This window comes from Natrix helvetica, assembly GCF_964273705.1.
Source record: "Natrix helvetica genome assembly, chromosome: 3".
Lineage (NCBI taxonomy): Eukaryota > Metazoa > Chordata > Lepidosauria > Squamata > Natricidae > Natrix > Natrix helvetica.
The window spans coordinates 162,388,135-162,532,313 of NC_138549.1; the positions used below are offsets into that span (position 1 = coordinate 162,388,135).

General features: G+C 42.6%; 1 protein-coding gene across 1 annotated transcript; it reads right to left on the minus strand.

The window, feature by feature from the left end:
* Positions 1-3,542: 3,542 nt before the first annotated feature.
* On the minus strand, positions 3,543-70,655 carry APCDD1L (APC down-regulated 1 like). Its single transcript, XM_081946540.1, has 4 exons — positions 70,336-70,655; positions 13,228-13,402; positions 10,944-11,499; positions 3,543-4,788 (listed from the first exon to the last, which is right to left on the minus strand). Exons 1-4 carry the CDS (start codon positions 70,412-70,414, stop codon positions 4,024-4,026), a joined length of 1,575 nt encoding a protein of 524 aa, XP_081802666.1. The 5' UTR covers positions 70,415-70,655; the 3' UTR covers positions 3,543-4,023.
* Positions 70,656-144,179: the final 73,524 nt, after the last annotated feature.

A 144,179-nucleotide genomic window follows, 5' to 3' on the forward strand; every position in this document is an offset into this window, starting at 1 on the left:
CATCCTGAGTTAATTTAGGTTGTATAGGATCACTTGTTCTTTCCTAAGCTTTGGAATGCTTGCCTATTTTTACTGAAAAATAATGAAGATATTAATTGCTTAAAATGAAATAGCTGCTAACTCAGACTGGGTTTCCACAGGTCTGAAGGAATTTTTGAGCAGTGTGGCAACCACCGTTGCCTGCTTTGTCAGAAGATACATCTTTGACAGAAATCAAGTCGATGTTGATAACCGAGAAAGCTAAAACGAGCCAAAAAAGGTTTTTAGGATGGATAGGAGAAATCACTAGAAGACACCAAACAGCCTCACCAAAGTGTGAGAATCCAGTGCCTTCATTTTATGACACACTGACTGGGAATTATAGCCACTGTAGTCATCATGTCTGAAATCTAGCAATTTGAGGAACTTGGAGACAAAGCCTCCAGAACATTCACTTTTCTGTTTACCCAAATAAATCCCCTTTCTTAAACATTATTACTGCTGCAGAACATGGGACCAAATCCTTTATGCAACCCAAATGCTTGAGGAAAGTGCCACTTGCCCAGGGGTCAGCCACCTGCAGCTCTGGAGCCACATGTGGCTCTTTCATCCCTCTTCTGCAGCTCCATGTCGCCGGTCGGCTCCACAATTGATAGAGCTTTCAGTTAGGACAGCTAGAGGAAAAAGGATGCCATGCTAGGAGGAGACTCTATGGTGGGGGGAACCAGGCTTCCGGTCGGCAGAGGAAAAAGGATGCCACGCTAGGAGGAGACTATGGTGGGGGAATCGGACTTCTGGTCAGCAGAGGAAAAAGAATGCCACGCTAGGAGGAGACTCTATGTGTGTGTGGGGGGGGGGAAACCAGACTTCCGGTCGGTAGAGGAAAAAGGATGCCACGCTAGGAGACTCTGGTGGGGGAATCGGACTTCTGGTCAGCAGAGGAAAAAGGACACCGCACTAGGAGAGGACTTTATGGTGGGGGAACCAGACTTCCAGTTAGCTCAAGAATTGAACGGGGGCTTCCGGTTGGACCTTTGTGGCTCTGAGTGTTTAAGTTTGCCGACCCCTGCACTTGCCCCACTAGTAATTGTGTTTTTAAAATGCTGTTTTGTAGCAGATGTGAGCAAGACCTGATGGTTCTCAATGAAGCCCAAACCCTGAGGAGTACAGGTAATCCTCGTCTTACGACCAATAATTCGGCCCAAAATTCCTGTTATTAAGCAAGACATTTGTAAAGTGAATTTTGCCCCATTTTACGACCTTCCTTGCCGCCATTAAGTGAATCAGGCTTCCCCATTGACTTTGGTTATCAGAAAGGTACAAAAGGTGATCACATGCCCCTGGGACCCTACAACTGTCATAAATATGAGTCAGTTGCTAAGCATCTGAATTTTGATTATGGAGGATACTGCAATGATCATAAGTGTGCAAAAAAATAGTTGCCAGTCACTTTTTTCAGTTTTCTTGTAACTTTGAATGGCCACTAAGTGAACTGTTGTAAGTCGAGGACTACCTGTATGTGCCAGCAGTGCTGACCCCCATGGAAAATGGACAGGGCTTTGATCGTGATCCCCATCTTGGCCTTTTTCAACCTCTACAGATACGATGCGCGTGGGTCATTGTTGACAGGATTAATCATGAGGGTTTCACTTCCCCTTCCATAAGCACTAAGCTTAGCCTTACTGGAAGCAACATATTCAACACAATACAGAACTTTTTAGATAAATAAGTTGGCATCCACGGATTGTTATCTTGCTGAGAGGTCTACTTTTTTAGCTTGTTCTCCCTGAGGACTGAAACCATACAATTTTTATTCCAAAGATCATTTAAAACTGCTTACAATTGGTCAACAGAACAATCATGGCACATCATCACCCTTACGTTCTGGGTCTACCCAGTGGTGGGATTGAATTTTTTTTTACTACCGGTTCTGCGGGCATGGCTTTATGGGCATGGCAGGGGAAGGATACTGCAAAATCCCCATTCCTTCCCCAACCACTAACCTGCTTTCCAGCTCCGTTCTCCTGTTCAGGGCAATAGAAGAAGATCGGCTGGGAGGCAGCCAACCTATTTGCCAGTTTTCCAAACTACCGTATTTATTCGAGTATAACGCGCACACGTGTATAACGCGCACCCCCTAATTTTCGATTAAAAATCGGTATAAAATTTTGTTTCACACCAAGCATTGTAATAGTAATGACTATTGCCGCCGGCGGGGCGGGAAGGGGGCGGAGGCGCGCCAGCTTTTGCTCTAGTCAAGACAAAATAAGACCAAACTCGAAGGAGGCATTGTAATGAGTAGGCGATTGCTGTATAGAGAAGAGGAAGAGCAGGCTAATCTAAGTGACCTACTTCAGGACAGACACACACACACACACGCTGCTGCTGCCGTTCACAGGACCCGCCTCTCACCCTCTTCCTCCTGCCGACTGGAGCAGCAGCGGCGGCGGCAATAGTCGCAACTCAGCTGCCTGCCGCCTTTCCCCTCCTTTGTCTCCCAGCTGGGGCGGCCCGCCGCCGAGTTGCAACTATTGCCGCCGCTGAACACTGACAACAGGTGTGCACACGCACGGGGCCCGGCTGAAAGACGCGTCCCGGAGCCGCCTCCGCCGCCCGCCAGAGCACCGCCTCATCTCTCCCAGGCGCCGCCTTTGAAAACGCCTCGATGGCTGCCCACCAGGCGGGCGAAGCTCCCCCCGCTTCTTTTGGTGCCTTTTCGGGCTTTTCCTTTCCGCCTCCTTGCAAGGCTCTCCTCGGCATCAAGGCTGCCTTTTTCATCGCGACGGGCCCCGCTGCTTTCTGGGGGGTGAGGGGAGCTGTTGCCTTCCTTACTCCGAGGAAGCCTGCAGAGCCTCGCAAGGATCTCTTTCGGCTTCGCTTCTATGCTGTACCTTCTGTAGGTAGAACAAGCGACGATTCCTTGGTTTAAACGGCGGCAGCAGCAGCGGCAATAGTTGCAACTCGGCGGCGGGCCGCCCCGGCTGGGAGTCAAAGGAGGGGAAAGGCGGCAGGCAGCTGAGTTGCGACTATTGAGCACGGCGCGGGATCGAGGCTGCAGTCCGGAAATTTACAATTTACAATTCGCCACTGCCACCCCAGCCCAGCCCTCGTTTATAACGCACACCCAAACTTTGACTTCTTTTTTGGGTATAAAATTTTGCGTGTTATACTCGAATAAATACGGTATTCAAAATTTCTGCTACCGGTTCTGCAGAACTTGTCATACCTGGGTGAATACCACCTCTGGGTCTACCAAGAAAGGCGTTTACCCCTTGCTAAGATGGACCATCCGCCCTGGCAAACAGCCTCCTCACTAATGCTCTTAATTTAGGTGTGAATTACATCACACCGTTTTTTCTTATGGCACTTAGAATTCAATTTCTCTCATCCTTCATTATTTCAACAGGGAGAACTTTTTGCATTGTAAAAAGTGGTGGCTGCATATCAGTGAAATCAATACGAAGCAATGTCAAGAAGAAAAATCAGTGAAAGTAATATTTCTTCCACGCACAGCAGAAGTTTAAACAATGGGAGGTCTTTGAAGGAATTTTTAAAAAAAACAAAAAAAACCCTTTCCTATCTATTTGGGCCCTTCAGAACAGTGTTTCTCAATTTAGGGACTTGAAGATGTGTGGACTTCAACTCCCAGAATTCTCCACCCAGCTTAATTGAATTGTGGGAATTTATTTATTTATTTATTTATTTATTTGATTTATAGACCGCCCCCTCTCCCTGAAGGGAATTGAAGTCCATGCCTCTTAAAAGTTTCTGAAATTGAGAAACACTGCTTCAGAAACAGGCAGTTGTGTGGATTGAGTCACATGATGAAAAGTGAGCGATTTTCCACTTCAAAAATCAAGAAAACCAATTTACATGTCTGTACCTAAGCAAGCATGGCAGTAGAAAACTCAGCTGTCAAACAGACATATTTTTTTTTGCAACCTGTAAAAAAAAAAAACCACCGCTGAGTGTGCTTATTTTTTGGTATGGCCTACACACAGCCTGAAGGTTATCTGCATTTCCTGCTGCTCCACGAGCAAGCTTTTAATCCCAGTGGACCAGCAATGTAGCTAGAAACACCAGCAGAGATAAAGGAGTCTTTGATGCTCCATGGTTCACTTGGGCACTTAATCTTTCTGGATCGTGTGGCATACTGTGTCTTGCCAAAGTTCCCGAAGGGCCATCACACTGGAGAAGAGGAGACTGGTAAGAGGTGGGCCGCTTATTGAGCGTGTTAGGACTTGACCCATCCGTTGGTCTCTCGCCAATAAAGAGCAGGCTCCTGTCTTTTCCATCTCGTTCGAGGCGAAAGAGTTCATACTCGGAGTGGGGGAGTTTAATACCTAGGGCTGCGCACCCATTGGTGTGGGTCACGTCTAGCTCTTGCCCAATGTGCCAAGATCCAGCCTCTCCGCAGCTCCCAAAATCAGAGGAGTTCAGCATGGACACAGTGACCTGATCCATAGGGGTCACCCGAGCATGAGTGACCTTGAAGACCAGCTCGGTGCCTCCTCTCACGATGCGGGAGGGTGCTCCCTCATTGTAATGACCCAAGGCGTAGACGGTGAAAGTTGGTTGCTTGCAGAGAGGGTCAGAGTAGTGGTGATAGTAGCCTTCCCAGCTGCGGTTGTTGGCATGGAAGATGAAGTACCTGGTAAGAAAAAGCACAGCTGGGCGGACTTCGCAGCGAGAGCTAACCCAGTGGCCGCTCAACAGCATAGGAAGCTCAGGTCTGGCTGGTAATACTGGCGGGTTATGTTCGTCAGCTCTGTATATCACCCCACAGGCAGGGCAAGGATGGATGTGGTGCTGTGGAAGGAAATGACAGCAACATTTTAATTGCATTGTTAATGTTTCCTATCATGGAGAGAAGATGTTTCAGAAGCAAAGATGAGCCTCTGTTTTAAAGACAAATCTGAAGCAACGGAGGGCTTTTTAGCTGTTGATGAATTGGTGATGTGAAATTGAAATGCTATTAGTGTTTTATATGTGATGCACAGATGGAGCTTTGATCACCCCTGCACTAAACTAATTCACAACAGCCTTTTCCACAATGGTCAATGCTGAGGAATGCTGGGAGATTTCATTTAACAGAGTTGAACGCTAAAAAAAAACCCTAAAGTATGAAATATTAACAGAGCTTGGTTTGAACAAGAGGCAATGAAACTTCCCCAGACAGGCCAGAAATATTCTTCACTTCCCTAATTCTAGCAGATAATTTGTATTAATATATGTATTTATTTATTTAAATTTTAATTTTATTTATTTATTTAGTCAGGGCTAAGACGCTGAGTTTATCAATCAGAAAGGTTGGCAGTTTGGTGGTTCGAATCCCTAGCACCACGTAATGGAGTGAGCTCCCGTTACTTGTCCCAGCTTCTGCCAACCTAACAGTTCGAAACAGTGGTGGGTTGCAGGCTGTACCTGGTACAGATGTACCGGAGCCTGCCCGAAGCACCGGGTACCATTCCGGTACGGTGCTCCGGAGGGCCCACCCGTCCGCCCTAGCTTCTTACCTGTCCTTTAAAGGCTTCGGTGCTCCACCAAGCAGCTGGAGCGTCACGGAGGCGTCGCTGGCAGGTACAACGCATGTGCGCACCCCGCGTGCGTGCCATGCGTGTCCATGTGGGCGACACCGGGCTCTTTCCAACTGTACCGGTTGGAACAGGATCTGGAACTCACCACTGGTTTGAAAGCACGTAAAAATGCAAATAGAAAAATAAGAACCACCTTTGGTGGGAAGGTAATAGCTTTCCGTTTGCCTTCGGTGTTTAGCCATGCCAGCCACATGACCACGGCAACGTCTTTGGACAGCACTGGCTTTTCGGCTCTGAAACGGAGATGAGCACCGCCCCCTAGAGTGGGGAATGACTAGCACATATGTGCGAGGGGAACCTTTACCTTTTTTTAATTCTGACTACCCTCAAAAGAACATTTCTTGACTGTTCCAAAGCCAAAACATGTAAATTGCTTAAGGTTTACTGAACTTTTTGGGAAGAAGTTCGTCACACAGACATATGCTGTGTATTTGATATCGTGAATTTGTTAAGCTAATAAACATAACAAAATGCCATGGGTCTGAATACAGTAGAAATTAGAACCTCTGAATACCAACCACTTAAAGATGATGGTCTTAATGGACAAATATGATGCCTGCATATTGACCTGTTTCCTTTTGTCTTCTGAATTCCAACTCTCCTACTGTATTTCCAAATCCAGGTAAACGATAGTTGTTGTAGTGAAACACGTCTACAAAACACCAGCTGGGAAGGCTGATTTCGAAGTCATCTTATAAAAATTTATTTGTTTGTTTTAATTCACTACGGGTGAAGGGTGTTTTTCTAACATTGTTGATCTGGGGAATTATAGGTAACTATGTTATGTAGTTGTTCAAATCGTTTCTGGTCAGCATTAGACGTTAACTCCTGTTCTAATTATCATAATGGGCACCAAAGGATTTATGATGAATGATACCTGTTTTTGTAAGCTATGAGCTGTTCTATACGGTTGATTTTGAGAGACGCCAGCCGTGTTTGCATGGGAAGGAGATTTAAGTAACACTGTACTTAACTTAACACCAGGGCAATTTGACATGTTGACTGAAGTCTGCTGTAATTGAAACATTTTTAACCACCTTATTGCAACTGTCACTCTAAGGAGCATTGGTGCTACAGAGTCTGTAATAACTAAATAGTCCAGTAGTTACTGAAATATGCATGTTCCCTTTTAAAGCAGGAAATTCTTTAATAATGTAAGATAATTTCCCAAAATAGGAGAGGGTTGTTGTTGTTGTTGTTGTTGTTTTCGTTAAAACAGGCACGGATTTGGAGGAAATCAAAGAGCTATTTTATATAGAAGCAATTTGGGGTTGGGTTTGTTTGTCTATCTGTGTTGGTGTGGAAATGGATGGATGGATGGATGGAAGAAATAACAGTCCTGAAGAAGTTTCTGCCAACAACTAGTATGGTGGAAGGCAATGGATTTTCCTCCAGATGTAGGAATACCCTATTTCAACAAAGTTTGTGGAAAACCAGAGGTGGTATTCAGCCGGTTTGGACCAGTTCGGGAGAAAGACTAGTGAAAAATTTTGAGTAGTTCAGAGAACCGGCAAATACAACCTCTGGTTGGCCCCGCCCTCGTGCCCCCGTCATTCCCTGTCCAATATCTCCTTGTTTTTTAGCTCAGCTGATTTGCGCGGCAGAGCAAATTGCCGTACCTCAGCTGAGCTAAAAAAAACAGCTCAGCTCACCAGCGGTGACACCAAGGGCGGTCTCTGAGTGATGTGTGCATGCGCAAAGCGCACATTAAGTTCACTCTCATAGAACCAGTAGGAAAAGATTTGGAATCCCACCACTGAGGAAAAGATAGAATGAGAGTATTAGACTCTTGTATATCAGTAGAAATAACCTGCTACTGAGAAGACCTTCACTAGATTCATGCTTTATATTAACCCACTAAGCCATCTGGGTGATCTTGGGCCAGTCACTCCCAACTCACTTCATTGGGTTGCTGTCGTGGAGGAAATAGGAGAAAGGTTACTGGATATGTTCACCAGCTTGAGTTTATAAAAATAATTAATGCGGGATATAAATAAAAAATAAATAATCCCAACCCTAAATGGCCAAGTGCACACAACATCTTAAAACGCAACTACATGAAATACAAGATAGCTTAGCAACCAGGGGGAATCCAGCCCATGCATCTGTGTGCTTGGAATACAGGTTGTCCTTGACTTATGACCACAACTGAGCCCAACATTTATGTTGCCAAGTGAGACAGTGGTTAAGTGAGTTTTGCCCAATGTTATGACTTTTTTCTCTGTTAAGGGAATCACTGCAGTGCTTCAGTTAGTAACACGGCTGTTAAGTGAATCTGGCTTCCCCTTTGACTTTGCATGTTAAATGGTCACAAAAGGGGGTCTCATGACCCCAGGACACTGCAACCATCTTAAGTATATGGCATCTGTCTAGCGTCCCAATTTTGATCCTGTCACCATGAGGATCCTGCAACGGTCATAAGTGTGAAAAATCATCACAAGTCTATTTTTTTCAGTGCCGTTGTGACTTCAAACAGTCACTAAATGAACGTAAGTCAAGGGCTACTTGTATTTGTTTTGTTCAGCAGCTCTTTTCAAGGTTTTCCTCAAAAGTCTTACAGCACCTAAGACTATGCAAGGTTCCCTAAAATTATGTTTTTTCCCAGAGCTGCTGTTTAATGCTACTGAAACTACAGGTGCCAGGAAGAGAAGCTGAGATCTTTTGCACAAGAAGTATGAACCTGTTAGAAATGTTGTTTATATAAAGCACCACACAGAGCAAACGAAGAGTACAGTCACCATGTGCTTTACTGCTCAATGCCTGCAGTTTTAGAAGGAATGGTTTCAAGGATCCTCTGGGGATCCCAAAAATATAAATGATTTGTCAGGTATTGAAGATATTTGCAAATATTTAAAACCATGTACTCATTATTTTTTCTTTGTTGAAAGATTACAGGGCTTTTTCGTGAAAAGCGTTTTCTTCATATTAATAGCTAATATTTAACATTTACATTTTTTACAAGATTCAATAAATAAATATTCTAAGAATTAGTCCATTTTAATTTTTAATCTGGTAAATATCGATACATATAACCCACACAAACAAAAGCTCTTTGGGGGTGTTTTGGAAAAGGGTTCAAAGAGCAAAACAAGAAACCCTGGTTTAGAGTAGGGGTCACCAACCTTTCAGAATTCAGGAACCACTAAATTCATAATTTTAAATCCCGTGGACCACTAATATGAATTAGTGACGGGATGGTGTCCTTCAGGCACTTATTTGGCTGCCTGTTAAGAGGAGAGAAGCGCCTGGGGCAATCCTAGGTTTGCTGTCCATTGCAGTTAGGAATCTCAAATATGGCCAAGAATGAATGTTTGTCTTGCAGTCAGCCGGGGCGCTAGATCGGCCCCCTGCAAACTCTGCCCTTTGCCCTGCCAAAGTTTTGCACAATGCTCACTGAAGCGCCTGGACTCCCAGGCAGGGAGGGAGGGAAGGGCTGGAGCTACTAAATAGGCAGCCAAGCTAAGTGCCTGAAGGACCCCCATCCCGTCAGCGAGTGGGAGTAATTGCTTGGGTGACCCATATCCGGCCCAGGGGCTGCAGTTTGAGTACCCCTGATTTAGTATAATATAAAAAATGCAAAGATTTTTCTGCGGACCACCAAATTTTCTCACTGAGCACCAGTGGTCCACAGGCCACCAGTTGGTGACCGCTGGTTTAAAGTATTTCCAAGCCTTAGTTGGAGTTTTGCTATCCTAAGGTTAGGGTTAACTTAGGATATCATTTCAGCACTGATGAAACTTGCAAAGCCTTGTTTGCAGTCAAAAATCTCTTAAATAGACCGCATTTAACCCTCTTCAAACCGTGATATTGTAGATGGAAAATATGAAATGTAGAACTGTTAGCTGATTATCTAAGGGCCTGCAACTAAGTCCCTGCATTTCACCACACCTCTGACTGGTTTTAAATTAATTTTACAAAGCATTCCTGTTTACCATCTGGCTTAACTCATGCCACCATGGTTTTGGCCCAGAGCAACTCTACTTTACTGTCAGTCTGATCATCTGTCTAGGAGGGTGGTTTGCAAGTGTGTTATTCTATCACCCCAGTTGTTGCAATATTAAATAGGTGGAAAATCCGTTTTTCTTCCTACTCTCCCTACACTTTCCTTCTATTCCCATCTGGTAATGCTCAAGAGGGTTTTTCTGCTGAAGTGCAACGAACTTATCTTAAAGATCAATCATCTTTCTAAATTGATTAGTTATGATTTTGATAAAAATACACATTCTGGGAAGGAAAGCAAGCTTCTGAGCAAAAACAAAGCAAAAAAAAAGGGGAATCACATTTCAGCTGCATTAAGAGTTGGGTTTCCAGGCCTGCTGTTAATTACATTCAAGGCTTATTTCCTCTAGTAATGACATTTTCATAAGGAATAATGGTGTACTACATTATCCTTGTTGCTCCTTCTATTCTAGCCTCATTCTAGAAGAGAGGGTCAAGCTATTATCCAAAGCACCTGAAGGCAGGACACAAAGTAATGGGTGGAAATTAATCAAGGAAACAACCAACCTAGAGCTAAGGAGAAATTTCCTGGCCGAACAATTAAGCCAGGGGTGTCCAAACTTGAGAACTTTAAGACTTGTGGACTTCAACTCCCAGAATTCCCCAGCCAGCATGGCTGGCTGGGGAATTCTGGGAGTTGAAATCCACAAGTCTTAAAGGTCCCAAGTTTGGACACCCCTGAATTAAGCAGTGGAACGACTTGATTCCAGAAGTTGTGAGTGCTCCAACATTGCGGGCTTTTAAGAAGAGATCGGACAACCATTTGTCTGAAATTGTTTAGAGCACGGGTGTCAATCATGTTACTTGCAGGATTGTGACGTATCGTGACATTTTTTGCCTTTCCATGTCTGGCCTGCATGTCATGTGTCTGGCCCATGGGCCGCCAGTTTGGCAGGCCTGGCTTAGAGTTTCCTGCTTGAGCTGGGGGTTAGACTAGAAGACCTAGCCACAGGGAGTCAAGCTATTCTCCAAAGCAGCTGAGGGTAGAACAAGAAGCAATGGGTGGAAACTAATCAAGGAGAGAAGCAACTTAGAACTAAGCAGAAATTTCCTGACAGTTGGAACAATTAATCAGTGGAACAGCTTGCCTCCAAAAGTTGTGAATGCCCCAACACTGGAAGTCTTTAAGAAGATGTTGGATGTCCATTTGTCTGAAGTGGTGTAAGGTTTCCTGCCTAGGCAGGGGGTTGAACTAGAAAACCTCCAAGGTCCCTTCCAACTCTGCTAATCTATTCTATTCTATACCTCCAAGGTCGCTTCCAACTGTGTTATTCTGTTATTCTTTCTATGGACGTTTGGTGAGACCCAACAATAAAAGACCAAGTTAATGATACACTAATGGACACTCCCTGAAAGCACAGGTCTTACCATAGCGTTCTGCAGTGGGCGCTGATATCCCGTAGGCCGGTACTGAAGCCGCTCTGACCATTCAGTGTGAATGTCTCCAAGATACAGCTCCTCAACCTCTCTGCTCCCTTGGTTGTGCTGGAGGAGCAGGGGCTGGTGGTATTTCTCCACTCGTACCAGGCTAAGCTCATGCATGGCAAAGCCAAGGCCAGGGGTGCAGTCCTCTTCCCCTTTAGCACTCAGAAGTTCGTAGAGGGCACCGGGAGCCCAAGTCCGTCCAGCTGGCAAAAATCCACTGCAGCGCACTCCCGTTTGGTTGAGGCGGGCAACCGTTTCCTGCATGGCCCTCTGGCTGTAGAAGACAATGCCAACTTTATGAAGGTGATAATCTGCTTCTGTAGCCCCTAGGGTGATCCATGATGCCTGCCGGAGCCTGATTTTCCCTTTGATGACCAAAGAGTAGGTGGGCTCTCTACAGGAAGGGTCACGGTAGTAAAACTGATAGGCTTTGAAGAGGCGGTTAGCAAAGAACATGTATGACCGAGTAAGGAATTCAGGGCCTGGGCGTACTTCACACCTGAAGACAAGAAGAGGAAATTCCTGTTAGGGGTTGCTACAATGAAGAGGGGCTCAACCTGTTTTCCAAAGCACTTGAAGGCAGGACAAGAAGCAATGGATGGAAACTAATCAAGGAGAGAAGCAGCCTAGAACTAAGGAGAAATTTCCTGACAGTTAGAACAATTAATCAGCGGAATAACTTACCTCTAGAAATGGTGGGTGCGCCAACACAGGGGATTTTTAAGAAGAGACTGGACAACCATTTGTCTAAAATGATAGAGGGTTTCCTGCTTGAGCAGGGGGTTGGACTAGAAGACCTCTAAGGTCCCTTCCAACTCTATTATTTTGTTAGTTACCAAAAGTAGGCATGTACCAACACTGTATCAGTAAACCTGTTAGATATGAAAGATATCTAAAGATACCTAGATATCGAAGATGGTACAGTAGCTAAGCTGCTGGTCAAAATTGTTAAGAGGATAAATTTAGAGAGTTGAGTAGAACTTAGCAAAATCTCTTCATTTCCAGGAACAGCATGGCAGGGCCAATGGATTCCCAGAGTTGCATCTGATTTCCTTTTTTAAGGTTATTTTAATTTCAAATATTAACAGAAAGCAGGCCTATGCAAAGCATCAGCCTCTGTCCGCATATTTATTTACAAGAACACTTTTTCATCTCACAAAAGTCCATTGCAAAGGGAGAAAGTATCTTTGATAGCTCATTTGCCTTCTGTTAAATGGGCATTTGTGAATGGCCATGGTTACCAAGGCAGCCATTTTGTGAATTATTCAACTCTGTGGTACTGTTTCGTGAGGGCATGCACCCAATAGTCTCCAAATCTCCTGTCCTGACAGAAACAAACAACAACAACAAAAGATTTGTAGAACAAAATCAAGTTCCAACTATTTGGAACAAGAAATTCATCACGGGGGAAATTCCAGAGCTATCAAAAGCCTGGCATTGCCTCATTTTTTTCTTATAAAAAGTCTGATCTGCCAGGTCTGCAGGGCTGGCTTAAGGAAAATATAAGTGGACTCTGGATTGAAAGATGAGATAAATATATCCCATTTTATCATTTTTAAAAGGGTGGATCCGTGAGCTCTGATTTTCCTATTTCAATAAAGATGATGATGTCAGACCAGACTGGGCATTCAAAGACATTTGCAAGCCATTGCATCTTGAGAGCTAAAATTTGGAGAACCCTACATTATCAATAGCATTGATGTACTAGGAAACTGGGGCTGTGCACTTAGGGAAATTCTTCTGGGTCTTATTCTTCACGAAAAGCATTAACAATTCTGCACGAAGACAGGAAGGTCCACACAAAGGTATCTGGAAATGAATCCAAGAGGTGTCCAAGAAACTTTTAGAACTTTTTTTTTTGTAATTCAACTATCTGCAGATATATCTGAGCTGATACTTGTTAAAACTTGGAGTCCTAGGTAATGGATTTGCAGTTTTATATTTTTTTCCTTACCTTCCCAACTGGAGGACTTTAAAGACACTGATTACTACAGGGTCTGGTTACTACAACTATATATTGATTTTTAAAGTGCCATAAAAGATACTACTGCAAGAGAGGAACGTGTTTACTACCAACACACACACACACACACACAAATAAGAAATACTTTCCACATTTTAACAAAAGCCCATCTTGACAATCAAACGAACTGAATGTGTTACACAGACATAAGCGCTCATGTTATCCTGCTGCACCTCTGCATTTTGAGACAACGTTCATACATACCCTGTTGAGATCCAATGACCTTCTAACCGTGGTGGTAGAACAGCTGAAACTCTCACACCGTCCTGAAGGTGGCGCAATTGGTATTGGCACTGAGGCGCCCACCGTACTGTTTCTGAGCTGAGCTGGCTGATGTGTGTTCTGGGGACATCCCATATTTTCTTTCCAGATACAAAAGCTTGAAAGAAAAATTACATTTTTTTTGTTTTAGCATACAGAGATAGAGAACTCTCAGGAAACAGTGTTTCAGTTCCTAAAAAGAAGTGTCGGCATTTGTTAATAGGAAGGAGGTTTCCAAGATATCACTTTTCCTCTGCAATTGCATAAAACGTCACTGTGATGTCCATTTTACTATTATGAAGTTTATTAAGGCTTGTCTGTTAGAGAACTGAAGTAGCAATAGGAATAACTTTTAAAATGTCACAATTTAATCATAATAGTTTCAGAGTGCCAATAGGATTCGGCCCCTTCTGTCATGCAAAGTTTCAAGAGCCAGGCATGTATTTCCACATGTGATAGAGATGCAAAAAAGCAAAGGAATTTTGGCGACAGATTCAGACATGGTTAGAAAAAATGGTTGGACAAAGATTAGAATTTAAAGCGGAATTAATTTTATTAGGGATTATAACAGAGGGTCTTATTAAGGGTCAACATATTTAATATTGCACATTATAACACCGGCGAGAATAGTATACGCCCAACAATGGAAAAGTGAGAATATACCTTCAGAAAGTGGGATAACAAGGAAAACATTGGTTTGCGCCGAAATGGATAGATTGACATTAGAATTAAAGAATAAAGGAGAGACAAAATATCATGATATATGGAATAGATTTTACCAAAGGTTGGAACAGAGAGGTAGAAGTTGGAACAAGAAATAAACAGGATTTGTAGACCTGAAATGTGCTGTAATATGTGTAAATACAAATGAGCATAAATGGGCAGTTTAATTGTATATAATGAGTAAGGTATGATTATATCTGGTATTTGTTCTATATTTTAGTGTGTATGGCGGAGATAATGCCAGGATGGTTGCACTGTGCCTGATATTTTAATATAAAATGAGTAAAAATTATTTTAAAAACAAAGCAAAGTTTTATTGTCTTTCATATTTTATTTTTGCTTTTGAGCTAAAGCTGTTAAGTCATATGACCATGTGACTGTATTATTTGGCTAAGATTTAATTGTTTAGCAGTCTTAGCCCAACTCACCTCACAAGGTTGTTGTTGTGGGGAAGATAGGAGGAGGAAGAAGTGTTAGGTATGCTCGCCACCTTCAGTTATTTATAAAAATAATAAAAGAAGGGTTTTTTTTTAAAAAAAGTAAAATGCTGCATTATTTGTTATCATGGTTTTGCAATACTAATTATCCGTAAACTCTCCAATATCTATTTGGATTGAAGTGGTAAGTGAAATGAAATGAAACAAAATGAAATTGAAGATATAACGAGATCTTGAGTGTGACATTTAATTTGTATTTTTAGTAAGCCTCCTATGTAAACCAACTCTAGCTGAAGGACTATCAAGTGGAAAGTGAAAAAATGATATAAACAAACCCAGCACCGCCTGCAAAGCTGCAATCAATCTCTCATTTTTTAGTAGTATTTTATCTCTGGAGGTCTAGCCAAGAGGCCCAAAATTAAGTCTGCTGACATCCATTTCCAACTACCATGTTCTATTTACAGGAAGTAATTTTCTGGTGTTCAGTAAGGAACATAGAAATAGCAATAGCACTTAGATTTATATACCACTTAACAGTGCTTTACAGCCCTCTCTAAGTGTCAGCATATTGCCCCCAACAATTGGGGTCTTCATTTTACCAACCTCGGAAGGATAGAAGGCCGAGTCAACCTTGAGGCAGTCAGAATCAAACTGTTGGCAGTCGGCAGCCATTTGTCCAGAATGGTATAGGATCTCCTGCTTGAGCAGGGGTTGGACTGGACCAACTTTGTTAATTTGTTATTCTTATCCATCACAGCAAATATTAATGAATGGATTATGGAAATGACTCTATATTATAAGGTCTCCATCCTACATTATCACTGGAGACTCGGCCCAAAGGACTGCAGTGTCGATCCCAATGCCAAATAAAAGTTGGGGCGAGGGACTGATTGACTTGACTCACCCCAGAAAAACCTTCCTCTTTTCTTTTGAAGTTCCAAGGATGTCACAGAATAAGGAAAAGGCATTGGAAGGAGCAAGTGAAATTATCAGAAATATACCGCAGTTCAAAGAAAAATAAAGAATTAAGGATTGAAAAAACAATGTCCATCTAGGCCCACTTCAAACATTAGTTTCACTACTTTCACTTCAAACATTAGTCTCACTACTTTCACTTCAAACATTAGTTTCACTACTTTCACTTCAAACATTAGTCTCACTACTTTCACTTCAAACATTAGTTTCACTACTTTCACTTCAAACATTAGTCTCACTACTTTCACTTCAAACATTAGTTTCACTACTTTCACTTCAAACATTAGTCTCACTGTTCTATCTTGCGGAGAACACAGGTGGACAAATGGAGGCGAGCCAGGACTTAACAGAATGCTAACAATTTATTGCTAACAGGTTGCCAACGCGGCAATTCACAATACACGCGCTTCGCTAACAGGCAACAGCTGAGCTCTGCTCTTACAGCCTTTATATATGCCGCTGTCCGAGCAGTCAGCCAATCAGCGCTTAGCACAGCGCCCCCTAGTGCAGCGGACCAGAGGGAAAACTATATACATAACACTCCTTCACACTTAGAAGGCGCATGCGTAATCTTGCAAATACCTTGGGCGGCGACGGACCCGCCCTGATCTCCGCAGAGTGACGTCTGCTTCAGAGTTAGTGGCCGCGGCTTCCAACGGCCCGGGCCTTATCCCAACTGATTCAGCCACCGCTGGAAGTTCACAGGGAAGACAAGGTAGGTCCCTTGGTCTCCTTGCTCTATTTTGAGGTGGCTCTGGGGTGGTAGGCCTGGAAGTAGGTGTTTGTGTGTTTTCGGAATTTTGGGCTGGTTGTTCCCCAGTTGTGTCTGCCTCCCCTTGCCGATTTCGCAATTGATTTATATGGCGTCTCCATATTCGGCCGTCCTCTAGTTCTACTAAGTACGAACAGGGACCCGTGATTCTTCTAATGATTCCCTTTACCCAAAGTGGGTGGCCGGTGTAATTCCGGGCATATACAGTAGCGTTTACAGAGAAACCCTTTAATTGACAGTGTGAGTCAAGAGGTTTTGCTGGGGCATATTCAGGGTGAAGCCTGTCCAGTGTTGTTCTGATGCGCCGACCCATTAATAACTCAGCGGGGCTTTTATTAGTTGTGGCACATGGGGTGGCATGTTGCCAAAAGAGATAAGTGTCTATGTCCTCCTGCCAGTTGAGTGGACCGAACCTAGCCAGCGCTTCTTTAGCAGATCTGACAGCGCGTTCCGCTAGGCCATTGGCCGCCGGATTGAAGGGTGCCACAAATGCATGTCGGATTCCCAATTGGTCAAAGAATTTTTTGAGTAGGGCAGCAGTAAATTGGGGACCATTATCAGATACCACCAGATCCGGTAACCCATGGGTAGCAAAAACCCTTCTGAGAACCTTAATAATGGCAGGGGCAGTAGTACTAGACAATAAAGCAATTTCTACCCACTTAGAATAAGCATCAACAATAACAATAAAAACCTGGCCCTTTACTGGGCCCGCCAAGTCCATGTGGATTCTGGACCACGGAGCTCTGGGTTGCTCCCAGTTTTGTATGGGAGCTCTGGGACCCGCAGGTCGGGACTCCTGGCACTTTTCACAGCCAGAGACCCACCGTGCAATGTCCTGGTCCATGCCCGGCCACCAAGCGTAGCTGCGGCCGAGTGATTTCATTCTGACGATGCCGGGGTGGCCTTCATGAAGCGTAGTCAGCACCGCGTCTTGGAGCGAAACAGGAACGACCACTCGGCTTCCCCACAGGAGGCAACCTTGCTGGGTAGAGAGTTCGTGTTGTCTGGTTGCAAAAGGTTGCCATTCGGTGCCCAGAGGTTTGGCTGGCCAACCACGCTCAGTCCAAGCCAGCACCCTGGAGAGCAGCTTGTCTCGCCGCGTGTGTGAGGCCACGTCAGCTGCTGTGATGGGCGACTGCATTTCGTCGATCAGGAGCACGTCGGAGGCAGGAGCAGGATCCTGGACAGCAATGGGTAGAGGGCATCTGCTTAACGCGTCAGCATGGGAGATGTGCTTCCCGGGTCGATGGAGCAGGGTGTAGTCATAGGCTGCCAGGAACACCGTCCATCTCGTGAATCGTGGAGACAAGATCTGGGGCGTTTGCTTGTCCCCTGCGATGATGCCCAACAGGGGCTTGTGATCCGTCACTATTTGGAAATGACGGCCATACAGATAGGAATGAAAGCGCTTCATCCCAGCTACTATAGCCAAAGCTTCACGATCGAGCTGGCTATAGTTTCGTTCGGGCGAAGACAAGGTGCGGGAGAAAAATGCGACCGGCACTTCTAAACCAGACTGCAGACGGTGGCTTAAAACCGCTCCGACCCCGTAGGGTGATGCGTCACAAGTCAGAGTCACCGGGAGGGATTCGCTGTATTGGTGCAAAACAGTCTCAGAGGTTAAAAACTTTTTGATATTAGCAAAAGCAGCGGCCTCTTTCTTTCCCCAAAACCATTTTGCGGAACGGTCTAGCAATTGATGGAGGGGCTCCACAATAGACGCTTTATGAGGCAGAAAAATATTGTAAAAATTGAGCAGCCCTAAGAAAGCTTGGAGTTCGGCTTTGTTTGTTGGTGAGAGGGCTTGGCTGATTGTCTGCACCTTAGCAGGCGTAGGACGGATTCCTTTCTTATCGATTAAGAAACCTAAAAACTCAACTTGTGGAACCGCGATTTGGCACTTGGTAGTTTTTAGTTTTAACCCAGCACCGCGGAAACGCTGAAGTACGGTTCGTAGACGGGCCATAAGGTGCGCCAGCGAACGGGCTGATACCAGGACGTCGTCAAAATAAGGCACGACGCCTGGTATCCCTTGCAAAAGCCTTTCCATTAGGTTCTGAAATAACCCTGGCGCTACGCTGACCCCAAACTGCAATCGGTGGCACTTAAAAGCGCCTCTATGCGTAACTATAGTCTGGGCTTCAGCAGTTGCCTCATCCACAGGCAACTGCTGATATGCCTGAGCCAGATCGAGTTTAGCAAATATTGTTCCCTGTCCCAGTGAGTGCAATAAATGTTGCACTACTGGTAAGGGGTATGCACTCTGCTGTAATGCGCGATTAAGTGTGCATTTAAAGTCCCCACATATGCGCACAGACCCATCATGCTTCACTGGTATGACAATGGGAGTCTCCCAGCGGGCATGGTCAATAGGTTCTAACACCCCCTGAGCTATTAACTTATCTATTTCAGCGTCCACTTTAGATTTTAACGCGAACGGCACCCTGCGCGGCTTGAGCCGCCGTGGTGGCACTTGGGGGTCTAAATTGAAAAATATGGGTGTGCCAGTATATTTTCCTAAACCTTCCCCGAAAACTTCGGGAAATTCCTTAATCAGTGCATCAAGGTGTGGAGTGGTCTGAATCTGATCTATACCAGTTATGGCTAGACCTAAAGCTTCAAACCATTCCAACCCTAATAAACTTGGCCTGGGGCCCTTGACTACAATGAGGGGAAGCCTCTTGTGAAACTGTTTAAATGATACCTTACAGTAAAACTTTCCTAGTACTGGAATGGAATTCCCTTGGAAGTCCCTCAGCTTCAATGGGCACGGGGATAGACGTGCCTGTGAAATACCTGGCACAATTTTCCTGATTCCTGCCCATGAGATGATAGACACGGCTGAGCCAGTATCTATCTCCATCTGACATGGTTTACCCTCTATCCTGACATTGAGGAATATTTTCCCCCTGGGTGCATGGATGATCTGATCTACAGCAGACTCATCCCTGTCATCATTGACTGTGAAACAAGAATCTTGTTTCCTAGACCCAGCATTCCTGCTAAAATTAGAGGGCTTCTTGAAACTTTGGTTAGGGCTGGGAGAATTCCCTTCTAACGCGCTTGCACAAGGCGCCGCTGCCCTACAAACTCTTGCCAAATGGCCCCTTCTCCCGCAACGGAGACAGGCAACGTTCTTAAAACGGCAGTCTGCCCTATCATGCTTACCCCCACACCCAGGGCAATTTGCACGGAATGCAGCCTTACCCTGGCGCCCTTTTTGTTGCTCCCCACGCAGACGATGTACTTCATCGTTTCCGACAGCTCCGGCGTCCTCGAGAGTGTCTTCATGGTGAACCTCGGTAGTCTTTTCAACAGGTAGAGGGTTTGAGAATCTCTGGAGTTCGTTTGTGGACTTATTTGACATTTCTACAGCCCTGGCTTCATCAAGGGCTGTTTGCAAATCAAGTTCGGGTTTGGCCAGTAGATGGCGTTGTATGCGGAGGTCCCTAACACCTCCCACAATCTGATCTGTTAAAACCTCATCTAGGTCTCTAAATCTACAATGTATAGCTGCGGCTCGTAACGCAGCCACGTAATCATTTATGGATTCTCCTTCTCGCTGGACCCTACGGTAAAAGGCAAATCTTCGTGTAGTGCGGGAAAGCGATGGGGCGTAATGATTCTTTAATTTGGTCATTAACACGTCCCAGGTTATGTCGTGGACAGAGTGTGGGGCAACTAAGGTTTCAGCCAAATTAAACATCTCAGTACTACACAAATTTAAAAAACAAGCCTTTTTTCGCTGCTCAGTTAAATCTGTGAAGCCGTTGGCTTCTAAAAAACATTCAAAACGCGAAATATATGAGACCCAAGTCTCTGTGGCCGCGTTGAAGGCGGCAAAAGTATTCATGGATGCCATCTCTGAGGTAACTTTTTCTGTAGATTTTCAGCCAACGTAGTCTGCGAGGACAATGACTCACTCGACCTCTCGTCGAGTGATTCCCCTGAGGGAATTCAGCTCTTGGTGACTCAGCTCGTGGTTAGTGACTCACAGCTCTGCCTGGGCTCCTCCAGAGGATCCCATCCTCGTCGCCAAATGTTCTATCTTGCGGAGAACATAGGTGGACAAATGGAGGCGAGCCAGGACTTAACAGAATGCTAACAATTTATTGCTAACAGGTTGCCAACGCAGCAATTCACAATACACGCGCTTCGCTAACAGGCAACAGCTGAGCTCTGCTCTTACAGCCTTTATATATGCCGCTGTCCGAGCAGTCAGCCAATCAGCGCTTAGCACAGCGCCCCCTAGTGCAGCGGACCAGAGGGAAAACTATATACATAACACTCACTACTTTCACTTCAAACATTAGTTTCACTACTTTCACTTCAAACATTAGTTTCACTACTTAGGAAATTTAGGAGATACCTGTTTCTGCTGAATGAATGATAACACCATCAGCCTTGGGAGCAATTTCCTTCTGGGAGAGGCTGCTACTGAAAAGGCCTTGTCTATAAGCTTTACCAAATTGGCTTCTCCAGAGTGAGAAATTAAAAGGATCGAAGTGAATATGGGAACTTGTGGGAAGTCTCATAGGGAAGGAGTGTTTATGAACCCCAAAATGGGTGGCAATATTTTTTTTTAATAATGTCTGAAATGATACAGAGTTCCCTGCTTGAGCACAGAGTTGGACTAGAAGACCTCCAAGTCCCTTCCAACTCTGTTATTCTGATATCTTTTAGGACTTTGGTTTACAAAGCCAGTAACTTGAGATAGGTCCAGAAACAAATGAGAAGTAATGTCATAACCAGGATAACGTATCTACCAAACAATTGATGAAATACAGCTGCCACATTTGACTGGAATTGGAGTTTCGGTACATTTATCAATATGCCCTGTATAGAGTCATGTGTGTGTTCCTATAATTAGGATGAAAAACGATTAAGGACAAATCAATGTAACCAGATGTTTTCTTTTTCTCAAATGTTAATAGCATCCAATTCACCAGGTGCAGCTGAATAAAGGCATTTCTGGACAATAGCATCTCTTGGCCTTCTAGGAGGTCTATGAAATCTAACACAGCCCCCCACCCCACCCAAACTATACAACTGAGCTTTCCGCAGGAAATATAACACATCCACAATACTTTGTACCAAGGCTCATGAAATTCACCCAAGTAAATATTTTGATCTTTGGAGTCTCTTTTACATCTCAAAAGATGCAGTGCAAAGATCACCACGGAAGCTCATGAAAACTGGGATGCGTTTTCCCAAAATGAATTAGAGTTAGCGGAAAGGAAAAGAGCATCACTGATTATAATTAACAGTTCCCGAAAAAAGCAAACATAAAGGAGTTCAAATTCCAAAATCGTTATGGATAATTATGTGAATAGCGTTTCAGCACCATCTATCCTCTAATCTCCCAGCTTTTAGCTGGAAATTCAAGCAAGACAAATACACATCTCAAATAAAAATAGAGCTAAAAGAAGCTAAAGTAAGTTTAAAAGAGGCAACTACGTTATTGTGTTCTGCTCAATAGTTTGTGTAACAGCTCCCAAGTACTCTGTAATCTTTATTTGATCACCTGCAATTGTTGTCATCAATTGTGGTAATTTATACATGGCCCCTACCAAGCATTGATATGTTTCTAAAAATGCTGGAAGCACAAACCACGACACATATGGAATCAAGATTTGGAATTAACAGTCCCCTTTCTGGAGAGTAAGAATTGTTCTCCGAACATCTAAGGCAAATAGACTATTCTCCACCAGCAAGTGACAAATGGTTCAAAGAAAAAGAATAACAAACTAAGGGACTCTGAAACTGAAAAGGGGGTTAACCATTCCTTCCTCAATAGTGTAGGAAATAATGAGAAACAATGTCTAAACCACGGGTGCCCAACCTTGGCAAAGTTTAAGACTTGTGGACTTCAACTCCTGGAATTCACCAGCCAGCATGTTGTGGAGTTCAAGTCCACAAGTCTTAAACTTGCCAAAGTTGGACACCCCTGGTCTAGGAGATAAAATTAACACCAAAGAGGGCGCCCAGATTTTAAAAGTTGCAAAACTAGAGGAGAAATACAGATTTCAAGGCCAGAAGTGCATATGAGTGATTTTTATCCTGCCGCCATTTTCAATCTCCACAATCTTCAGAAATATAAGTAGTCTTTGACTTATAACCACAATTGGGACCAGAATTTCTGTTGCTAAGCAAGGCGGTTGTTGGACTGATTTTACAGCCTTTTTTGCCAGTTGTTAACTGCAGCTATTAAGTGAATCCAGCTTCTCTCACTGAGTTTGCTTGTCGGATTTTGCTAGGAAAGTCACAAGTGGCAATCGCATGAACCCGGAATATTGCAACAGTCGTATATACATACCTATTGCCAAGTACCCCAATTTTAATAATCTTACCATGGGGATGCTGCAACAGTCATAAGTGCGAGGGGAAAAGTCACTTTTTCCAGCGCTGCTGTGATTTCAAATGGGTGCTAAACAAATGGTCATAAATCAAGGACCACCTGATTCTGGAAGGTAATCTGTGATCGTCTTCCTATCTTAGTGATGTGAAGTGGCATGGACAAAGAATGGAAATCATTGTCCTGTAATGGGTTCCTGCAGGTCAGCAAATTAAAAGTCTTTCACCTCACCCTACCCATCCTTGAAAACAAGGAAAGCAAATATCCTGGGACTTTACACGAGTTCATGGAGTGCTGAAGGAAATCGACAAAATTCTTGTGAACTACTGAGGGGAGCTGCAAAGCTTTCAAATTAGCATTTCCTTTCGAAGGCTTGAGTTTCAGAGTCAAAAGGATGAGATGAGGCAAGAATTACCTCAGGAAAGTTGCCATAGCATCTCAGGGAAAAAAACACCTTAGTTTTAGAGCAGTTTCGACTGCAATGCAGCTGAAATAAAAGTAAATCAACGGAGATTTCATGCTTCTATATCTGGTCTCAAGATTGGCTGAAACGATGGGATCAATCATTTCATCTGGAGAGTTGAAAGGAAAGCGCATAGAGAATCTTGGCTTCTTGTCTGCTTCCCAAAAAAGCTATGCTACAAATGCCAAATAGGCATGATGGGCCTCAACAAAACAGTGTTGTTCCAAGTTGCAGATGGACATGCTTTACCATTGTATTATTTTCTTTCCCCAAGCTACTGACTGACCAATCAACTGATCCATGGACCAGCAATTTGACTTTACCTGTTATCAGCACCTCAGTAAGAATAACTCTCTTCAAGGAAATCAGAATAGGAAGTCTACATCTTTTGAGAACTGATCACCAAATAAAGTGCAACAAGGAAGAGATTTGGTCATCTTTGTCTTCTCTCAATTCTCTGGTTATTTGTTCCAGGACAAAATGCATTCTTGAGTCAGGCAGCAGATAATGGTAGGGGGGGACAGACCAAAGGCACAATTACACAATTACACAGAACAGGGAGCCAGCCAACTTTCATTCTTCCAATTCTACAATTTTATTCTTCCAATTCTGCAGTCTTCCATTCTACAATTCTGTTGTACAAGGTGTAATGACAATAAATACTACTACTACTACTTCATTGCGTGGCACAAGAGCTTCAGGGCCACGCTAGAAGTGAGTTGTCCAGCAGCTGTTCAAGGGTGCTGGGTGTGATCCCATTCCTGAAGACCTTATAGATCTAAGACAGGATCCTACAATCAAGTTCTCTGCAGATATTTCAGGATAATAACACTCAAAAAAATCCTGCTCAGACTAGCCGTTAATGTGATCGCAAATTCTTAAGAATTGTAGAGGAGAGCCACATCATCTTAGTAATCTCTGAAAATGAAGTATTAATGAAATACTTAATGAAATTAACTATAATACATTAATGTATTAATGAAATAATTGATGAACCACTATTTTACATCAGTAAATGTTTTAATCAATGTGGGTATTTTAGCTGTCTATTGATGGCTTATGACCCAACTATACGCACAGTGACATATTTCAACTGGTATCTGCTATTGCACTTTGAATGAATCCTAATTATGATTCCTTGGCAAATGCATCAAGCCAGCATTGTTTTATATCCCAGCTGCTTTGAAAAAAAGTGTCAGGGAGTCTAACACATTTTAAGCCTTTTTTTTCTGAATTAGAGATAAGGGGAAAGAGAAAAGAGAAAAGATGCTTTAATGCCTGTGGAATGGACCTTGAGAGCGAAATAAGCAGCATTGATGGGAGGAGGTAGGAAAGGGTGTTCATAAACATTCCCAGTTCCATTTTTTAAAAATTAATTCATCATAAAATATAAAGAAAAATGAAAATAGTGGGAAAATAGGGAAGGAAAAAGAGAAGAGGAAAAAAGTATAGAGCAAAAGGAGAAAATGAAAGAAAAGCATTGACTTCCGACACTTTATAACACGGTGGAATTAGACAATAACACAAACCTCGACATTTTATTTTTACATAGTAATATGTACTAGCCATCTCTGTAACAACAAACCTATTGGTGTTCATAAACATTCCAACTGTTAGGACAAAGCTCTGAGAATATATGCAGTCCAATTTCTTTGGGAAAGAAAAAGGGAGTATCTAAAACTTTAGGGAGTAAAACTTGAGATGGCCCTGAGTGGTGGGAATCAGAAGTGGTATTCAGCCAGTTCTCTCTGGTTTGAGCGAACTGATAGTGGCGGCTGCGGGAGGCTCCGCCCACCCCGACACAATGCACGAACACTGCGCATGCGCAGAAGGCGGTGCACATGAACAGACAAGGCAAGCATGCTCACATTTGCGAACTGGTAGGGAAGGTAAGTGAATCCCTCCTCTGGTGGGAATAGTCTTTAGGGACTATACAAAGAAGACTGGGGAAATTAGAAAGGGGGGAGTTGAAAGCCAAAGTAACTCCACAAAGGAAGTTAAGAGGAGCAAGGAAGAGATTTAAAAAAAGAAGGGATTGTAATTGAAAAAAGAGAAGTTAACAAATACAGAAGGAAATCATCTAAGAAGAAAAATGTGGAAAGCTTTCTTAATGCGATTCCCAGCCTGTTTTCCGTTGCCTAGGAATTCTGGAAAACGTGTTCCTGTCATATCTGGAGGGCTTCGATTTAGAATAGGTTGTGCTCTGGCAACAGTTTAAAGTCACTGAGCTAAATTAAATATCAACTCTTGCAGACTGGCTGCCTGACTCCCCATAGGAGAAAGATGATGTTTATCATGTTTTCCCCTCTAACTTCATTTTCTGACCTAGATTTCACATAGCGGTAGGAAAAATGGATGGAGAAGAATGTTGGAAATGGGAAGGTTGGAACGAATCTCTCTGCGTTCACAACCTGCTCTGCTCCTCAGCTCCAAGCTCAAACCAACTCAGAACCTCAACTTGGTTGGAGAAGAGAGCTGATGTCGCGACGGCACGACGTGCGATCTTGGTGGTCCAAGATCGCAGTTGAATTCCTGCTGCTGGACAGTCCGTTTGGACCTAAACCGTCCCGCAGAGATGGTGATTGAGAAGGGCACCTCCTGCTGATCTCAGGGACACCGCAAAGTCCCTGAAAGATCCAGGAATAGCCTTTTTTTTCCGGCGACAGAAACGCAGCTAATGAAGCTGCTGAAGTTGGGAAAGCTCTGGAACGGGAAGAAAGCGGAAAGAGAAAGTGTATCGAATTGGTGAGAAAATTTTATTATTAGAGGAAGAAACTACCCAAGAAAAAAAATTAAGGTCGAAGACAAAAGACTGTAGGTGGCGAGATTGATCTGCATTGAACTTAGTGTGTTATCCAGTTTCTAATTTCTTTTTTTTTCACGGATGGAACTTTTGCAGGGGCTCCCTATTTTTTTAAACTGAATGGATTCTTTCTTCTTCTTTTTTCACTTTTGCTTATACCTATGGATTAAAATTCTCCTTCTTTTTTATTATGCTGGATTTGATTTATTGGATTGTTTTTGATCTCCATTTAAGGGTTTTTTTTTTCTTTCTTAAGCTTGGAATATAAAGAAGAAAATAAGGATTATAAAGAGGGTTGTAACAACCGGAGGAAAAGCAGTTACACTGCCACTTAGAGGCTGGATACATTGTTTTTTCTTCTTTCTTTTTGATCACTTGAGATTCAAGGTTCGCTTGTTTACTGACAGTGATAGTAGGAAGTGCACAAGTTGTATATGCAGGTGCCTTTTGGAAGTTCTATCACTAGCTAATGGAGAGAAGACAACATTTTGACTTGAAAGATAAATGAACCTGTTTGAAGTTTACTAAAATAGCCTTGAACCCCATAGTGGCAGTATCTGCAAAATTGAAAGAATGGCCCAGCAGGAAAAAGAAACTGTAACATTGCAAATGAATATGTTTGAAATTCAAAATCTATTAGTTGTGACAGAGAGAATTGAAAAAAGATTGGAGAATATGGAATACAAAACAGAAAAATCTGATGGAGAAACTGAGAATGTTTACCAAATGAAGAAAGTGGAGGACAGAGTTCAAAAGATGGAAGAAAAAAATGAGCAAAGAGATAAGAAAACTGTGGATTCTGACAACAAAGTGAGCGTGGTTGGCAATGGCAAGAGTGGAATATGGAAAGGGGAGATGGATGGATTGGAACTCTACCCCAGACTTCAAAGCACAGAAGAAGAAAAGAGAGAAAATTTGATGGAGATAAGGAGAGAAATCTTGATAGAAGCACTAATGATAACCAAAGATAAGCTGATGGAAAGAGCAGATGTTGGGTTTGAAGCTTTTGTGAGATACAAAAGGAACAGCATGTTGCCAAGGGAGGTTTATACAAGATTTATTAAGAAAGTAACTAGAACATTAATGCTACAAATGGCAAGAGATATAAGACCGTACTATTGCTGGAGGGATACAGGTTGATGCAATGAAAATGTATAATAAAAATTAAGCTAAATTTAGTTTATTAGTAGTATGTATAAAATGAAGCGACAATAGCTATAGTTAAATAATGATTAATAATGATAACAATACATATAGATATGTTAGTTTGATAATATGAAATTTTATATAAACAATATATGGAGATTATGAGAGGAGGTTTAACAGCTTTATCTAGAATATGTTATAAAGATGTATTGTGATTGGATGATTTTAGGATGATTTAATGGAATGTTATCATATAATACTATTCTAGATTTTGAATATTATATATAAAAGGACGTAAAAACAATTATAGTCAAATTATGTTTGAGATATAATAATTGTGATATACATGAATATAGGTGAGTTTAAAATATGTGATTTGATATGAAAAGCAGGTGATGACTATGGAAGAGATGCATGGAAATACTGTAACCAAATTATGTTTGTTTGTCCTTGTTTAAAAAAACAAATAAAAATTGTTTAAATAAGAACCTTAACTTGGTTTACAGCAGGGGTGTCCAAACTTGGGAACTTTAAGACTTGTGGACTTCAACTCCCATGCTGGCTGGGGAATTCTGGGAGTTGAAGTCCACAAGTCTTAAAGTTCCCAAGTTTGGATACCCCTGGTTTACAGTCTTCCACTTACAGCCATTCATTCAGTGACTGTTCATAGTTACAACAGCGCTGAAACAACCGTTTTTCACACAACCACTGCAGCGTTCCCATACTCACGGGATCAAAATTTAGTTGCTTGGCAACTGACTCATATGTATGACAGTTTCAGACAGTGTCCCAGGGTCACGTGATCACCTTTTGCAATCTTCTGACCAGCAAAGTCAATGAGTAAATCAGATTCACTTTACATCCATGTTACTAACTGAGCAACTGCAGCAATTCATTTGACACCTGGGGCAAGAAAAGTCGTAACGTGGGGCAAAACTCATTTAAGGTCTCACTTCGCAGCAGACATTTTGGGCTTAACAGTGGTCGCAAGTCGAGGATTACTTGCATAATGCTGCAAAAGCATGCCAGGAGGTTTCATTATCACTTTCTCTCCTATTTTCCTTCCCCAAATTGAATAGATGCTATCAAAATAACAGCTGCTGAAGCCGTAGACATTTCTAAGCTGCAGCTCCTCTGCCAACATAAATGTTAAGATTTCTCTTTCTGGAGACTAAAACTGGGGACTAAAACATATGAAGAACGGTTGCAGGAACTGGGTATGTTTAGTTTAAGAGAAAGAAGGACTAGGGGAGACATGATAGCAGTGTTCCAATACCTCAGGGGTTGCCACAAAGAAGAGGGAGTCAAACTATTCTCCAAGGCACCTGAGGGTAGTACAAGAAGCAATGGGTGGAAACTAATCAAGGAGAGAAGCAACTTAGAACTGAGGAGAAATTTCCTGACAGAACAATTAATCAGTGGAACAGCTTGCCTCCAGAAGTTGTGAATGCCCCAACACTGGAAGTCTTTAAGAAGATGTTGGATAGCCATTTGTCTGAAACGGTATAGGGTTTCCTGCCTAGGCAGGGGGTTGGACTAGAAGACCTTCCAACTCTACTATTGTATTGTATTGTATTGTATTGTATATTGATTCCCAACCCTTTTTTATTCTGTAGTGGATGCCAACTCGCTGTGAGGCAGCTTGCCAAGGGCCAAGAATTATACTAATATCAAAGAAATGGTGGAATACAATCATTAAAAAACAGGATGCAAAAGGAGGGACAAAATGAAATGTGAATGACAGAAATTAAAGTAATTTTTTAATTATTTTAAATAATTAAATTGAATTGTTGAATTGTCTTGCAGCGAGTTGGCCCGTTATGAGTTGGCCCATTACATCCTAGGAACCTTAGGGCTGTCCAAGACCCTTTTAAGGTAAAGTAAAGGTAAAGGTTTCCCTCACACACATGTGCTAGTCGTTCCTGACTCTAGGGGGCGCTGCTCATCTCCGTTTCAAAACCGAAGAGCCAGCGTTGTCTGAAGATGTCTCTGTGGTCATGTGGTCGGCATGACTAAAGGTGCACGCAACGCTGTTACCTTCCCACCAAAGGTGGTCCCTGTTTTTCTACAGGCATTTTTACCTTCTTTCGAACTGCTAGGTTGGCAGAAGCTGGGACAAGTAACGGGAACTCACTCTGTTACACAGCGCTAGGGATTCGAGCCACCTTTCTGATCGACAAGCTCAGCATCTTAGCCAAAATCAAATTATGTGATGAAAAATAATAAAATCCCATCTAACATTTTTAATGTATGTTGATAAATTTAAACCATACAAACAAAAGTTCCTTTGAGGTCTCCCACAATTTTTAAAAGCAGGAAGGGATTCTAAGAGAAAAAGAAGCACTCTTCTATTGCGGATATAACTAGAAACTTACACAGACTTCCTTTTTCCACCACATGAGGGCATCTTCAAAATAACGTTGAAAATGAATCACACAGAACTTTTATCAGGATAATTTCAAAATTAACCGGAACAGTAAATTGGAGAGTAATGAGAAATAAAAACAGCTGGAATAAGACCACTTCCTAACAATGCCTCCAAAGTTATAGTTCTTTGAGTGATAAAACTAAACCTCAACTCTTACTTACTCACCTTGTTGGAACCAACATTCAGTTCTATCTCTAACTATAGCATTTCTAAGTGCTCAGAACAGAAACAAATAGAGCACAGGGAGACCAGGACTCTAGTCCATAAGGTTTCAATAAAATGTATTGCTTTAGAAAAAGCATGGAGCAAAACCTCAGTTTATGAAATTGGATTTCAAATGAAGAATTAAGCTATTTAAGAACCCTTTGACACTAATATAAAACATTCACTTCAAGTTTCTTACATTCTGCCTATATACAAAAACCTGATCTACTGAAGTTCAAGGAAAATTGATGTTATATAAGAGCCAATAGAATTCACGGAAGTCTGAAGTTAGGTCTCTTATGGGAGTGAAGTGACTCCAAACTGATGATAATTTGACTCCACCTTCGGGCTCCATCTAGTCATCTCTTACACTATTTAAGAACATACCATCAAGATAAGTGTTAATTGGGTGCCCTAAGGATTAATTTAAGGAAGAGGACCATGAGCAGGGTGGTGGTGCAGTGATGAAGACTCTTGTCTCCCACTTGGAGGGTTGAGAGTTCAATCCTAGGTAGTGGCAGATGTTTCTCTCCATTCTGAGTTTTATTTATAATTTATTAAATGTATATGACACCTCTGTCACCATCAAGAGACACTGAGTGTCTTCCAACATGATAAAAATGACAAGATTAGAGAAGATTGCACCTGCCTTCAACCAAACATGAGAAGTGATGTTCTCACGCAACACTAGCAGCCCATGGGTGAAGGCATGGAACTCTATGTCCTTCTCATAAGTATATCTGAACATATTGGGTGATTGTTCTTTCCTTATATATTATAACATTAACTGAAGAGTAATCATGTTGCTGCAGAGAGACATGACCTTTTGGCATGCACAAAAGGCAAAGGAATTTTACTACTAGTTGGGGCCTGCTAGCGGCCAGCACAGCTGGCAGCAGATTCAGACAGTGAAGAGGTTGGTGAGGAACATGGGCCAGTCCCGGAGTCTGATGAGGGCTCTGTATCAGAGGCAGAGAGGGGGCCAGGCCGTCTGACAGTTATCAGCTGCCTTCAAACATCAGTGAGGCAAACAAACAGCTGAAGTCTGTTCCCAGTGTGCGCATGCGCAGAGTTGGCAGAAAAAGGGAACAGCTAAAAAACAGTGGTCGAGTTGGGAGTAAGGCCACAGGTGGACGATGAACGGCCCCTCCCAGAGGAAATAAAAGAGACGTGAAAGGGGAGTGGAGTTTGCAGGAGACAATTAGTTCTCTTAATTGGTTCGTGACTCTCCGAGACTCCTTGCCAACTTTTGCAGCTATCGACCTGGCAGCTCTCCAAGCTAGATAAGGTCTCTGACTGTAAATCCTCCCTTGGAAGACTTTGCTGGATATGAATGAGAATAATTCACAGCAAATTAATAAAAGGGGTTTTTGTCAGGACAAAGTTTGCTTCATGCTCTTGGGAAGCCTAAGTCAGAACAAAAGGAATGAAACAAAGAATAGTATTACTAGCTCTAATAAGGTACATTAACAGAACCTTGCAAAAGTCTGAAGATATTTCTCCCTTCCTTTACTTTTACTGAGATACCTTTTGCATGAAAGATGCCTGGTCTATAGCACTTCCTCCGATCTCCCAAGGTCATTCCCACATTCCATTGCAATCCTATGTTATGTAAAAATAGCTCTTCAATCAGAGATATTGATAGTCCACAGACCAAAGGCCAGGTAGAAATTCAGACCATTTGTTTACTTCCTGAACTTTAATCCCATTCCTCCCCCAAAAGCTGTTTCCCAAAGTTACTTGTACTATTTAAGAGCTAGTCAGACAGATCAGACTCTTAGGTTTACCATAAAAAAAAAAAAATTCACAATGAATGGGGAGAAATTCTTCAAAGGGGGGGGGGGGAATAGAGCAAAATATCGCTGTTTCTATACCGCCTTTACAGAAAGTGATGGCTAATCTTTTTCCCATTGCGTGCCAAAAGCGGGGGGAGAGCGTTGGGGGGGGGTCGTGCATGGGCGTGCCCACACCCATAGTTATATGCATGCAACCCCCACGTGCATGCATCTAACACTCACACATGCGCATGCGGCCCCTGACCTCCCGCCGCTTTTGGCGCATGATGGACCTGTTTCCGAACTTCCAGTTTGCACGTTGGGTTGGGTTCTTTTTCGCCCTCCGGAGACTTCAGGGAAGCTTCTGAAGAGCAAAAAAGAGCTGAAAATGAAGGCTGAAGTAAGCTGGCCAATGTGCGCTGGAGCTGACAGGGCAACGCCTTGGTACCCTAACAAATGACTCCGCGTGTCACCTGTGGCATGCGTGCCATAGGTTCGCCGTTACGGGCCTAGGATGTACTTCTTCGGCTCACCTTGTTCTTTTACCAGCAACTAATTGTTCTACATCTCTGGCAGATAGATTAAAAACAAAGCTGTCTATAACAATTATGGGTTTCATCTACACCAAGAGGGCAATAAAGGCTGTAATAACCATTATGTAGAATAAACAGGCAGCAGGCTAGCAAAATGCCTTCATGAACACGAACTAGCAGTCACAAGAGATGATGAAAACTCCTTACTTGCGCAACACATGGACAGACTTTACACAGCTTCAACTGGAAAGCTGTGAGCATCCTAGGACAAGGGCAAAAATGCTAGACTCCTGGAAGCCTGGCACTCAGACAAATTATCCACCAACAAGCACAACATCTACATACTATTCAAAAGAGACAGTCCAAAAGCTGAAGGACCCCAATCTCCTGGACAGCAATCATTACCCAGAGATTAACTCCAAATTTGTCAGATCAACAATCAGGCATTAAACAATACCCCAGTCAATGAACTACCATCTCAGACGAACAATCAAACAGTAATAGTCTAATAAAGGAACCATCAAGAACACTGTCACAACCCTCACAAGGTAAGCTCCTTGTACATAAATAGAAAGCAAACCCCACTCTCTTCTAGCACTGATAATGTTACCTAGTTAGGTAATGAAACATCTGCAAGAAAACCAAGCTCAGAGAGCACGAAGGACCCCACAGTTTAACCCAGAGCTACAAGTATTATCTTCTATTAGAGAGGGCAAAGCTAGCTTCTTCTAGCTGCTGCAGTTGGGGCCAATGAAGCTGGGCTCTCCTTGCCATGATCCTCTTCCTAGAAAACACGGGGGAATCGCATTTATTGCCCCTCGGACTCATGGACCCTGGTGAAATCAGACTATGATGCCTTTTGAATCTGTAGACCTGGGAAATTGCCAATAGGAAGCAAGAACCAGGAGCTGAAGTCCAAACATACTTCGGCGTTGCCAACTGACGGGAGGCCAAGTCGCCAGACATGATTTCCAATGTGGCAGCTGAAACCAAAGTGGTTAACTAACCTTTCCACTAAATGATGTTCCCAGACTTCCATTCCCTGGCAGAAAAGATAGCATCAAAGGGAGACTTCACTGCTTATTCTGGAATTAAATATGTCATCCTGGCACATGCAGGGCTGCAAGTCTTTATTAGTGGTGCTTGTGGTCTTTTGATTATAAGGATGTATGCCCACTTTTCTTCTTCTTTCTCTGCAGCATTTTGAAGAGTGCAACTATTAATCAGGATTTCCAAAAAAACCGTTCCCTGTGTGTAAATAATTAAAGTAAAAGGAGCAGCTACCACAGAATAGTAAAAGTAAATGTAAATGAGACGTTTCGTCTGACAGAAAACTAACAGTGGAAAAAGTAAGGTGGATTGCAAAAAGATTGGTTAGATGGCAGGGAATGTTTCTGATATTAGCTAAGCTGAAAAGAACGCAATATGAACTGCAAGATGGAAACTGATAAATATTCAAAGGCTACAATCCTGAAATAATGGTGGGTTTTTTTTTTAATAGGGCAGAAAGAAACTGTTCCAGAAGGATAGAATTACAAAAGGCAAGATGATCTCTGAATAACAAAAGGAATATCATACATGCTCCCTCTGCCAAATCTCAGAGAAAAATTGCAAGAGAATCTGATTTGGGAGTATGAGTCAGAAAATGAGCCCCCATGCTGTTCATGGGACATTCTTAGCTGGAAAGGAGCTTGTCATGCAAACTGCTAAATCCACTCATGGTGGGGTTAGAGCAAATTTGTTTTAGCCCCAAATAGCCCCAGGATTGTTTGGATTAAGCTAATTTCCGTGGTGAGTTAACACCAAAGGTTAAGCTTATCTTCCCACTATCAGCATAGAGATGAAAACCTAGAACTGTGTTTCTCAACGTTGACAACTTCAAGATATGTGGACTTCAACTCCCAGAATTGTGAGGTATTCTGAGAGTTGAGGTACACACATCTTAAATTTACTAAATTGAAAAAACATGACCCTAGAGGAACCTCATAAAAACTAGGTTATTCCAAGAACTGCTTAATTTTTCTTTCTAGTTTGTTTTATGCTACTCCCAACACAGTCCTAGGGAGAGGCTAAATATGTTTTAAAAGGGTGGATGCAGGGAAGGCTGTCCCAATTTTGCTAGTAGGGGCGTTGATCCCGATTGGGCCTCCAAAGATTTGCAAGCATTTTTGTTGGGTTATATTAGAGCAGTGTTTAGCCACAGCAATAGCACTTCGACTTATATACCGCTTCATAGTGCTTTACAGCACTTTCTAAGCGGTTTACAGAGTCAGCAAATTTCCCCCCAACAATCTGGGTCCTCATTTTACTGACCTCGGAAAGATGGAAGGCTGAATCAAACTTGAGCCCTGTCAGGATCGAACTCCAGACTGTGGGCAAGGTTAGCCTGCAATACTGCATTCTAACCACTGCGCCACCATGGCTCCTAGGACCCCACAGGGTACTCCAAGACTGTCTCAGAGAAGGTCAAAATCAATCACCAAGGTACTATATGTTGAAAAAATAATGCAATATTAAAATCCAATCAAACAATCATAAGACACAGTAGCAGTACCGCAGGTGTCCATTTTAATTGTTAATATGATAAATACAACCCCTATGAACTAAAGCTCTTGTAGGGATCCTCCATCATTTTTAAAAATGGGAAAGGATCCTAAGAGAAAAAACTTTAAGAAACACTGCTTTAGATGAAAGTGACGACAGAGAGAACCTCTGTCTCGGTTTTTAGTTTGTGGAAGGTCATTGATGAGGGCCGCTCTGTTCCCTTTGACACCGGCTGAGTGATTTTAAGCCAGTCATCAGGAAGTTGGGAGTTCTAGTTCAAACTTAGGCACAAATGCCAGCTGGGCGACTTTGGGCCAGTCCCTCTCTCTCTCTCAGCTCAGCCCAATTCACAGGGTTGTTGCTGTGGGGAGAATAGGCAAATGAAGAAGTATTATGTATGTTTGTCACCTGAGTTACCTATAAAGTAATAAAGGTGGGATAAAAATCTAATAAATAAATAACATAGATCAGGGGTGTCCAAACTGGGGAACTTTAAGACTTGTGGACTTCAACTCCCAGAATTCCCCAGCCAGCCATGCTGGCTGGGGAATTCTGGGAGTTGAAGTCCACAAGTCTTAAAGTTCCCAAGTTTAGACACCCCTGACATAGATAATTGCAGCAATACAGTATAAGTGGAGAACTGTTTTTCACCACTTTTGTTGAATACAAAACCCCAAATCCCACAAAACATTGGGACTATGATATGCTTAAACAGATCAAAGAATACTAGATGGGACCTATAACAGAATTGAATAACCGAAAACAGAGTTGGAAGGGACTTTGAAGGTCTTTTAGTCCAATCCCGTTCAGGCAAGAAACCCTATACCAGCGATGGCGAACCTTTTTTGGCTCACGTGCCATAAGCGGGGGGAGTGCAGGGGGGGCAGTCAAGGGCGTGCCACGCCCATAACGCAATGTGCAAGACCCCAGCACACATGCGCGCATGACAGGCACGACCCTCCATTTTTTGCATGCTTTTTTGCCCTCCCCAGGTTCCAGAGTCTTTATAGGAGTCTGGGGAGGGCGAAAACAGTTGTGTCCCCGCCCCCCGGAGGCCCTCAGGAGGCTTCACGAGCTTCCCTGAAGCCTCTGGAGTACAAAAAACCGCCCCTATGGGCAAACCGGAAGTTCGGGAACAGACTTCCGGTTTGCTCGTAGGGCCGATTTAAACCCACCGGAGCCTTCAGGGGCCTTCCGGAGGCTTCCCTGAAGGCTCCAGAGGACAAAAAACGACCCTATGAACAAACTGGAAGGCACTTTCAGTTTGCTCGTAGGGCATTTTTAGTCCTCCAGAGCCTTCAGGGACCTTCAGGAGCCTTTCCTGAAGGCTCCAGAGGACTAAAAACAGTCCTACGAACAAACCAGAAGTGACCAGAGGGCCTCCGGTGGGTGGGTGGGAGGGCTGTTTTCGCCCTCCCCAGGCTCCTATAAAGCCTCTGGAGCCTGGGGAGGGAGAAAATTTGCCTTAAAAAAGGCTGAACTCGGCATGCACGTGCTGGCCAGCTGACAGGGCAATGCCTTGCGTGCCCTGACAAATGGCTCTGCATGCCACCTGTGGCACGAGTGCCATTGGTTCGCCATCCCGGCCCTATACCATTTCAGACAAATGGTTGTCCAACCTTAAAAACCTCCCAGGTTGGAGCATTCACAACTTCTGGAAGCAAGCTATTCCACTGATTATTTGTTCTGTCCGGAAATTTCTCCTTCAGTTACCTTAAACATTTTTAAGTCCAGTCTCAATAAAATTGCAAACGATGTTCTCAACAAATTCAAAATGGAAAAAAAAAACAAGCAAATGGATGGAGATTACATCAGTTTTTCATTATTCCAGATTTTGATCAACTAAAGCTTAGCTAATTTAACAATGTGAGGCCCATATCTGTTTGTTAGATTTCCTGTCTATCCTGCCTTTCTTCCAGGCGCTCAAATCCATGTACATTTTCCCTCCTTCAGTTTTTCTTCCTGTAGTAACAATCCTGGGAGACATATTGGGTTGAAAAACAATTACCGATTCCAAGTTACACAGTGAGGTACATTTTGGGTCTCTTTAATCACTACATCATGAGGGCAAACGAAGGAGAATGAGTTTTAATAAAGAAGAGTGAAATTTAAGGATATTAATTTTTAGCTAGTTTTAGTTCCCATGTTCTAAAGGAGAATGGAAGTGATTATCTCCACATGCGCACATACGTTTAATAAAATCTGAAAGCTTTCGCTTCTTAAATTTGAAATTCTTATTCGGATTACTTCACATGACACGCTGTGGCTTAAAATTGATTCAGAATTGTGTGTTGTTTGAACCTCATTAAAGTCCTCACTTAGTAACCGCAACTGGGACCTGCAACTGTCGCTAAAGGGGAAAATCACGTGACTTTCGATTTATGATTTTATTTGCATGTTATCCATTAATTCTGCTTCTCACAAGCTTTCTGGGAAGCATACAAACGGTGACCAATGAATCAAGGACACGGCGATGGTTGCAAATGCTAAGATGTATGCTGATGGTGAAGTGTCTGGAATGGATGGCATTCACAGGACCCTCCACCATTAACCAGTGGAAAGGTTGGTTGTGGGTGTTCCATCACTGGAAGCTTTTAAGAAGAGATGGATAGCCACTTGTCTGGAATGGTAATGGGTCTCCTGCTTGAGCAGGGAGTTGGACTACATTACAGGGATGGCGAAACTTTTAAACACCGAGTGCCCAAACTGTGCATGTGCGCATGCCAAAATGGAAAGGTGTGTGCATGCAAATGCATGGACATGCATGCACATATGCACAGACATGCGCAGACATGCAAATGTGCACGTGCATGGACATGTGCACATGGGTGGACATGCATGCATATGCAGCAGAGACCCAAAGACCAGCTGGCTGGCATTCCAACATCGGCAATGCAGCAAGAGATCTTTTTCTTTTATGAGCTTCTTGGGCGTCCTCCTCGATGCCCGGCTGTCAATGGAGGACCATGTGGCAGCCGTGGCAAGGGGGGCGTTCCACCAGGTTCGCCTGGTGCGCCAATTGCGCCCCCTACTGGACCGGAGTGCCCTGCGCACGGTCACTCATGCGCTGGTGACGTCTCGCCTGGACTACTGCAATGCCCTCTACATGGGGCTTCCCTTGGGACGCATCCGGAGACTGCAGTTAGTTCAGAACGCAGCCGCGCGGGTTATCATGGGGAGTACACGTTACTCCCACGTAACACCTCTCCTGCGCGAGCTGCACTGGCTACCTGTGGCCTTTCAGGTGCGTTTCAAGGTATTGATTACCATCTTTAAAGCGCTCCATGGCATAGGACCTAGTTATCTGCAGGATCGCATCCTACCACACACGTCCCTGCGACCTATCCGCTCACACAGGGGGGGACTCCTTCTGGTGCCGTCCGCTAGGCAATGACACCTAGGAGTAGGTCCTTCTCTGTGATGGGCCCAACCCTCTGGAATGACCTCCCCCCTGATATTCGAACTACCACCGACCTCCGTTCCTTCCGTCAAAAATTAAAGACTCACCTATTTCAATCAGCTGGCCTGGCACTCTCTTAGTTTTACCTCCCGGGGATATATCTTAATTGGGTTTGGGTATTTTAATTGGGGATGTTTTTAGGGTTTTTATAGTATATTTATTTCTTGTACAGCCTTATCTCCTCCATCCAAATGTATTTAACTGTTTTATATTATTGTATTTTTATCTGCATTTGACTGTACACCGCCCCGAGTCCCTTTTTGGGAGAGGGGGCGGTTTAGAAATCCAAGAAATAAATAAATAAATAAATAAATAAATTCTGTTTCTTCAAGAGAATAAGGTTCTACATTTAGGCAAGAAAAATGAAATGCACAGGTACAGTATAGGTGGCACATTGCTCAATAGTAGTAACTGTGAAAGGGATCTTGGAGTCCTAGTGGACAACCATTTAAATATGAGCCAGCAGTGTGCAGCAGCTGCCAAAAAAGCCAACACAGTTCTAGGCTGCATCAACAGAGGGATAGAATCAAGATCACGTGAAGTGCTAATACCACTTTATAAGGCCTTGGTAAGGCCACACTTGGAATACAGCATTCAGTTTTGATCACCACGATGTAGAAAAGATGTGGAGACTCTAGAAAGAGTGCAGAGAAGAGCAACAAAAATAATCAGGGGACTGGAGACTAAAACATATGAGGAACGGTTGCAGGAACTGGGTATGTCTAGTTTAATGAAAAGAGGGACTAGGGGAGACATGATAGCAGTGTTCCAATATCTCAGGGGTTGCCACAAAGAAGAGGGAATCAAGCTATTCTCCAAGGCACCTGAGGGTAGAACAAGAAGCAATGGGTGGAAACTAATCAAGGAGAGAAGCAACTTAGAACTGAGGAGAAATTTCCTGACAGTTAGAACAATTAATCAGTGGAATAGCTTGCCTCCAGAGGTTGTGAATTCTCCAATACTGGAAGTCTTTAAGAAGATGTTGGATAGCCATTTGTCTGAAATGGCATAGGGTTTCCTGCCTAGGCAGAGGGTTCGACTAGAAAACCTCCAAGGTCCCTTCCAACTCTGCTATTGTAAGAGTTTGCATGCTCTTTTAAGACCTCTTCAAATCTCTTTTAGGGCTTTCTCATGCTTACTGTTACCCCAGCAAGGGAACCGCAAAAGAGTTTTTCCATTCAGAATGTGTGCTATGCACATTAAAGGTCACCAAGGAAAATGCTAGGTTTAGAAAGCTATTAAAGTGATACATGCCACAGCACCAGTGACATAAACCAAAATAAATGAGAGAGGGGACATGTTTCACTTTGACTCAACAACGGGCTACAAGGAAAAACGCTTATTCAATCAAAACACAGAACTGAATTTGTTTCAAGAGGCAAGTTCTGGGGCAAACTGTTTATTAGGGTGAGGTTTCTAGATAGTCTGAAATTTCAGCCTACGGTTTTGCCTGCCAGCCGTGGCCATTCTTGATGCATTCCAGCTCCCTCAAAACGTCACCGACAGACATTTCAATTAAACCTCAACCTGCCTTGAATGTAATCTAATCACACAAGCGGTGCGCCCTGAAATTATACCAAAGTTTAGGACTTCCTCATCCCAAATGTAGCCTCTCATTTAGATTTTGCACTGATTTTTCCAGGTGGCCTGTTTTTGATGGAATGAGGATGTTGTTCAGTAATTGAAAAATATGTTTACATTAAGGGGAAAGTGTTCTGAAAACCACATCAGCATTCCCCACTAACATAACTACATGAGCATGTAGAAAGCTGCCTAGTCTGTCATCAGGCCACTGATCCTTCTTACCTTCTAAGATAGACAGGTGATTGTCCAGGCCTATCAGGTAATGCTAAAATCAGACAGAACAGAACAGAATGACGGAATTGGAAGGGGACTTGTGAGGTCTTCTAGTTCAACCCTCTGCTCAAGCAGGAAACTATAGACCATTTGAGACCAGTGGCTACCCAGTCTCTTCTTAAAAGCCCCCAGTGATGGAGCACCTACAACTTTTGAAGGCAAGCAGTTCCACTGGTTAAATTGTTCTGTCTGGAAATTTCTCCTTAATTCTAGGTTGGTTCTTTCCTTGATTAGTTTCATTGATTCTTGTCCTGCCTTCAGATGCTTTGGAGAATAATTTGACATCACCCACCCCTTCTTTGTGGCAGCCGCTTAGATGTTGGGACATTGCTATCATATCATCCCTATCGTAGCACCTATATCACACATCAAAAGTAAGAACTCTCTACTGATAAGTAGGGTTTATCAAAGTCACCCAATTTCAGAGTGTTCAGTATTTCCCTAGAAATACAGGTAATCCTCAGTTTATGATCACAAAGAGACCAGAAATTCCATTGGTAAGCATGGCAATGGTTAAGTGAGTTGTGTCCAATTTTACTATAGTTTTTGTCATGGCTGTTTAAGTGAATCACTGTGTTTGTTAAATGAATCATGCGGTCATTAAGTGAATCCAACTTCCTCCATTGACTTTCCTTGTGGGGAAGGTTGCAAATGGCAATCCCGTGATCCCAGGATGCTGCAGCCATCTTTAAATTTATGCTGGTTGCAAAGCACCCAAAGTTTGATCATGTGACCACAGGGATGCTATGACAGCCGTAAGTGAAAGGACCAGTCAAAATATTGTTTTCAGTGTTGTTGGAACTTCGAATAGTCGTTGAAGGAGTGGTTGTAAGTCAAGGACCACCTGTTGAAGAGTAGGAATTTGGATGGATCTTTCTAAAGGCAGCCTTATTAACCTGAGGTTTACTTGCCCTTACACAAATTATAAACAAATCATTTTCTATTACTTGATATTCCAGGCTATGTAGAATATATAGATACCTACCGTTTAAAAATCAAATCTTAGTCCAGGTATCTTAGTATTGTTTATACCAGTGATGGCTAACCTTTTGATCATCGCGTCCACACCCATAATGCAATGCGGGCCACCCCCTGTGCATGTGTGCATCACCCCCGTGCTCCCCTTGCCCCCCCATGCATGAACACATGACCCCCTGTGCTCCTCGCCCCCATGCATACATGCACGACCCCCCCCCCCACATGTGCAGGCTACCCCCACCCCCTACGCTTGCACATGCATCTCCCACATTCACCCCACTTCCCGCGCATGCACGGCCAAGACCCCAAAATCAGGTGGCTGGCGGGAAGTGCATGCAGATGCACAGTGGAGCTGAACTGGGGCGATGGCTCGCGTGCCCACAAAAAGGGCTCTGTGTGCCACCTGTGGCACATGTGCCATAGGTTCACCATCATGGGTCTATATTTTTTGGAACAAATTATCCAGAATTTAATCAAAACGTTTTTCTCATCCCTGCTTAAATTGTCCCAAAATTGAAACTGAGATCTTAGCATGGATATGAGGTGATTCCTTCTACTGATCTTACTTTCTTCCTAGCAAAGACTATACAAGATGCTAGTTTGTAAGCCAGTGCTTCTTAAACAGATGTTAAATTGGGCATATCCTGGGAGTAAGGAGCAATGGTATAATTGCTTGTTTGTAAGTCAAGTTAAGGAGTGCTGCTGCTGCTGCTGAGATACTTGTGTGAAACAAAAGACTATCAATTTTTGTGTAAGAGTAATAACCCTATTCAAGACAAATTACGAACCACTGATAAAAGGAATGGTCTAGCTAGACATCATACAATTAAACATTGTGAACAACTTTGGGGAAACACTCAAGGACAAGAAGCCTAAGCTATCCAAGCAAGATAAGATAATAATTCATGGAACACCTGAGATCCATCTTAGGATCTCAGAATTCAAAGAGGTTATTGTAGTTGTTAACACAGACCGCCAAATCCTTAAGGACTCTCAGCAATGTATAGAAATGATACTTATACATATGAAACAATCTACAAATCAAGGACTAAATTTCATTTATTTGAGTTCTATAGCCGCCCATTTCAACAAGTGACCTTTTGTTGAGCCCACCTAGTTCATTTTGAGCAGTTGCAGAAGGCACTCAGGGAAGGAGCCAACCAGATGTCTACCCAGATGTTGTTGCAAAGAAATGGTATAGCCACTGAGCCTGGGGGCCCCTCACCTCCCTAAAGTGGGACACCGGTGACTGTTTCTCCCAGGTAGATCACTTTTTTTTTTTGAACAAAATTTTATTGGTTTTTTAAAAATGAAAAGGAAAGGGGTAGTGGAATGAGTTACAAATTTTGGCGGTTACAATATGTAGAAGGTGCCCCCCCCCGTACTCATAGTATTCATTTAAACATGCAGTTTGATACTAAATAATAATTCTTGTCAGCATATAAATTCAAATAATAATTTCAATCAATTTATATCAAGCAGATTTTCTTGCTCATTTTTGTGATCTGAGTTTTCTTGGTATTGCCCCTTCTCCCCCCGCCAGCAGAGTTCCGGCCCCTCCCGTGTCCTGTAGGTCTGGTGTAGAATCATCAGATTTATCTAGGAGTACTTTATTTTTTTCCATAAAGGCCTGAGCCTCTACGGTTGTGTTAATTCTAACTCTTGTGTCCTCCCAGAATATTAACATGCCTTCAGGCATCAGCCATCTGAACGCCAGGTAGATCACATTGACTGGGCCAATTCCAATGGGAGATTGGTATTCTTAATATCTATAATAAGATAAGAGATAATATTCTCTTATCTAAGGGAAAAACAGAATTGGAAGCAACCTTAGAGGTCTTCTAGTCCAACCTTGCTTGAGCAAGAGAGCCTATATATCCGTGATGGTGAGCCGTGTTTCCACGAAAATAAAACAGGGTCTTATTTTCTTTTGACCCCTGCAATAAATGCTTGGGTTTATTTTCAGGGAGGTCTTATTATTTTTGAGGTGCAGGAGGTGGTGAGCATAGTCACCGCATGGCTGCTGCTGTGTTGCAGTATTTTCAGGGAGGGCTTATTTTAACACATGCGCTCAAAAGCCCCATTGGGCTTATTATTCAGGGTATGGAGCGTGTGCCCACAGAGAGGGCTCTGTATGCACCTCTGGCATGTGTGCCGTCGCCAGCTGCTCTTCCGGATGCTGTTGTGTGCATGCGCATCAGCCAGCTGGTCCAGTGTGCATGCGTGCAGCTGCTCTCCTGGGTTCGGGCATGCACATGTGTGCCAGCCAGCTGGTCTTCATGCCAGAACCCGGAAGGGAGCAGCTGGCCAGTGCGCATGCCTGTGACAGAATCCAGAAGAGCAGCTGGCTGCCATGCACATGCGCACCGGCCAGCTGCTCTCTTTCAGGTTCTGGCGCTCTGGCACGAACACACACTCACGCAGGCGCCTGCGCTCCAGTTTCAGCACTCAGTGCCGAAAAGCTCAGCCATTACTGGCCTATATCATTTCAGACAAACAGTTGCCCAATCTCTTCTTAAAAATCTACGTTCCACTGATTAATTGTTCCCACTTTCAGGAATTTTCTCCTTAGTTCTAAGTTGCTTCTCTCCTTGATTAGTTTCCACCCATTGCTTCTTGTTCTACCCTCAGGTGCTTTGGATAATAGTTTGACTCCCTCTTCTGGGATATAGAATAACAAGCGTTGGAAGGGATCTTGGAAGTCTTCAAGTCCAATCCCCTGCTCAGGCAGGAAACCCTATTGGTATAAGTCAGTGGTGAGTTGCAATTTAGTTTACTACCAGTTTGCTCGTGCCTCCTGCCACCGCCACTACTGGTTCGCCCAATTCGGGCGAACCGACAGAAACCCACCTCTGGTGTAAGTAGACCAGAGATGGTGAACCTTTTTGGCACCAAGTGCCCCAAAGCGGAACGCGCATGTGCGTGCGCGCCGGAGCCGCGAAAACTCAAAGACCAGTTGGCTGGTGCATGTGCACGCTGGCCACCTGGTCTCCTGGTTTCTGGCACGTGCGTGCGCACTGGGCAAATGATCTTCGTGCACGCCATGGCGCCAGAAACCTGAACATTAGGTGGCTGGTACACGCATGCGCACCGGCCAGTTTGTCTTCGGGTTTCAGGGTCTCTGGCATGTGCAAAGATCAGCTGGCCAGCACACATGCGTGCACCGGAAACCAGAAGAGTAGCTGGTGATGGTGTGCATGCCCACAGAGCGGACTCTGTGTGCCACCTCTGGCACGCGTACCATAGGTTTGCCATAACAGAAGTAGACTTTGAGTTTGGCAAGATTTGTATCGATAAGTTTCCAAAAAAGGAAACGGCTTAGAAGAACCTCAGTATGTCTTTCTTGGTTCTCAGAGCCTGACATCAATGCACTCCCTCCCTCCAGATTCTATTCCACCGCAGGCCGATTGTCAGGTAAGGCACTGTCCTAATATCCAGTGCAAGTAGCAGTCTTCCAATATCTCAGGGGTTGCCACAAAGAAGAGGGAGTCAAACTATTCTCCAAGGCACCTGAGGGTAGGACAAGAAGCAATGGGTGGAAACTAATCAAGGAGAGAAGCAACTTAGAACTGAGGAGAAATTTCCTGACAGTGAGAACAATTAATCAGTGGAACAGCTTGCCTCCAGAAGTTGTGAATGCCCCAACACTGGAAGTCTTTAAGAAGATGTTGGATAGCCATTTGTCTGAAACGGTATAGGGTTTCCTGCCTAGGCAGGGGGTTGGACTAGAAGACCTCCAAGGTCCCTTCCAACTCTTGTATTGCATTAAGTACTGACAGTCTGCATCACGGAGAGATTCAAAGTAGCTTGCAGAGGTTAATGATCTCATCAGTCAGGGCCAGCACCAAAGAGTCCACTAGACTACCTCTACAAAGATGGCTGGCAACAAGGGAGAGTGTTGGGCAGCAGTTACTTAAACAAGCTGTGTATGATATGTTGCCTTCCCACTTAAAACTAACAAGTTCTCTGTTGCGACATGTGTGGTTTTGGCTTAACTGACTTAAACTCAGCAATTGTGGTTCATGTGGCTGGCTATTCCCTAAAGAACAACTCCATGCCATCAGTAAATCTTGCCTCAGTGTAGTGGAATGCAAAGATAAAGTTGAAAAAGAATGCAAGAAGCATCAACAGAAACATCAAGACACAATAGGGAAGAATACAAATCACAGCATAATCCCTGGAAAGACGGAAGCAAGAGAAAAAGACTCAAAATAACCCTGCCTTCATTCTCTTTGCTATAAGAGGCAACACAAATTTTTTTACAAGCTTTCAAGATACTGTTATGATACCCTACAGCAGTGTTTCTCAACTTCAGCAATCTTAATATATTTTTAATATTCAGAGTTTACCCATTTTAAAGCAGCTAGGGGTTGAGAAACATTGCCCTACATCAATACAGTCCCTGGAGTTCTTGTGGTATCAACTTCCTGGCTTGGCCATGTGAAGTACATACCCTTAACCTGGACTTTAAACTGCATAGGTAAAGGTAAAGATTACCCTCGCACATATGTGCTAGTCATTCCTGACTCTAGGGGGCGGTGCTCATCTCCATTTCAAAGCCGAAGAGCCAGCGGTGTCCAAAGATGTCTGCATGGTGATGTGGCCGGCATGACTAAACACTGAAGGTACACTGAACGCTGTTACCTTCTCACCAAAGGTGGTTCCTATTTCTCTACTTGCATTTTTACATGCTTTTGAACTGCTAGGTTGGCAGACGCTGGGACAAATAACGGGAGCTCACTCCATTACGCGCTGTTAGGGATTCGAACCACCGAACTGCCGACCTTTCTAATCAACAAGCTCAGCGTCTTAGCCACTGAGCCACCTTCTTAGCCACTGAGCCACCTTCTTAGCCACTGAGCCACCCTTCTTTAAACTGCATATTAAACAGTTAATTAATTGACTATAAGTGGTTATAGATAAAATGACTCATATGTATCAATATGGATTTATTCCAAATTGAAATAGATCTATCCCTATCAGAAAATTATTAAATATGATATAATTTAGTGAAATTAATAATTTTTCCCTAGCCATTTCTTCTTTAAATATATTTAAAGCTTTTGATTTTCAGGAAATGCTGTTATTAAAGCAAATATTAATTAAATTTAAATTTGGGGCTGGTTTTTGTAAGATGCTTCAACATATTTGTGGACCAACTAAAACCCAGATACAATTTAACAGACATGACTCAAATCCCTTTAGGATTTTAAGCAGTAGCAGAATTGTCCTTTATCTTTTCAACCCATCCATAGAGATGTCGACAATAACAGTTACATCCAATAATCAGGTTTGTGTGAGGAAAATGATACGATTTTAATTTTCTCGAAAGTTTCTTCCATTAGCTATATTGAGGAGTTAGAGAAATTTGCAGAATTAACTATCAACTCATTTTCAGACATCATAACTGATATTTTTGTCATACTGTGTTTCCCTGAAAAGACGACAGGGTCTTATTTTCTTTTGACTCCCTAAGTAAGCACTTGGCCTTATTTTCGGGGAGGTCTTATTATGTTTGAGGTGCAGGAGGCGGCGAGTGTGTTCACCTCATGGCTGCAGCTTGTGTTGCAATATTTTTGGAGAGGGCGTATTTTAGCACAAGCGTTCAAAAGTCCAATTGGGCTTATTATCCAGAGACATCTTATTTTCAGGGAAACAGGATACTTCCCTTCAAAATTCAAAAGGACATGTCTATAATTTTAGGGATTCCAATTGTATATAAATCTTTAAAATATTTAGGTCTTCCTTTTCTTGTTCTTTACTTCTTCTTTACCACTTCCGACGTAGAGGAAGATATTTAGGTATTGCTACTAAAATATTAGTAAAATCTTTACACATAACTTTATACCAATATGAAAGAAATTAAATAAGGAAATGGAAAATTGGGCTTCAAAACATTTCAGTATATTACAGCAAGTTGCAGCAGTAAAGATAAAAATTCTTGTGTAGCTTAACTTTTTATTGCAATGTATCCCAGTGATAAATCCAGAAGAAGCTTTAAGACATTGCAAAAAAAGAAAGAAAAAGAAATAGAAAGCTTCTGCTTTCATGAAAAAAAAATGCAATAAATAAATAAAAGGATTCTATATAGACCTCAGAAATATGCCCAATTTGTAAATATATTATAAGGCAACATAGTTATGGCATATGATTCCATTTATTATGAAGACTCTTCTAAACAATGAATTCAAATTGAAACTATGTTAGAATAATAGAATAAATTTAATTTGTTAGCCGCTCCCTCTCCAAAAGGACTCGGGGCGGCGTACAGTAAAAACCCATACATATATACATATACATACAATACATATACACATACATACAAACACATACACGTACCCAGAGGAGGTAACACTCGTTAAAAACATACAATAGTAATAATAGAATTAAAATTAACAATTAAAATACCCTCAGTTAAAATTACAAATTTAAAAAGATTGTCAGGAGCAATGGGATAAAACTATGGTTGAGCCAGGCCAGCTAATTGGAAAAGGTGGGTCTTGAGCTTTACACGGAAGGAGCGGAGATCGGAGGTAATCCTGATGTCAAGGGGGAGGTCATTCCACAGGGCTGGGCCCATCACAGAGAAGGCTCTGCTCCTAGGTGTCGCCCCCCGACACTGTTTAGTGGACGGCACCTGGAGAAGTCCCTCTCTGTGCGAGCAGATTGGTCGCAGGGATGTATGGGGCAGGATGCGATCCCACAGGTAACTAGGTCCTGTGCCATGGAGCGCTTTAAAGATCGTAATCAAAACCTTGAAACGCACCCAATAGACCACAGGAAGCCAGTGCAGCTCGCGCAGGAGAGGTGTTACATGGGAGTATCTGGTACTCCCCATAATCACCCGCGCGGCCGCATTCTGGACCAACTGCAGTCTCCGAGTGCATCTTAAGGGAAGCCCCATGTAGAGAGCATTGCAGTAGTCTAGGCGAGACGTCACCAGCGCATGAGTGACTGTGCGTAAGGCATCCCGGTCCAATAGGGGGCGCAATTGGCGCACCAGGCGGACCTGGTGGAACGCCCCCCTTGCCACAGCTGTTACATGGTCGTCCATGGACAGCCGGGCATCCAGGAGGACGCCCAAATTGCGCGCCCGCTCCATGGGGGTCAGTTGCACGCCCCCGATGGCCAGAGATGGAAGCAACTGGTTGAACCGGGGGGCCGGAAGCCACAGCCACTCCGTCTTGGAGGGGTTGAGTTTGAGTCGGTTGCCATCCATTGAGACCCGTACGGCTTCCAAGCACCGGGACATCATTTCGACGGCCTCGTTGGGGTGGTTCGGGGTGGAGATGTACAGCTGAGTATCATCAGCGTACAGATGATATCCCATCCCGAAACCACGAATGATCTCGCCCAGTGGCTTCATATATGTGTTGAACAGGAGTGGCGAGAGGACCGACCCCTATGGCACCCCACAAGTGAGGGGGCTCAGGGTCGATCTCTGCTCCCCTGCCAACACACGTTGCGTCCGGCCGGAGAGGAAGGAGCTGAACCACCGTAAAACGGTGCCCCGAACCCCCAACCCCTCCAGCCGGTGCAACAGGATACCATGGTCGATGGTATCAAAAGCCGCCGAGAGGTCTAATAGGACCAGGACAGAGGAACAACCCCTATCTCTGGCCCTCCAGAGATCATCAACCAACGCGACCAAGGCCGTCTCCGTGCTGTGCCCGGGTCGGAAGCCGGACTGGCGCGGGTCTAGATAATCATTTTCCTCCAGGTGTCGTGGAAACGAGTCCCTTTCTGGGAGAGGGGCGGTCTAAAAATCTAAGAAATAAATAATAAATAAAATAAACTGATAGGCCACCACACTCTCTACAACCTTCGCTAAAAAGGGAAGGTTGGAGACAGGACGATAATTGGCTAGCTCCGTTGGGTCCAGGGAAGGCTTCTTGAGTAAGGGTCTCACCACCGCCTCTTTCAAGGCGGCCGGCAGAGACCCCTCGCCCAATGAAGCATTCACTAGGCCCAGGAGCCAGTCGCGTGTAACCTCCCAGGATGCCAGTACAAGCCAGGAGGGGCACGGGTCCAATAAACATGTGGTAGGTCGCAGACGTCCACGTAACCTGTCCAAATCCTCGATGGCAACCGAGTCAAACTCCTCCCAGAGTGGTCTCTCAAGACTCGCCTCGGACGTCTCCACTAGACCACTGAAAGGGACCCATTCCCTCCGGATTTGAGCGATTTTATCCTGCAGATATTTCCCAAATTCCTCTGCCCTGCCCTGTAAAGGGGCTTCCCGCGGCCTCTGAAACAGAAGGGAGCGGGTCACCCAGAACAGGGCGGCAGGGCGGTTATCTGCGGATGCAATAAGAGCGGCACAATGTCGACGTTTGGCCGCTCTCAATGCCACAAGGTACGTCCTTAAGTGGGTTCATACCTGTGCTTGGTCAAATTTGGAGCGGGAGGATCTCCAACGACTCTCTAGGCGTCTCTTGTGGCGTTTCATCACCCTTAGCTCCTCGGTAAACCAAGGGGCCAGGGTGGTTCGTTGCCGCAGGAGAGGCCGCAAAGGCGCCACTCGGTCTAGGGCCCCGGTAGTCGCATTATTCCATGCGGCTACCAGGTCTTCTACCCGGGGGGGGGGGGTCAGGTCTACAGGAGGTGGCCCAAGCTCCATCTGGAACCTATCTGGTTCCATCAGGCACTTGGGGCGGAACCATCTAATATCTTGCGGCTCCGCCTCCCCGCAGCGGGGGGTAGCACCAGGGAAGTCGAGTCGGAGAAGTGAGTGATCTGACCATGACAGGGGAGTGATAGTTAAATCCCCTATTCCCAGATCACTCAGCCACTGGCCAGAGACAAAAACAAGGTCCAGTGTGTGGCCTCCCTCGTGTGTAGGGCCCTGAATCAATTGAGTCAGGTCCATGGCTGTCATGGAAGCCATGAACTCCCGAACCCCCTCGGACGCTTCTCCCACCGACGGCAGGTTGAAATACCCCATCACTAGAAGTTTTGGGGTCTCAACCGCCACCGATGCGATCAGCTCGAGGAGTTCAGGCAGGGCCGCTGATGTATAGCGAGGAGCCAGGTATACTATCAGCAGGCCCAGCTGTCTCCCTGGGCCCCACCTCACGACAAGGGACTCACACCCGGATGTCTGCGGCACAGTGGACTCCCTCGGCTCTAAATCTTCCCGGATAATCACTGCTACCCCACCGCCCCTTCCCTGGGCCTGAGGCTGGTGGAATGCTCGATAACCTGGTGGGCACATTTCCACGAGGGGTAGACCTCCCTCGTGGCCCAACCAGGTCTCAGTTATTCCTGCGAGGTCCGGCTCCCCCTCCAGAATTAGATCATGTTGAGTCAAAGAAGCTTATAAACCAGTGATCTTTTAATCCAAAACATTTTTCTAGAATAAAACATATTGAAAATGTTTTAAGTAAAACAATGCTTCAAATTTGGCAGAATAAATACATAATTTTAATAAAGGATATTTTTTTTCCTTTAACCCTTTTGATAATCTATTTCCATCAGGATAATTACTACAGTTTGGCTAAAATGAAATCTTTGAGAGCATATCATTTTTATGGACTGAAATATTTTTCTAATAATGGTGAACATTTCAATAAAGATGAAATAGAGCAGAGGTGTCAAACTGGGGGCCGGATACAGCCCATGGGGTGCTTAGACCTGGCCCGTGGGACTGCCCTGAAAACAGCAAAGAGAGCAAAAGAAAGCCTGTTTTGGATGCAGGTAAGTGCAGGGTGCGCACGGAGCTCAGGGAGGGGAAAAATGGGTTTCCAGCTTCCAGAGGGCCTCCAGAGCCTGGGGAGGCTGTTTTCGCCCTTCCGGAGGCTTGAGGAAAATCTCTAGAGCCTGGGAGGGCAAAAACTCCTCCCCCCCCCCACCGGCAGTGCAGGAGGCCAACTAGGCCTTGCCCACCATGGCCACACCCACCCAGCAACCGGGCAGAGAACCCTTTGCTAAAATTTTTGAAGCCCACCCCTCGAAATAAATATCATCACTGAACAAAGAATAGAGGGTTCTCCAGAGTTAGGCTTATTGCACTTATTAACAGGACCAAACCATATGGTTAATCATAAAGAACTGACTATCAACTTTATTTTTTACTTGTAAACATTGGAAAACTCTAGGTAACATAACAGTTGAGTTGTAATCACAAATAAAAGTAATGAAGCTTCAGAAACAGGAACTACAATTCAACAGAATAACAGAGTTGAAAGGAACCTTGGAGATCTTCCAGTTTAACACCCTGCTCAAGCAGGAAATCCTATACCAAGGCTGTCAAACCCAAGGCCTGGGGATCAGATCCGGCCTGCGGGATGCTTAGATCAGGCCCGCAAGGCTGGCTGCTCTGGAAACAACAAAGAGAACAAGGAAGGAAAAATAAGGAAAGAGGGGAAGGGAAAAGAAGGGAGAATGAAGAGGGAAGGAAAAAGAAGAAAAGGAAGGAAGGAAGGAAGGAAGGAAGGAAGGAAGGAAGGAAGGAAGGAAGGAAGGAAGGAAGGAAGGAAGTGCCCCCAACACAAGCAACATTGAGCTGGCCATGCCCACACTAGCCACGCTTTCCCCCAGCCACTCCCCCTGAAGTGGCCCTCAATGAAATTGAGTTTGATACCCGTGCCCTACACCATTCCAGACAACTGGCTGTCCAGTGATGGAGAACCCATGACTTCTGAAGGCAAGCTGTTCCACTGGCTAATTATTCTCACGGTTAGGAAATTTCTCCTTAGTTCTAGGTTGCTTGTCTCCTTGATTAGTTTACATCCATTGTTTCTTGCCTTGCCTTGTGGGGTTTTGGAGAAGCCCTCTACATTGGGGCAGCCCCTCAAATATTGGAACACTGCTATCATGTCACTCCTAGTCCTTCTTTTCACTAGACTGTATTTCACCAAATTTGAATTTTATGGTTTACCTGAATAGTAAGAGATTATAATTTGGTAATTATAATTGTTAATTTATATATGGTAAATTTTCACAAGTATAGTACCCATTTCTTTATTCACATAACAGATTTTTTTGCATACTCAACTTTTTATTTCTTTATATGTATCTTGGATTTATCTTAATGTAGTTACCTGATATTGCTTGGGAAAAAAAAAACTACCTAGCTCCGTGATGGCGAACCTATGGCACGGGTTCCACAGGTGGCACACGGAGCCATATTTGCTGGCATGGCAGCAGTTCGTTCCTGAACTTCCGGTTGGCTCGTTGGGACCGTTTTTAGCCCTCTCCAGCCTCTGGAGGCTTTCCTGAAGCCTGGGTGGGGAGGGCGAAGAACGGCTCCAACAAGCCAACCGGAGGTTCGGGAACAATCCATTTCCGGCTTCCAGAGGGTCTCCAGGGGGTTTTTGCCCTCCCCAGGCTTCAGGAAAGCCTCCAGAGCCTGGGGGGGGGTCATGTGCGCATGCACGTGGGGGGGTCGTGCATGTATGCGCAGGTGGGAGGAGGGGATTGAACTGGCAATAGCGCGCGCACACACAATTTTGGCACGCCATAAGAAAAAGGTTCGCCATCACTGACCCAGCTTGACTTACCTTGAAGGGCTCACAGTTTGGTTTTATATGTGGAGGCAATAGCAAAACGTGGGCCAAAGCTAACCATTTCAGGTTAGAATAGCACTATCTGAAGAACCAACTGACGCCAGACAGCTCAACTTTACAGCTCATTAACACAACCCATGGATTACAACAGAAGATTGAACAAGAATGTTAACTTAGCTAGGTAGCATCCTAGATCAAAGATGTCATATGGTATGATTGGATCTGTGGGCAGCTACACTCAAGTCTTTCAGCCACTCTTACCAACATACCATTGTTGGCACTAGAAAGCTGAGCTGACTTGTGGCTGGACTGGGGTTTACCACAAATTGCAGGATGTCCCTTTCACACATGGAAGCACTGGAGCACCGCATAGCTGAGGAACAGGCCATTCTCATTAGTGGGAATGCCTTCAAATTCCTACCCCCAACATTTTTGGCTTTCCTTTTTCCTTAGTGTCCTTTGCACTAAGTTTCAGAACAGTATCAGGCTATTTACAAGTGAAGTTCACTCCCCCACAACAAATGCAGCAAGGGGAAGATGACAACTCCCATTTTAGCACTCCCTGGAGCAGGGATCCCCAACTCCTGGGCTGTGCACCAGAACAAGTCTGCGGCCCGTTAGAAACCAGGCCGCGTAAGCAAGCAAAGCTTCATCTGTGCATGCGCAGGATCTAGGTCCGTGATGGCAAACCTAAAGCATGCATGATCGCTTCCGAACTTCCAGTTGGCCCATTGGGGCTGTTTTTCGTCCTCCCCAGGCTTCAGGAAAGCCTCCGGAGGGTGAAAAACGGCCACAATGAGCCAACCGGAAGTTCAGGAGCAAACCTCTGGTTGGCCCATTGGGCCTGTTTTTCACCCTCCCCAGCCTCCGGAGGCTCTCCTGAAGTCTGGAGAGGGCAAAAATGGCCTCCCCTGGCCACCTGGAGGCCCTCCAGAAGCCAGAAATGGATCGTTTCCAAACTTCCAGTTGGCGCAAACGGCCCCAACAGGCCAACCGGAAGTTTGGAAATGATCCGTTTCCAGCTTCCAGAGGGCCTCCAGGGGGCCAGTGGAGGCCGTTTCCACCATTTCTGCCCTCCTCAGGCTTCAGGAAAGCCTCCAGAGCCTGGGGAAGGGTCACGTGCACATGTGCAGATGGGCGGGGAGGATTGAATTGGTCTGGGCATGCATATGCATGCGATAGTTCACGGACATACAATTTTGGCATACCATAAAAAAAGGTTCACCATCACTGATCTAGGTAGCACATGAAACCAGCCTTCCCCCCCCCCCCCCCCCGGTCCATGGGGAAAAAATTCCATAGAATTCCTGATGCCCAAAAGGTTGTGGGGGGATCACTGCCCTAGAAAACTCAATACCTTTGGAGTTACGGGTTACTAATTACAAGCTGAAGTGTTTGGACACTAGTGACCGTGATTACGTAGAGGTGCCCTATATAGGGAAGACAGAAATGAGATAGAAAACCAGGGTTATCAAGCTGGTGGCCCACAGGCCAGATGCATCACGACAGGCCCCGCAAAGGGGAAAACCTTGCAAAATGTAACATGATAGCAACTTAATAGTGTGAGTTTGACACCCATGAGATTGGTATGTTATTCGTGTAGGAAATCTTCAAACTATTTATCGCTTATGCCAGGAATAATAGCAACGATTCTCTGCAAAGACTGATCACCTGACAGAATACAAGATCTAAGTCAACAGACCTTACCCTAGTCTTTTTGCTCTGATCTTCTCTGATCTTTTGAGGGGGGGGGTGTTAAAGTCTTAGTTTGAACTACAAAAGAAGGCAAGTATATGTATCCCAGAATAGTGTTGCAGGATCCAATCTGGATCAGTCACCGGGATTAGAGGTTTAGCCTTCTTAGCTTTCAGACACATGCTGGAGCCCATCCCTAGGCTATTTCTCTCTCGCTAGAAGTTGCCAGAAGTTCTTAGTTTAAATTCCCTGGAAGGTGATGTCCTCAAACTTACGACGCTGTCAAAAGCATTGCCGATTGCAGAACTCCCCTGATTGGCTAAGACGCGAGCAGCCTTTCAGCGGAAAAACACAGCCTCCTGATTGGTTCAGCTGTCTGACAGCTACTATATAAAGAGCTGTCAGACGGCCAATGTTGTTGTTGGTGCTTTGGGAGTTGCCTTGCACTTTGCACTGTTAGCTGTTGCACTAAAGGTTGTTTGTTACTGCAACCTCCTCGCCTCAGTTCCCACCTACCTAGTTCTCCATACAGAGCAGGTGAATAAGAGGCTACCCACTGGATTATACTTTACCTGACCTAACTGCTGAATTGTGAATCTATTTAGCTCTTCAAAAGGATGCTAAGCGTTTTGGGCCAGCTTTCCCCAACCTGCTATTTTCCAGGTCTTTAACATTACAATTCATACCATCTTCAAGAATCTTGGAATAATGGCTGTAGCTATCTAATATAGTTTCAGGGAACCAGTCCTAAGGCGGCTGGCTAGCCTCATCACCTTTCTGGAGCTAAGGGTTTGCAATATCTTTTGAGTTCTTGATCCTGTAAGGGAGGTTTTAGATCAACCAAAGCACAAAACTCTTTTTTTTGGAAATAAGCCCAGTCTATTTCAAAAACCATTAACTTCTTTTTGAGTTAAGTATATATCTGTACTATGTCTCCTTGAAATACAAATACTCATTGATCAGTGACAATTTCCAAGTACCACCAGGGAAAACCCACAAAGAATGACAGAATCATGCTATATTTCAGTGATGATGGATGGAAAAGCTATGTAAACATCCCACATAATAGCAATAGCCACAGCTGGGTAACTTCTTAGAAGAGACGCTTTGCAATATGGAGGAGATCCCACAAAGGACTCCATTTTGAATAGTGAAAGCAGTTCCATCTTTTCCTGAGGTAACACAACTGTTTTATGGACTCTCTTTCAGCTGTCGCTGTATGAGGTGTTCACGCACAGAGAAGCTGCTTAGCTGGCAGAGAAGTCAAATTCCAAAACACCTATTTCTTAGTATTTGTATAGACCTAGTAATAACAAGTCGAATGTCGCCAATGTTCATTTCTTGTTTAGCACTTAACCACTCTTTGTTGGAAACATCATCAGAGACATGGCCAAAAGTCTACCTACTCTTTCATTAAGTAGTGGAATTCCAGTGCACTATACCAACTTTTTTTTTTTATGCAAGCCAGACCATCTGAACATAAAAGAATCCACACTGTTTATTTAATCCTTACAGTTTCGTGTCTAAAAAACATTTGGCTAGAAACTAGGTTAAGATGAACGGTTCTCCCTAATTATTTCATGTGGAGAAGAATTAAACGAAACAACATTGAACAAACAAATCACATCTAATAAGTAAAACACATGCTTTCCAACTTCGGCTCATGTTTAATTTGGACGTCTTTTTTTTTTAATCCAACTACTCTATCTTTGAAAACAATATTTCATGTAGAGAAAAACATGAAACGACGAATGGACTTCCTTGGGAATCTTCTGATCTGAAGCTGATTGTTCTTCAGGCCTTCATCCCAAGAATAGGGATACAGCTTTTTTTAAAAAAAAATAGTATTCCTATAAAATAGATAGGGAGAAATGTGGATATATTGCGGTTTTTCTGTTTTCTCTCACAAATGTAGATTGATGAGTAAGTAGATTTTTAAAAACCCAAAAATTGCTAGGGAAAAAAAATACTAGCACTGGAGCCCTATTTAAGGCAGGCTACATCTGGCAGAACAAACGTTTGGAAACTGATTTGGCTCTTGCTGACTTCCTTAATTTCCTGAACAATACAGACCGTATCATATTAATACTGAACTCATTATCTGCGTTTTTATCTCCATGTAGCCAAAACACCACTATTATAGATTGCAGGGGGTATCACGCTGGATGGGTGGAGGCCACTTTTCTGCTTGGGGGCAAAAAGATTGTGGAATACTGATGATGGTCTGAGAAGAGCGAAGGGGAGGGAAACTGAACAGCGCTATTTTTTTTTTTAATTTTATTTGGTTCGTCAAGCATGTATGAGAAAACAAGTATGAATATAACATATAAACATATAAGTATAAGCAGGTATAAATATATACATAAGAAATGAGTACAAATAAATGGGAACAGTAGGAGAGGGACGGTAGGCACGCTGGTGCGCTTATGCACGCCCCTTACAGTCCTCTTAGGAATGGGGTGAGGTCAACGGTAGATGGTCTTAGGTGAAAATTTAGGGGGTTTGGGGGATGTAACAACAGAATCAGGTAGTGCATTCCAGGTATTGACCACTCTGTTGCCGAAGTCGTGTTTTCTGCAATCGAGTTTGGAGCGGTTTACCTTGAGTTTGTATCTATTGTTTGCTCGTGTATTATTGTGGTTGAAGCTGAAGTAGTCATTGACAGGTAGGACGTTATAGCGGATAATTTTGTGTACTGTGCTTAGGTCAGACCGTAGGTGGCGTAGTTCTAGGTTTTCCAAGCCCAAAATTGCAAGCCTGGTGGCATGGGGTGTTCTGTTGTGAGCAGAGGAATGGAGGACTCTTCTCGTGAAATACCTCTGGACTCGCTGTATTAATATCCGATATACAGTGGAGATTCCAGGTAGATGAGCTGTATTCGAGAATTAGTCTAGCAAATATTCTAGAAGAGAGCATGGTGATAGATTGGCATCCTGAATATTGTATTCCCTGTGATATAAATAATCAAGCCAGGTATATTTGAAAAGCTGAGCTCTGCTTGGAATAAGGAAATATGGATCAAATACAGATAATCCTCAACTTACGACAGGTTGTTTAGTGACCGTTTGAAGTCATAAAGGCACTGAAAAAAGGGACATGATCATTTTTGACACTTTCAACCACTGCAGCATCCCGATGGTCATGTGCTCAAAATTCAGATGTTTTGGCAACTGACTCATATTTATGATGGTTGCTGGGTCCCAGGGTCATATGATCACGTTTTGCGACCTTCTGACAAGCAAAGTCAATGGGATTCAAAGTCAGATTCACTTAACAACTACGGAATATTATTAACTTAAGAACTGCAGGGATTCACTTAATAACTGTGGCAAGGAAAATTGTACAATGGGAGCCAAATTTGCTTTAAAATTATCTCGCTTAGCAACATAAAGTTTGGGCCCCACTGCGGTCATAAGTCGAGGACTACCTGTAAAGGAAGAGCTATGAATTAGTACAGCCAACAAACTCATACAAACATTTTTCCGGTCTTGTGGCACTTCAGCAACCAAATGGAAATGGCATCTTTCTGTCCAACATTCCCTCTTTGTACCCAAAAGTCACATCAAGAGCGGCTTTAGCTACTCAGTTCCCTCGTGTGTGGCTTTACCATTTCATTTTGGGCTGAATGTACTGTAATTGCTATCTTCATGTTTAGCTAAATAGGCAGCTTACTTCATATTTACAAGTGAGGGCCATTTAATTGAAATCAGCCTGTGTACTCTGCTGTGGTTGAGCCACAGCTGGCATTAAAAAATCCAACATCTGCTCCAGCAACGGCAAAATGTCTACTTGTCTCTCAAGACTAGCCTCAAAAGTCAGAACAGTATTTCCACTTAAACCGTGAGAGCCAGTATAGTACAGTGGTTAGCATGTTAGACTAGAAGCAGGAGACCCGCGCAGGGGTGGGCTGCTGGGGGTTTGCAGGGATTCGGGAGAACCTCTAGCTAAGATTCTGTGCAGTTTGGAGAACCCCAAATCCCACTCCTGACTGCCATACCTCCCCCCCCCAGGAGTCCCACGTGGCCCGTTTTAGATCCAGATAAGTGCAGGGTGCGCACAGAGGCTTGGGGAGGGTGAAAAAGAGATCTACCGGAAGTTCGGGAAGGCCGTTTCCAGCTCCCAGAGGGCCTCTGGAGCCTGGGGAGGCCTAGCGAGGCTGTTTTCGCCCTCTCGGAGACTCGAGGAAAGCCTTTGGAGCTGGGGGAGGGCAACCCACTCCCGCCATGGTGCAGGAAGCCCACTAAGCCACGCCCACCATGACCACCGTCATCCCCAGAATCTCACTGTGTGACTTTGGGCCAGTCTGTCCTAGCTCAAATGACAGTGTGTCATAGTAGCTAGTGTGTGACACTAGGAACTTCATATCTATGAAAGGTCCCTAGAGATTGTACCAGTGGTGGGTTGCAGGCAATACGCCCTGGTATGGGCCTACCGGAGCCTGCCCGTAGCACCAGGTACCGTTCCACTACTGTGCTCCGGAGCGCCCAACCCCCCGCCTGAGCTCCTTACTTGTCCTTTAAAGCCTTCGGCACTTCCGCACACGCGCATGGCGCATACAGCGCCTGCATGATGCACCGACGAGCAGCTGGAGCGTCGTGGAGGCTTACGGAAGCATCGCTGGCAGCTACAATGCGAGCGTCCAAGTGGGCAATGCCGGGCCCGTTCCAGCCGTACCAGTTGGAACGGGATCCGGAACCCATCACTGGATTGTACTGTCTCTCAGAACAACTTACCTCACAAAGTTGTTTGAGGGAGAAAATACTAGGCCAAGGAGGTATTCATTACCTTAACCTCAAAAAAGAAAAGCGGGATATAAATTAAATAAACAACACAGCTTCAGTAAGTCAAAGACCATCGTGCCATTCAAATCAGAGTGGGTTCAATGATATTACTTTCCCTTACATGGGAAGAATGTTGTACCACAACGTCTGTAGTCTTAAGTTAACCACTACCATGGCAACAGACTTATCCGACCATAGAGAGCCAGGTTGATGAAAGCTTCATAAACTCCTTTCTCATCTTGTGGCATCTCTTTCAATCCTGCTGTTTTGGTCCAATCAAAGACAAGAAATATTATTCCATATATATAAGCGAAAGAAAATGATAAGGTTGAGTGCCACTGAAATATGGAATGAAGGAAGCATACAGGTAGTCCTCAGCTTACGACCACAATTGAGCCTGAAATTTCTGTTGCTAAGCAAGACAGTTGTTAAGTGAGTTTTGCTCCATTTTATCACCTTTTTGCCATGGTCGTTAAGCAAATCAGGGCAGTTGTCAAGTGAAATATGGTCATTAAGTGAATCCGGCTTCCCCTATTAACTTTGCTCAGGGGTGTCCAAACTTGGGAACTTTAAGACTTGTGGACTTCAACTCCCAGAATTCCCCAGCCAGCCTGGGGAATTCTGGGAGTTGAAGTCCACAAGTCTTAAAGTTCCCAAGTTTGGACACCCCTGACTTTGCTTGTCAGAAGCCATTTGGGAAGGTCACATATGGTGATCCCGTGACCCCGGGACAGTGCAACTGTCATAAATACATGCCAGTTACCAAGTGTCTGAATTTTAACCCATGGGGTTGCTGCAACAATTATAAGTGTGAACTTTATAATATTGTGAAAACTATCCAGTTTTGGTTACCACATTATACAAAAAGTATTAAGACATTGGAAAGAGCGCAGAGAATAGCAACAAAGATGATTAGAGGCCTGGAGATTAAAACATACCCCGTTTCCCCCAAAATAAGACCTCCCTGAATAATAAATCCAATCTGGCTTTTGAGCATATGCCTTAAAATAATCCCTCCCCCAAAAATAAGCCCTCCCTAAAAATATTGCAACGCAGCAGCAGCCATGATGTGACCACGCTCGCCACCTCCTGCACCTCAAACATAATAAGACCTCCCCGAAAATAAGGCCAAGCGCTTATTTCAGGGGTCAAAACAAAATAAGACCCTGTCTTATTTTCGGGGAAACGCAGTATGAAGAATGGTTGCATGAATTGGATATGTCTAGTCTAGTGAAAAGAAGGACCAGGGATGACATCATAGCAGCATCCCAATATTTGAGAGACTATCACAAAGAAGAGGGGTCAACTCATTTTCCAAAAACACTAGAAGGCAAAACAAGAAACAATGGATGGAAACTAATCAAGGAAAGAAGCAACCTATGCAGTACTAAGGATAAATTTCCTAACAATGAGAAACAGGTTGCCTTCAGACGTTGTGGGTGCTCCATCACTGGAGGCTTTTAAGAAGAGACTGGACAGCCACTAATCTGAAATGATATAGAGTCTCCTGCTTGAGCAGGGGTTGGAATAGAAGACCTCCAAAGTCCCTTCCAACTGTGTTATTCTGTTAACTGTCCTGTTTGGTTAACCCCCGTTCTCACAATCAAAGATGAGCCCTAAAAAATGTACAGTTAAGATGAAAAAAAAAGTGTATTCAGTTGTTCTGTTTCTATAACCCCAACCCTTGTGGTTCATAGCTTTGATGAAGGAGCTCTCCAAGCCAGCTTACAATTTGCGAGGGAAGTGGGATTTGGTGTTGAGTGCATATATCAGGGTGGGAAAGGATGGCTGTTTCCTTCTTTCTAGCTTGCCACTCTCTGATAATGTTATTTTTGAAACTTTGATAAAAATCTACAGCTTGTAATGAAGTGTGAGGCAATAAGGTCCAGCAACCAACGATCCTGTTGGATGGGCGCATTCGGCTTAGTGTAGGCCTGTCTTTGATCTTGCCTTCACACATGTTTCTCTTTGAATGCAGCCCCCCCCCAAAAAAAACCTTTAAATGTCAACTTGACAAGCCAGTTAAAACTGAAAATTTACTGACTGCACTTGCCATCCATATTGTTTTCTAAACACCATTTCACCACTGCAGTTAACGCTTTCCAGAAAATAACTTCCAATGCAGACATCTAAAGAAACAGAAATTCAAATATTACTTAAACTTAACCATTGCAAAGAAAGCACTTACTTCGCCTCTTAGAAGAGTCATAAGTCTCACATAAAAGGTAAAGGTTCCCCTCGCGCATATGTGCTAGTCGTTCCTGACTCTGGGGGGCAGTGTTCATCTCCGTTTCAAAGCCGAAGAGCCAGCACTATCCGAAGACATCTCTGTGGTCATGTGGCCGGCATGAGTAAACGCTGAAGGCACACAGAGCGCTGTTACCTTTGGGACCACCAAAGGTAGTCCCTATTTTTCTAGTTGCATTTTTAGGTGCTTTCGAACTGCTAGATTGGCAGAAGCTGGGACAAGTAACGGGAGCTCATTCTGTTGTGCAGCGCTAGGGATTCGAACCGCTGAACTGCTGACCTTTCTGATCGACAAGCTCAGCGTCTTAGCCACTGAGCCACCGCATCCCTCTCATCAGTCTCACATACATAAGGCAAAAGAAGATGTCCACTTGCGTAATGTGCTCTCCTAAAACCAGATTTTGGGAAAGATGGACAAGTCAGCTCACACCAGAAGCCACATCTCCATTCCTAGAAATGCCTAGAAAGGCAACTGGACATCCTTGGTTTTTATTTTTTTTCCTTGAAAACATTTTTGCTTCTCATCCAAGAAGCTTCGCCAGTTTCTTCTTGGATGAGAATTGAAATTCTTGCAAAGGAAAAAAAAAACACACACACACACACACCAGTTGCCTTTTGGTTTACTTTGGGTCAACCATGACCTGGATGGTGGAGAATCTCCATAGAGGCTCCTAGAAATATTTATCCAGGACTGGACTTGCAATGGGGTAAATGGCATGATTAAAAATGGTGGAGAGAAGGTGAAGCATCTCATGTCAGTTCTCCCATGATTTACAATATGGTGACAACACCATATGTCTGGATGAAACTCTTTGGATTGTCCCAATAATCAGATTTATTGCCAGGAAAAACGAGTTAAGTTACAAAATCTTGGAAACCAGATAGCTTCCCTTTTCCCACTGAGTATGTTAGAACACAGGTTTCTTGATGAGTCTGAGCCTCGGCCTGACTGCCTCTTGACGCAGGGGAGATGTTGTTAGCCATTTGCTGAATAAAGAGCAAAGGAATAAAGATCTCTGCTGCTCCTGCAATATTTTCCAAATGTCCATTCCCAGACTCAGAGAATTCCAGTTGCAGGTGTATGGCTCCAATTTTAAACATACCAGATGGAAAAATAGAAGAGGTCCTCTTTATAATGCATATACAGCACATGTAGGACTTGAATTGTGGCTTTAAAGAAAAACCCCAGACTGATACATACCAAACTTTGTGAAATGCAGGAAAATATGAGTTATTAGCCTTCCACAATCAGCTTCTTTTTAAGGAATTGCTAGCCAGTCCAGGGGTGAAATTCAGCAGTTTCTGACAGGTTCTGGAGAACCGATAGAGGAAATTTTGAGTAGTTCGGAGAACCGGTAAATACTGCCTCTGGTTGGCCCCAGAGCAGGGAGGGAATGGGGATTTTGTAGTATCCTTCTCCTGCCATGCCCACCAAGCCACACCCACAGAAGAGGTAGCTTTAAAAAAATTGAATTTCACCACTGAGCTAGTCCATATTGTGGCCTCCGCACACCTTAGGGGGCTACATTGGAAAAAGCAGTCCCTTCCTTCCCTCCCTCCTTCCTTCCTTTCTCCCTCCTTCCTTCCTTCCATTCATCACCTTTCTCCCTCCCTCCCTTCTTCCCATCTCCTTCCTTCCCTTCCTTCCCTCCCCCCTGCTTCCTTCCATCACCTTTCTCCCTCCCTCCCTTTTTCCCATCATCTTTTTTCCCTCCTTTCCTTCCCTCCCTCCCTCCCTCCTTCCATTCATCACCTTTCTCTGTCCATCCCTTCTTCCCATCTCCTCCCTCCCTTCCTCCCTTCCTCCCCATGAAACACATTTTACCAAGGAGTGAGATTTTTCCTTCCACCAGCAAAACTCAATGGTTAAAGTTCAGTTATTTTGGTATTTTCTCCAGCCCTTCCACCACTGAATCTCTCTCTGAATCCTAAAGGAAGGCAAGGAAAGTTTGCAGAGGACCTTCTGTACCAGCAACCACCCTAGGAGGCTTCTGTATTTTCTTCTGTTTCGTGCAGCAAAATGTTTTCTGTGCATGCATGTGTGTGGTGTGTGTACATGTGCATGTCTACAGACTTCCTCCCCAGGGTCTAATCAGAGTGTGGGTGTACATGTGTTTTCTGTGTGCCTTCTGCATGATGGGGAGGCTCTAATCAGTGAGTTTGCATAGGTGTTTCCTGTCTGTTTTGTTTCCCTTCTGTTGCATGTAGCAATAGCACTTAGACTTATATGCCACTTCACAGAACTTTACAGCTCTTTCTAAGCAGTTTACAGAGTCAGCATATTTCCCCCAACCATCTGGGTCCTCATTTTACCCACCTCGGAAAGATGGAGTCGACCTTGAGCCAGTGAGCTTTGAACTGCCAAATTGCAGGCAGCCAGCAGTCAACAGAAGTAGCCTGCAGTACTACATTCTAACCACTGCGCCACCACAGCTCTTAGTGTATATATATTTATGTCAATATGAGTACTGGGAAGTGGAAGATGCTTGCATATGGTCTGCACTGGGTCACATAGCCAAGAAATTGTAGGGAAGTAGCTTCAAATGGACCAATCACCAACACTGTGATTTATGTTACATTGATTCTTATTTTCATTATAGAACAGTGTTTTTCAACCTCAACAACTTTAGGATGGATGGACTTCCACTCCCATAATTCTCTGGCCATGCTTAAAGCTGTCGAGGTTGGGAAATATTGCACCACACTCTTAAATTCGGCTCATGAAAGGGTAATTCCTATGATCACTCAACATGCTATCATAGCTTAAGACAACGACTTTGGTTCACATAACATGCTGCGACAAAACCCTACAACCCAATGAACCGTAATCCACAATACAAATCTGTTTAATTTTAGCACAGCGCTTTATCCCAATCCAAACAAGCCACTGTTTCTTCCATCTATTGCTGAAGAATGCAAGGAGGGGTTTTAAAAAAAACAATGAACTTCTATTTTAAAATTCAGCCAGCTCAAAATAATTAGTACAAACCGCAGCGTACAGCAACACGTAGAATAAAAATCGCATCCGTTAAAAACTATTTGAGAGACACTGTTCTTCCAAGCCCTTCTGAATGCCAGGTGTTAACCACACACCTCCTTATGAAAAAGTTTCACGGCATAAGACCCAAACTAGATGCTAAGGGGAAAAAACTTGCCCAATACCCCTTCAGACAGCAGGCAGAGAAACTGTATAGCGTAATATTGGTCCCATATTTTTAAAACAACCCACACTGGTAGATATTCAAGGAACTTTTATGTCAAACAACATTTTTGCATGCTGGGGGAGAGGAAGCTTAAAAGGTGAGCATGTTGTCTCCATTGGCATGGACCAAGAAAACTAACAAGTGATTTGATTCGCTTTCTCGTATACGGTAATATATCAGAGGCTCAGTCCTGCAACAGTGAGATGGATGCACACAACTAATTACTTATTTCAGCTGCATCCACCATCACCAGCATACAATGCATCTCCCTCAACAGAAGAGATGATGCACGCCTTTAACCTAAAAAGAGGGTCAACCCTAACACCAATAACACCCATGTCCAATTCTAATAAATATTTGACTGCCTATTGCTTTGCTATTGTCCATTACTCTTCTGCATGAAAGCTTGTGGCAGGTAAGCACGGTTTACAACAGAAGATCTGCTATTATATGCAGGAATTGAGATGTCCCAAATTTACTTTTAGAAGGAAGAAATGAAGCTACTTCTTCATTTCAAATTCATTTCTTCATTTCAAAACATTGCAAAAAGAAGAGTGGGAGAAAATAAACCTGATTTTGAATAGGTCAATCAGAAGACTTGTCGTTGTTGGTTGCGAAGTCATGTCCCACCCATCGCAACCCCATGGACAAAGTTCCTCCAGGTCTTCCTAGCCTCTACCATCCCCCAGAGTCCATTTAAGCTCATGCTGACTGCTTCGATGACTCCATCCAGCCACCTCATTCTCTGTCGTCCCATTCTTCTTTTGCCCTCAATCGTTCCCAGCATGAGGCTCTTCTCCAGTGAGTCCTTCCTTCTCATTAGGTAGCCAAAGTATTTGAGTTCCATCTTCAGGATCTGGCTTCTAAAGAGCAGTCAGGGTTGATCTCCTCTGGGACTGATCGGTCTGAAAGCCTTGCAGTCCAAGGGACTCACAGGAGTCTTCTCCAGCACCATAGTTCAAAGTCCTCAATTCTTAGGCGCTCAGTCTTTCTTATGGTCCAATCTTCACAGGCATACATTGCAACTGGGAGACTAATCAGAAGACTAGAGACGTCTTATTTATTGCTTTATCTGCTACTTTGGATTATAACACTGGAAGTCTTTAAGAAGATGTTGGATAGCCATTTGTCTGAAACGGTATAGGGTTTCCTGCCTAGGCAGGGGATTGGACTAGAAGACCTCCAAGGTCCCTTCCAACTCTACTATTGTATTGTATTGTGTTGTGTTGTGTTGTTGTATTGTATTGTATTATTGTATTGTATTGTATTATTGTATTGTATTATTGTATTGTATTATTGTATTGTATTGTATTGTATTATAACCCTAAAAACAAAGACCTTTTTATCTCAAGCCATCTTAACCTTCTACTTGGATCCAATATGATATTTGGTAATCGTGTGATATTTATAAAATTGATATCTGGTCTTTTGTACCGGAACTCAATGAAATCTACATAGCGTTCCCTGTTCCAACTTTTCCCCACAATGCTAACTCTGTGAAGTAGGCTGAGTAGAAATCAGGATATTGAAAGAAATGAGTGGTATAATGAAATCTGGAGTATGACAACCAATGATAAATTAACAAAAGAAATCAAATTTTAAAAAGGGATTGATTAAAGTAAACAATAATAATGATATATGCAGTGGTGGGATTCAAATAAATTAACAACTGGTTCTCTGCCCTAATTATTTCTTCCAACAACCAGTTCACCAAGTCGCTCAGAAAGTTAACAACCAGTTCTCCCGAAGTGGTGCGAACCGGCTGAATCTCACCGCTGGATATATGGGGGGATTTTATAAAAACAAAGTTGGTGGAAGGCAAAGGGAATAAACCTACCCAAGAATATATGTTGTTTTGGAGGGGATAAGGGCACAATTCTGCAACAAAGTGGTCAATGCCTGGAATTCATTCTTCCCCAAACCCCCAAAAATTTAACCTTACACTGTCTACTGTTGACCTCACCCCATTCCTAAGAGGTCTGTAAGGGCAGTGCATAAGCGTACCAACGGGCCTACCGTCCCTGTCCTATTGTTCCCTTTTATTTTATGTACCCATTTCCTGTATTCATAATTATGTTTATACTTATATCTGTTATCTAATACATGCTTGACAAAATAAATAAATAAAAATAAAACAATTGGAACATATTGTGTATCTTTTAGTTGTCATAGAAGAAGAAATATAAGAAAAAATGATCTGGGGGTTGTGCACTGTAATATTTATATTTTTCCCTTTTTTGTATTTAGATTTATATGTATTATGTTTGTGTTATTTGTATTCAAACTAAAAATTGAAAAGAGAGGGGGAAGATAATGTTTTTTAAAAAAAAAACTCACAAAAAAGTAGGCTACGTAGAATAAGTGTGACTATCCCAAAGATACACACTCAGCTTCCATGGCTGAGGGCAGAGCTTAGATACCTCCACTCCTATTCCAACATTTTGGCCACCACACCACCATGGTTTGCTTTTAGCTATCGGTAAAATGTCTTGAACTCTAGCTTCTACTGTTTTTCAACCTTGGCAATTTTAAGATATATCAGGACTTCAACACCCAGAATTCCCCAGATAGTATATGACTGGCTAGGGAATCCTGGGAGTTGAAGTCCATATATCTTAAAGTTGCTAAGGTTGAGAAGCACTATTGTAGGATGCAGTGACGTGCGGTGAGGTTTATGGCTGGTGAGGCTGATGATGTCATCAGTGCGAGCTGCGCTCCCCTTCATGTTGACTCATGAAGGCAGAGAATGGGACCACGTATGCAGGAGGCTGAGGCAGCTTCAGCCTCCTGCAAATGTGGTCCCATTCCCCTCCTTCCTGACTCCTGAGTCAACATGAAGGGGACCACGGAGCACGCTCCGCGGGACCATGGCTCACACTCCGCGGTCCCCTTCATGTTGACTCAGGAAGGCTGGGAATGGGACCACGTGTGCAGGAGGGAGGCTGAGGCTAGAGCAGCCTCCTGCACACAAGGCCCCATTCCCGGATCACGTGTGCAGAAGGCTCCTCAGCACCTTTTCCCTTTTTTTATTTTCATGATGAGAGGGGTGAGGCTCTGCCTCCCCTGCCTCCCCTGACCGCACGTCACAGGTAGGATGTAAATATCAGTAGCCTCACATTCTGCAGAAGTCTATCATTAATGTATTTTATGTATGAATTTAATCTGTATGGCTACCCATCTCAACAAGTGAACTCAAGGCTCCATCGCTATACCTCCCTTTCCAGATGTTTTCCCATAAAGTAAATGAATGTCAGCCATGTTTGTGTGGCTTCAGATTTTACACAACTTGCCAGGGAATGTCATGTTTATATACACGAATGTCAACTCTCATCATCATTTGAGCAACTAGCAATCCTTCTTTCTCTGCTTCATGAAGGCCCACTGTGTGCACACAAATATTCTCCTTTATATAGATTGGCATGCCTTTTATGTATCCTGCTATCCGTACCAAGAATATCTGCATGCCATTGAAAGCTATAAAATGCAAATACAGCAAGCACTGGAAGAGTTTGCAAGTGACAGAGGAGTGGGGGGGGGGGACTTTCATAAAGAGAAGGACAAAAACCCCAATCTTAAAAATCCTCATTTATCCAGTTAAACCCGCTTAATATCGTACAATAATGGGAAAAGATGATAGCAATATCCCCTATCCCATCCACCGCCACCGAACAGTCTTCTTATTCAGAAAATTCTTCCATACAAACTTTAGATGTTTTTAATAAACTCAGCAGTCACCTCTTCTTCATTACTGAATCTGATATTTTAATAATTGCTTGAGAAGGGAGCTGCTTTCTGAACTCAGCCCAGCCCAGAAAACAAAAGCATAACCATAACACTTCATTTATTTGCGTGTCGAAAACCCTTTTTTTGCAATACAACATCTGCAGGCCAAGAGATCAGTGACTTGGGAGTTCAAAGGAAAAAGACCAAAGAGCACAAGAAAATAATATTTTTTCCCACTTAAGAAAACCAGCCAACATATCCATCTGGTGATGGAAGTTCTTTTCTACAAAACAAGGCAAAAAATAGAGGAGTAGAATTTGTATTTATGCCACCTCCAGACTCTTTGCTATATTAGCTACTTATTGTGGCCATTCTTCTAGAATTGGCCAGAATTGGCTTAACACATGAGCCAAGGTTCAACCAGGCTACCCACCAAGCCTGCTGTCAATTCCAGAATATGGGAAAGGAGAAGAAAGAGAAGGGTTCTGAATATGACATTGTCTTAGATTTAGCACATACATATACACACACACCATCTGGTATTTTGGGCACAAGAGACACAGGAAACCTCATCTATTCTGGGCAACGGACAGGAGGTTTGGATGCTTTTCCTGGTTCTCCGTCCATCCTGCATTTACAAATAGGAGCCCAGGTGGTTCAGCCCACACAGGAAACAGATTTATTAAGGCTCACACATTATGGAGAGGATTCCCCATATTCTCCAGAGCGCAATATTATGAAGAAGCATCCTTTTTTAAAAAAAAGACAGTGTGCTAAAAGCAAGAAACAATTTGGCCTCTTGAAAAGATGGTGAAGGAAAGTCTGTTTATTCCAAACAGAGATCGGCTCTTGAGAAAGCAGCCGTGATTGTGATTACCGTAACTTTCACCCTGCATTAATGGTTCTCCTGAAATTCTCAATGCAAAGTGGTCAACAGTTACTTGTTGGCCATTTCATTCTGTGCAAAATTTACTTTTTTTCAAGAAGCCAAGAAAGTCAGCACTCTCCCACTCTTTCCATATATATTACTAGCTGGGAAATCCTGGGAATTGAATTTACCCAGATTGTGAAACACTTAACTAGGGGGAACTGCTCCTCCTCTTTGGCTAATTAAAAGAATACCAAACATGCAAATTGGTTCAGCCTTATGTAAGCCAATATGCTAACTCAGGGGTTTTTATTTGCAAACAGGTGTAATCAGTTTCTCCCACTTCTGACTGGCATTATAGAGTGCCCCACGTCCCAAAGGTGCTAATTTATTTTAAAGGCAACTGAACTGTCTTGATTTTTCTTTCAAGGCGTTTCGATTCCCATCCAAGAAGCTTCTTCAGTTCTTCTTCAGCTTCTTGGGTGAGAAGCAAAACTACTTTAAAAAAAGAAAAAAGAAAACCAGACAGTTCAGTTCCCTTTAAAATAAAAGCTCCTTTGGGGCAACCATGAGCTGTAATGAATGAGAATTTCCTGAGCCATTTTGCCCCACTTGGAACAAAGTCCTTTGAATTGATCAAGAAAAATCGTTACTTTCTAAACTGCACGGCATAATCATTATTACTGATCCCAACATTCAAACACGGGATGGCAGTGGATTTTCTCTTTGTTAAAGGAGAGCCCTCCGAGTTTACCCAAACAAAATTAGTAAAAGCTTTTGCGGCGTCTTAAAAGGTCAACACATTTATTTTAGCAGAAGCATTCACGGATTTAGCTACTAAAAATGCCCTTTACGGTACTGCTGTTCCCGGTTTTTTTTTATGTCCAGCTAACTGACCTCCTTCCCCTGCAACCCAAGAGCAATTCCGCGGTTAGCTTCTCGTAACACCTTCGAACCTCAAAATTTTTCCCAACCCGTCGCAGACTAAAAAAAATCAGGCTACAAATCAAGCTTAACTTTTGAGCGGTGGAGAACAGGACCTGCGCTGCTATTCTTGGCGGCGGGTTGAAGTTTTAACGATCCCGCGTTCAGGAACAGGTAACCCGTTTTCCGCAGCGCGATGTCCACCGCCTCTTCGCCGGCAGCCCCATAGCTATCAAGCTGCGTGTGCGACGCGCTCGGTTTGACTTTTGACTTGTAACGTTTCAATAAAGGAGTATATTTGGGTGGAATATTTGGAATATCCTTGGCGCTCCCTGAGCTTGCTTGTTTTCTTGCAGCCGTTGCATTGCCAAACTAGGTAACCCCATCAGTGCTAGCAAAGAAGCAAGTTCAGAGAGCATCGAGGACGCCTCACTTTAAGGTTTCTCGGGGCAAATAAACCAAGGCCCCATTCTCAGAGCTCGCTAGGCTGGAAAAACGATCCTCGCTGGAACGGGCGTTGCTTTCCCGAAAGACCCCAATAGCACCGATTGAAAGCCGACGGCGCCAGGGAACGTCAATCCCGGGCCGAACGCCCCACCACCCGCTCCCCAAATTCACCGCCCAGCCGAGCCTTGCGTAACTCTCACCTAAGAAGAGGGCCACGAGCGCCCAGGATCGCAGCATGGCCAAAGCGGAGCCTCCTCTCTTTAAACGAGCCGATCCCATACAAGCACACACAAATTGAGCCGATGGACGAGAGCAGCCCAGCCGCGGGGACGCTCAGCGCGCGTTGCTTCGGCAGAAAAGCCACCTGGCGTCCATGGAGGTGCTGCCTGCGGACCCGGGAACTGCGCCGAGGCCGCTACCAAAAGAGGCCGCCGAGGGTCGCTCTTTCGGCCGCTGCTCCGAGAGAGCGATTGCAGAGCGCCAAACGCCGCCTCGTCCGGCTGCAGAGCGCGCTCCTCCGCCTTCCAGCCCCGTCTGCCGAGAGCTCCAAGGCGGCTCCCGGGCCAGTTCCCCGGGCCCGCGCCAGAAGAGGTGGAGACTCCCCAGCCGCACACGCCCCACCCGCCCGGGGCGCCGCCGTCGCTAAAGCTCTCCCCCCAAACCCCCCCCCATTCCCACGCCAGCAGGCGGAGAAGGGGGAAAGTGTCCCGCCGGATTCCCCCCCCCCCCACACACACACACGAGAGAAAGGCGGGGTGTGGTCAATCAGATCTTGGTAAGTAAAGCCTTAGTAAAACCACCCCTATGTCCAGTTTTGGTCATCAGGCTATAAAATAAAGACGTTGAGACTCTAGGAAAAAGTGCAGAGAAGAGCAACCAGGATGATGAGGCTAAAACATACAAGCCTCACATAATGTTCTTTTCACAGACATTCCATGAAGTTAAGAATTAGAGCTGGAGTGAATCTTGATGGATCGATTTTGATGATGCCATCCTAAATTGCATTAACAGAGGGATACAATCAAGATCAAGTGAGGTACTAATACCACTCTATAAAGCCCTAGTAAGACCACACCTAGAGTACTTCATCCAGTTTTGGTCACCACACTATAAAGAAGATGTTGAGACTCTAGAAAAAGTGAAGAGAAGAGCAACCAAGATGATGAGAGGGCTGGAGGGTAAAACATACGATGAACGGTTGTAGGAACTGGGCATGGCTAGACTAGTGAAGAGAAGGACCAGGGGAGACATGATAGCAGTGTTCCAGTATTTGAGAGGCTGCCCCAGAGAGGAAGAGCTCAAGCTATTTTCTAAAGCAAGGCCAGACTAGGAATAATGGATGGAAACTGACCAAGGAGAGATTCAACCTGGAAATAAGGAGAAATTTTCTGACAGGGAGAACAATCAACCAATGGAACAGAAGTTGCCTTGGGAAGTTGTGGGAGCTTCATCACTGGAAGCTTTCAAAAAGAGACTGGACTGCCATTTGTCAGAAATGGTGTAGGGTCTCAGTGTACCTGTTGGATAACTGGTCCCTAATTTTTTTATGGTTATGGTTTTTTAAGGCTATGGTTTTCACAGTTGCAATATATGGCAGTGAAAGTTGGACTATAAGAAAGGCTGAACGCCAAAGAATTGAGGCCTTTGACTATGATGCCGGAGAAGATTGCCTTGCAGTCCCTTGAACTTCAAGGTGATCAAACCGGTCAGTCCTAGAGGAGATCAACCCTGACTGCTCTTTGGAAGGCCAGATCCTGAAGATGAAACTCAAATACTTTGGCCATCTAATGAGAAGAAAGGACTCACTGGAGAGACTACAGAGATAAGCAAGGGAAGGAAAGAACGCTCTCCATTATAGAGAAATATTACTGCTGCCTACACACAAGAACTAGGAGATAATTTAAAACAAGTGTTTCATAGCTTGGTGCCTTCCAATTGGACTGAATTTTGAATCCCCCAAACTCCAGCCAGATTTATTGTTTGAATATTATAAAATTAGTCTAATGCATCTGGTTGGCACCAGGTATGCAAAACGTGGCTTCACCTAGGGTTATCAGGAGTCATACTAACCCAAGATTTTAACTTGAGTCAAACTCAACTTCTGTGTGACCACAACCAGTGGTGGATTTCCAATATTTTTACTACTAATTTGGGTGCGCTTGTGCGTGCCCATGATGTTTCTGCGCATGCGCAAAAGATCCAGGCGAGTGAGAAGAGCCTCCCGCTGCCGCTACTACCGGTTTGCCCGATCCAGGACGAACTGAGAGCAACCACCTCTGACCACATCAATGTAGATGTTGTGACGACAACAATATAGAAGTAGATTGTCATCACTGTCCTCTGAGATGTTGTTTTTAAAAATACCTTTTGAGGTTTTTACTATCCAGTCTGGCCAACAGCTTTGGGATTCGCCAATGGTCCCCCCCACCCCACCCAAGTGTCACCTTTAAACATTTAGTACTTTATGTCCTAGAAAGCCAAAGCTGTCTCAGGGCTGCCTCTTAGCTTACACATACAATTGCAACCAAATCCTTAAGAGAGTTTTTCTATTATAGAGCTCACAGAAGTCAGTTTCCCAGGGATAGATCAGACTATTAGGAAAATGACAGCAATCTATGCCAGATTTCATGTTTTGCCTTACATATAAGCAACCCCCATCCCGTCTTAATGATCAGAATCGGGTGATATTTTATTTTTGACAATGCATTGAGTTAGCTTCCACCACCCACCACCCACCACCCCCGCAACTTTACAAGAACAGAATGTTCTGTAGCAAATCATCTCATAATTTCTCCAGTATCTTTCAATAAAATATTTGAAAATATCCTAGCATCTTGGTCATGAACCATTTCTGGTTCTTCTTCTCTCATGAATCGTGTTGTTTTAATCAAATCACCTGTTGGAAGAAATGTCCTTCTGGGCTCAGTTCCAAGTGAGGAAAAAGACATTGGATTCATGGAAGTTGCTTGGAAAGAAGGTTCATTGATGGACAGGATCACATGGCTTGAGATGCTGGGGGGGAAAGGGAAGAGATGCTGAGAGTGCCCTGGTTTTATGCCCTCTCTGGGCTTTTGAATTTGACCTTGCATTCTGATTGGTTGTCAGACTCCCATGGGGCCATGCAGCGGTAACTCTGTAGGCTGTCCTGAGTCTCAAGCTTAGTTGAACCTTGCTGGATGATGATGTAATGAAAGGCCTTTGGGATTCCTATTATGGCTCTGTCTGAAAGAGGTAGATCTTTGTTATGTAGAATAGACTGCCTCAGGCCTTAATGGCCCATTGACAAAGGTGGGGGGCTGGATTTTGCCTCCCTTTTAGCGAAAACATTCTGCCCTTTTAATATTTCCTAAAATATTTCATTTTTCTAGGAGAGGGGTGGGTGCTAACTTCGTACACACCAATGGTAGACACTAAATGTAGTGAAATGCATGAAGAATAGTGTAGATGGACCAAATAAGGTTGGGTGCTGGCAAAAAATATGAATTGGAAGGCACCAATGCATTCCAGTGGTGTCTCTATATATAAAAAGAAAGAAAAACATTTTCATCTCCCAGAAAATCTTCCAGTTAGTTTGTTCTGACCTTGGTAATGGGTTGGCAATTCTTGTAGAACCGTATCTGCCAATAAATTAAGATTGAGCCAAATTGAAGCTGAGACTGGAATAAAAGTCTCCTCACAGTGGCCTCTTCCAGGATCCTCCATTAAGCTTCATTCTGTCTGACGCCACTCCCAGTAGGCAAAATTGTCTGAATTAAAGACCTAAATCGGCCTCATTGGAAAGAAAACGCCTTGAGAAAGATGTCACCAGCTCTAGACATGACACTAAATGGATTTGGCTTGTTTTTCTTGCTCTCCTGCCCAGAAAGACACATTCATATTGCTTATTGGCACCAGCTAAAATTACAGCATTGACTAAAAGAGAATATAAAGCATTTTTTTTCTTCCAATAAAAGGAAATATTATAATCATTTATGTCCCAAGGTTCTTCCAGGTAGACGAAGGATTAAAGCTGGGATAAAATAACTTGGATAAGAGTTGTTAACCTAATCTTGCAAAGCTTCTTCTCCGGTAACATTATATTGGATTGGATTGGATTTATTGGATTTATATGCCGCCCTTCTCCCAAAGGATTCAGGGCGGCGTACAACATTAAAAAACACATATCACAAAAGTTAAAAGGAAAATATTGCTAACTAGGGCATACAAAACCTTTGCCAGACCAATTCTCAAATACAGCTCATCTGCCTGGAATCCACACTGTATATCGGACATTAATATGACTGAGCGAGTCCAGAAGTATTTCACAAGAAGAGTACTCCACTCCTCTGCTCACAACAGAATTCCCTATGCCACCAAGCTCAAAATTTTGGGCTTGGACAATCTGGAGCTGTGCCGCTTGTAGTATGATCTAGGCACAGTACACAAAATTGTCTGTTACAATGTCTTACCTGTCAATGACTTCTTCAGCTTCTACCTCAATAATACACGGGCAAACAATCAATACAAACTCAAAGTAAACCGTTCCAAACGTGATTGCAGAAAATACGACTTCAGCAACAGAGTGGTCAATGCCTGGAATGCTCTACCCGATTCTGTTGTTACATCCTCAAACACCCACAGCTTCAACCTTAAACTGCCTACCGTGGACCTCACCCCATTCCTAAGAGGGGGCATGCATAGGCGCACCAGCGGGCCTACCATCCCTGTCCTACTATCCCCATTTATTTGTATTCATTTCCCTTGTTCATATCCATGTTTATATTTAAACTTCCTATCTTGTACATGTTTGACAAACTAATAAATACAAATACAAATGTTTTAATGCCCACCTCAAATTCTCAGTTACATTTTGAGATGTGTCTCTAAGCCAGTGCTTCTCAATTATTTTCTGTCATGCCCCACCTAGGAAGAAGAAAACATTTCGCGCCCCCCGCGCAACTGTAAATAGTATCATTTGTCTATAAAATTGTTATAAGTACACCTCTGCATAACACTGTATCCTTATTAACGTATAAGAGAATAAAAAAAGAAAGAAATGTGGATCAATTTACAACAAAGAATAGCTTTATTAACTGTAGCAGAAAAGATTTAAAGGAGCACAGGATTTAAAGGAACACAATATTAAAAAAAACTTTAACCTGCAAAACAAAAATATATAAAATAATTTGAGCTGAGCCCCCCTTTACGGAGCCTCGCACCCCCCCTGGGGGGCCCGCCCCACTATTTGAGAAGCACTGCTCTAAGCATACTTTTATTGATCAAACAGAATTGTAAATGCTTTGTGGAGAATTACAGTATAAAAAAATTCTCCTCATGGTGTTCAGGAATGAAGTAATTTCTTACAACTATCCACGTACAGTAGGTAATTAAATTTAGGCTTCAGAGTACTTATTCCTTCTCCTGGAAAAAAAATGCCCATCAAAATGTGGTTAGAAAATGAAGTTGCTTTCAGAAGGAAACATAATCTATTCCTTTTGGAGCCCTCCCAAACTTTAATGAGATCCAGAAATTAAGTACATCAACTATGAAAAATTACAGAGTCAATGATTTTATAACAACTTTCAACGTTTTGCATCTGATTCTTTCCAGGCAATGTTTCCCGACGATATCTGTGAGCTAAAATTAATAGAGCTCAGCAGTAAAATCCTTTTAGGGATGTTTTGCAGCCATTTCCCTCCCTGTTTATTACTATTATTATTTTGTGGTTCTTATTATTAATGGAGAATCGGAATGCATGCCTTTAGTTGCATGCCTCCAGTATCTCAGAGGCTGCCATAAAAAACAGGGAGTCAGACTATTCTCCAGAGCACCTGAGGGGAGGACAAGAAGCAATGTTTGGAAACTGGTCAAGGAAAGAAGCAACTTAGAACAGAGGAGAAATTTCCTGACAGTTAGAACAATTAATCAGTGGAACAACTTGCCTCCAGAAGTTGGGAATGCTGCAACACTGGAAATTTTTAAGAAGTTGGATGTTTCAGAGGGGCTCACAAATTCATATAAAATACTATTTGTGCTTTTCCATGTTATAAGATTCCCAAAGTTAAAAACACATACGCATTTTGTGGATGGGTGGAAGGATGGATGGGCGGATGGGTGGACAGATGAAGCTAAGGAACACCAGCTATACACATAATAACTTCTCACAATAACAGTTAAGACCATGTCCAATTGAAGTTGGGAGGATAAAACTGGAAATCTATCAAGATGCAAGTTTATGGTGTCTCCTCTTTGTAGACTACCACTGTCCAATTGAAGTTGGGAGGATAAAACTGGAAATCTATCAAGATGCAAGTTTATGGTGTCTCCTCTTTGTAGACTACCACTGAACTTACAGTTGCTAGAGATTATATTTCTCCAGGTCACTCAGATGGCTTTAATTTTAATGTAATGTTTTTTTCCTGTGTCTTCAAATATTCCAGATTCATGCAGAATTTCATTAGACATGGTTTTTGCCTAAACTGGTCCACAATTAAGCCACTATAATTTGTGAAATCTGACTAATTTGAAGAACTGAGGGTATTATTTTTTTGTTCTTAATCCTACACTGCAGATGTTAGTTGATATCTAACACACCTTCCTCCTCCTGTAAGATGAGTTGGCCTGAGAGAGAATGGCTGGTCAAAGCTCATCTAGCTGGCTTTCATGGCTGAGGCAGTACCTGAGCTCAGTTTTCCGCTTTCTAGCATGGTGTCTTAACCACTCGACCCGTGATGGCGAACCTATGGCATGCATGCCACAGGTGACATGGGAGCCATTTGTTAGGGCACATGAGGCGTTGGCCTGTCAGCTCCAGCAGGCATGCATGTTCTGGCCAGCTGACTTTGGCCTTCATTTTTGACCATTTTTCGCCCTCCGGACGCTTCCCTAAAGCTCCGGAGGGTGAAAAACAACCCAAGGCACAAACCAGAAGTTCGGGAACTGACTTCCAGTTTGCGCATTGGGCCATTTTTCTCCCTCCAGAGGCTTCAGGGAATCCTGAAGACTCTGGAGGGCAAAAAACAGCCCTAACGGGCAACCCAGAAGTCCGTCCCCGAACTTCTGGGTCGTGCACATAGAATTATGGGTGAGGGCATGCCCATGCACGCCCCCCCCCCTGCGTTCCCCCGGCTTTTGGTACACAATGGGAAAAAGGTTAGCCATCACTGCCCTAGACCAAACTAGTTCTTTGCATTAGAACATCCACCACATTCATCTAGCACTTGGTGGTGTTGGAAGAAATCTCCTTCTGGGTTCGGCTCCAAGTGGGGAAAAAGACACTGGAGACATGGAGGCTGCTTGGAAAGATGGTTTTAATGGTGGACAGGACCACATGGCCTGAGTCCTGAACAGAAAAGGTGATCACATGCTTCAATGTTGGTGGAGAAGAGAAGAGAAGGGAAGAGAAGAGAGTAAAGAAGGGCTTGCAGGGCTTTTTATAATCTGTTCTGCCCCACCTCTCTGTTTCCTGTTCCTGTGTAAGAAATGTATTCTGATTGGTTGCCAGACTCCAATAGGCCCGGGCAAGGGCAACTCTCTAGGTTGAGTTTTGAATCCAGGTTTCATTGAGTTGTCAGAAGCCATGTGGTCAGTTGAGTAAAAGGCAATATTATCCTGCCTTAATCCCATCACTCTGGAGTTGAAGAGGAGAACTCTTTATTATGTAAAGTGGACTAGCTTGGCCTTCTTAATGGCCCTTTGACAAAGTGGGGATGGGCCGGAAGCTGCAGGAATTTACTTTGTGTTTAAAATGTGTTTCTCCCTTTTTCACATCCAGGAAAATATAATATTCTGCCTTATCAATATTTCCTAGGATATTTCATTTTTCTGGGAGAGGGCTGGGTGATAACTTCCAACAGTGGCAAAGAGTGAGCAAGTGCTGGAGGAGGGAGGATTTTGGCCTAGTTATTTCTAGCTGCAGCCCTGCACTTGAGGTATAACAATTCTACCTCTAACTATGGCACAAACATGCCACAGCAACATCCAGCAGCTAACAGCAGTCAACGGCAGCTGTGAAGTTGAGAAACACTGATTTAGATGCCCAAAAGGACTCAAAATATTATTAACGTGCTTAGCTGGAGATTATTCTGCCTTAGACAAGTCTGGACAAATTCCTGGTTGTCCTCCACTCTTTATGGTTTCAATAAGAATTTATAGACCTGAAAGCCATCTGCATCACGTTGCAACTCTTCAAGGCCAATGTAAGTGCAATGAAGGGGAACAAAGGCACACAAAGGAAAGGTGTGCCTCCCTGCCTCTCTAAAGGGCACCATTTATAATTGGAAGAACAGGGCAGCCTCTTCACAGATGGCATTCATTGCTGACAAGCACCTCCAGGGATATGCTGAGAATGTAAATGAAATTAATTGCACAGTGCTCTCTTAGCATGTTTCCCATGATGAAAACATACTGTGCTGAACAGTATGAAGGCATCCCAATGACATCTTCTTGGTGGTGCTGGAAAGTACAAATTCCCAAGGCAGCCAAAGATGTAAGTCTGTTGCAGAAAATAAGCTCCAAATGCCACTTTAGAATAAGGCCTCACTTGGAATTCTGCATTCCAAGTGTAAAAAAGATGTGGAGACTCTAGAAAGAGTGCAGAGAAGAGCAACAGATGATTAGGGGACTGGAGGCTAAAACATATGAAGAACAGTTGCAGGAACTGGATATATCTAGTTTAATGAAAAGGAGTAGGGGAGACATGATAGCAGTGTTCCAATATCTCAGGGGCTGCCACAAAGAAGAGGGAGTCAAACTATTCTCCAAGGCACCTGAGGGCAGGACAAGAAGCATTGGGTGGAAAGGAATGAAGGAGAGAAGCAACCTAGAACTAAGGAGAAATTTCCTGACAAGACAATTAATTAGTGGAACAACTTGCATCCAGAAGTTGTGAATGCCCCAACACCGGAAGTTTTTAAGAAGATGTTGGATAATCATTTGTCTGAAGTGGTGTAGGATTTCCTGCCTAAGCAGGTGGTTGAACTAGAAGACCTCCAAGGTCCCTTCCAACTCTGTTATTCTATTATGTTCTATATTTCTGGTTTGGGTGCACCAAGCTGAAGGTGCTTGTTCCACCACCTCATTCTGCCATGGTGAGCATCAGATACAGTGTGTACTTCTTTTGACTCCTCCCTCCATCAATCTTCTAAAAACTCATGTGAAAATAAAACCAGTCTGGGATCTCTGGCCTGGCTTTCCTTCTGAATGACAGATCCTTCCTGCCCTGAGCTCACCACATCTTTCCAAGCACAAGGTCAAAGCGTCCTTTATAGCTGAGGATGGGAAATATATTTGTGGTTTTGGGGAAAAGGCAGAGGTGATGTTAGTTCAGGGCTGGGGTAAATGCCATCTTCTCAGCGGACCAAACAACTATTAAAAGTGCTCAGTGCTTTGGAGAATTCAGTGCGTTGGCCTCTGATTCTTTTTACTAGCCACCTCCCCTACTTGTTCATCCTAAAAGTTCTCCTTCAATGGACTTGACCTGGGGCGCTCACATTGCAGCACTGGTCGAAAGGGCCCAGCAGAGATTCTACTACCTGAGATTTCTCAGGAAACAACAACTGAATGGAAAACTGCGGGTGACCTTCTACCCCTGCACCATAGAGAGTATTTTAACTTACTGCAGCTGTGAATCGTTTGCCAATTGCACAATGGCAGATAGGAGAGCACTCCAGAGGGTTAACGTCATTGCCCACAGGATCATTGGTTGCCCTCTCCCCTCTCTGGAAGAGCTTTATAGCTCCCGCTGCCTTAAGAAAGTTTAAAACATTCTCAAAGATCCATCTCATCCTGGGCATCCTTTTTTTGAACTATTACCATCTGGCAGATGGTACAGGATAATAAAACAAGGACAAACAGGCTGAAAAACAGCTTCTATCCCAGGGCAGTATCTATTTTGAATTCTACTGTATAGTGCAATATTAATGCAATAACGGGTTTTTAATTCAATTATATAGAATGTGAAGGACAATGGTGGGTTACGACCGGTACGCCCCAGTATGGGTGTACCAGTGCCTGCCGGGAGCACCAGATACCATTCCAGTAAGGTGCTCTGGAGGGCCCTCCTGCCTGCCCGCACTCCTTACCGGTATTTAAAGTTTTTGGGGCTTCCACGCAGGCGTATGGAGCGCATGGCGCCTGCACGACGCTCCACTGAGCAGCTGGAGCATCGCGAGCAGTAAGTATGCATGCACGCTCTACACACATGTGCGCACATGCTGAGCATGTTCATGTGGTGGGCGCCCAGCCCCATTGCACCGTACCGGTTGCAATGGGATCTGGAACCCACCACTGGTGAAGGATGTGTGTTTTTGTTTTATTTTTTATGTATAATGTACACTGAAGGCATTTAATTTCATTGTACAAGATACAATAACAATACAATACAATACAATACAATACAATACAATAGTAGAGTTGGAGGGGACCTTGGAGGTCTTCTAGTCCAACCCCCTGCCTAGGTAGGAAACCCTATACTGTTTCAGACAGATGGCTATCCAACATCTTCTTAAAGACTTCCAGTGTTGGGGCATTCACAACTTCTGGAAGCAAGCTGTTCCACTGATTAATTGTTCTAACTGTCAGGAAGTTTCTCCTCAGTTCTAAGTTGCTTCTCTCCTTGATTAGTTTCCACCCATTGCTTCTTGTTCTACCCTCAGGTGCCTTGGAGAATAGTTTGACTCCCTCTTCTTTGTGGCAACCCCTGAGATATTGGAACACTGCTATCATGTCTCCCCTAGTCCTTCTTTCTCTTAAGCTAGACATACCCAGTTCCTGCAACCGTTCTTCATATGTTTTAGTCTCCAGTCCCCTAATCATCTTTGTTGCTCTTCTCTGCACTCTTTCTAGAGTCTCCACATCTTTTTTACATCGTGGCGACCAGAACTGAATGCAGTATTCCAAGTGTGGCCTTACCAAGGAATTATAAAGTGGTATTAACACTTCACGTGATATTGATTCTATCCCTCTGTTGATGCAGCCTAGAACTGTGTTGGCTTTTTTGGCAGCTGCTGCACACTGCTGGCTCATATTTAAATGGTTGTCCACTAGAACTCCAAGATCCCTCTCACAGTTACTACTATTGAGCATGGTACCACCTATACTGTACCTGTGCATTCCGTTTTTGTTGCCTAAATGTAGAACCTTACTCTTTTCACCATTGAATTTCATTTTATTAGATAGTGCCCAATGTTCAAGTTTGTCAAGATCCTTCTGTATCTTAAGCCTATCTTCTGGAGTGTTGGCTATTCCTGCCAGCTTGGTGTCATCTGCAAATTTGATGAGTTCCCCATTTATTCCCTCATCCAAATCACTGATGAAGATGTTGACGAGTACTGGGCCTAAAACAGAGCCTTGGGGTACTCCACTGCATACTTCCCTCCATGTAGATGCAGTTCCATTGAGGACTACACGTTGAGTGCGGTTGGTCAGCCAGTTACGAATCCATCTGGTGGTGATGCTGTCTAACCCACATTCTTCTACTTTATCTAGTAGTAGGTTATGGTCTACCTTATCAAATGCCTTACTGAAGTCCAAGTAAACTATATCGATGGCATTCCTCTGGTCCACTAATTTTGTCACATTATCAAAGAATGCAATAAGATTAGTCTGGCATGATCTGTTTTTGACTGCAGCTGTTTATTTGTTAACAATAAAGTAAACAAACTTCAATGCCATATTTGCACAACACACTAAGTCATGGAGTGGTTTGGTTGGGCTGTGGATGAAATTAGGATCAAGGAGAAATGTCAGAACCATGGTTTGGGATCGTGGCTGCTCGTGTCTTAACTTACTCTGACATGTCGCCTACATACAAAGAATGCTTGTGGTGAAGCCACCCTCACACTCCAGGAAAATGAGATGGAAGAAGTGCAAAATCGATGCTGTGATATAGAATTATAAAATCATGCTTGTGGGAAATATAAAAAATACATAGAAATCCAACCTAAGATGAAGAGGTTGGAAACTGATAAAAATAAAATTGTTATAAAATACCTTTTAAATGGTGGATTCTGCTATCATCTCCAAGTGGTGGTGGGCATTCATTCAAAATTTTTTAAAAAGAGCTAAATGAATGCATGGAAGTTTTGTGCTGTGAATAGCAACTAAAAAAGATTTGATTCTGCTCTTCTGCATCACAGGGAACGTGACTTAAATTCCATCTGCTGGAGAGAACAAGTGGAAGAGTGTTATTGTTCTCCAAGTCTTCTTAAGATATACATATTTTTCTCAACCCGCACATCGCCCTCAATTGTCTATGGGGAAAACTGTTAACTGAAAATGAACTAAATGGACACACTCGAGGAATTTCCCAACTCATTGATGTGGTCTCACTTTTTGTTCAATGAGTGTCGGATACAGGAAATGTTCCCCATTCACAGTTTCCCACTTCCTGCATTAGCAGCTGTCTGTTCAATCTAGAGATGGGACTTCACAAGCAGTTGGAACCTCTGGCTGCTCTGCAACCACAGGATGCATATGAGCATATCTCTTGGGTCTAGTTTTGGAATGGAGAAGCCGGTGTCCTCATCGCAGCCCCTTCCTTACAGCTTGTCCTGGAATCCTCTGGAAAGTGGTTTGCATGCCACACTTGGTGAAAAGATGAGGAGTAAGCCCATCCTTTGTTGGGGACAGCAGTTCCAACAGTTTGCAAAATCCAAAGGGCCGTGGCATGGAAGGGCTCAACAACTTCCTTGTTTCTGGTTTGCCGTTGACTTCCCCTATTCCCATTGAAATGCTTGATCAAAATGCTGTACTTTAAAGAATTCTCGTTCATTCATAAATTCATAAAAGAACTACAACTAGTGAAATGCCCAACTCCTTATAAAAATGTGAATGTAGTATTTCCAATTTAAGCTGAGGCAGTGGGCTGGATTTTTCACATCCATGGTGCAAAAATTAATCTCATTTTAATTTCTCTTCAGCCCATTCCCTGTCTACGGAGAAGAAGAATAAACACAAGTTGCTTCCTTCCAGAAATACACCCAAGACCACCCCTGTTTCCCTCCAGCAGGGCAAAGAAATGAGCTCCAAGTAATACATCTTCACAAGCTTAGCATGGATGCTGCCCTACAATTTGTCAAGCTACATTCATGCAGATAACTTAGTTAGCTACTCCTTTGTTCATTGGGTAATGCTTCATAATAGATCATTCTTGGATATTGCTTTTTGAGGTCTTAAAAAGTGTAACAATCCCTAACTAAGATGTTTCAGCTAGCCAACAGTGTAAAGAGGAGAAATAAGGAAGATTTCCATAACTTCTTCTAAATGGGAATGGAGTTTTAATATTGATGGACTCTCTTTATGCAAGCAAATGTAGCACAAACCCAATTAATTTTATTTATTAGATTTTTTTTTACCCCACCTTTATTACTTGTACAACTGAAGATGGCAACATTTCTAATACTCTCCTTCTTCCTCCTTCTCCCCATAACCACTCCTGGTGGGGTGGGCTGAGACAGAGAGTGACTGGCACAACATCACCCAGACTAAGGTCGGACTAGAACTCACAGTCTCATGTCTATGGAGATTCTCAGTCATCCAGGTCATGGTTGCCCCAAAGGTGTTTTTTCACAAGGCAAGTGGACTTTCTTGTCTTTCTTTGAAGATGTTTCGTTTCTCATCCAAGAAACTTCTTCAACTCTGACTGGAAGGTGGGGAATGGAAGGCTTTATATTCCTTGCATTCTTTTAGAGTCTCCTGGTTTCTAGGCTGGCACCACACCAAACTGGCTTTCTCTAGACTTTTACTGTCCTCTAGTGCTAAATTTTCAATCTTTGTTTCCAATATACCATAAGCCTAGGGGTTTCCCTCTCCCAGCATAAGGTGCTGGTCACAGCAAATGCACTCAGTTACAAAATCATTTGTAATGTTTTAGCCTCAATGCCTCCCCAATGCTTTTATTTTTCATTTGAAGACAGATGAAATTGGAGAGGTGAAACTGCATCATCTATTTCCCTTCCCTCTTGGTTCCTGCCACGGGTGGGATGTGAAATATGATCACTTGTGTAAACAGAACCAGAATCTTCCATCTCCTCTCCTGTTCAGCTTGGCTGCTTAAGACTTTCAAAGGTCATCTCTATAATTGAACTTGGAAGAAAAAGACCACTCCTCTCGCCCTTGTTTGTGAGGGCATGTGGCTTTTCTGATGGAAGGGTCAAATGATGATCAGCAAGATTCACATGTCTAATTTTACAGTAAGATCCTAAAACTTCAGTGGACTCCTCAGATGAGCAATGTAATAAAATTGAAGCTTAATTAAGTGAAATAAATAAGCAGGGTTGGCACCATCTGAGAAGAAGCAATACACTGCAGATTTCTTAAAAGGTAAAGGTTCCCCTCGCACATATGTGCTAGTCGTTCCTGACTCTGGGGGACGGTGCTCATCTCCGTTTCAAAGCCAAAGAGCCAGCGCTGTCTGAAGGATTTTATTTTATTTCTAATCTCCGACAAAGAAGAATCTAATGAATAAATATCCCACCGCAATTCAACAGGCTGAGGGTGGGTGACATGATAGTACTCAACAATTAAAGTGTGCCAAAAATAGAATTGAAAAAAACATATTAACTATGAAATAGATTGAAAATTAGAAAATCAGCCTGGCTAAAGAATTCATAAACTCCAATGGAAAAAAATGATGGCCTTTAAATCTTAGGAAACAGATTGTTCCCCAAAGTTGGGGCAATTGCTAAATAATCCTGGCTTTTTAGCTTTGCAAAGAAGAAGAATAGCTTGGTTATGAATTTGCTAATTGTTTTCTAAAACTGCAGGTAAGAGACTAGATCAGTGTTTTTCAACCTTAACTCATGTTTTGCATCTGTCTTTACACAAAGGGATAAAACAGTCCAACCTATCAAAAGCAGCACCACAAAATTAGGAACACAAATTGAAATAGGGAAGAAAATGGTAAGTGAGCACCTGTCTACCCTAGATGAGTTCAAATCACCAGGACCGGATGGATTACACCCCAGAGTTCTGAAGGAACTAGCAGACGAGATCTCAGAACCACTGAATTATATCTTTCAGAGATCCTGGAACACCGGGGAACTACCAGAGGACTGGAAAAGAGCTGATGTGGTTCCCATCTTCAAAAAAGGGAAAAAATTAGATCCAGGAAACTACAGACCTATCAGCCTAACCTCAATACCAGGAAAGATTCTGGAAAAAATAATCAAGCAACGGATTTGCGAACACCTAGAAGCAAACAAAGTAATAGCCAAAAGCCAACATGGATTTGTCAAAAACAGATCATGCCAGACTAATCTTATTGCATTCTTTGATAATGTGACAAAATTAGTGGACCAGAGGAATGCCGTTGATATAGTTTACTTGGACTTCAGTAAGGCTTTTGATAAGGTAGACCATAACCTACTACTAGATAAAGTAGAAGAATGTGGGTTAGACAGCATCACCACCAGATGGATTGGTAACTGGCTGACCAACCGCACTCAACGTGTAGTTCTCAATGGAACTGCATCTACATGGAGGGAAGTATGCAGTGGAGTACCCCAAGGCTCTGTTTTAGGCCCAGTACTCTTCAACATCTTCATCAATGATTTGGATGAGGGAATAAATGGGGAACTCATCAAATTTGCAGATGATACCAAGCTGGCAGGAATAGCCAACACTCCAGAAGATAGGCTTAAGATACAGAAGGATCTTGACAAACTTGAACATTGGGCACTATCTAATAAAATGAAATTCAATGGTGAAAAGAGTAAGGTTCTACATTTAGGCAACAAAAACGGAATGCACAGGTACAGTATAGGTGATACCATACTCAGTAGTAGTAACTGTGAAAGGGATCTTGGAGTCCTAGTGGACAACCATTTAAATATGAGCCAGCAGTGTGCAGCAGCTGCCAAAAAAGCCAACACAGTTCTAGGCTGCATCAACAGAGGGATAGAATCAAGATCACGTGAAGTGTTAATACCACTTTATAATGCCTTGGTAAGGCCACACTTGGAATACTGCATTCAGTTCTGGTCGCCACGATGTAAAAAAGATGTGGAGACTCTAGAAAGAGTGCAGAGAAGAGCAACAAAGATGATTAGGGGCCTGGAGTCTAAAACATATGAAGAACGGTTGCAGGAACTGGGTATGTTTAGCTTAAGAGAAAGAAGGACTAGGGGAGACATGATAGCATTATTCCAATATCTCAGAGGTTGCCACAAAGAAGAGGGAGTCAAACTATTCTCCAAAGCACCTGAGGGTAGAACAAGAAGCAATGGGTGGAAACTAATCAAGGAGAGAAGCAATTTAGAACTGAGGAGGAATTTCCTGACAGTGAGAACAATTAATCAGTGGAACAGCTTGCCTCCAGAAGTTGTGAATGCCCCAACACTGGAAGTCTTTAAGAAGATGTTGGATAGCTATTTGTCTGAAACGGTATAGGGTTTCCTGCCTAGGCAGGGGGTTGGACTAGAAGACCTCCAAGGTCCCTTCCAACTCTACTATTGTATTGTATTGTATTGTATTGTATTGTATAACCTCAGCAAGTTTTAAGTTTTATGGTCCGCAACTCCCAGAATTAAACTTGGCCTCTAGTTTCCTCTTCAGTAGTGAAAATGTTGGACTTTGAAGTTGCAATTGTTCTTCCTTGTAAGCCCCCCTACTCATAAAATGAATGGCTGGGTTGTCTATATTGTCTAGCAAGGCAGTGATCCTTGTCAGATCAGCATCCTTTGATCTGGAACGGCATTGGTGGTTGAAAGGTCCCAAACGAAGCATCTAACACGCTCTCTGTGTTTTTCTTTTCCACTCGTGCACCCCCTCATGCTACGTCACCCGTGTGCATCTTCTTCCACAGAGCTATGCATACCTACAATGTGCTAACATCTGCATTTGCTCAACAGTCCCAGGCCAACACTCACCCAGGTACCTCCAGCTGCTGGCTGCAGAAGAAAAGCTTCTGTTTTTCTCTCACTGACAAGACTTCTGAGGCATTCCTGCTCCCCCCCACCTCCCCAGCTTTTAAAAGCGTTTCCTTCCCTGAAGTGACCCGTGGAGATGGGACTGTGCCAAAAGCAGTATGTGGTCTAATTAATAAGCTTTTGAGCAACTTCAGCCGGACAAATAGAAAATGGGAGAAAGACAGAGAGACACAGAGAGAGAGAGAGAGAGAGAGAGAGAGAGAGAGAGAGAGAGAGAGAGAGAGAGAGAGAGAGAGAGAGAGAGAGAGAGAGAGAGAGAGAGAGAGAGAGAGAGAGAGAAATAGAGACAGACACAGAGAGGGAGAGGGAGACAGAGAGACAGACAGGGAGAAAGACAGAGAGAGAGAGACAGAGAGAGGTTGGGAGATTTGTGTTTACCCTCCTTCCCAAGATCTCCCCCTAGAATTAAAAGGCTACAAACAGATAATTTTGTGGCTGCTAGTTCAGTTACTCATACATTCTTCCTATGTGTTGCTTTCTAGATTCATTTGTCCGTTCCAAGGTAATCTCTAAATGAAAAACACTTTGCATTTCCTCTTACAAATTTCTAACACTGTATTATTGTTGTAATAATTATTATTAACACTCTATACATATTTTAATCTCAAAACCATCTTGTGAGAAGGATTAGGCTGGGAGACAATGACCTACTGACTTTGCAAGGTGCCCAGGTAAAGGTAAAGGTTCCCTTTGCACATATGTGCTAGTCATTACCGACTCTAGGGGGCGGTGATCATCTCCATTTCAAACCCAAAGAGCCAGCGCTGTCTGAAGGCGTCTCCGTGGTCATGTGGCTGGCATGACTAAACACCGAAGGCGCACAGAACACTGTTACCTTCCCACCAAAGGTGGTTCCTATTTTTCTACTTGCATTTTTACATGCTTTCGAACTGCTAGGATGGCAGAAGCTGGGACAAGTAATGGGAGCTCACTCCATTACGTGGTGCGAGGGATTCGAACAGCCAAACTGCCAACTTTCCTGATCAACAAGCTCAGCGTCTTAGCCACTGAGCCACTGCATCCCTCATACAGAGGGACTCTTTTTACAGAGTGTGCTGTAAAAAATGGGGCAGTATATAAGCCTAAGTGCTATTACTATTAATTTACTAAGATATCAGCAGGATGAGCTGTTAGATTTTATTTGTATCCTGCCTTTATTATTTTTACAAATAACTCAAGGTGGCGAATATATTCAGCACTTCTTCTTCCTATTTTCCCCCAACAACAATGCTGTGTCTGTAGGCAACTATAACATGGAACTGAATTTTCCTACTAGGAACTTACAGGTAGTCCTTGACTTATGACCACAAATGAGCCAAAAATGTCCTGTAGATAAGTGAGTTTTGCCCCCATTTTACGATTTTTCTTGCCACAGTTTTTAAGTGGATCAGTGAAGTTGATAGGTTAGTAATCCAGTTGTTAAGTGAATCTGGCTTCCCCATTGACTTTGCTTGTGAGAAGGAGATCACGTGACCCCAGCACACTGAAACCGTCATAAAAATGAACCAGTTGCCAGGTGTCTGAATTTTGCTCGCATGACCATAGAGATGCTGCAATTATCGTAACTATGAAAAATGGTCATAAGTCACATTTTTCAATGCTGTTGTAACTTTGAACAGTCACTAAAGGAACTGTTGTAAATGTACCGGTGCATTTCTTGTACAGGGCTCAATGGTCCAGATGTCCAAGTCTTAATTTGGTACAACCTCTGTGCATTTTGGTTCATCTTGTTTTTCATATGCTTCTCTTCTCTTGTTTCTGACAGCAATTCTCCGAATGTCGCTGCTATTATTGTTGTTGCCTGGAAAATATCAGGAAGGCAAGTGGATTTGGACATTTTCTTAGAAAAGTATCTGTTCTTCCTCTGTAATAAGGCCACGGAAACGTTTGGTCAATGATCTGCTGCTTAGAAACAATAATATTTGAATATTTGTTCACAGCACAGACTGTCATTAACCATGTACAGTAGTCTGATGAATATAACAATTTAGTATAGTAATGTAGAGCTGGGTGATCTTCAGCAGTTCCCAATAAATATATGTGAAATCTTGCAAATTCATGTCTTGTATCCCAGGGATTTTCATTTGGATCAACTCCAGCCATACAGGAAGTTTAGATAGCTAACCTATTAAGAAAAAAGAGGCCATCTACTGTACACAATTGGCTCTCCCTGTAATGCCTGAATCTAACCCAAACTACTTAGCAGTTGTTGGAAGAAATTTCCACCTAGGTTCAGTTCCAAGTGGGGGAAAAGACACTGGAAACAATGGTGGCTGTTTGGAAAGATGGTTTTAATGGTGGACAGGACCACATGGTTTGAGGTCTTTTGAATTTGAGCTTGTATTCTGATTGGTTGTGTGATTCCCATGGGGCCAGTGCAGGGGTAACTTTGTAGATTGTCTGTGTCCCAGGCTTGGTTGAGTCTTTCTGAGTGATGTAACCTTCCCAGGTGCCATTTAGTGAGATGAGTAGAGGGCTAATCCTACCTTTGTTGGATCTTGGGTGAAGGCATTTGCCCATGAATAGATCTAGCTATCTCTTTATCTCTTAAGTGTGGACATCTGCTGTGGGCTATTAGGAGGCAAGGAGTCCAAGCAGAAGGGAGCTCTTTCTAGTTATAGCTTCTGGCAGTAGAGTAATAAAATCCTTTGTTCCAAGCGGAGTTCAATATAACAAGAGGTTTATCTGAGTGTCACGAAGACAAAGACAAGATGCCTGAAGTTCTATGGGTGGAGTCAAATTTCAGTGTCTGTGAAGACAACGGAAGTATGCCATCTTGTCCTGCCAGCTTCAGAGTTGAAAGGCATAACAGAAAGTTTTCAAAGTTTCCAAAGTTTTCAGATCATCACCTCATTTATAAGATTACAATCCAAAAACCGCCTTTGTTATGAGCGTGAATTCATTACTTGGCTCTCCCCCTTCCTCCTCCTCTAGAGCAGAGAGCAAAACCGTTTATAGCCGCCTGTCCGAGGGGGGGGAAATCCCCCTCCCTCCAGTCACGCTTCTCCAAGCCGCGTTGAAAATGACTCTAAAAGCAGCTGGGAATTTTTTTTCCCTTTTTCGAGCAAGCAAGGGAACGGGGGGAAGTTTCCACCTCACCACACAGCAACTGCGTCCTTCAGATCGTGTGTTCTTCCAGCTGCCTCCTCACGAAGATGCCGCAGCGCCTCCCCATCATGCCTCCCGGTGCCTAGGGCGGTGCGGGGGCCCCCCCGGCCGCCGCAGACTCAGGGAATCCCTTGCTATGCCGCCCCTTCAGCAGGAGCCCCTCCTGCCCGTCGCGATCAGCAGCCGGAACCGGAAGTCCCTGCTGTGGGCTATTGAGGAGGATGGGGACTATTAAGAGTGAATCTGCTTCCTGCCTAAAAAAACCATGTTTCTCCATCTCTCATCCAGGGAAATATAATATTCTGCCTTTTTAATATTTCCTAGAATATTTCATTTTTCTAGGAGAGGGGTAGGTACTAACTTCCTACCCAGTGTTTCAAGATATTCTTAGCAACAAATTTTAGCAACAAATCTTGAACCAATCCTAAATGCCCATGTGAAATATCCCTAGAGGGGATGTTTCTGCCCAGGTTCAGCAAGGAACACTAAGAAATTATTCAGCAGCAAAATGAGCGAGAAAAATTCCCCTAAAGGAAGCGTGTTGGGAAAACTACCTTAGAATATCAGAGTTGAATATTTGTTCTTCATTAGCTCCTCTGAAGACTGACATTTGATGGACTGCAGGCTTTAATCAAAAATTAACCAACAGCAGGGCAACACAGTTGATTTCATTACAGGAAAATAAATGTAATTGCTGCAAATTAGGCTACTAAAAACATCAGTGTACTTCATCTCAGCTGTCAGATGCTAAAATTATTTTACAAAATCCTGCTGAGTGGTGGAAGTGGGTAGAGAGCATGGTTAAAGCAACATATTTTATGCTGAATGAAAATCTCAGGGAATTTAGCAATGCATCCAATTTTGAGGTTTCTTAGCTCAGTTTTTATTCCAGTTGGAGGCTTCCCTGTGTAAGTCTGTATAAAGACTTAATAGAAGCAGAGGTCTAGTCCAGTAGATACGTTACATGGCTATATTTTGAAGCTCTTCACTGATCTTTTTAAAGAACTGCTTCTGAAATCTGAAGTTTGTTCATAGGAGTTAGTACTATATCATTTTCCTTTCCCAGATATATATATATGACTGTCTCTCTGTGTGTGTGTATGTTCCAGCATAACTCTGGAACGCCTCGAGCAATTTTAACCAAACTTGGTACACAGATTACTTATTCTCTGGAAACAAATACTGTGGGGGTAAGACACCCCTAAGGCCCCCCAGGGTGTGTGTTCTTTTAGGATACAGCCTGATGTGTCTTAAAATGGATCCTACTCTACTGCCGTAAAATGGCTTCTACTGTACAACGCAGTGGAGTTGCCATGGTAATGGCTTCACATACTGCACTGGGGATCCCTTTGGTAAGGGGGAAAATCCAATTTTAGAAATTACGTTTGGTCCGGACATTTTCCCCCTATAAAGAAATACCTGAGCAACGCCGGGTTATCAGCCCTAGTTTCCAATAATTAGAAGGATATCAGCTTAATGTGGTTTTCATGGCAACCAAATTGAAAAGTAGCTATTCACTACTTCAGTAATTTATGACTCTGTAATCCAATGGACATCATTTTGTCAGGATTAGTTGTCACTAATTGTGTTTGGGTTCTTGTATCCTCTAGTTCCGTGATGGCGAACCTATGGCACGCGTGCCACAGGCGGCACGCGGAGCCATTTCTGAGGGCACCCGAGGCATTGCCCTGTCAGCTCCAGTGCGCATGCACCCGCTGGCCAGCTGATTACTCGATAGTTGTTTTTTTAATCTCCAGAGGATTCCCTGAAGCCTCCAAAGGGTGAAAAACAGCCCAATGCAAACCAGAAATGAGGAGAGAGCTGCCGGAACGGGGGAAAGACAAGCGGCAAGAAAAGAGGCTTCTTTCACTCGTGCTGGCTGCTCTGTTCCCCCCTCCCCCCTGCTACTAAAAAGTATCCTGCCCGATCGCTTGAATCCACAGGGAAATGAAAGAGCTGCCAGCACCGGGGAAAGACAAGCGGTAAGAAAAGAAGCTTCTTTCACTCATGCTGGCTGCTCTGTTCCCCCCTCCCCCCTGCTACTAAAAAGGATCCTGCCCGATCGCTTGAATCCACAGGGAAATGAGAGAGCTGCCAGCATGGGGGAAAGACAAGCGGCAAGAAAAGAGGCTTCTTTCACTCGTGCTGGCTGCTCTGTTCCCCCCTCCCTTCCCTGCTACTAAAAAGGATCCTGCCCGATCTCTGGAATCCACAGGGAAATGAGGAGAGCTACCAGCAGGGGGGAAAGACAAGCAGTAAGGAAAGAAGAAAAGAGGCTTCTTTCACTCAACGTGGCTGCTGTTGCCCTTTTCTCCATTTCAGTGCTACGGTATCGAGGTTGCCCCACCCACCATTGCCCAGGTCCTCGCTTCTCCCAAACATTTCTTTGCCTACCTGATTTCCAGCTCCATCGCGTTTCTTGCCATCGTGTGCAGAGAAACAAAGTTTGTGGGACTAAAACAAAACTTCAATCAATTACAACTTGGGTGGGGGGAGATCTCGCAAAGTTGGAATTGATTGATTGAAAGGAGTTTTTTTTAGTCCCATAAACTTTGTTTTCCTGTCCAAAACGGCAAGAAACACGATGGAAAAATGCTACGGAGGGGAAATTAAATAGGCAAAGAAATGCTTGGGAGAAGCGAGGACCTGGGCGATGGGGGGTGGGGCAGGCTCCATGAAGTGGTGCTGAAATGGAGAAAAGGGCAACAGAGCAGCCACCTTGAGGGAAAAAAAGCTGCTTTTCCTTATTTCCTTGCTGCTTGTCTTTCCCTCATGCAGATTGCTCTCTTCCTCATTTCCCTTTGGATTGCAGGGACCAGGCAGGATCCTCTGTGCTAGCACGGGGGAGGGGGGGAAACAGAGCAGCCACCTTGGGGGAAAAAAGCTGCTTTTCCTTATTTCCTTGCTGCTTGTCCTTCCCTCGTGCAGATTGCTCTCTTCCTCATTTCTCTTTGGATTGCAGTAACCAGGCAGGATCCTCTATGCTAGCACGGGGGAGTGGGGGAAACAGAGCAGCCACCTTGAGGGAAAAAAGCTGCTTTTTCTTTTTTTCTTGCCGCTTTTCTTTCCCTTGTGCCAGAAGCTCCCTTCCTCATTTGTCTATTGACTGTAGTGCCCAGGATCCTCTTTAATAGAAGGGGAGAATTTAGCAACTGGACTCACACCTGCCATTGTAAAAAGGGCCCAACCTTTACACAGGAGAATGATAAGGGAAGGTTTTTTGACACAGGAGCACACTTGAGCATCCCCCCACCCCCACCCCAACCTCTGCCCGTTAATGGCAGAGCAACTTCTCCCCTCACTGGGTGTTATCCAAGGGGAAGCAGCCAGAGCAGGGAGTGGTGAGGAAGCCTTGTGCAAAAATGCACGGTCCACACAGGTGAGGGGGGACATTAAGTTATGTGGGTCGGCACTCGAGTTCGTGTGATAGCGCGCACGTATGTGCTTATGGCACCCGAGGCGAAAAAGGTTCTCCATCACTGCTCTAGTTTATTTGAATACAGTGGCACATAGCCACCAGGTTCTCTTTTAAAATTGCTTTTGCTTGTCAATATAACATTTCTGCACTTCTGTCCAGTTAGTCATAGTTCTTCTCCCAGGAAGTGGACATTTCATGAAATAGTTATTGTACTCACCACATTTTAAGCCTAGGAAGATTCCTATTACCACTTATTTAACCATTCTTTTTCCACTTATTTGTACTGACTTGGCATTGTCTGATGATATAATCTTTGAATGTGGTTTTTTCCTTAGAACACTTTTTTAAAGCTTTTAATAAAATCATTAAAAACATAAAGTAAAAATTAAGACAACTAATGTAAAGGAAGAAAAAATAAAGCTTAAAAGTGAAAGAAATAAATAGAAAAATAACAAAGACGATACAAAGAAGTAGATGTTTACAAGAGGTTGGTGAGAAATTTGTCAACCCGCCAGTTACTTTCTACACTAGACTGCTATAGTTTTACTTATTTACTGCAAACCTGGGCAGTGTTGACCTTCAAGGTTTAGCGACTGTGGTCCAGACAGCAAATTTCCTGATGTTCCACCAACCGCCACAGCTGGCATCTTCAGAGGTGAGATGGTCTGCTATACAAACCATGGCAACTGAGGCAGGGATTGACTGGGTTCCTATCTTTACAATCAGGTGGCCTCACTTTTTCACGTGATGTACTAGTACCACATTATAAAACCATAGTAAGACCACACTTGGAATACTGCAACCAATTTTGGTCACCACACTACAAAAAAGATGTTGAGACCTTGGAAAAAGTTCAGAGAAGAGCAACTAAGATGATCAAAGGCCTGGAGACTAAAACTTATGAAGAACAGCAGCAGGATTTGGGTTTGGCCAGTCTAAAGAAAAGAAGAATTAGGGGTCATGTTAGATTGGGTAATGATTAAGCACACATAGGCTTAACGGTAACAACAGCTCTTTATTAAGTACAACAAGTGAGAACAATCCAGCGAAGGTTGAGTCTGACAGCAGCCCTTTTATAGGGAGCTGTCGGACCCTTTGACCAATAGGATTAAACCTCTGTTCCCACCGGAACAGAGGACCTTGGTGGAAACCACTGTAGTTAGCACAAGTATCTAACAGGTCAAATTATTTTGCAAAGCCCCAGTGGGCAGGACAAGAAACAAGGGTTGGAAACTAACCAAAGAAACCTGGAATTAAGGAGAAACTTCCTAACAGTGAGGACAATTAACCAGTGGAATAGCTTGCCTTCAGAAGTTGTGGGCGCTCCTCCATCACTGGGGGTTTTTAAGAAGAAACTAGATAGCTACTTATCTAAAATAGTATAGGCTCCCCTGCTTGAACAGGGGGTTGGACTAGACCTCCAAGGTCCCTTCCAGCTCTATTCTATTCTAACAATAGATTTTTTGGGGGGGAAGTAATTTTTGGAATGCTGAGTCCTGATTGCTGCTTTGTTCATGCTGGATCCTGGATTTATTTATTTAATTTATCTGCAGCTGACTCCCTATTTCAAATGAAGGTTCATTCTAAGCAGCCGAGTCTGATTGGATCTGCATAGCTGATGACCTTACCTCTGAAGATGCCAGTCACAGTAGACGATAAAACAGATAAATCATTACAGGTAGTCCTCCACTTAGAACAGTTTACTAAATGACCATTTGAAGTTACAATGGCCCTGAGAAAGGTGACTTACGACCATTTTTCACACTCATGACTATTGCAGCATTCCCACGGTCACGTCATTTACCTTCAGATGCTTGACAACTGACTCGTATGTATGGTGGTTGCAGTGTCCCGAAGTCATGTGATCCCCTGTTGCGACCTTCGGACAAGCAAAGTCAACGGGGGAAACCAGATTCACTTAACAACCGCATTACTAATTTAAGAACTGCAGTGCTTTGCTTAACAAATGTGGCAAGAAAAGTCATACAATGTGACAAAACTCACTTGACAAATTTCTCACTTAGCAACATAAAGGGACCCGGAAGAAGGGCCTTCTCCATGGTGGCTCCCTCTCTCTGGAACATCATTCCCCCAGAGATTAGAATGGCTCCCACTCTAACACTCTTCCGGAAGGCGCTGAAGACCTGGTTCTGCTAGCAGGTCTGGGGAACCCAGAGAGGGATGGAGCCCATTAAATGGCTTGTGTGATGTGTTGTTGCCGGGAGTGGAGGTTGGTGGGGGGGTATTATATTATTTTATTAATTTATTATTTGATTATTTTCTTCTATTGGTTTTACTTTTTATAGATGATGTTTTTATTTTTTATTTTTTATAAATATTTTTTATTAAATGCTTTGATCTTTAAAAACAATAGGGAATACACAGCAAAGAAAAAAAACACAATAAGACAACACAAAACACAGAACATACATAACAATATACAATAATTTTACAGCTTTCTCTATCGGCTTTCCTTCTCAGCTTTTATAATTCTCCCTTCTGCATTGCCTTCCTCTCATTATAACCTTGTCCTATGATTTAACAAACATAGTATTAACACTTATAATAGTATTCATTATTTATATCCATATATTTGTATTCTCTATTTTCTGTCTTGGCTTCTGTTTTCTAGCCACTTGTAAATTTTATTCCATACTTTATAGAAGTCCGATTCTTCTCTTTCTTTTAGTTCTATTGTCATTTTATCCATTTCTGCGCATTCGAGTATTTTCCTGATTGTAGTTTCATCTGAGGGTGTATTGATTTTTTTCCAGTTTTGTGCGAAGGCAATCCTGGCTGCAGTGAGTATGTGTATGATTATGTATTGAGATTGTTTGTCCATTTTTTGATCTAGCAGTCCTAATAAGAATGTTTCTGGTTTGAGTTCAATTTTTCGCTCAGTAATTTCTTCTAACCACTTCCGAATTTTGCACCAGTACTTCCTTGTGATGGGGCACATCCACCACATGTGATAGAACGTTCCAAGCTTGTGGTTGCATCTCCAACAATTATCATAACATAAAGATGATGTTTTTATATTCCTGTAAGCCACCTTGAGTTGCCATGTGTGAATAGGCGGCAATATAAATGTTCTAAATCAATAAATGTTGAGCTCAGGTGTGGTCGTAAGTTGAGGACCAGCTGTATATTACCATAAACATCTTTGAGGGGTTTGATAACACTGAAAGTCATTCATGGATTTTTAATCATGGATTTAAGAATGGATTTCTGTTTTATCAAACTCTCCTCAAAATAATTTAATTGTTGCTATACCTAGGTGTCCAGCCCAACAGCAAAAGGCCATGGATAGAAGTGTCCAGTTGCCAGACTGGGATGGGGGCAGGGGTGAAATGTTACCGGTTCGGACCGGTTCACCTGAACTCATAGTAAAAAAATGCTATTGATTCGGGCAAACCAGTATTTCCAACAATCAGCTGTGATGTGCGATTTATATTAGCTAGTGTAGGAAGTTATCACCCAGCTCTCTCCCAGAAAAATGAAATATCCTAGGAAATATTGATAAGGCAGAATATTATATTTTCCTGGATGTGAAAAAAGGGAGAAACACATTTTAAACACAAAGTAAATTCCTGCAGCTTCCTGCCCATCCCCACTTTGTCAATGGGCCATTAAGAAGGCCAAGCTAGTCCACTTTACATAATAAAGGGTTCTCCTCTTCAGCTCCAGCGGGATGGGAATGAAGGCATGATAATATAAGCCTTTACTCAACTGACCACATGGCAACTGAGAATTCAACCAAACCTGGACTCAGCCTAGAGAGTTGCCCCTGCATGGGCCCATGTGAGTCTGACAACCAATCAGAATACATTTCTTACACAGGAACAGGAAACAGAGAGGTGGGACTGAACAGGTTATAAAAAGCCTAGCAAGCCCCTCCATCGCCCCTTTTCTTCTTCTCCCCAACATTGAAGCATGTGATCACCTTTTCGGTTCAGGAGCTCAAGCCATGTGGTCCTGTCCACCATTAAAACCATCTTTCCAAGCAGCCTCCATGTCTCCAGTGTCTTTTTCCCCACTTGGAGCCGAACCCAGAAGGACATTTCTTTCATCACTAGAAAGCAGGATTTTCTAGCTAATCTAAATTGCATGGCACAGCAGATTCCCCCCCCCCCCGCTGTTCTACTTACCTTTGCAGGTGCACTCAGTAGTAGGCTCCGCCCACCTGCCCGGACATAATTACATCCATTTTTGACACTCTGCAGATGTGTACGCACACATTTGTGAACCGGTAGCGAAGCTAAGTAGATTTCACCTCTGGATGGGGGAGATGCCCACATCAACCAAAACAGCCAATAGGAGCTGAGTAGCTTCTATCCTGACTGCAACCATTTGTTCAATAAAGTATGGTGGTTTTAAGCTGACTTTTAAACACTTAAACCCGCTATTTGTTGGGCATGAGGCAACTGCAATGTCATGTGGACACAGCATAAGAATAACATTTACTGGATAACGTGCCTGCTGGGCTTAAGGAGACATGAAGATAAGGCTTAGACATTTTATCTGTTTTTACACAAGGGTCAAATTGTTCTAGGAGCCATTTCTGTGTACCCAGTTCAAGCTTTATTTGCTCTTTACAAATGTTGCTGAGGTTAGTAGCTCTGTGTTATGTTTCTTGACATTTTTTACCTCCAAAAATATACATGCTTTTGTGATGTTCCTGATATTTCATTTTCTTTTCCTGAAATTTATTTGGAGATTTGCCATTTAGTAGTAGGCAGTGTGTTAGCTCAGTGTTTCACTGTGATGCTTGCTCCATCTTACCCAGGTCAATGTTCAACTTCCTAACTGTGCTCCAAGTTTTCTTTGCCATTTCCTTGCGGTTGTGAGTCAAGCTTCATTGTTACTGTGTCCTGTGTTGTTCTTTAAGTAGCATGGCTGCAAGCTCTTTGGTAGTGTTGGAAGAAATATCTGGGGTGCCAAATTGTTGGAAGAAATGACCTTCTGCGTTCAATTCCCAGTGAGGGGGAAAGACACTGGAAACATGGAGGCTGCTTGGAAAGATGGTTTAATGGTGGACAGGATCGCATGGTTTTGAGGTCCATGGCAAAAAGGCAAGAGATGCTGAGAGTGCCTGGGTTTTATGGCCTCTGTTGGGCATTGAATTTGAGCTTGTGTTCTGATTGGTTGTCAGACTCCCATGGGGGCCATGCAGGGGTAACTTTGTAAGCTTTGTTTTGAGTCCCAAGTTTGGTTGAGCCTTGCTGGGTGTTGATGTAATGAAATGGCTCTGGGATTCCTATTATGGCTCTGCCTAAAGGAGGTAGATCTTTGTTATGTAAAATAGACTGGTACATTAACTTAATGGCACATTGACACGGGGGGGGGAGCTGAGTTTCTGCCTCCCGTTTAGAGGAAATATTCTGCCCTTTTAATATTTCCTAAAATATTTCATTTTCCTAGGAGAGGGGTGGGTGCCAACTTCCTACAATAGAGAAGTTTTCCACAAATGGACCAAGACAGGGAAGAACATTGTTTCCAGAACAATCATTTAGGAGAGAGCAAAGATGAAATCAAGGTAGAAAAGCCTTCTTTTCTTATGCTCTGTTGACATAAATGGAAATTTCTTTTCTTTGGGACTTTTACAGCCATTGCTTGTTTCTCTTTCTTTCCTCAACTGCTCTCAGTGCCTCTGAATACCTTCTTTTTGCAGCCTCTGGCTTAAGAAGTCAACATTCGGAGTTCTGGCATAAGAGGATACCAGCTGTGAATCTTCCTTTAGTCTTATGGGGAATTGAAAAGTCAAATAAGTAATTTTCCACCTCAGAACAGAATGCAATTTCCCACATGCAATGGAGCGCTGGTTCTCCTTCCCGGAGAGCTGCCTGAGGATAGTACACAGTATTCACCTAGAAATTCAACATTGACTAACCTTAGACAAAAAATATGATCCTTGCAAAAACCCCACCTGTCATGACCAAGATTAATTTGGTGTTGATTCTTGCATTTTATGGTAATCATTTTTTTAAAAAAATAGATGAGTTTGGGAAGAGCAGTAAAAAATATAAAATGAATTTGTGTCTACTCACATCAATAGATGAAAAAATAGCAGCATCTCCTATATTTTAACCCCAAAATAGCTACTTTTCAGCCAAACAAAATTAGTTGACTGTTTATTCTGAAAAACTGCCAATGTTCCTGTTCTGCAAAGGGAATTCAGTGAAGAATTGGGGAAAATGAGCATCCAAAATTAATTCAGCTTCATGCACAATCAGTTTGACTTGTTTGGAGTCTTACTGATAATAGTCACAAGATATAACCCAATATACGTTGGCGCAAAAATAAATTCCCCTACTAACTCATAAATAGACACAGGAGAGGCTTAGAATCAACATTATTGAACCCCGATGATTCTTCCTATCAAAATATAATCCAACATTAATTCACAAATTATGCTGTGCCCTAAGTGTGATTTGTTTGGGGCTTTGAACATTACTTCAATTGTGGATCATGGCTTATATTTTAATATGTTGTATGAATTCAGCCATTGTGGATTATTCAGCAACTCATGATTAAAACAGAAAAGTGACTTATATAAGCCCGTGTAGCTACTCAAATATTTCATCAAACCAAATATGAAGATTCTCAGTTCATCCAGGTCATGGTTGTACTAAAGGGGCTTTTTCAAAAGGCAACTGCACTTTCTTGGAGTTTTTTTTTCCCTAAAGCACCTTCAGGTTTTATCAAATTATCTTTCATGCTTCTATCAGAGGAGGAATGAACCAAGCACATAGTGACTTCTCAGTAGCATCCCTGAGAATGATTCCATTCTTCAAATAGCAGAATGGGCATCCCACATAAGATCCCCCAACTTGTTCTCTTCTGTTTGAGAATGTGGGACACTGGATAACAAATTTAAGTTACAGGGAGGAAGATTGTTTTGGAATGTTAGGGAAAAAAAGCTTCCAAATATCACTTTGATAATGAGTCAATTAACCAGTTTTAAATAGTGGATTCTCATTCATTAGATGTGTTCAAACAGAGACCAGATCCCCTTCAGGGATCCTTTGATTTGGATTGTTCCACTAAGCAGAAAATTGGGCTTCATGACCTAAATGGATGTCTGTGATTTTAATCATTCCAAATTGGTAACCTCAGTATGATACCTGCAGTTGTCAAGACTTCCCTCAGCACCTGCCAGTCTCCCTATCCCACCTGATTCTATTTTTTTTTAAACAGGAGACTATCATGCTGCAAAGCAATGCACCATCTTAAGTATTAGCCACAATGCCAAGGGCCCCACATAGTTCTCAGAGGAAGTCATAGAAAATCGAAATGGTGGGCAGCTTCGACCCAGTGCTTTGTTTAGAAGTGTGCTTGTTTCTCCAGAAAAAGAGAGAGAGAGAATAGCTGAGATGATAGGAGCTCTCTTGAGAGGGCAGCAATCTCAATGCTTTATTTTCCTGTAAGAAAGTTGATGAAAGAAATGTCCTTCTGGGTTCGGCTCCAAGTGGGGAAAAAGACACTGGAGACACGGAGGCTGCTTGGAAAGATGGTTTTAATGGTGGACAGGAGCACATGGCCTGAGTCCTGAACAGAAAAGGTGATCACATGCTTCAATGTTGGTGGAGAAGAAGAGAAGGGAAGAGAAGAGAGTGAAGAAGGGCTTGCAGGGATTTTTATAATCTGTTCGGCCCCACCTATCTGTTTCATGTTCCTGTGTAAGAAATGTATTCTGATTGGTTGCCAGACTCCCATGGCCCCGTGCAAGGGCAACCCTCTAGGCTGAGTTTTGAATCCAGGTTTGGTTGAATTCTCAGATGCCATGTGGTCAGTTGAGTAAAGCCTTATATTATCATGCCTTAATCCCATCCCCCTGGAGCTGATGGGGAGAACTCTTTATTATGTAAAGTGGACTAGCTTGGCCTTCTTAATGGCCCATTGATAAAGTGGGGATGGGCAGGAAGCTGCAGGAATTTACTTAGTTTTTAAAATGTGTTTCTCCCTTTTTCACATCCAGGAAAATATAATATTCTGCCTTATCAATATTTCCTAGGATATTTCATTTTTCTGGGAGAGGGCTGGGTGATAACTTCCTACAAAGTATTTGGCGATTGGCACATATTTTATTTCTTCATTCGTTTCACCTTTTTTCCACACCACAATCAATTGTCTTTTGTGACAGTCCTCCCAACATGGTCTCAAAAGACCAGAGGTGTATAGCAGTCCCCAAAATGGAAAACCTCTCATGTAGAGCATGTGCTGGAGCTGGATCAGCAAATTGTTAGTACGTTTTTGTTTTTTGTTTTGTTGGGTATGATCAAGCAGATAATATAGCAATGGCACTTAGACTTATATACTGCTGCACAGTGCTTTACAGCCCTCTCTAAGTAGTTTGTGCTCAGCATATTGTCCCCAACAATTTGAGTCCTCATTTTACCCACCTGGGAAGGATGGCAGGCTGAGTCAACCTTGAGCCTGGTGAGATTCAAACTGCCAAATTTCAGGCAGCCGGCAGTCAGCAGAAGTAGCTTGCAGTACTGCATTCTAACCACTGCACCACCATGGCTCTTACTACTAAACTATTGTTCATATCATTAGAGCCACTCTTCCAAGAACTGGCAAGCCTCTAAGTCAGAGGTGTTCAACCTTGGCTGGCTGGGAAATTTGGGATATTGAACTCTACAAATTTTAAAATTGCCAAAGTTGGGCACCCCTCCTCTCAGCTGTAAGGCAAGACTTTCAAACAGCCAGATCATCTTTAATGTCATTGCTTGATCCAATCCCATGCCTGCACTTTGGCAGCAATGTTACACTCAGCACTAATGCAAAAAGAAAAAGAAAAGCATGTGTTTAAGAAGTTTTCTTCTAGAGAATAAACCAAGTGTTAGCAATCAGTGGGACAGAACAGCCCATAAACCTCCCCATATCCCATGTTTCTTTACTGTTTGCTCCGCTGAAAGCCATTCAAGCTGAGCCTTGTTATGACTGGCACGGCTGGAAGCTCAGGCTTCTCCATTTATCAAGGACCAGGTGAGTGTTTCATAAAGTTCCCTTTCATATGGATGCTTACTTGGAGACTGGCAGGATTTTTTCAAAGAATTCTCTCCCGCCTCTTCGTCTGTAACAGTCCGAATGCTTCTTGAAATAGCCGTACAGGATGTTCTATGATCTATTAGAGCTGTGCAAGGCTTTGAAGCATAGGGGGACGGGAGACAGGAAATCTTCAAAACAGCGGCATTGTTTCCAAAGATCACATGGCCGGTTGATGGACTTGGAGACATCCTTTGCAAAGATGCTGAGACAAGGAGCCACACCCCATTTAAATTCCCCACTTGCCATACCATTGCATCAAAGAATTGGTAGATCTTTAAATGTATGATGGTTGGTTGCCTTAATCTCCACAGCCCCCAGGTCTTCTGAAATTCCTAAGGACATTGCAACTGTCCGACGTCAACACTGGTACCACCAGGAGCAATTTAAGCCTGTCTCAATGATGAGCTGGGGGAGAGGGGCAAAATGAAGATATGGGAACATAACAAAAAAAAGAGAGAGAGACATGCTTGTGTCATGGGTACGTGGGAGGAAATCTATGTTCCAAAAGGAACTAAATAAGCAGCTACTCCATTCAGGAGACTCTCACCATGTATCCTCACCATTTTGCTTCTGTTGGAATCCTCTAGTCCTTTGGAATCCTTCCAGAAAGCCAGTTTTAAATGCAGTGTGGTAGACTTTCACAACTGTGTTGGACTTCCAGTTTAAATGTTTCACTGTTAAACCTTCTGTTAAACCTGTTTTTCCAAAACTTTTCCAATACCAATTTTGGCGATAGATGGCATCCATCTCTGAGTCTGTAATATCCAGTTTCTAAAATTCTATCAATTGTTCCAGTGCACTCAGAGCACACATCTTCTGAACGGTTTTTATCCCAGAGCTATAATTGCACTTAACAATGAACTAAATGGCCACCATCAGTGAACTGTTGGACAGCATTACTTGGTCTGTTTGTGTGGATGCTTGGTTGACTTAAGGGTAGGGAATTTTGGGTTGTGTGTGTTTGGGGATTGTCATGTCTGGGGCCTGGTCTCTGGGTGTTATGTGAATTTTGTTGTATATGGTGTATATAACTATAATGACAATAAAGTAAATAAATAAATAATTTTTGCAAGCCTGTTGAAGAAATACAAATGACACTCACCCACCCCTGAAAATAAGAGCCATCCAGTCTATTCTCCTGTTTAAAACTCACTAACATAAAGTGTGGAAACGAAAATAAGTCCTGCCTGATAGGAATCTTACAAACCACCTCAGATATTAGAACCAGTTAGGGTGGCATTTTTGTTTGTTTTCTCTTCTGCCAAGAGAAGTCTATATTTTATTGATGATCAGGGATAGTTTCTCCCAAAGTATTTCTGAAAACCCCTCGTTTCAAATCTTTATGAAAGAAGAAGCCAGCTTAAAAGTGAGCATGATTTGGACAAATGATTTGTACAAGTTGATTCAAGAACTTGTGCAAATTAAAGAGACAGCAAATGGATGTCCATCTAATTCCTAAATACACCTTTTCCATGATGACCCTCTGGCCTTAAGAGGACAGTTAAGACTTGTCTCAAAGGTGCTTTTGCAAAAGGCATCTGGCTTTGCTTTTTCTTAAGACGTTTCGTTTCTCATCCAGGAAGTTTCTTTAGTTCTGACCGAAGTTTCTTGGATGAGAAGCAAAATGTCTTTAAGGAAAAACAAATTCCAGTGTTGCCTTTTCAAAAAAACACCTTTGAGACAACCAAGACTTGGATGACTAAGATTCTCTATAGACAGTTAAGAAGTTAAGAAACTGCCTTTATAGGCAGTTAAGAAGAAAAAGTTAAGATTTGATTATTTCAAAGGGGTTTCAGCACTAATGGTGAACCATCTCCTTAGTTAGTGTTTTGTAAAATGGGTTTGCCATTAGATTTTATTTTAATCTTAAGGTTGGCTTGTTGCATTATTATAAACTGAATCACAGCAGGCAGTATACAAATTGTATACATTAATAAGTCATCTATCAATCTGAATTTAAATAAATATAAATGGTGGCACTAAATGCATTTGGATGGAGGTGCTAACATTTAAAGAATAAATATAGTACCATATAATAATAATGCTGTAAATAAAGTGGTTTCAGTGCTATAACAGCAGCTGCAGAATTGGGGCAAAGCACCATGTGTTACAAAGACCCTAATTCTGCTTAATGTGTGAAGCCTACTCAGACCCTAATCCCAATCAGGAATTACCGATAGAGTAGATGGGTGAGATCAAAAAACATGACTGGACTATCCATGAAAGGGCTGTAGGTTATCAGTGGGAGGGTTTGTGATTGCATTTGTGCTTATAGTTAACTAGCAGTTGAACTTGCCACTACGGCATTAACTAATAAATTCTGGGAATTATCCCAATGTTCTATCTGGTGAGTACCAAGGTAGGGAAAACCAGCACAAAACATTTTCATTGCAGATATTCCTGGCACAATTCTGTTTCTGTTTTCCGTCTAGAGGCTTATTGAGGTAAAAGGTAAAGGTTCCCCTCATACATATGTGCTAGTTGTTCCCGACTCTAGGGGGCGGTGTTCATCTCTGTTTCTAATTCAAAGAGTCGGTGCTGTCCGAAGATGTCTCTGTGGCCATGTGGCCAGCATGACTAAACGGCAAAGGTGCATGGAACCCTGTTACCTTCCCACCGAAGGTGCTCCCTATTTTTCTACTTGCATTTTTACATGCTTTTGAACTGCTAAGTTGGCAGAAGCTGGGACAAGTAACGGGAGCTCACTCCATTATGCACCGCTAGGGATTTGAATCGCCAAACTGCCGACCTTTCTGATCGACAAGCTCAGCGTCTTACCCACTGAGCCACCGCGTCCCTGTTGAGGTAATAGAAGTCTATTTTGTCAGATACTCATCTAATGTACTTCCATTCCATAACAATACTGATGATAGCTCGTACTTTAGGTTTTATGATGATGGACTGTATGCATTAATTCCACTAACTTTAGCAGAATGATTTGGAGACAAAGCAAAAGGATTGAAACTTAAAAATCAGCTAGCTTGAAAACAGTGCAAAGAGTTATGAACCAGGAAAAAAAAAACAACCAGGGAGACAAGTGGAATTCAAATGAGGACTGTGTGGATTCTTGACCTTGAAAACAATTTACTGTTCTTCATACGGTAATAGTAAGCAAACATTTCACCACACCTTAATATCTGGAAGATCTACTATTGGCCAAAGGAAATTGCTCAAGGATTGGATCGAGTCCATGAGCTGCCAACTGATTTCCTTGCTACAAACCACTGAATATTTTCTTTTTTCAATAAATCATAAACATTCTCCATTTTGGACAGGAACTTTTTTCCTCAGGGCGGAATAGTTTGTCCTTACAAGAGCTGGCAGCTCTGCAAACCGAAGAAGTAAGCTTATAAATGTCATTCAAAATGGAATAAACATAATTTTGTGCAAATAAAGTAAGAAATCATAAAATTCCTGTCCTTCCATAATCGAGGGATGCGGAACATTTTTTAGAATACATATTTCTTAGTGGGATTGTCAGTTTCCAAAAGCAACATCACCACAGGACAATGAAACAGTCTTCAGGTAGTCAAATCCAGTTTTCAAGCTAGCTGATTTTTAAGTTTCAATCCTTTTGCTTTGTCTCCAAATCATTCTGCTAAAGTTAGTGGAATTTTTTTCAGAGTAGCAGTAGCACACACACACAAACACACACACACACACACACACACACACACACACACACACACACACACATATATATATATATATATATATATATATATATATATATATATATATGTATTTATGTTACAACCCCTGGTATGACTAAATATGGGAGGAAGGTCACTACTCCCTCTTTCTGTCCTTCGGCTTATCACAAAGACCATGCAGGCAGAAAACCATATTTTTTATTTTTACTGTTGCCTTTTTATATTTGTGTAACATAAATACATACCTATTTCCCTGGCTCAACTGATAAGGAAGAGAACCCGTGGCTTAGTGGTTAAGACTCCTGCCTAAGATATATACAGCCTAGGTTCTAATCCCAGTAAGGGTATGGCTAGCTGATGAGAGCTAATTAGCTCGAAATAGATCTATCCTAGTCTCCCTTTATTTATTTATCAGTACAATTACAACACACACACACACACACACACACACACACATATATATACACCACTCCACAGTGCTTTACATCACTCTCTGAGCTGTTAGAGATGTAATAATATTGCTCCTACAATCTGGGTCCTCATTTTACCAACCTCGGAAGGACGGAAGGCTGAGTCAACCTTGAGCCGGGGTCAGGATCGAACTCTTGGCTGTGGGCAGAGTCAGCCTGTAATACTACATTCTAACCACTGTGCCACCAGGGCTCAATAGGCATAGAATTGGCCTGTGAATTTTATTTATTTATGTACATGTATTTATATGTTCGTAGGCATGTAAGTATGTATGCATAAGCCATGCAAAAGCATAAGCACATGGTTTTTCATAGCAAATAATAGCTGAACAGGACAATTCCTCTTCATTTCACCCAAGCAACTTCGAGCCCAAATAATATCTAGAAGTATTTTACCTTTGACAAAACACTCCTTTCATGAATGTTTCCATTGATACTAATGGTGTATGAAAGGTTGCCTCACCCTCTTTGGCCTTTATTAACTGTGTTTCTAAGCTAGGTACACAAAGTCTAGCAATCACCTTTGCTGTTTATCAAGGAAGACATCTGCCTTAAGCCCTCCAGTTCTCCAGCAGCTCAATAGTGAAGGCTCAGGTTGACAGAGCCGTCAAGGTGCTACTTTGTGTTGTAAATACAATCAAATGATAGGCTTAGCAAATTTAAACGAGGCACTCAACCAAATCTGCCACCATCTTATTGAAAATAAAATGGAGTCTTCGCCATCAATCGTTTTCGCAGCCCACCTCCTTGAAAAAAAATAAACTATTTGACAGTCACAGATTACACGTGCTAAACCTTTTAAAAGAAGAGAAAGCATTACTCTCTGTAAAGTATTGAGTTCAGGTTAGACCACCAACTGAGCAAAATATAAAGGCATTCATGTTTTCCTTCCCCTCAGTTGCAAAGGCAAAAATAAAGGCATAATTTGGGGATACACCATTTTGTAGTGCGCGTCTGTGAATGTAAGCCCCTATTATCTTTTTTTTTTTCAAAAAACAATCACAATATAATTAATAACCCTCAATCAGCTGATTGGTTTTGGATATGGGTTTAGTGCTATTCCAAAAGAACACTAAACCTGTATTCAAAATCAGTCTAATACACTTAAAGAACACTAGAAGCATTTTGTCCTGAAAAGAAATTTGGCGCTGTCCCTCCATCACTTCTCTCCCTGCCCTGTTACATAAGGTTCTTTAGGCAAGCAGATCCAGGTTTGCAATCAGATTTTCCTACTGTCCAAATCAGAGAGAGAGAGAGGGGGGGGAGAGAGAGAGAGAGAGAGAGAGAGAGAGAGAGAGAGAGAGAGAGAGAGAGAGAGAGAGAGAGAGAGAGAGAGAGAGAGAGAGAGAGAGAGAGAGAGAGAGAGAGAGAGAGAGAGAGAGAGAGAGAGAGAGAGAGAGAGAGAGAGAGAGAGAGATGATCCAACTTAGAACTTAGGAGAAATTTCCTGACAGTGAAAGCAATTAGTGGAATGGCTTGTTTCTTGAAGTTGTGTGTTCCATCACTGGAGTTCTTCAAGAAAAGACTGGACAGCCATTTGTCCAGAATGGTATAGTATTTCCCATCATGGGCAGGGGGTTGGAGCAGAAGACCTCCAAGGTCCCTTCCAGCCCTCTCATTCTATGGTCCGAGAGGAAAGGAATAATCAGGAGAATGTGCCATAAAAACAAGCCACTGGGACATGTTAATGCAATGACTAAATGCAAATGAGGAAAAGTTTTGAGATAAAGAACCCTGGAAGATACATCAAAAATTACCCCAGTGTTGCCGCTCCACAGTTAGTACTGAGTTGCTACTCTGAGTAGGATTCACGGATCATAGCTTTGTGGGCCATAATGAAGCTGCACTGCTACATATAATGACAGCAATTGTTCTAATTCAGCAATTTTGTGTAATCTTTTATTCTTTTGGTTTTGTAAGTTCCTGTTTTTCAGAATCAGGGGCCACCCAAGTAATTCTTCATTGAAAGGAATATATCTAAAGCAGCTTCTCCCAGCTGTTGTCCTACAGATGTGTTGGACGTTAGCCCTCATTATCCCAAACTGTCCAGCAGAATCAGTAACTGGAGTCTAACACATCTGGAAGATAACTGTTGCTCTTCCAAAATGTGCAGGCTGTTATCAAAGAGAGCTAATTTTAAATGGCACACAAAATGCACTCTTTTTCTGATATGCTTCATTTCCCCTTCACCATTCTTTCCATTTCTCCTCCGTTTCCCTATTTCTGTCCCCCATCCCCCAGGATTTGTCATAAAGCCTCTATTCACTGCCCCCAAGAGTTATTCCTTTCTCTTCCTCTTTGGGGGAGGACTGGTTGCTGCAGAGTTAGGAGTTGTGTTGTCTCTTCTAAGGCAAGAGTGAACAATCTTGAATAATTGATTTCTTGTCTGATACCTCAGACTCCTGCAGACCTAGTCAAAATTAATTCCCACAAGAGGTCACAGTTGAGGCCTCGGGACCAGGGAACTATCTACAATAAACACAACCATTTATCATTCAGCTCTCTTTCTCAAAGACTTAAATTCACTTTCAGGCTATCAGGCCTCCCACTAATTTAACCTAATGGCCAGCAAGCAAGTTTACAGATCTCCTGAGTGTGTCAAACTTATCTCTGGGGAGGGAGTGGGGGCTTCAGTTCTATTTCTTTCCCACCATCCTCTCTTCAGCAAGATAACCAAGAAAAGTGTTCTGCATACAACCAGGTTGTACGGTGTATCAAATGAGTTTCTCTTCAACTGCGGAAGAGGGTTTGGATAACCTAGCCAGATAATCAAGGCTGACACCTTGTTTAACCCACTTTGCTATCAGGCGGTGGGAGGATGAGAAATGGATGGGAACAGAAAGGAGAGAGGGGGGTGAGGGGGCCTGAGGTGTGTTGACTTTGTCAGCGAGAAGTGAGTGCAAATTCTCTTGGGTGGCCTTGTTAAATAGCAGCCCCAATTCTTATTTCTCTTCCCTCTTTATTTTTTTTTAAAGGAAGTGTGGCTCTTCAGATAAGTGGTGCATCAGACAACAACCAAGACTGGCAACCGTAAGAAAACACCTTCCATATAGATAATGCTCCTTGGCATGTATACAAATGAGCACCATCTTGGTGGGATGAATAAGAGTAGTCTTCCACAATACCTCATTCTCATCCACCGGTCTCCTGGTGACTATTTCCGCAATGAAGTTGACATGCCATGTATGGATAGGCACTCTGGAACTACAATTCCAATCACCTGTCACCATTGGATGTGTTAGTTGGGACTACTAGGAGTTATAGATCAGCAACTGTTGGGAACCAATAAATTATCTAACCTTGAACAACATCCAGAGCAAATCCGAGGCTCATTCCCATGTGCATAAACACACACAAACCCCAACACAATATTGTTACTTATACAACCAAGGTCAGGAGAAGATTAGCTTAAGTTTAGCTTAAGAGAAAGAAGGACTAGGGGAGACATGATAGCATTATTCCAATATCTCAGAGGTTGCCACAAAGAAGAGGGAGTCAAACTATTCTCCAAAGCACCTGAGGGTAGAACAAGAAGCAATGGGTGGAAACTAATCAAGGAGAGAAGCAACTTAGAACTGAGGAGAAATTTCCTGACAGTGAGAACAATTAATCAGTGGAACAGCTTGCCTCCAGAAGTTGTGAATGCCCCAACACTGGAAGTCTTTAAGAAGATGTTGGATAGCTATTTGTCTGAAACGGTATAGGGTTTCCTGCCTAGGCAGGGGGTTGGACTAGAAGACCTCCAAGGTCCCTTCCAACTCTACTATTGTATTAAGATTCTCTTTTTGTTGATCTCATTTCCCCATATTCTCCTGGGTCATAATTATGCTTAGCACTGATTTATTTCAACAAGTCAATTTCATTAGCTGTGCCTTAAAGCTAATACATTTGAAGTTAACCATAATTAAATTTAAGCAGTGCATTACTTCTGATTACTCCCTAAAAAACAACAACAACCCTATGGAAGGCTAAAAGTGAAAATAATTAATTTTGAACTTCTGCCAGTTATATGAGAAGAGGATAAAATACATAGGGAGAAGTTACCTAAAGCCCACTTTTAAAAATCACACAAAAAATTATGGCTTATATGCAAATATCAACACTGATTTTATTTCCCGATTAAAAAACTATTTGAGTTTTCATCTTATCTGTCAACATGATGCCTGTTCAAATAACTCCCAGTGGATTTTAATAAAAATTAAATAGCACTAAACAAAAAATTAGACATTTAGAGTAATTCAAACCTTAACTGAATGCTCTTTGAAAGAGAATTATCTTTGCCGGTTTCCAAAAAAACAAAAAAGGGAGACAATTGAACTTAGGGACATGCATAAGCGCACCAGTGTACATAACTTCCCTGTCCTACTGTCTTCATTTATTTGTCCCCATTTCCTGTGTTCTTATTCATGTTTATTCTGATTCCTGTTATCATGTACACGAGTGACAAACTAACTAACTAAATGAATAAAAAAGATAGCACTACAAAGAGGGAATTTATGCATACTGAAAGTTCAAATCTTTTTTTTGCAAAGAAACAAAATATTTTTTTCACCTGTCTTCACGTTAAGGTACAAAGACATTTTTATAAAAAAAATCACAGCACACAAACATTGCACAATGTCTCTGCAATTTCAGTCTGAACCTGCCCCAAGATAGGCTTTTAAATCTGCTGTCTTCAGTGGCATTCCTCTTCCAGTTGCTTAAATTGCCTTGTATATTTTACCTTACAGCCTTTTCTCAAAAAGTAGCTTAGCATACAAGTGTTATCACTGCAGCAGTTGGGACAATAGAAAGTTTGCTTGCCTAAGCCCACACAGTGAATCTGTGGTTAAAATGGAATTTGATCAAGGGATTTTTATAGTATACAGAGATCATCCTTATGATGATGGTGGTTGATTGCACAATCAGCCAGATGTTTAGACTGGATTTGGCATTATTGTCCACTTATTGAGTCCTTCCCAAGCACCTGGGCTAAGCAGATGTTATTGTTTAATAATACTAATGGTATCATTGCTGTATGTAAGCTGTTCCAACCAAAGCTGCCTTTTGCAATTAACTGATGGTGATCTTGTCAATGCCATGGTGTTCAAATGGTACTCCAGATACTTTGGAGTTGCACTCCAGGCACCTTTTATTACTAGTACTGTCTTTGCTTTCTTTTGCCACAGTCATTCTTTATATTTTGTGATGCTCTCTAGTTGTTTCTCTTCTCTTCTATTGTCTCCAATATTGCAATGCTCATTATCCAGGTTAAATGTCTATGGAGATTCTCAGTCATCCAGGTCATGGTTGTCCCAAAGGTGCTTTTTCAAGAGGCAACTGGACTTTCTGGTTTTTCTTTGAAGACATTTTGCTTCTCACCCAAGAAGCTTCTTCAGCTTTGGGTTAGTTGTGCCTTCTTTATAAATCCTGTGATCTGTTCCAATATAGAGTTGAAGAAGCTTCTTGGATGAGAAGTGAAAGACCCGTTGCCTCTTGAAAAAGCATCTTTGGGACATTGTCCATATTTTTGTTTGTCTTTCTTAACAACTAGCCGATAACCCGGCTTGCCTGGGTATTTATTTATAGGGGTAAAATGTCGGGACCAAATGTAATTTCTAATGTTGGATTTTCCACCTTACCAGAGGGAGCCCCCTTGTGGAGTACTGTGAAGTGGTTACCATGACGACTCCACTGTGCTGTACAGTAGAAGCCATTCTAAGGCACAACAAGCTGTATCTTAATAGAACACCACCACCCCAAGCGGTGTTAGGGGTGTCTTACCCTCACAGTATATATTTTTTTCCAGAGAGCAAGTCATCTGTGTAACAAGTTTGGTTGAAATTGCTCAAGGCATTCCACAATTATGCTGGAACATACATGTGTGGAGAGAGAGGGGGGGGGAGGGAGGGAGGGAGGGAGGGAGGGAGAGAGATATATATATATTGATTGATTGTTAAGTGTGGGGTGTTGTTATTATATTTTTAATTTTCCTATCCATGGCTTTTATTTATGTTTGTTACTGTTTTGTTACGTTGTTATTTAACAGGAAGCTTTCCAGAAGAGAGTTTACATTAAAAAAAGAGAAAACACTAAGAACAACATTAAAACCAAACACTGTGAAATATGAAACAATACAGAATACTATACTTCTGATGAGCTCCAAGAAGAAATTCAGGGAATATTTGAGTGTCTAAATGATGGCCTGGGGCTTTCTTATGAATTGCACTGATGGGTCCCAGGTGGGAAGTGTAAAATTGCACTTTAATGGCTGCGAACACAATTTAAGCTTCACTTTAGAACCCATCTATTATAGTCTGTTATGAATATACATTACTTATTATTTCATACAATATGGTGAATTTGTCCTATAAAATAGGAGATGGCTTAAACCACTGTGAATTAATAGAATGCTCTTATGAAAGTCTTCATTTCATGTCGTCCTGGCATTATATATAATATTTATAAATGCCTTTTCCCCCCTTGGGCATCTTACTTAGAAGTCCTCATTTTCCAATACTTTTTAAAGTCATCTTGTTGTTGGGAGAAAAACAACTCAAGAACATTGCATATAGTGATTTTACTTCCTCTACAAAAAGTGGAATAAAAAATTAATATATTCAAAAATATATTAATATGTGGAGTTGCCACCGTTGGAAGAAATGTCCTTCTGGGTTCAGTTCCAAGTGGGGAAAAAGATACTGGAAACATGGGGGTTGCTTGGAAAGATGGTTTAATGGTGGAGACGACCACATGGCTTGAGATCCTGGGGAAACGGGGGATCACATGCCTCAAAGATGTTGAAGAAGAAAAAAGGGGCGGCCTGCTGGGAGTCTCTGGGTTTTGGGCCCCGCCCCACTCCTGTGCAAGAAATGCATTCTGATTGGCTGTCATACTCCCATGGGGCCATGCAGGGGCAACTCTGTAGGCTGTGCTTTGAGTCCAAGTTTGGTTGAGCCTTGCTGGGTGGTGATGTAATGAAAGGGCTTTGGGATTCCTATTATGGCTCTGCCTGTAATGGCCCATTGACAAAGGCGGGGAAACTATTAAGAGTGAGTCTGTTTCCTGCCTAAAAACATGTTTCTCTTTTAGGGGAAATATTCTGCCTTTTTAATATTTCCCAAAATATTTCATTTCTCTAGGAGAGGGGTGGGTTGTAACTTCCAACACCACAAAGAGGAGAGGGTCAATCTATTTTCCAAAGCACCAGAAGGAAGACAAGAAACAATGGATGGAAACTAATCAAGAAGTGAAGCAACCTGGAATTGAGGAGAAAGTACTTAACAGTGAGAACAATTAACCAGTGGAATGGTTTGCCTTCAGAAGTTGTGGGTCCTCCATCACTGGAGGTTTTTAAAAAGAGATTGGACATCCACTTGTCTGGAATGATATAGAGCAGGGGTGTCAAACTGGCGGCCCATGGGGCGGGTGCATCATGCGCAGGCCATGCCACACCCCAGTGTGAAAAACCGGGGCTCAATCTTCCTGGTTGGGCCAGAGGCCTTCTCCGGGGGCCGATTTCATGAGATGGAGAGTGAAAATACCACACAGGGTTCCTCGGGATGAAGCCGCGCCCATAGCTGCCTCTGGGGACCTCTTTTATTGGTAAACAAGGAAGAGCGGAGTAAAGGGTTCATACATAGGTTTAACACTACCATATTTGGTCATACTTCCTGTAATAGGTTTAATACTACCATATTTGGTCATACTTCCTGTAATAGATTTACTACCATATTTGGTCATACTTCCTGTACAAGCATTCTATTGGTTCCTGGTGTCATGTTTACATTGGTTGCTCATCCTGGCATTGTGGTGATGAGATCCTTTTTGTCTCCTTTGTTTTTCCTCCTAACGTGGTTCAGCCTCCTTCCAGAGGCCTACACGTAGTGGAAAATTACCAGAGATAGTTCTTCTGAGCACATGTTTTTTGTTTAGCCCTTAATGGTGGATCAGATACTACTACAACACCCCAGTTCCATGAAGGGAAAAAACTTCACGAAATGTCATGTGATGGCAATGTGATGCTACGAGTTTGACACCTGTGGTATAAGGTCTCCTGCTTGATTGGTTGATTTACCTCACAGAGGATCAGCCAGTGTGGTCTAGGTTTTTTTTTGTTTTTTTTTAAATTAAGTTTTTATTTTTAAACAAACAGACAAACAAGGTATGTAACATAAAAAACATCTTCCATTGCGTACAGTGTGTCAATTGGTTACAAGATTTTTGTGCATCCTTTCCATAGTCATCACTTAAACTTTATATAGTCACATATTGTCAATCAAATGTATTTATATACATTATTACTATAGTACTTCATTTGTTTTACTATCACTATTATTTCTTCATTTTAAATGATGTGTTCTAAATATGGGTTCATTTATATTATAATGATTCATTAAATCATCTTCAATATATCCAAAAATAAATTATTTTTGTATCCTATTCTAAATCATTTTATTATTTTGGTATTGGTAACATTATCTAGTAATTTTCAATTCCATATTTTTTTTATCTGACCACTGATAAAATAAATCCCATATCCTATAAAATTGTTTATCTTCTTGTTCTCTAATTTCATATGTCAAGTTACTCATTTCAGCTCGTTCCATTATTCATATCATCAATCTAATATATATGTATACAATTATTATGATTATTAAATATTCATTGAATATAGCTATTATTACATCCTTTTTTGTGAAGTATACTACATTTAAAGTAAATTTATATTATTGCATTTCATTACATCATCCTGAAATCATCCAATGGTAATACATCTTTATGTTCTGTTCTATATAGAATTGTTTATCTTTTATAACAAAACTTTTCAATATCATCTCCATAGTCCTCACTTACAGTTTATATAAAATTTCATATTATCAATCTAGTGTAAATGCATTATTATCATTGTTAATCATTTATTTGACTATAACTATTATTACTTTGTCTTATGCATAATACTCAAAATTTAACTAAGTTTAACTTAATTTTTATTGTGACATTTCATCATCTTGTATCCTTCCAGCAGTAGTGCAGTCCAATATCTCTTGCCATTTGTAAAATCTTCATTCTAATTGTTTTCTTAATAAGTCTTATGTGGACTTCTCTTGGCAGCTTGTTGTTCATTGCATATCTTGTAAAGACTCGAAACCTTCCATCTGTTCCTTCCATTAGCTTGCCTTTGGTTATCACTGGTGCTTCAGCCAAAATTACTCTCATTGTTCCTGCTAGATTTTCTCCCTTTCTTCTTCCATGTTTTGAAGTCTGAGATAGAGTTCCAGTAAGTCGATCTCTCCTTTCAATATTTCACATATATCATTTCCCTCCACTCTCGGTTTGCTGTCAATGTCAACAATTTTCTTATCATTTTGTTCATATTTTTCTGCAATTTTTTGAATATCCTCAAATTTCATCATCATTTTGTAAATATTCTCAACCCTTCCCTCCATTCTTTCTGTTCTTTGTTCTATAACCTCAAGTCCCTTTTCAATGTTCTCTGTACTTTTTAGTACTTTTTGAATTTCTAGCATAATTATTTGCAATGTTAATTCCTTTTCTTCTTCATGTTGCGCCATTTTTCCAGGTTGTAATCACTGCCACTAAAACATCCAAGTCTTATTGCTAGGTTTCAAACAAATTCACTATAATCTTCCAAGTCAAGGCTTTATCTTTACTCCAGTCCAGCTACTGATAGTACTCCAAAAGAGCACCTGTATAAACAAATTGTGATCTTCCCACTGTCCCTTTCAATAAACAAAATCAAGGACTTTGAGATATCAGATATTCAAAGAAAGTAGTGTTTCCAAGCCTCCAGCCTCTAGGTGACAGTGTTACTTCTTTTTCCTCTGCTTTTACCCCTCTCTTTGTTCCGAATTTGAGAAAAAAAATGTTTGAAAGGTAAAATCCAACCGAGCGTTGAAAGAGCTTCTTGATCCACAGATACAAAAAATAAAGGAAAAGTAGAAGAAGGAAAAAAGAGACCAGTCCAATTTTAAAAGTAAGAGGAATTTGTAAGAATTCAATCCATTTTTAAAAAATGAAGTTAAAGAAAGATAGATAACACACTAATTTTAATATAGGCTTAATCTGCTGCTTACTCTCTTCTGTCTTCAATTTTAATTTTACTCTGTCTTTTTGGGTTTCTCTTCTCTAATAGTAAATATTTTCTCACCATTTCTCACACACTCTCTCTCCTGCTTTCTTTCTGTTCAGAGGCTGTCCCAACCTTCTGCAGCTTCAATGGCTGCTTCTCTTGTAGCCGGAAAAAAAGAGCTTCTCCTGGATCGATCAGGGGCTTTGCGATGCCCCTGAGATCAACAGGATGTGCCCTTCTCTATCACTGTCTCTACAGGACGGTTTAGGTCCAAAAGGACCGTCCAGCAGCAGATATATCGATAGCAATCCTGGAGCCCCATGATTGCATGTGGTGTCGTAGTGACGTCAGCCCCTCCCTTCCTCAATAATTTGGTCTAGTTTTAAGGCACTAGGCTAGAAGCCAGAAGACTGAGTTCTAATCCCACTTGAGGAATGAAAATAGGCTGAATGACTTTGGGCCAGTCCCTAGGAGACAATGAGTTCTAGTCTTGTGATGGCGAACCTATGGCCCATGTGCCGGAAGTGGCACGCAGAGCAATCTCTCTGGGCACGCGAGTTGTCTCCTGTTGCTCTTCCCTGGTTATGGCGCGCCAGCCAGCTGGTCTTCATGTGCGCAAGAGCGCCAGAAACCAGAAGAGAAGCCATCTGGTGCGCATGCGCATTGGCCATCTGGTCTTTCAGTTTCAGGCATGCATGCACGTGCGAAGACCAGCTGACTGATGTGCATGCATGTACTGGAAACCAGAATGTCATCTTCCCAGCACGTTCATGCGCACCAGGCGGCTGCTCTTTTGGTTTTCGGCACGTGCGTGGATGTTCCCATTTCGGCACTTGGTACCAAAAAGGTTCACCAACACTGTTCTTGTCCTTCCTTAGGCATGAGAACCAACTGGTTGATTTTGGGCCAGTCACCCTCTCTCAGACTATCTCCCTCATAAGGCTATTGTGTGGAAAGTAGGAGGAAGAAGGAGCATCCATGTTTCCACTATCTTGAGATTTATTCAAATAATAAAGGTGGGATATAAATAAATACGTTAAAAATATCATCACCCCGAATACTTTAGCCATCGTGTACTTAACAGTATTTCAGCCAGAATGCTGAAAAACGACACTTGTGATATAAATAAGTGAAATTAAAGTATGAGAAACTTATTTATTTATTTATTTATTTTATTCAATTTATAAGTCGCTCCCTCTCCACAAAGGGACTCGGGGCAGCGTACAAACTGATATTGCCGGCGTCTTAAGTAGCTGAGGAGGCTCTATCTTTTCCCACACCAGCCTCGGATGAAGAATTGATCTCTCTCTCTCTCTCTTTTTTCCCCCCCAGGAAGACAGCAGATGTTCTACTGATGTTAGCAGCAGAAGCCAACCACAATGAAGTTAGTCTGTCCAAAAAAGACCCCAGCAGGATGGAGAAGGCAGAGGCCAAAACTAACATTTCAAGGCCGTGCGGTGAGTTTGTTTTCCATAAGACTCTCTTGGCTTTAACGGGCTGGGCGTATGACTCAAAATTAATGGAATGCAATAATTAATTTCACTTGTCAAGTTTGCCTTACCACATCTTCCGTGTTGGAAGTAGAGTCGCATCATGCTGGGTTTGTAGAATCATCTTCAAATGGATTTAATGTGGAAAGCAGGCTACGTAATCCAAGGTTGCTGCCTTAGAATTGGGGTGGGGGTGGGGGTGGGAAACCCAGCAACCTCAAAAGCATCCTCATCAAATACATGGTGCAGAGGAATTCTAGCATGCGACTGATGATTCTAAGGTTTAAAAAAAGGGAATTATTCAGACAGAAATATATTTTCCTGTCGCCATCAAATTTCTTTATGTCCAGGAAATAACACAGGGGTGGTATTTACTTACTTTCCTACCGGTTCACAAATGTGAGCCTGCGCGCCACCTCCGCTTGCACGCACTTCCTCGCATGTGCTTTTGACTTAAAAAGGGCCTAAATGGGATGCCATAGATCCGAAGCGAGTGGGTAGGGCCACCCGCAATTTCCGCTACTGGTTTGGGTGAACCGGGCGAATACCACCTCTGAAATAACCCTATCAATTGCCTTCCTTTTGGATGGGAGCTGCAGGCTTGATTTTCTAGAGCAGAACTTGATCGGCATTGTACAGGTAGTCCTCGACTTACAACCACAATTCAGCTGAAAATTTCTGTTGTTTAAGTGAGTTTTGCCCCCATTTTACAAACTTTCTTGCCACAGTTGTTAAGCGAATCACTACAATTGATAAGCTAGTAACCCGGCTGTTAAGTGAATCTGGCTTCCCCACTGATTTTGCTTGTCAAAAGGTTGCAAAAGGGGATCATCTGACCTTTGGGGCAATAGCAAGTTCATTTTTCTCGCCAGGTACATGTATGCACCTTAACTAGACTGTATTGTTTCTCCGGGTCATATAATATGTGTGAGCATATGCATAATTTTGCATTTACTTATTTATTCTGTCATGGTTATGTAGTGTATATTGGAGGTGGTGACCCTTGGAGAGCTGTGCGCAACGAAAATTCATTTTAATGTATGCCGATTATTGCACATTCAAAGTGACAATAAAGTTATTCTAAGTCTAACCATCATAATTGGGAACCACTTGCCAAGCATCTGAATTTCAATCATATGATCATGGGGCTGCTACAAAGGTCATAAGTGTGAAAAATGGTCATAAGCAGGGGTGGGCTGCTGGGGGTTCGCAGGGGTTTGGGAGAACCTCTAGCTAAGATTCTGTGCAGTTCGGAGAATCCCCAAATCCCACTCCTGGCTGGGCCCGCCCACCCCTCCCCTCCCAGGAGTCGCCACGCAGCGTGTTTTGGATGCTGATAAGTGCAGGGTATGCATGGAGTCTTGGGGAGGGTGAAAAACGGGCCTACCAGAAGTTTGGGAAAGCCAGAAACGGCCCCTTCCTGGGCTGAGAAAGCCTTCTCAGCCCAGGAAGGGCAAAAATGCCCCCTCCACCATGCTGCAGGAAGCCGACTATGCCACACGCACCCAGCAACTGGGCAGAGAACCCCTTGCTAAAAATTTTGTGACCCACCCCTGGTCGTGTCACTTTTTTTAGTGCCGTTGTAACTTTGAACAGCCACTAAATGAACCATTGTAGGACGAGGATTATCTGAAATGCCTGCCTCTCCCCCCTCCCCCGAAACACTCACGTATCTTATCCACAAACCTTCCTGCCCTTCCTTGCTTCAGAACAAAGACTTGTCCTGCTACTTTTATTTATGTACAGGTATTTCCTGACTTACAAGTGTTTCTTTAGTGGCCGTTCAAAGTTACAACAGCACTGAAAAAAGTGACTGATGGCTGTTTTTCACACTTAGGAACATTGCAGCCTCTTGGTCACGTGCTCAAAATTAAACTGCCTGGCAACCAGTGACGTGCGGTGAGGTTTATATCTGGTGAGGCTGGTGACGTCATCAAACCACGTGGTTGCTCCGATCGCACAGGCGCAGCCCGACCAGAGAAGTTTCTCTTCTCAGAAATGTCAGAAAGGGACAGGCAGGCTGCCACAGCTCCACTGAGAAGACATTTCTGAGAAGAGAAGCTTCTCCTTTCTCCTCCTCCCCCCCTCCCTTCTAGCACTGATGCATTTTTTGCATCGGGCGAGCCCGGATCCTTGCAAGGGGAATCGGATCACGTGTGCAGGAGGCTCCTCAGCGCCAGCCTCAGATCAGCGGGAGCCGCGGTCTCCTTCCCCTGCACACATGGTCCCATTCCCCTCCTTCCTGAGCCAACATGAAGGGGACCGCGGCTGTGCTGATCTGAGGCTGGCATTGAGGAGCCTCCTGCACATGTGGTCCCATTCCCCTTGCAAGAATCCCGGGCTCGCCCGATGCAAAAAATGTCGAGATCGGCGTACTTGGGGCTGCTGCTGCGATGTCCAGGGAGGCTAAACCAAGCTGCGCGCCTCTCCCAGCCACTTTCGCGGCTTCCTGGAGTATATTTTTTTTATTTTCATGATGAGACTGCATGTCACTGTTGGCAACGGACTCATATTTATGACGGTGGCCGTGTCCTGGGGTCATGTGATCCTTTTTTTGCTCTCACCTTTCTGACAAGCAAACCAGGTTCACTTTACAATCATGCTACTAACTTCAATGCAGTGATTCACTTAACAAATATGGCAAGAAAGGTTGTAAAATGGGGGCAAAACTCACTTAACAAGGATCTCACTTGGCAACATAAATTTTGGGCTCAATTGTGGTTGTAAGTCGAGGACTACCTGTATTATACTTAGATGCTGCCCAGCTTGCCAAAAGTGCCTCATTTCTCTGAGCATTATCCCCGACTTATCTCTTCCATAGTACCCTGTTTCCCCAAAAATAAGACCTCCCTGGATAATAAGCCCAATCAGACTTTTAAGCGCATGTGCAAAAATAAGCTCTCCTCCGAAAATAAGCCCTCCTCGAAAATATTGCAACACAGCAGCAGCCATGAGGTGACCATGCTCACCACCTCCTGCACCTCAAAAATAATAAGACCTCCTCGAAAATAAGGTCAAGTGCTTATTTCGGGGGCCAAAAGAAAATAAGACCCTGTCTTATTTTCAGGGAAACACAGTATTCAGCAATGCTATTTTTTTCCCTAAGGAAATTCCAGGTAAATGCGTAATAGCTGTAGTAGGTTCTGTCTTAGAGCAGAAAATCATATCAGTCTCCCCAAACTGTCCCCTTCTAGAGGTATTTGCAACTGAAGTAGTCTGGGAGGAGAGGGGAATTTTAGGATCTGTAGTCCTAGCAGTTCAGAAAGGAGATAATTTGGAGATGGCTGTTCCAATTATATTATTTATTTCCTCCTGTATTTAATTTTAGAAAAATGAAACACTTCTCTCCTCAATTTTTTACAACAGGAACGAATATTTCAATACCAAATATGAAGGAAAGAATCGATGTTGGAAAACTGAGAGTCAGTTCCAGATATGGTACAAGAGCTTATTTAAAAAAAAAATGTAGGTAATTTTGTTTTGTATCTTCCAATAGTAACTCCTATAGAGAGACACCTGTAATCTGGCAAATAGGGCATATGTATTTTCCCTCAAGATCTTCAGCACCCCAAAACATCGCATGACCGGCTTATTAGTGGATTGAAATATCTTCCGTTTTTATGTGTTCTTGATTTTTTAATTCTTTTGCCCAAACAATATATCCTAAATCTATATCTGGTTTCCTGCTGTCTCCAAGAAGCACTTTGAGGAGTGAAAAGTCAAACCCAAGTATTTCCTCCAGTCGATGAAAGATTGCTTTCAGGTGCTTTAGGGGTTCATCCAGTGGATGTCCATAAATCAAGATATCATCCAATTGCATACTCAACATTTTTGCACAGCAGTGAACTCACATTTGCAAAAACGCTAAGGAACACCTTGTAATTCACACCAGCCATGGCCTAAAAAACAAGGAGGGCCCATTTGCTAGTGTTGAAAACCATTTGGGAAGAGAACATTTTATGCATCTGCCAATACTTTCTAATAAATCTGAAGTTTTAAAACACATGTGCATTCACAAATACCCAAGCATAATTAAAGCCTGAGATCAGCTGGTACCTCATTAATTTATACAGCTTGGTGAAATAATTTGTTAACACGAAGATGTACAACTTGTTGAGCATGGAATAGGCAACTCCCAAGTCACTACTTGTCCATCTTGTTAAATCTACAAGGAACATTGTTTCTGACTCAGCGTCCCTGTATATATCTTTTGCAATGTTTTCTTGGCATAATTCTGAGTTTGTGTGTGCACCCACAAGATACTGCCTTCCATTGAAGACCTGTATACTGCATGAGTCAAAAAGAGGGTTGTGAAAATATCTACAGACCCCTCACATCCTGGACATAAATTGTTTCAACTTCTACCCTCCAATGGACATTATAGATAGAGAGCACTGCACCAGAACAAGGATAGTTTTCCCCCGCATGCCATCAATTCTGCTAAACAACTAATTCCTACAACACTGTCAAACTATTTACTAAGACTGTATTACTAGTATTCTTCTCATCCTTCCTATTACCTATCTCCTTTTCTACTTATGACTATAACCTTATTGCTTGTATCTTATAATTTATATTGTTTTATTTAGCTTCCTAGTATGATTTTGATTGCTTATTTAGTATCCTATGACTATCACTAAGTGTTGTATCTTGCGATTCATGATGAATGTATTTATGATGACTATGATCATGATTTATAATATATCTTTTATGCCACTTATATCACTTATATCTTTTATGAGAGCTTATGCACCAAAGACAAATTCCTCGTGTGTCCAATCATGCTTGGACAATAAAGGATTATATTCTATTCTATTATTCTATTATTATTCTACTATTCTACTATTATTCTACTATTCTATTCTATTCTATTTTATTATTCTATTCTGTATTGTATGTTTCCTTCTCTTCTCTATTCTTAATCATAAGCATCACAGTTAACTTGTTCTTGCTTCACAGAGATAATATCTGCCCTTTCCTCCAGTTTCATCAGAGGGTGATTTTTTTTCCCATTGATGCTTATTAAGGCATTCTTTATTTATTGGCTTTAATCTCTTCTTCTATCTACTTGAAAAGGCAGATAGAAGGCAGCTCACAACAATAAAAATACCAAATACATCTTAAACTACAATATACACTACAACATCTAGCTCAAAGTCTATGAACCATTTTGTGTGAGCCGTGATGACACAGTGGTTAGAATTCAGTATTGCAGGCTAGTTCACTGCTCACTGCCAGAAGTTCGATCCTGATTGGCTCAAGGTTGACTCAGCCTTTCATCCTTCCGAGGTGGGTAAAATGAGGAACCAGATCGTTGGGGGCAATATACTGACTCTGTAAACCACTCTGAGAGGGCTGTAAAGTTATGAAACAGTATATAAATCTAAGTGATACTGCTTTGTTGCTTTAAAAAAGAGGCTATGTGAATCTCCAATTAAACTCCCACCTAGTAAGATTGAAACCAAATAATCTAACTCGGCAATATACAATATGTGATCACATTTTACATACGTATATTACTTGACAAAGAGAAATTGAAATTGTTTGAGAAGGTAGTGCTTCTTTCTTGAAGATACTTGAAGTCCCTGGAACACTCACTGACTCATTAAGATTCATTAAGACACACCTCAATTATTAAGACATACCACCCCATATCATATTAGTATTGCCAAATCATTTCATCAAAATTTAGCAAGATTGGAATATTTTTGTGAAAGTTCTGCACTAAGATTCCGATGATCTTTTGAAAAATTTCACGAGATATTGCCAGTGGTTGTGAAATCTCACCATATTTTTTACAATCTCATGAGAATTCAAACAACTCCACTGGGTGAAATGATGTATGTCAACATTAATTCATAAGAACAATCACGTGTATTTTATAGACATTTCCCCCCAAATGCATATTTTTCTTTAGTGTGCACATTTCTCTTTTTTTAGTAGGCTTGTTTTTAAGCAGTTTTTCAGCTAAGAGCTGTTTCATAAATTTTGAAGATGTACACAAAGGATAGCTATGTTCTGGTCTTCATTTCAATTCAGGAAGTTAAAATTCACATCACTAATTTTAAAAATATTTCCAGTAAGAAATCTTACAAAATGATTAAACTGGAGTTTATGTTATTGGCAATTATCACAATGTTTTCTAATATTGCAACAGATTTCACACAAAAAACAATCAGATGTGACCAGGTCTAGTATTCAAACATTTTCATTACCATTTTATTCAAAAATATTTATGTACATCATGTATGGCAGCCTTCCATATACAGGTGGAACTCAAAAAATTAGAATATTGTGCAGAAGTTCATTTATTTCAGTAATGTAACTTAAAAGGTGAAATTAATGTATGAGATAGACTCATTACATGCAAAGCAAGATAGTTCAAGCCATGATTTGACATAATTGGGATGATTAAGGTTTACAGCTCATGAAAACCCCAAATCCACAATCTCAGAAAATTAGAATATTGTGCAATATTCTAGGCTCAAAGTGTCCCACTCTAATCAGCTAATTAAGCCGTAACACCTGCAAAGGGTTCCTGGGCCTTTAAATGGTCTCTCAGTCTGGTTCAGTAGGAATCACAATCATGGGAAAGACTGCTGACCTGACAGTTGTGCAGAAAACCATCATTGACACCCTCCATAAGGAGGGAAAGCCTCAAACGGTAATTGCAAAAGAAGTTGGATGTTCCCAAAGTGCTGTATCAAAGCACATTAACAGAAAGTTATGTGGAAGGGAAACGTGTGGAAGAAAAAGGTGCACAAGCAGCAGGGATGACCGCAGCCTGGACAGGATTGTCAGGAAAAGGCCATTCAAAGTGTTGGGGACTTTCACAAGGAGTGGACTGAGGCTGGAGTCAGTGCATCAAGAGCCACTACATACAGACAGATCCTGGACATGGGCTTCAAATGTCGTATTCCTCGTGCCAAGCCGCTCCTGAACAACAAACAACGTCAGAAGCGTCTTACTTGGGCTAAAGAAAAACAGATCTGGTCTGTTGCTCAGTGATCCAAAGTCCTCTTTTCTGATGAGAGCAACTTTTGCATCTCATTTGGAAACCAAGGACCCAGAGTATGGAGGAAGAATAGAGAGGCACACACTGCAAGATGCTTGAAGTCCAGTGCGAAGTTTCCACAGTCTGTGTTGATTTGGGGAGCCATGTCATCTGCTGGTATTGGTCCACTGTGCTTCATTAAGTCCAGGGTCAACGCAGCCATCTACCAGGAGATTTTGGAGCACTTCATGCTTCCTTCTGCAGACAAACTTTATGGGGATGCTGACTTCATTCTCCAGCAGGTCTTGGCACCTGCCCAGACTGCCAAAAGCACCAAAACCTGGTTCAATGACCGTGGGGTTACCGTGCTTGATTGGCCAGCAAACTCACCTGACCTGAATCCCATAGAGAATCTATGGGGCATTGCCAAGAGAAAGATGAGAGACATGAGACCGAACAATGCAAAAGAGCTGAAGGCCACTGTTGAAGCATCCTGGTCTTTCATAACACTTCAGCAGTGCCACAGGCTGATAGCTTCCATGCCATGCCACATTGAGGCTGTAGTTGCTGCAAAAGGGGCCCAAACCAAGTACTGAGTACAGAAGCATGCTTCTACTTTTCAGAGGTCCAATATTGTTCTATGTACAATCCTTGTTTTATTCACTGCATGTAATATTCTAATTTTCTGAGATTGTGGATGTGGGGTTTTCATGAGCTGTAAGCCTTAATCATCCCAATTATGACAAATCATGGATTGAACTATCTTGCTTTGCATGTAATGAGTCTTATCTCATATATTAGTTTCACCTTTTAAGTTGCATTACTGAAATAAATGAACTTTTGCATGATATTCTAATTTTTCAAGTTTCACCTGTATTTAAAAAAACATATACTCTAGTCTATAGGGTACATTTCCAGTAGTTTTCAGCAGTTCTTTTTAATAACTATATAGTGCCATGTCAGGTTTATATCTGAGCTAGGCCAAAAATATCTCCCTTCTACATTTATGCAGCTTGGCCAGATTAAATCTGCTGCCACCCAAGTGGTAATGTTGCCTTAATATTAATTTTTATAGGAAACCCTATAACATTGTTTGTTCCCTTTCCCACAAAAGAAAAAATAAACAAATGATAAGGTGCATTGTGGTTGGTCTCTCTTGTACAAACATGCCAGTCCTGAATTTATTGGATGACTTATTGAGAAATTAACAATTTAAAATAGCTGGCACACTTTCTTATATGAGAGCCAATATTTTAAAATGGTAGTATTTGGATAAAAATTACTATCTTTATTGTTTAAGTGACCGTTTAGAGAATCTTCTCTTCAAAATACATGAATGTTTCATCAGTTGTTTTAAATTGAGAAATAAATTTGAGTTTTTGCTGTTTCCTTCCTTCCTTCCTTCTTTCCTTCCTTCCTTCCTTCCTTCCTTACTTACTTACTTACTTACTTACTTACTTACTTACTTACTTACTTACCATGTTTCCCTGAAAATATGACAGGGTCCTATTTTCTTTTGACCCCTGAAATAAGCACTTGGCCTTATTTTTGGGGAGGTCTTATTATTTTTGAGGTGCAGGAGGTGGCCAGCGTACCTCATGGCTGCTGCTGTGTTGCAATATTTTCGGGGAGGGGTTATTTTAGCCCATGCGCTCAAAAACTCGATTGGGCTTATTATCTGGGGAAGTCTTATTTTCGGGGAAACAGGATACGTACATATGTACATACGTATGTATGTACGTACGTACGTACGTACGTACGTACGTAATTCCTTCCTTCCTTCCTTCCTTCCTTCCTTCCTTCCTTCTTTCCTTCCTTATTCTATCCAAATAACACCTGCTTGCAACAATCTTCAGTTGCTTCTATAGGAAAGCTGTGTCTGGTTGGGCCTATGTGAGAAATATCTTCAATTTACAGTCAAAAAATCTCCCAAATCCAAGCCACGGATTTTCCATCCAAGCCATGGAAAATCCAGCTATCCAGTTGAATGTTGAATAGTTGTGTTCATCCATGTATTGGATTTCTTTCACAAGGGATTTAAATAAAAAGCTGATTTCATCCTTAGTTTAAGCTACTTAAACATCAAAAGCATATTACAGAATGTGATACAGGAGGATCTTGACAGACTTGAACATTAAGCGCTATCTAACACAATGAAATTCAATGGTAAAGAAAGTAAGGTTCTACATTTAGGCAAGAGAAATCAAATGCACATACATAGCATAGGTGGTAGCTGGCTCAAGATTAGTAACTGTGAAAGGGATCTTGGAGTCCCAGTGGACAACCATTTAAATATTAGCCAGCAGTGTGTTGCAGCTGCCAAAAAAACCCACACAGTTCTAGGCTGCATAAACCGAGGGATAAAATCAAGATCATGTGAAGTGTTAATGCCACTTTATAATGCCTTGGTAAGGCCACATTTGGAATACTGTTCTGACCCCCCTCGCCCCCCACCAACACACACTCCAAGCCAAAGATACTTCACCAGATTTATTTACAGACAGACAGGTCCTTGGCAGCAATCCAACACAAATAAGCCTTCATAACAACCCGGCACTGATAAGCAGTGGCAGCAATCCAGCCTGCCACGCTCACAAGACTGTACTCCCACATTAGTTCATGCGTTGACTTCTGCAAAAGGCGTGTGCACAAGCAGTCCTTTTATAGTCTGGAGAGGAGTCTAATTATCATCAGCTGAGTGCAATTACCTCCTGTAATGGCGCAATTGCTCCTGACGCCTATTAGCTCGCCGGTAACGAGCATCCAACAACTCACTGCTGACGTCTGACTCACTGTCCCTTGTCTCCTCCCCACTGCTCCAAGGCATGGAGTACCCTCCCTTTGGCTTTCACCACTGCTCCATGCCTCAGGCGCCTCCTGGTGGCCAACCAGCCTCTCTGATCCCTTCTCGGAGTCGGAACCCTGTCCAGGGTCCTCCACATCCTCCAGAGCCGACTCATAGGGACCCTCGCTGTTGGAGTCTGGTGGCAGTTCCAATGATTCCTGCTGGGCCACAACAGAATACTGTATCCAGTTTTGGTCGCCATGATGCAAAAAAAAAGATGTTGAGAGTCGAGAAAGAATGCAGAGAAGAGCAACAAAAAAGATTAGGGGGCTAGAGATTAAAACATATTGCTGGAATTGGGTATGTCTAGCCTAATGAAAAGAAGGCTTAAGGATGACATGATACCAGTGTTACAATATCTCAGGGGCTGCCACAAAGAAGAGGGAGTCAAGCTATTCTCCAAAGCACCTGAGGGTAGGACAAGAAGCAATGGGTGGAAACTAATCAAGGAGAGAGCCAACCTAAAATTAAGGAGAATTTCCTGATAGTTAGGATAATTAATATTTACTATTTACAATGGCAGAGTTGGAAGGGACCTTGGATGTCTTCTAGTCCAACCCCCTGCCTAGGCAGGAAACCCTATACCATTTCAGACAAATAGCTATCCAACATCTTTTTTTTTTCTTCAAAACAAACACAACACATAAAATCTTTCTTTTTTGCATACTGTAGAAAGTGTATCAGTTGGTTACAAAAGGCTTTCGTGCATCTCTTCCACAGTCATCAAGCATAATTCCTATTAGCTCAAGTGTTTTAACTCAGATATTTATACATATTACTATCATCATACCTCCATTTACATTTGACTATAATTGTTTAAACGTCCTTCATCATAAAATATACCAAAATTTAATACATAACCACATACCAACATTTCATTTACTATTTCTAAAATCCTCCAATAACACTGAATCTTTATATCCTATTCTAGCTAAACATCCATAATATTCAATAACAACATTTTCTAATCCTTCTTTCCAAATCATTATTTGCAATTTACATTCAATTTCTTTATGTCGTATCCATGCCTATATATACCTTATTATCATTATCCCTCCTTTATTTAACTATATCGTATATCATTACATTTCCCCCCTAATATTCAGAACTTAACTATATCTAACTTAGTTCTTTTTATTTATTTATTTATTAATCTTTATATATAATCCAAGACGGTTTCTAATCTTCCTTTCATGGGTACCATTTCTTTCATGGGTGCCAACCCTATACCACTTCAGACAAATAGTTATCCAACATCTTCTTAAAGACGTCCACTGTTGGGGCATTCACAACTTCTGGAGGCAAGCTGTTCCACCGATTAATTGTTCTAACTGTCAGGAAATTTCTCCTCAGTTCTAAGTTGTTTCTCTCCTTGATTAGTTTCCACCCATTGCTTCTTTTTCTACCCTCAGGTGCCTTGGAGAATAGTTTGACTCCCTCTTCTTTGTGGCAACCCCTGAGATATTGGAACACTGCTATCATGTCTCCCCTAGTCCTTCTTTTCATTAAACTAGACATACTCAGTTCCTGCAACCGTTCTTCATATGTTTTAGTCACCAGTCCCCTAATCATCTTTGTTGCTCTTCTCTGCACTCTTTCTAGAGTCTCCACATCTCTCTTATATCATGGCGACCAAGACTGAATGCAGTATTCCAAGTGTGGCCTTACCAAGGCATTATAAAGTGGTATTAACACTTCACGTGATCTTGATTCTATCCCTCTGTTTATGTAGCCTAGAACTGTGTTGGCTTTTTTGGCAGCTGCTGCACACTGCTGGCTCATATTTAAATGGTTGTCCACTAGGACTCCAAGATCCCTCTCACAGTTACTACTATACTGCCTATACTGTACCTGTGCATTTCGTTTTTCTTGCCTAAATGTAGGCAAGAAACCATTGAATTTCATTTTATTAGATAGTGCCCAATGTTCAAGTTTGTCAAGATCCTTCTGTATCTGTCTTCTGGAGTGTTGGCTATTCCTGCCAGCTTGATGTCATCTGCAAATTTGATGATTTCCCCATTTATTCCCTCATCCAAATCATTAATGAAGATGTTGAAGAGTACTGGGCATAAAACAGAGCCTTGGGGTACTCCACTGCATACTTCCCTCTATATAGATGCAGTTCCATTGAGGATTACACGTTGAGTGTGGTTGGTCAGCCAGTTACGAATCCATGTGGTGGTGATGCTGTCTAACCCACATTCTTCTACTTTATCCAGTAGTAGGTTATGGTCTACCTTATCAAAAGCCTTACTGAAGTCCAAGTAAACTATATCGACGGCATTCCTCTGGTCCACTAATTTTGTCACTTTGTCAAAGAATGCAATAAGATTAGTCTGGCATGACCTGTTTTTGACAAACCCATGTTGGCTTTTGGCTATTACTTTGTTTACTTCTAGGTGTTCGCTAATTCGTTGCTTGATTATCTTTTCCAGAATCTTTCCTAGTATTGAGGTCAGGCTGATAGGTCTGTAGTTTCCTGGATCTATTTATTTTTCCTTTTTTGAAGATGGGAACCACATCAGCTCTTTTCCAGTCCTCTGGTAGTTCCCCGGTGTTCCAGGATCTCTGAAAGATATAGTTCAGTGGTTCTGAGATCTCGTCTGCCAGTTCCTTCAAAACCCTGGGGTGTAATCCATCCAGTCCTGGTGATTTGAACTCGCCTAGGGTAGACAGGTGCTCACTTACCATTTTCTTCCCTATTTCAATTTGTGTTCCTAATCTGATTTTTGTGGTGCTGTTTTTGATAGGTTGGACTGTTTTATCCTTTTGTGTAAAGACAGATGCAAAGAATGAGTTAAATAGTTCTGAGTTAAATAGAATGACTTGCCTCCAAAAGTTGTCGGTTCTCCAAACACTGAAAGTTTTTAAGAAGAGATTAGACAACCATTTGTCCCAAAGGTGCTTTTTCAATTAGCAAATGGACTTCCTGCCTGAGCAGGGGGTTGGACTAAAAGACCTCCATGGTCCCTTTCAACTCGGTTATTATGTTCTGTTATTTAAAAATTGGCAGGATTTGTGTCATGATAAAAGGGGAAACCATTTCTTTTGAACTAAGAATAGTTGGGCATCATTGTCTCCCAATTTGGCTGGTATTAATGTGAAAATAACGTTATAAGACATCACACAGGCATTTTTGTGCCATCATTTGCAGGTACAAAATAAGGATGGACCCTGAGTCAAATTCTTGCTGTTTATACTATTCTGAGTTGAGTTTTTCTACTGAGAAATTGGAAAATTGCATGTCAATTATATTTATTTCAATTTATAAAGATATTACTAGCTGGTTCTTGGCTTTACAACATGAGAGCCAAATCTAGATCCCCATGGAAGTTTGGCATCACACTAGGAATCGAATATTGTCCCTTTTATCCAAAATGGTATAGGACCATGATGGCCGATCTATGGCACGCATGCCGGAAGTGGCACGCAGAGCCATCTCTCAATGCAATACAATACAATACAATAGTAGAGTTGGAAGGGACCTTGGAGGTCTTCTAGTCCAACCCCCTGCCTAGGCAGGAAACCCTATACCGTTTCAGACAAATGGCTATCCAACATCTTCTTAAAGACTTCCAGTGTTGGGGCATTCACAACTTCTGGAGGCAAGCTGTTCCACTGATTAATTGTTCTGTCAGGAAGTTTCTCCTCAGTTCTAAGTTGCTTCTCTCCTTGATTAGTTTCCACCCATTACTTCTTGTTCTACCCTCACGTGCCTTGGAGAATAGTTTGGCTCCCTTTTCTTTGTGGCAACCCCTGAGATATTGGAACACTGCTATCATGTCTCCCCTAGTCCTTCTTTCTCTTAAGCTAGACATACCCAGTTCCTGCAACCGTTCTTCATATGTTTTAGCCTCCAGTCCCCTAATCATCTTTGTTGCTCTTCTCTGCACTCTTTCTAGAGTCTCAACATCATTTTTACACCATGGCGACCAAAACTGAATGCAGTATTCCAAGTGTTCCAAGTCTCCGAGCACATGAGCCACACCTGTTGTTCTTCTGGGTTTCAGCGTGCTGGCCAGCTGGTCTTCCCACATGAGGGAGCACCAGAAACTAGAAGAGCAGTTGCCCAGTGCGCATCCATGTGCCGGGAAGATAATCTTCCGGTTTCCAGCACGTGCATGCACACGGGCCAATTAATTTTCCTGCGTGCATGTGTGCCAGAATCCGGAAGACCAGGTGGCCAGTGCACATGCATGTGCCAGAAACTGGAAGATCACCTTCCCGGCACATGCATGCACACTGGGCAGCTGCTCTTCCAGTTTCCGGTACATGCACATGCACGCTCCCATTTTGGCACTCAGTGGTATAGGATCTCCTGCCATGGGCAGAGGGTTGGACTAGAAGACCTTCCAAGTTCCTTTCCAACGCTATTATTCTGTGCTCTATGTTCTTGTGTCTCCCAGCTCATATAATACTAGAGATTTTCTGTCTCTAAATCTAATATTGGATTTTACAGCAAGCTGATAATATGGTGCAGTAGTTAAATCTCTAAGATTTCCTGGTGATTAGTCTTGCTTAATGGTCTCCAAGATCAGCCAGGACAAAGAATATCTGAAGGGAGGTGAAGATGAAGACTAAGTTGTCTTAATTGTTCCTTTCATTAGTCCTTCTTGCACGAGTCCCTTTCGGGAGAGGGGGCGGTATATAAACGCTAATAAATAATAAATAATAATAAATGAGAAGCAGCATTAAAAAAAAAAACTTTTGCAAATGTTACCTCAAATGGATTATTTCCACCCTCAAGCAAAATTATTCCATGCTGTGTTTCTTTAAAGAAACACATCATGTTCCCCTCACACATATGTGCTAGTCGTTCCCGACTATAGGGGGCAGTGCTCATTTCAGTTTCAAAGCCGAAGAGCTAGCGCTGTCCGAAGACATCTCTGTAGTCATGTGGCCAGCATGACTAAACGCCAAAGGTGCACGGAATGCTGTTACCTTCCCACCAAAGGTGTCCCTATTTTTTCTACCTGCATTTTTACATGCTTTCGAACTGCTAGGTTGGCAGAAGCTGGGACAAGCAATGGGAGCTCACTCTGTTATACGGCACTAGGGATTCGAATCGCCGAACTGCCAATCTTTCTGATCAACAAGCTCAGCATCTTAGCCACTGAAATTTCTTTAGAAATCTGATTTTGCCATAATTAATGACCCATTTAAAATCAGGACCTTTCTTTTGATATAGAACTAATTTCAGTACAATATTTTAAAGGAAATTCTATTTCTTTTATCTTAATCTGGAATTGCCTTTGTGTAATACAGTCTGATTAATTTTTAACTTTTGTTGGGATCGTTTATTCAAGTCTGTTTTCAGCGCCCGTGTACCCTCCAGGAGGTTACTAGAGGTTTTGGGGTGTTTTTTTTTTAAAGAAACTGTGCTGACTAAAGCATTAAGTCATTCTGTATTAGCTTCATTGTGGGGAATAAAATAAGTTTTGTTAAGAGGGTGGATGGATCCAGGAGATTTTTTTACAACATCCTACTTCAAACAAAGAGGCCTACACATTTTAATGATGAGATTGCTATCTGGCAAGCTTGCACATAAAACTTACATTTTACAATCCCCCGGTCAAATCATTAAAAAAATGGAGCACAACCTCCAAAGAGAAATTAAGGTTAATGGATTAGAAATAAGTGCAAGAATGTTTATGGTTCAGAAATTAGTAAAAAATATATATATATTTGCTTTTAGATTTCTGTGCAGGCAAATCATTCAGAGGTCATGGTATTCAGACTTACCTTTGCCATGATCCCAACACTTAATGAGAGAGAAAAAGAAAGAAAAGAGAGAGCGAGAAACAAGCAAACTTCCAGGTGGGCAGCTTCATTTGTGTGAGCAGTGGGCATGGTGCCTGCCACTTGTGCGAGTGGGGCTGCAAGCTCCAGCACCCGCCGCTCGGGTGAATGGGGCTGCGAGTGCTCACCAGTCCACCGCTCACATGGCCCTGTTGCAAATAGCCCACATCCCGGTAATGGGCTGCAGCTCATAGGTTGGGACCCTGTGTCTTAACGTGATGCTATTCATGATGGGAATGAGCAGTGATAGCAACAATGCCCAGCCCTGTTGCATGCCAACTTTCACGGAAATGGGGTCAGAAAGGCTGACAGCGTATGATAATTGGCTGCTGGTATTAACATAAAAAATTTGGACCAGAGGTGGGTTACTGTTGTGGCCCAGCAGGAGCCGTTGGAGCTGCCACCAGACTCCGACAGTGAGAGTCCCTATGAGTCGGCTCTGGAGGATGTGGAGGACCCTGGGCAGGGTTCTGACTCTGAGCAGGGATCGGAGAGTCTGGTCGGCCACCAGGAGGCACCTGAGGCATGGAGCAGCGGTGAGAGCCAAAGGAGGGGGGCTCCTGATGCCATGCCTTGGAGCAGTGGGGAGGAGTCACGGGAGAGTGACTCAGACAGCAGCAGGGAGTTCTTAGATGCTCGTTACAGCCACGCCCACAGACGCAAGGAGCAAGGGTGCCGTTACCGGCGGTAAGGGCTCTCAGCTGCTGATAAGTAGACTCCTCTTCAGTCTATAAAAGGACTGATTGTGCATACGCCCTTTGCAGAAGTCAACAAAGGAACTATTGGGAAAGTTCTGTCTTGGGAGCTTGGCATGCTGGATAGCTGCTATCGTGTCTCTGTGCCGGAGGGTTCTGAGAGTCTTGTCGTGGTGGATTGCTGCCAAGGATCTGTCTGTCTGTCTGTGCAATAAATGCTGTTGAAGTAGTTTTGGTCCGGAGTGTGTTCTGTGTTGGCGAGGGAAGAAGGGGGGTCAGAACAGGTTACCAATTTTTTTCTACCAGTTCGGGCGCACATGCGCAGAAGCATCCGGGTGGGTGGGCGGAGCCTTCTGCCGCCGCTACTACTGGTTCGGCTGATCCGGGCCGAACCGGCAGCAATCCACCTCTGATTTGGATGCATTTTATTAATAGCTTGGGCACACCACGGTGGAGGGTATGTAAAGCTCTTGCTATGTTTTATTCTTTTCACTACAACTTTCACTGCCGTTCAAAATGCTGGCACTAGGTTTTAAGGGCTTAAACCAGTGTTTCTCAAACTTGGCGACTTTAAGTCCTGTGGACTTCAACTCCCAGAATCCCCCAGCCAGCATAGCTGGCTGGGGAATTCTGGGAGTTGAAGTCCACAGGACTTAAAGTCGCCAAGTTTGAGAAACACTGGCTTAAACAATTGGCGAACAGGCTATTGATATTAAGAATAGGTCAGAGGGCAGCATCAGGTTCTCCTTGTCTGATTGGAAGCTAAGCATGCTTAGGTCTGGTTGATACTTGGATGGGATTCCTCCCAGACATATCGTAGGCTAAGCTAAGGAAAAAGCATCCTAGAAAAATGCAATGCCAAATGACTGCTACAACATTGCCAAAAGAGCTACGGGATGTACCCATGAAGTCACTAGGAGTTGGGCTCAACCCAAAGACTTTTATTTATTTAAGGAACTAACTTCTCCATTCTGGTGCAATCCTAGACAAGTGTCTTTGCAGAGGTCATTCTTGAATGCCTCTTGTTAAAAACTTGGCCTGGAAGAGGTACAGACTTCATGGTAGTTGCCTAAACACTGTGGAGCTTAGTTTCTTTGGAAGCACTTTCTGTGCAAGCCCTGGCAAATAATCAGGACTTTTTTTTGTTCCCTTTCCAGTCTAAGCAGCTATGTATGGTCTTACTTATTACTGGCTCTCCGACTATTCTACCTTTCAGCCGGCTGTGCTCTTGTCTGGTTGCTTCTCTGTGAAAACATACCTCTGAAAAAGCCCTAAGATGCATACCTGAAATGAAATTAGGCTAATTAAATTAATAATGTCATATATTTGTGTGTACTGTTGGAAGAAATGTCCTCCTGGGTTCAGCTCCAAGTGAGGGAAAAGACACTGAAAACATGGAGGCTGCTTGGAAAGATGGTTTAATGGTGGACAGGATCACGTGGCTTGAGCTCCTAAACAGAAAAGGGGGAATCACATGCTTCCAGATGTTGGGTGAAGAAGAAAGAGAGAAAAGAAGGCTTGCTGAGAGTTCCTGAGTTTTTTATACTCTGTTTGGCCCCACCTCTGTTTCCTGTTCCTGTGTAAGAAACGTATTCTGATTGGTTGTCAGACTCCCATGGGGCCGTTCAGGGGCAACTCTCTAGGCTGTGTTTTGAGTCCAAGCTTGGTTGAGTTCCCAGATGCCTTGTGGTAAATTTCTGTAGAAGGCTAATCCTACCTTTATTATGTAGAGTAGACTCGCTCAGGCTCTACATCATTGACCAAGTTGGGGGCTATTAAGAGTGAGTCTCTTTCCTGCCTAAAAACATGTTTCTCCATTTCTAATCCAGGGAAATATAATATTCTGCCTTTTCAATATTTCCCAGGATATTTCATTTTTCTAGGAGAGGGGTGGGTGCTAACTTCCTACAATACAAAGCGTCCTCCTTTTGAATTGAAAAATTAAATAGCTGGACACTCAAAGCCAGTATAGCAAAACTATGAGCCTCTTCAGACACATGTGTGGGGCAAGCATGGGTTTGAATGATGCAGACCCCATCTTGACAAGACCCAGTTTCTAGTTAGGCAGAAACCTGGGGTCCCATTTCATTTTTAGCAGATGAGAAAGTCTGTTTTAGGAGTCCATGCATTGGGAAAGGCAAGTTCCGTGTGTACTTTTATCTCAAGAGCTGAGGAGAAGGGTATCAAGAATTTAATTCCTGATGGGGATTTTACCAGAAACATATAGCAAAGAAAATGTATATTTAATTATCTATGTAATAACTGCAGCTAGAATTGTATTTGCACAAACCTGGAAAAGTGAAGAGATTCCTACAGAGGAGAAGGTGATTAGGAAAATATTAGAATGTGCAGAAATGAACAGATTAACATTAGTAACTAAAAAGAAAGAACAAATGAGTATTATATTATGTGGGAATCATTTTACCGATTGTTTCGAGAATAAATATAAGAATTAGAAATAAAAGTAGATGAGTAAAATATGGAAAATGTATTAATGGAGTTAATAGAGTTAAATAAATCAGGAAGAGGATTGTTATAATATTAGACATTTAAGGTATTGATATTAAGCGAAGAATAGATTAAATAATGAATATGATTGTACATTTTAACTGTTATTGCGCAAAACATCTGCACCCAGGGGGCACACTGTTTAATGGAAGATGGATGGTTTGTGTTAAAATAAAATAAAACATTTCTTTAAAAAAAGAATTTACATTGTTTAGAGTGGCTTGAAGATGGACTTCATCTTCTTCTGGAACAGCGCTGCAGAGTTACGACGGACTTCAAAAAAGCTACTTATGACTGATTTTTGGAGTTATGAATGCAACACACACACCCCTGTAAAATCTCATGTGATCACATTTCAAGCACTTGGCAACTGGCTCACATTTATAACTAATTGCGGCATTTTGCGGTCATATGTCCAAAATTTGTGATTTGTTCTGCTGGTTTCTGACAAAAAAAAGTCTTTTGGGGAGAACTGATTCACTTAATAGCCATGTGGTTCACTTAACAACCACACATTTTGCTTAAAGATTGCAATGGTTTATGCTTTATGTCTGTTGTAAAACCAGTTATAAATTTGAGTCTGGTCATGTAGTGCCTTGACTTACCACCACAGTGACTTACAACCAAAATGCTGGGCTCCATTGTGGTTGTAAGTCAAAGACTACCTGTATGCCAGAAAATCTGCCTTTTAAAAGAGTCCTACAAGGGTGGGTCCCTGCCAGTTCTAACCTCTTCTATAGAAGAGATTCCACAAATCTACCGTGCCATTTAGAACCAGTTCCAGCTCCCTCCCCCCACCCGTCCTCACCACGCTTGCCCCACCCACCGCTCACTGATTGGCTGGCTCACCAATCGCCCCGCCCGCCTCTAAGAGTCCTATCTAAACCTTAAAGTCTTAAGGTTGTCAAGTTTGAACACCCCTGGGGGTTTTTTTCCTAAAGGATTAGGGGTGCAAGGGTCTTGTAACTTGACAGCTTTAAGACTTGCACACTTCAATGCCAGAGTTCCTGAGCCAACATGACTGAAGGAGGAATTCTGGGAGTTGAAGTCCACAAGTCTTAAAGCTGTCAAGTTTGAACACCCCTGGGGGTTTTTTTCTAAAGGGTTAGGGGTGCAAGGCTCTTGTAACTTGGCAGCTTTAAGACTTGCACACTTCAATGCCAGAGTTCCACAACCAACATGATTGGAGGAGGAATTCTGAGAGTTGAAGTCCACAAGTCTTAAAGCTGTCAAGTTTGAACACCCCTGGGGTTTTTTTTCTAAAGTATTAGGGGTGCAAGGCTCTTGTATCTTGACAGCTTTAAGACTTGCGTGCTTCAAATGCCAGAGTTTCTGAGCCAACATTTTGGTTGCTAAGCAAGAGTGTTGTTAAGTGAGTTTCACCACATTTTACAAGTTGGCCATGCCCACCCAGTCACATGACCGTCAAGTCACTCCCACTCAGTCACATGGCTGGCAAGCCACTCCCACCCCAGTCACATGGCCAGCAAGCCACTCCCACAAAGCAGGCCACACCTACAGAAGAGGTTTTAAAAAAAATTGAAACCTACCACTGGAGCCCTCATACAGCATAGCTTGGATTTCACCATCAGCTATCCTTCAGTAATCTGTTTTCCTTTCAATGCAACCAGGCAAAATGTGCACAATTCCTAAGAGAAGGTTGACAATGTCTAAACTTGCTAGTCTAAATTCACCTCTGCCCCAGCCTGGTTCATGCTAAGGATAGGGATTGGTAGATGTTTTCCTCCTAACTATTCTTATTGATGGAAACAGGTAAACTGAGGTAATCTGTTCTCATGTGCTGTCTAACATTAGTAGGAGCAAACACTTTCTGGAACTATTCTGCCTGGAGCAGAATAACAAAAGAATAGGATAACAGAGTTGGAAGAGACCTTGGAGGTCTTCTAGTCCAGGGGTGTCCAAACTTGGGAACTTTAAGACTTGTGGACTTCAACTCCCAGAATTCCCCAGCCGGCTGGCTGGGGAATTCTGGGAGTTGAAGTCCACAAGTCTTAAAGTTCCCAAGTTTGGACACCCCTGTTCTAGTCCAATCCCCTGCTGAAGCAGGAAACTCTATACAATTTCAGACAAATGGTTGTCCAATCTCTTCTTAAAAACCATTCACAACTTCTAGAGGCAAGTGGTTCCACTGATTAATTGTCCCAACTGCCGGGAAATTTCTCCTTAGGTCTAGGTTGCTTCTTTCCTTAGTTTCCATCCACTGCTTCTTGTCTGGCCTTCAGGTGCTTTGGAGAGTAGCTTGACTCCCTCTTCCTTGTGGCAACCCTTCAAATATTGGAACATTGCTATCATGTCACCCCAACTCCTTCTTTTCATTAAACAATAGGATGGAGACTGACAGTGGATACAGCAAAAATTTATGCTGCTATAGTTTCCTGCTGGCTGAAGGATATACTTCTTAACTCAGCCATGAAAAATGGCCTATGGTGGATTTGTTTCAGGGATGATGACAGAGTGAGGCAGGAAGAAAGATGGATAACTTCTTCCTCTTTCTTTGTCATGCCACTGGCCCCTCCTGAACCACATTATCCTGAAGATACCCATAGTTCCCACTTTACCAGCCTTAAAAGAGCATTAAAAATATTATTCTTTGGCCTGGAGTTAGGATGAGGTGTAGAGGCTTCAGTCTATTTTTATCTCCATGGGTGGGGACAAAATTGGCTGTGTCTCCCTCGAAATGATGCTGTCTTTGGGGTTTTGTTTCCACGTTTTACTAGTTTTGATATGTTTTATACTCCAAGCCACCCAGAAATAAAGTAAAACAAGCAAACAAATTTTGATGGAGAGAAAGAAAACCCATCCATCAGCATCCTTAGTGAGTGTAGAAGCTATTTGGCTCTGTCATCCATTACTTTGGAGCAAAATCAGCCATGAGGATAGTCCATTTCATGCTGGGATAATTTGTTATTGATACAAGGATGAGCAGAGGACATCTCAGTTTAAAAATAGGAAAAAGCCCAAATTGCTGCATTTATTTTTCAAGCTGCGCCTCGGAATATTAACTGGTAGACCCTTTAAGAAGGGTTTGCTATGATATCTGGTAAGTTATAACTATTCCAAACTAATTTAAATTAACAATAATACTATGACACTATAACACTGCAATTCATGTGTCACTGGTCTGGATACTCTTGATTTATTCTTCTACTCCCCTGCTAGGATACGATGAGGTGGCAGCGAATCCACACATACTGTAAAAATAAAAAGAAGAGAAAAGGTCCAAGATATGTAATTCAGTATGTTTAGGGCGTGTGCAGCTCACTGAAGGAAAATTTTGTGGTGAGGGACGGGGAGAAGCAGAAAGAAACAGAAACCATCATCTTCAGGTCTTCAAAGGGGAGAGTTTCTCTGAGCTCTATTTTCCTTGTCATGTTCGTGGAAAAATGAAGAGAGGGAAAATTCATCAAGTCGTGATATGTTCAAGATAGAGCCAAGCCATCTTTCTGTTTCATGCAGCATTTTCCATATGCTCAAACTGAGGCCAATTCTGCCATTACTACAGATACGCTAGCAATAGGTACAGCTAGTCCTTGACTTACAACTATTTGTTTAATGGCCTTTTGAAGTTTACAATGGCCCTTGGCAACTGGGCTGCATTTATGATGGTTGCAGCCTCCTGTGCAACTTTCCCAGCTGGCTTCTGACAAGCAAACTCAACGGGGAGAACCAGATTTGCTTATCGGCGTGTCAAACTCTCGGCGTCACGTTGTTGTCACATGATGTATTGAGACTTTTTTCCTCTTTGCTAAACCGGGATGGGCGTGGCCAGCATGTGACACATCCAGTCTGTGGGCCGTTTGAAGCCCCTGAGCTACATTATTCACTTAACAATTGCAGTTTTTCATTTTGCCCTGCCCGTTTTGGTGGGGAAGTGTTTTCCTCCTTGGTGGAGTAATACTTTCTACCTTATTGTTTGTCTGGTGTTGATTCCCGCTTATCTGACTGGTGGCTCTTCAAACAGTGCCAAGGACTCTATGGCATTATCCCAAAGATGCTTTTTCAAATGACAACTGGACTGTGCTTTTTCCTTGAAGACGTTTCGCTTCTCATCCAAGAAGCTTCTTCAATTCAGAAGTTCTTCAGTTCAGAATAAACTTCTTGGATGAGAAGCGAAACTTCTTCAAGAAAAACAAAGAAAGTCCAGTTGCCTTTTGAAAAAGCACCTTTGGGGCAAGCATGATCTGGATGTCTGAGAATCTTCATAAACATCCACAACATTATGACTTCCCATGATTTTTCATATGAGCTGAACTGAACTGTTCAAGTCATTCTCACTTCTAAGAGAACAGCTATTGGGTTGGGCTGCAGCAGGGGTGGATTCCTGCCAGTTCTAAGCTCTTCTATAGAAGAGGTTCCATAAATCTACAATGCCGTTTAGAACCAGTTCCAGCTCCCTCCCCCCCCCTGCCTGTCCGCACATCATCAAGATGAAGAGCGAGAGGAGGAATTCTGGGAGTTGAAGTCCACAAGTCTTAAAGCTGTCAAGTTTGAACACTCCTGGGTTGTTTTTTTTCTAAAGGGTTAGGGGTGCAAGGGTCTTGTAACTTGATAGCTTTAAGACTTGCATGCTTCAAATGCCAGAGTTTCTGAGCCAACATTTTGGTTGCTAAGCAAGAGCGTTGTTAAGTGAGTTTCACCACATTTTACAAGTTGGCCATGCCCACCCAGTCACATGGCTGGAAGCCATTCCCACCCGGTCACAGGGCCGCAAGCCACTCCCACCCAGTCACATGGCTGGCAAGCCACTCCCACAAAGCAGGCCACACCTAGAGAAGAGGTTCTAAAAATTTCTAAAAATTTGAAACCCACCACTGGGCTGCAGAGAATGTCTTTGAAATATGAGGCTGAGATCCCTCCAAGACAGTGTTCTCACCATTTGGGGGTGGTGGTGGTGGAGAATGCGTACATGGCCGTTTACAGTCTGAATGCATCCTTGATACAGACTGGGATGCTTTCCCCTTGGAAAATGTCTTTCATTGTCTGTCTCATGTCTAGTGCTTACATTGCTATGGTTTCTCCAGAAGAATTGTGCTCCTTTGTTTTCACTGTGATCAACTCTTGGGGTCAAAGTTAGGAAGTGGCAAAAGTAATTGCTCAGCCGCTTATTATTATAAAGAATTTGATTGTTTTTTTTCTTTACCGAACTGGGAGGACAAAGAAAAATGATTGTGTCTCCTGGTTGCATACCAGAATAAATGTTCTAGTGTGGGGACAGAATCCATATGTAGAATGGCTTGCTAGTGTAATTATTTTATTATTATGGAGCTAGCAGCTCCAACTGTGGATGTAAAATTAATTCTTATCTCATCAGACGTTTCATAATAGACTATTTCAACCTGAAATCTTCTTTTATCTCTTCTTACCCTTGTACTGATTTGATTCTGGAATATGTTGGCTCTTTTGCAGAACTGGAGGGAAAAGGTGGATGTCATGGGAAATGTTTTTACAAGCAAAACAAACTGGCAATTTTTATGGTAATATTCTGATTTCACAAGAACATATGACTGAAATCTAAAATCTCATTCTTTATGCAGACCTTAATTCCTCTCACGCCAATGTTTTCTTATGGCCTAAAACACATTTTTAGTAGAAAATTCAAACTGAAGGCATCTAATGGATAGGTGTGGTGGAAATGAAGATCGTGATCTCAGCTCGAATGGCAACTGGTGGCAAAGGGACATGAGATAATAAAAGGATGGATAAACATTATGAAATACCAAGAATGACAAGAAAGACTTTGCGGGAGAAGGACCGTGAAAGTTGAGGGTAGCCGAAAGTCAGGAGGAGGCATTTGTGATATGTTTGGACAAGATGTGATTAAGTTACACGAGGGTTGAAACAAGTCACAGTTCAGCTGCATCTTATAAACTTGGGTTTTTTTTCATCAGTACTAATCAAAATTAACCACAATTTTGATATGCTTAATCCAGTGGTGGGATTCCAAATCTTTTCCTACCGGTTCTATGAGAGCATGTGCATGCCTAACACGCACTTTGCGCTCGTGCGCAGCAATCAAAGACCACACTTGTGTCAGCGCTGGTGAGCTGAGCTGTTTTTTTTTTAGCTCAGCTGAGGTGTGGCAATCCGCTCAGATGAGCTAAAAAAAACCAAGGGAATATAGGACAGGGAATGATGGGGGCGGGAGGGCGGGGCCTACCAGTGGTGGTATCTCTGAACTATGCAAAATTTCCTCTACTGGTTCTCTTGAAATGGTCCGAACTGGCGAAATATCACCTCTGGCTTAATCCTGAACAAAGGCTGGAACAAGACTCACTTTTATAAGATTAAACTACAATTCAACATCAAGGTTCCCAAAGCATGCTAAGTCATAAAGTGGTTTGATAGCTACTGAATACTGTAGATCGAGAGTGCAACAAATGCAGCATGAGAATCACATCCCATGTGTGATATGCATTCATTTTGCGTCTTAGAGTGGGAAGAGTGGGGAGGGGGGGGAAAGATATTTGACCCTTTTCCAGATGCTTAAGGAGCCCATTTCACCCTTAAATCTTCTCCCCACAAAATAGCTTCTATCCCACCACCTGGGGAATGTAGCCCTTGCCACATCTGAGCAACATCTGGTGGGACTCATCAGCAAAGGAAGTTTTTCATTCCAGGTAATGAATCCAGCAACTGTGATTTGAAATCAATAGCTTATGTTTAACAAGTTGTACAAATGCAGCCGACTGTACTTTATTTACTAAGTTTTAGTTTGAAAACCACAACATAATACAAGATGGGAGTCTGTCTATATCCAAATTCAACTCAACAGTGTCATGGGAAATCTGTATTTTTTTTTATAAAAAAGGGGGCTTGAATAATTTGTAATTTAGTTTAGAAGTCCACCGTTTTGACATGTCATTTGCAAGTTTGCAAAAATGTGAGGCATACATTCGTAACTTTTATTAGGAATGAAATTCTTTTATTCATCACAAGGAAAAGGTGAAAGGCAAACTCCCTTCTGGGGTGTTCCCATCGTACCAGCAACCACAATTTAAGATTTTGTGTTT

Excerpts from the sequence above, each read along its gene's own strand:
- APCDD1L (XM_081946540.1), bottom strand. The coding sequence starts at position 70,414 with ATGGGATCGGCTCGTTTAAAGAGAGGAGGCTCCGCTTTGGCCATGCTG. Across the intron at positions 13,403-70,335 it reads GCTCGTGGCCCTCTTCTTAG|CTTTTGTATCTGGAAAGAAA; the intron begins GTGAGAGTTACG and ends TTTTCTTTCAAG. Across the intron at positions 4,789-10,943 it reads GCCCACTGCAGAACGCTATG|CACCACATCCATCCTTGCCC; the intron begins GTAAGACCTGTG and ends TTCCTTCCACAG.